This window comes from Elgaria multicarinata, chromosome 2 (genome assembly GCF_023053635.1).
Source record: "Elgaria multicarinata webbii isolate HBS135686 ecotype San Diego chromosome 2, rElgMul1.1.pri, whole genome shotgun sequence".
Taxonomy (NCBI): domain Eukaryota; kingdom Metazoa; phylum Chordata; class Lepidosauria; order Squamata; family Anguidae; genus Elgaria; species Elgaria multicarinata.
The window spans coordinates 65,813,426-65,918,059 of NC_086172.1; the positions used below are offsets into that span (position 1 = coordinate 65,813,426).

Below are 104,634 nucleotides of genomic sequence, written 5' to 3' on the forward strand. Positions count from 1 at the left end.
ATATGGAGAATTGCTTCAGAATAATCCAAATGTGTAAAGAGGCAAAATCATGCCATTTTAGTACTGGAACACATGGCCATATTTTTGTCCAATCCTACAAACCAGGAGAGAAATCTCAGGATGCTATAGAAAAGTTTTTCGTGCAAAAGCCTGATGCATTTTGGCCTCTTGTTTTTTAGGCCTTCTTCAGGGAGTTGTTATAATGTCTGCAGTAAATATTAATAACAAATTGTTGTTAATACCAATTTGTCATCACAAGACAATTTGTTGTTAATAATTTCTGCAGACATTATTAAAAAACCTGAAGAAGACCTAAAAAAACAAAAGGCTGAAACGCATCAGGCTTTTGCACAGTAAACTTTTCTATAGCATCTTGAGACTTCTCTCCCTTTTTGTGTACACCTTGGATTCTCACTTGCTGTGCACCAATCCTACAAACCAACACTGCAGCTAATGAAACCAAGTTCTCAGTCATGTAGTTTGGCTCTGAAACTAATTGGAGACATGTCACACTGTTCATTTAGACACCTCAGTGGGCCGTGGTTAGATTTTGTTCATTCTGTTCCATCTGTGTATTGTGGATTTATTATTTATTTATTTATTTATTAATTTATTGCATTTATATCCCACCTTGTTTCCTCCAAGGAACCCAAGGCGGTGTACATAATCCTCCTCCTCCTCCTCCTCCTCCTCTCTATTTTATCCTCACAACAACCCTGTGAGGTAGGTTCGGCTGAGAGTCTGTGACTGGCCCAAAGTCACCCAGTGGGTTTCCATGGCCAAGCAGGGACTAGAACCCGGATCTCCCGACTCCCAGTCCAGCACTTCAGCCACTACAACACAATAGATTGTCAAGTGTCTTTTGTTCCATCATCCACTCATGGACAAAATTGGCATTTCTTTAGGAACATACAAGAGTTTCATTCCACTTGCGCATGTGCACATTAGCGCTAACAGGCATGATTGAAAATGAGCACTTGCACTAATGCACATTGTGGCAGTGTGCATGTTTGAATTAGTGGTAATGTGCATAATTCACACTTGCACTTGCTAGTGTGCACTTGCACAAATCTCCCACACACACACACACACACACACAAACAAACAGCTAGTTTGCAAATCCGTAGAATCCATGCGACTTTAAAAAAGTTGGACCACTGCAGAAACCACAGGTCGGATTCATAGAAAGCCAAACTCATTTGAATCTGTTACAGATTTCTCCAGCACACTATGGGTCATCAAATCCTTCTGGGTTGCCTCTTTATGGCAGCCGTCTTCACCCTAATGCCCTACAGCTGAGTTGGACGATAACCATCCTCCTCCTTAGCCAGCATGGGCATTGGCACCAGGTTGGGGAAGGCTGCCCCAGGAGAATGAGAATGGGAGGCACAACATTTATTTATTTATTTACATTTATATAATACCTTATCTGCTAAAAAAAAGGCATCAAGATGGAGTACAAATATATAAAATAATAAAACCTTAAAACAGTTTTTTTTTTAAAAAAAGTATCAGCATCAAAACCACACATTTAGATATCGAAACCATGCATCTTTACACTCTTTCTGAAGGCCAAGAGAGTGGGTGATCAGTTGTACTTCTTGAGGGAGCACATTCTATAGTTTAGGGGCTCCACAGGAGAAAGCCCTCTCACACATGCCTGATTAATGGGCCTCTATGGATAACAATGACCTCAAAAGGGCCCCTCCTGTAGATCTTAAAACTCAGGCAGGTTGATAGATGACCTCGAAAGGGCCTCTCCTGTAGATCTTAAAACTCAGGCAGGTTGATAGATGACCTCGAAAGGGCCTCTCCTGTAGATCTTAAAACTCAGGCAGGTTGATAGTGAGATAGGAAGGCAGTCCCTTATAAAGCCTGGTCCTAAGCCATTTAGGGCTTTAAAAGGTAAGATCAACACCTTGAATTGCACCCACAAAGCCATTGGTAACCAGTGCAAGTCTTTCAAGACAGGAATAGTAGCATCTCACTATTGTGCACCGGTTAGCAGCCTAGCTGCCAAATTTTGCACCAATTGAAGCTTCCGCACACTCTTCCGGAGTAGCCTCATGTAGAGTTGCATTGTAGTAGTCTAAACATGATATAACCAAGGCACAGATAACTGTTGCCACGTCAGACGAATTCAGGAAGGGTCGCCACTTGGTATTTGCACACCCAGCATAATTGTGCAAATACATAGTGTAAACTCAAGGAGCACTCCCAAGCTATGGACCTGATCATTCGGGATAGCACAACTCCTTCCAGAAAAGCTGAATCCAAATCCCTGAGTCAGGCTTTCCACTGACTAACATCACCTCTCTCTTGTCTGGGTTTGACTTCAGTTTGTTCACCCTCATTCAGCCCATTATTGAACACAAGCAATATTCAAGGGTTCCAACTGCTTCCTTAGTGTTAGATGACAAACAGAAATAGAGTTGGGTGTCATCAGCATATTGGTGGCACTTTACTCCAAAGCTCCGAATGACCGCTTCCAGTGGTTTCTCAGCGAACCTTTGCAGCGGTTCAACTCATACGCTTTTGTCAGGGGGAGAAATATTTATTTTAGTTAGATTTCAATATCATTAGAATCAATAATAAAATCTTTTTTTAAAAAATAACATATTAAATTCCATTAGCACTAAAAATCAAAGCAGACACAAAAAAGTGAAAGAAAAATAATACATGTATATTAGATATAATATGTAATAAGTATATATCATTTGTATGCAGAGTGATTCTGGGCATGTTTATGTAGATGTCACTGAGTTCAATAGGAATTATTCCCGAGTAGTATGATTGCAATCCCTAGGATTGGGGTCTCAGAAACATTTTCAAAGGAGACAGTACAGGGTAACTGTAGTTCTATCCTCTGGGATTTCGTATGGAGGTGAACATTGGTGTGTAGATGCTTGGCGAGACAGTTTGGAGTGCAGTTATCAAATCCAGAGGCTGCAATTGTGTCTGGATACTCTAATCCCACCTTCCCACCTTGGTGCCCTCCAGGTGTTTTGGATTTCAATTGCATCAGCCCCAGCCAGCATAGCCAAAGATGAAGAATGATTGGAGTTGTAGTCCAAAACCTCTGGACGGCATGAAATTGGGGGAGGCTGCTCTGAGAGGCCAACTGAGAGCAAATAAACAGACAGAATCAAAACAAGGCTGCAGTGGTGTTGGTAGGCAACTTGTGTGTCTCAAGGGAGGTTGTTTCACCTATTATTGTAGATGGAGTCACGTCTGTATCTGAAAAGTGCTCCTTGACCTGGCTTTATGTTTTCCTTGCAGGCGTGGCTCTTAAGTCCCTTTTGCCATGAGTCACATCCAGAAGCTAGCTGCAACCTTGAGGACAGAAAGTTGCCTACAGTCACTGATACTCAGCACCTGTGTTTCTTGTGTTTACGTGGCTTTATGATCTGTTTTAACCGTATTTTATTGTATATCGCTCCGGGTGCCTGGCAGGTAGAGGGAGTGAATTATAATTTTAAGAATTCAAATAAACCTCTCAGATTGACTGCTATAAGCCAGTGTGGTATAGTGGCTAAAGTGTTGGACTGGGAGTCGGGAGATCTGGGTTCTAGTCCCCACTCAGCAATGGAAGCTCACTGGGTGACTTTGGGCCAGTCACAGACTCTCAGCCCAACCTACCTCACAGGGTTGTTGTTGTGAGGATAAAATGGAGTGGAGTAGGAGGATTATGTACACCACCTTGGTTCCTTGGAGGAAAAAAGGCAGGATATAAATGCAATAAATAATATAATACGGAACTCCATAACACCAATGGTTTTTCGCACTGTCGTCCTGCCTTGTTTATTGTTTTGCCCTGCAACACTCATACAACGTCATCCTTATCCTGCAGTTGTCTCACCTCTTCCCCTCCCTTTCCCATCTTTTTCTAGGGTAGGGAACATGCAATTTATTTTCTCCATGTGAAATAAAAGTGTCCTTCCGTCCCCATATATTGCCCTCCTCGCGCTATGTTGCTTTTATTGGGAGTGGGCCTGCTGATGAAAGAGGAGGGTGGGGCAGTTCTCCTCCAGCTCACTGCGTCTGTCAGTCAAACGAATGGACTTGTGCTGTTCCAACCCCACCCTCATTGCCCACAGAAATGGGGCCCAGCCGTTTAAATGATGAATTGGTGAAATGCTAGACAACAAATCCAGAACGGGGTGGGGGGGGAGGATGAACCGATCTGCTTCGAACTTGGCATGCCTAAAGCCCTACTTAAGAGCTATTACAGTGTCATGGTGCCAAGTTTCATCTCTTTATCTTTAAAAATGATTGAGATGTAAGCATTTTGGTTAATTCCCATAGCCTATAATAGACCAGTTATCCGAAAACTGAACTGTTCGGGGCGGAGCAGACCACTCTGCAAACCCCTATTAGACAACAAAGCCAGACCAGGGGGAGGGGGGAGAGATGGCCATCCATCAATGACAAGAACCAATGAACTGGGTGGGGTACAGTGGGAGAGTGAACAAAGTAAAATAGCACAATAACACATGGACATGAAAGTGACCAGTGCTTGCTGCACTAATAAAACGGAGGTCAAAATCGAAGGTGAATATCAGGAAAATAATGAAGGTATGATAGAGCTCTTTTAGGGTCATCAGACGAGCATTTTATAGCACGCTCATTACTGGCCACTTACAGATGTCCACGGGTCCTTTTGAAGACGCTGTCCGCTTCCCATGCATCTCCCACTCCATCTTGCCATCACAAAATAGACCCCTTTAAATCTGTGTTTATTTATTTATTTATTTATTTATTTATTTATTTATTACATTTCTATACTGCCCAATAGCCGGAGCTCTCTGGGCGGTTCACAAAAGTTTTTAAATGAAACTTGCTGCGATCTCCTGCTGTGTGCTGAAAAGCAGCACAAAAACCCCACCCACTGAATGGGCCACGTGGTCTTTGTTTACTTCCTCTTTCTTCAGTGTCTGAAGAAAGAGGAAGCTGCTCATCCCAATGGACAGAAGCATGATTCAAAGCGAAGGAAGGGAAATGCAATTCTCCTTTCCACCCCACCCCCATCTGAAGATCCTCTCTGAAGCCATTTCATCAAATGATCGAGAAGGTGGCACCTGCCTTGTTACAGATGAATCCAGTCATTGCCAGTAAAGGACCTACCATTATATAAACCATGAATTGCCAACAGCTGTAAGTGGCTTTAGGGAAACTATGAACTTGAAAGGTGGCTAAGCAGTGGATTAAATAAATGAGTAAATAAATTAATTGATAATAAATAGGACACCCCCAGGGCTTCCCCAGCATTTTCTATTCTTTTACAAAAGTGTGTTGTTGTTCATCATCATAACAGAGAACGAGAAAGGAGAGAATGATAGCAAGTGGGCAGGAAACCAGAGTAGGAGAGAACACCAAGATGAGAACATGACAAATAGAGGCGAGTCCAGCCCTGGATTAACCTTTAAGCAATATAAGCATGTGCTTAAGGCACCAAAGGAAGGGGGCACCACAGAGTACCGGTACCATAGCTGAAGCCATCTAATTTTAAGGAATTCCAGATTAAAAATAGTTTCCAATAAATTTTTGCATTTTCATTTCCCCCCTTATAACAGATTTATCAAAAAATACATAAAAAGCGATGAAAATTGTATTTTTTTTTCTGTTGCCCTAGTTATAAGTAAGTAATTGGCTTATATTGCTTGATGCTGTTTAGTGTTAAATAAATATAATAAAAAAGTGTTTATATTTAATATAGTTGTGTGTTCTGGCATGGGGGATCACCTTGAAGAAAACTGAGTTTTTAATGCCATTTCACCTTCAGCATTTATTGAGTCTTAATATCTTGGCGGCTAAGCAATGGAAGGGGCCAAGGGGGCACCATTATTGGGCTGTTTTTAGGGCATTAGCTGGCCTTAATCCCACCCTGGGCAAGTCCCAAGTTATTGTAAAAGTTCATATTGGTCCAAATTCTGGAGAAGTTCTAATAGCTCTTGTTAATCATTTGTATCCCACTCTTCTTCCACTGGACTCGGGTTGGCTGTGGCCTACACAGATGTGAGCTGACTCTCCTCACAACAGCCCTATGAGGTAGGTTAGGCTGAAAGAATGCCACCAAATGACCGTGGATGGGTCATGTTAGAGAGCTTCCTAGTGGAATTTGAACTCTGCTCTCCTCCGTCACGAAAATCAACATTCTAATTGCAACACCCAGGCTCAAGAGTACTGCTGTAGTTTAAATGACTTTATAGTCCACCCCGCCCATCAACTACTCCCCTCGGGTGCTTCCATTAAAGATGATGCACTCTAGAGGGCAGCAGAGAGCACGTCAGTGCCGGCTGCCTCGTTCCCACACCTTTAGGTCGCGCCCGAGTCCCCGCCCACGTGCCCCTCCCCCCGCGCACACCTGTCCTATCGCATCGCTAGAGAGCAAGTGGGCAGGGCGGGGCCAAGCGCCACAACAACACCTGAGCGACGGGCCCCTTTGCCTCCGGAGGCGCGAGATGCCACAGAAGCCCTGGGACAGGCAGCGGGACGGCACAACCTGGTGGCTCTCCCCTTGAGAACGCTTTGCGCGCCAGCGAGAGCGCACCGCGGGCGCCTGAGGCAGTTGTGGAGGCGCCCGAGCCGCTTGGTTGGGGAAAGTGGCTTTGGACTTGTGGGGGAGAGTTGCCTGCGCGCCTTCTCATGCGGAGGGCGGCTGCTGCCGCCGCCGCCGCCGCCACCGCTGCACCACGGCAGAAGGCGGACGCCGCTGAGCCCCGGCGTGACGGCCACATGGAGCCGAGCGGCGAAGAGCCCCCGCGCGCCCCGTCGGAGCTGAAGCCCCTCTCGCCTCTCCTCCGCGAACTGGGCTCCTACGCGGCCCGGGCGCTGCTGTGCCTGGCGCCGGTCTACCTGGCCGGCTACGTGGGGCTCAGTACGAGCTGGGTACTGATCGGCTTGCTCGTCTGGATGTGGTGGAGGAGGAACCGGCGGGAGAAACGCTCCCGGCTGCTGGCAGCCTTCGGGCTCGTCGAGGACGAGCAGCAAGCCATCAGCCAGGGCATCGCCTTGCAGCAGCTGCCTGCCTGGGTAAGTGGCCCAAGAGGAGCCCGCCGTCTCGGTTTGGCTCTTCCGCCTGCGGGCCTGAAATACTAGATTTGAAACTTATAATACGTATTAGGGCCATCTACTGAAACTCTTCTCTGAGTCCCGACTCAGTAGGAATTTATATTTGGAACAGTATTTTTTGTAATGAAACCACAACTTTACAAATCCTTCCCTGCGAGGCCTGCAAAGCCAAATGGGTGTCAAGCATCTTGTAAGGCTCTTAATTGCTGTCAATGGCCTTTTAAATGCTTTTAAACTGCTTAAATGGTTTTGAGCATCTTCTATGGTTAAAAACTGGCTGACATTAATTTTTATGTTTTCATCTGAAATTTTGTAGGTAATTCAGGCTGCAATCACTGAAGTCGGTGGAGCTTACATGCGGAGGATTATTATTATTTTAAAAAAAAACTTTATGGGTATCCTTCCAAGGCTTAAGGTGGTTTACAGAACTGCTAAAAACAACAAAACAGTGATCCAGCCATGAAACTAACATGAAATTAACACTCAGCTGGTGCTTGAAGTTGTTTGTGAGGTTTTTTTTAAAAATCTGGTATTCTTAATAGTGGAAAGGTAGTATAGAAAAGCTGTGGAATACAAATATCATATTTGGTTTATATTCTTATAATGCCATACAATCATGGTGATTTGTAGCTAGGAGCAAACATAAAAGTTTTAGATGTCAGCTCATCACCAGAACTCAAGAATATTTTGAGAGAATGGTTAAAAATGTTTCTATGGCTTGATAATGTCACAACGTGTGAGACTCTCCAATCCATGTCTTGATGTATTCCAAGTGTTCCTTTTTAAAATTGGTGTGTACGCACCAAACATCAGGATAGGTTACTGATTAAATTATGTGTGTGACTACCTTATTAACTAAACGTAGGGTGTTGCTAGTAAGTGAAATGTTTCTGTATTGATTCCTATGGATGACTCCCCTACTCACAAGCACCACATTGTTACAGGACTTGCAGCAAATGTTCCTAGTGTCTTGTGAAGGGCTACGCTGGATGTGCAAGCAAAGTGAAGACTCTGCAATTAATCTGGGGACTATCAAGTTCTGTGATTTTTGAAAAAGCTCAAATGTTGAGTGTAACTTGAGCCAGGGTCCTAAAATATTTTTAATATCCCACTTTGCCCTGGAGCATGAAACATAAAAGTTGCCTCTGAGCATATGTAAAGTGTGTTTCCTTGACCACTGACTAAATAACTTGAACCAGGTCCTGTTCAGCAAGGAATAGAGGCAAGAGGCTCTCAATCAAAAGATTGCCTTCAAGGGATGTCCCAGGATATGATCTGAAGGTGTATGATGCAGAAACCTTGCTGAAGCTGTCTGGGTCTGGTCAGTGCCTGAATGGGAGAATGCTTGATAATTCTGCATTATAACACCTTGATTTCCTTGACAGAAGACAAGCAGACCATGCACTAATAAAATGGCTTTGTTTAGCTCTAAATTTTGACTACTAATATTGACATGGCAATTCTGCTACCTAAAATGTACAAGTCTGATTCAGCCTTCCCAAATTAGTCTGGAACTACAACTCCCATCATCCGCCTTATGGGATGGGAGTTGTAGACCAACACATCTAGAGGGCACCAGGTTAGAGAAGGCTGCTCTGATTCATACACATTCTGAAATACTTTTCCAATCTGGAATCATTAGTTGGCTGCACAGCCTACTCCTAATATCTTTTGAGCCTCTCCTTGTCTCTGTCAATATAATATGGATGCTTAAGAATCTCCTCCTTCAGTGGAAAATCTTATGTAGTAAAGAGCGAAGGTGTTGTCAATTAGACATCATTGAGAACATCATAAAAGGAATGTTACACTTAATTTAAAAGCCAAATGCCTCAATGTGAACTCTCTCCATTTGAATGACACAGGGAGGATACATTAACTGCCACAGGATAATTGAGGTGAAAATGGAAGTCTAGCTAGGGTAAACAGCAAAGAATTGCATCAGTTAGGCCCAACTAGAGCTGGGCTTTTTCTGCATGAAATGTTGTGCATATTTTTGAAGTTTTCAATGCTTTCCTGCAAGGGAGGGCCCCCCTTCTTGGAAACAACAACAAAAATTCTTGAACGAGCTCTGTCAGTCACCTGGATAGCTTTAGTTACTAGACTGGAATTGTCACAAGCTCTCATATTTCATGAGAGTTTCATTTGTAAAACAAAATTATGGGCAGCTGTAAAACCCTTGTCCTAAGTCAGATGCCTCTGTTGTGCACTAACAAAGGTGATAACAAGCAGGGTGGACTAGTTCAGTGGTGGGGAGACTTTGGGCTTGAGGGCTCTACTGTATTTACTTCTTTGTAGTTGTTCAGCACTACTTTGAGATGCAAAATGGTGTTTGGTGCTGGAGTGAGATGCAAAATGGTGACCAAGGGGTGGAACCCATTGCCACATACTCTGCAGGAGCTATATATGTTTTGGTGAACTGCAGAGGTTCTAACAACAACAACACCCTGCAAACCGTCCTTCAGAACTGCACTGAGATTTGGTCAAAAGCAATCAATTAATATTCCTATGGATGGCCTTATAGGCCCCTTCCAACTCTACTATTCTATGATTCTATAATTCTCTGATTTTGTCAGATGAGGAGCACTGAGGCTAAGAGAGGAGCACAAACAGGGCCAGCCCAAGATAACTTGCCACTTGAGGTGGACCAGCAAATGTCTTCCTCTGCCACCTGTACCAACCTACAAGTTCTCTGTGGCCATCTCACCCCCATAACACCTCACTCTGTAGAAGACTTCTATGTCGATGCAGAGTTTTTATTCAGAGTGAGGCAGTGGTATGAAGGGGCAAGATGGGGTTGGGAGCACCACCAGCTGCTTTCTTTCTGCAACAAAGCTGCTGCTTAAAGTTGGAGCTCGCTATTTAACTTTAAGCAGTATTTTTGCTACCCCAACAACGTAGCCATGGGGCTTCTAGGCACCAGACTCAGGCACAATCAGGGGGCCACACTCTAGCACTTGCTGCTTGCCTTCCCCATTGCTAGCTGCTTGTTCACCTGGCTCTTTCTGTGGCGCAAGGCAACTGAGATGTGGTGAGAAACAGGAGCACTAGGTGCCACTGCCTACATGCTCACAGGCTCTCTGCCTGTCGACCAATGATGAGAGAGAGGGGAAGAGGAGCAATAGCAGCTGGTGAAAATGGCAATGAGAAGATAGACTCACTGAAAAAGCCCTCCCCCCCCCATGGAGGGTGTCTTCCCCAAGGGCCCTTCAAAACCTGGAACCACCACTGGACACAACCAAGCCCTTCTCTAGCCTTTTCTCCCTTGGCTGGGGAGGGTGGTAGTGGGGCAGACAGGTTGATGGGCCTGAAGCAGTAGCAGATGGGTGGTGGGTGGGTGGCAAGCTGCCACTGTGATTGATCCGCTGCCTGAAACAAGGACCTCATCTTGTCTTATGGAAGGACCAGCACAGAGCAGACAATGTCATGACATTCACCCTTTTTCTTTGGACATTTGCTTTCTATTGTTAAATCTATTGGGAATCAGAAACCCAAATGTAGAGCAAATCACCCAAGAGATCTACCACTAGATCTTGATCTTTCTGCCTATTTCAGTATGGTGATATGTGGAGGCACTGAAACCACACCTAATAGCACAAGGTTTTGCATGTCTACTCAGAAGTAAGTCTTTCTGTGTTCAGTGATGCTTTCTCCCCAGCAAGTGGGTGCCCAGCTTCAGTTATTAGTCAGTATAGAAATGTAATTTAGTTTATAAATAAGATTGCAGTTTAAATGCCTTACTCTGAGGTTTCTGGATATGTTTTTGTCTTGGATACTAGTATCTGAATTTAGTTCCTGAATCTGTTCCAGCCCAGTTATTTGCATGTTGTAGAATCTGTTGCCAAGTAGCCAAGAGGAAGCTATCAGTGAGAAGAAAATTTCTTTGTATTGGAGAGAAATGCTTCTCTTTCTTTCAGCACCCATGAATTTGATCTGCTACTGTCATATCATGTGCAGGAAAGAACTCAATATTGACTAGAGACTGTTGAGCTTGTAGATGCTTTATTCACTGGCAGAGTGACAGCAAGAAGGTGTCAAGAAGGTACACAGAGTCTAGTCAATACCACAATAATTTCTTTGAATCTTATTCATTTATTTATTTTATTTATGAACTGAATATGAATCTCCAAAGCATGATACTGAAGGTACATCTACAGTTCCAGCCGGACCTTCCTCTCCAGACCACAAGGCCATTTAACTTTTAACGTCAAATGGTAGCTCCAGTTTAAATAGAGCTCCTTCTGAGGGTTTTGTTTTCATTGTAAATGTGTGGTTCTTGGTGTGTATCTATTGCATGCCTTGTGAGCCTCTTTGAGGACTGATGCACACACATAAAAAGAGGGGGATATAAATCTATTACATAAATACATTTTTATATAATGGTTTGGCACCTGCTTACTTGTTATGGCTTCTTTAAAAAAAAATCCTGGGCATTTCAGTTTCTGGTATTTGCTATTTATAAACTTCATAAAATATTTATTTATTTATTACATTTTTATACCGCCCAATAGCCAAAGCACCTGACACGGATGTGTAGAATGAACCTCTTATAACCTGCGACAGGTTTCATTTCTTTACTGGTGTTTTCAAGTACTTGTTCCGTCCATGTACTCATTATCCATACCATTCATTATAGAGAAGGTGCTGAGAGTTCTGTCAGAGATGTTTTGGGACTCCTTACAGAACTAAATTCCCAGGTTTCACCACCTGATCTACACCATGCTTTTGTTTATGGATGATGACATTCATCTTTACCCTTTCTTCATGTTTTTTTTAAAAAACGATTGGCTGTCCTTTTTTAATGCTGGTTGCTGATAGAATATATATGTATGAATTGAATAAAAAATTAGAAACATCTGCCAACATCTGTGCACCTTCTGTGTGGAAATCATGTGGTCTACCACAAAGCTCTGCCCCACTGTCTGAGTAAAAGTAATTCTGCCTTGCATTAAGTTGAGTCTTCCCATTTTGCTTCTATGGAATGAATCACTATGGAATTCTAGTGATTGCCTCCAATTCACATGTACCTGTGTGAACAAGGCATGTTCTGTAGAACTTAAGTGTAACTAAGAATGGATTCAGAAGCTAAGCTTGCAGGGGTGTGAGTAAATGGACCTTCTGATTTGTGGTGTCTGAAGCAACCTTTAAGTGGAGCATGCATAGTTCTTGGAGCCAATTCAGATGTTAATATAATGGTATGTCCTTTATGGGCTGTACCATTTCAGTCTGCAGCTGCAAGTATTTGAATGTTCTCCCACCACTTTAAACACCACCAGTGAGTTGAACCCCTCTGTAGGGAGCCCAAACTGATTCATTAGAACATAGGAGGAAGAGGATGGAGAAGGAAGCAAGAGGAAAAGGCAAAAGCAGATGCTTAGGATCTGGTTTTGGAGGATTGAGCTCATGTTATTGGGAATCTGGTACTCTCTGTGTGCTTGCTTCTGTATCCACTCATATACTACTTATTCAGTGTATTGCCAAGTTGCTATAAATATACCATGGTCTGTCTTCTAAAGGAATCTGGCTGAAATCCTATCCAGTTACTTGGGAGTAAGCCCTGTTGAACTCAATGGGATTTACTTCTGAGAAGGCAAGTATAGTAACAAATTTGCACTCCTTGAGGAAGGAGAGAACAAAACAATACTCTTTCTTCAATATTTTCCAACTATATTCACACAAGCTTGCCTGGAAACTAGTTAATAAATATACAATCCCTAGCAGAAGCTCTCCTTGTGTTCATTCATTTATTACACATTCATTTGTGATGAAAAGAACCATGTAATTGTCCCATGCACCACAGCCTCCTCACTGGTGTCTTTTCTTCTTAATTACATCTTGTATATTAGTTCACTTAGTAAAATGAGCTCTCATCTCACTTTTGTTTGCCTTTGCTTGACAGGTTCACTTCCCTGATGTGGAACGGGTGGAATGGCTGAACAAGGTAAGGCACTGGTTGCTGAAATGAGCTTTATCTGGGTAAATATGTAGATTGAACTGACCCTACTCTGAAGCTAGCTTTATAACCTGGCTCATAAATATCCAGTGAATATACTGGTTTTTTCCTAATAAGTGGATTGGTTAAGTATATGTTTATATTGGTGTGAATATCAGGACTTGTTTTGGAGCTTGTTGATCAAAGTCTTTTTTTACTTAAGAAAAGATGTTAGCACTTATTATTTATTTATATAGCACCATCAATGTACATGGTGCTGTACAGATTACACAGTAAATAGCAAGACCCTGCCGCATAGGCTTACAATCTAATAAGTTGTAGTAAACAATAAAGAGGGAAGGAGAATGCAAACAGGCACAGGGAAGTGTAAACAGGCACCGGGTAGGGTGAAGCTAACAGTATAGAGTTAGAACATACTCAATATTTAAAAGCTATAGGGAAAAGAAAAGTTTTTAGCTGAGTTTTAAAAGCAGTGATTGAGTTTGTAGTTCTCAAGTGATGACGCTCTCAAACAATTCTAGTATATTAGTGAGACAGGACTTGCCTTTGTGGAAGCCATGTTGATTCTTCTTAAGCAGAACCTGCCCTTCTGTATGCTTGCTAATTTTGTCTTTAATATTGCTTTCAACTAATTTACCTGGAACAGATGTCAAGCTAACCGGCCTGTAATTTCCTGGATCCCCCCTGGATCTCTTTTTGTAAATCTTCTTCCAGGATACTTCATCACTGAAACATTGCATTCTTTCATTAATAACAATACTTAGCATTTATGTAATGCTTTCTTGGTATTCAAGGCATTTTACGTTCATTATCTTAATCATTACAACATCCTGTAAGAAATTCTTTTTTATCATCATCATTATGTCATTGTTGTTATTGGTAGTAGTAGTAGTAAGCTTATATCTGACTTTTTTCCCCTTTTGCAAGGAACCCAGGTTGGCTTACATAATTCTCTCTATTTTATCCTCTCAACACCCCTGTGAGGCAGATTAGGTTGAGAGTCACTGACTGCCCCAAAATCACCCAGGAATCTTCATGGTCAAGTGAGGACTAGAACCTAGATCTTCCAGTCCAACGTTCTAACCACTATACCACACTGGCTCTCACCACATTGGCTCTCATCCCAATATTGCAGATAGGCTGACTGGGAGAAGCCCTGTTCAGTCAGCTTTTATGTGTTGTCAAGGAATACATATGACTGTCTCTGACCCCCATGCGTTCACCTGATCTTTTGCACAGTCTCTATGAATTCAAATGTAGAGATGGGGATAGGGCTAGAGAATGTCATCCTGACTCTCCCCTCCCAGATGTGGACAACTAAACAAGGCTAAAGTGGCTTGGCTATGCAGTGGTGCGGACAGGGCAGATCTTTGGGGCAGAGGTCCAGGGCCCCACACTGCAAAATGAGCAGGAGGAGCCCCAAATGCAGGAGGGCTATCTTACTAGACTTTGAAGTAAAGTGAGTATACAATACCATCTAAAGAGCACACACACATACCCACAAGACCTTTAAGTCCAGATTCTAAAATTATCTAATTGCACTACTGTGCCTAAGGCTGCCTCAGGACTTCACAGTAGAAGCAAGAATTGAACTGGGGATTTCCTGGTTCGTTGCTCACTTTCCTAGCCACTAAGTTGCACCAGCTCCACTACATGCTATAGCTGGAATGGAAAACATGCAGCACTGTGGAGAATTTTGTACGCCCTATGGGACTCTTCCAGGAATGCGGTATCTCAGCTTTCAGGCACATTAAAAACCATGCATTTGAGTTTCAAGTTTGAAAAAATAACTTTACTAAGTTAGAGGTATGACTTCTAAACTCATCCCATGGTTCGGAGGAGTTTGGTTACTGTTTTAAATGGTTCGGAGCTAGCTGTATCAAAATCCAAGAGATTTTTTTTTCTGTCTTCCATGTATTTTCAGTGTCGCATTTGATGATTGATATATTGCCTTGTCTATTCTAGAATTTATTTTAGAAACTAAAAGCTAAGATGTCTGTTGTTTAAAGCAGGGGTGTTGAAACTCTTTCACCCAAGGGCTGAATTCCACTTCAGAAAAGTTCTTGAAGGCCGTGTTCCAGCGGTGGGCAGGGCTGGAGGCAAAAGTGAGGCTGGAGGCAAAATGTACGGGACCAAAATACTCAAAATACCAGCATATTTTAATTTATAGCTCTTACTGCCAGTAACTAAGCCTTAGGAGAGACATTTCAACCTTTTTGAATGGAGAAAATCTGTAAAGGCTGCAAAATCACCAAATGATATGTAGTTGAGGAGGTCAGAGGAAAGGAGTGTGGCTTTCTGGAGATCCCTGGAGAGTCAGATTGGGACCCCAGATGAGCTGGATTTGGCCCCCCGAGTCTGAAGTTCAACACCCTTAATTTAAATATTCTGCTGCAATGACTTAATTGTATAGCATTAAGCTGTCTCTTTTTCTAAATCTGGGTTGTGCTGTGTTTAGGTCCTTGAACAGGCCTGGCCGTACTTCGGGACAATTATGGAAAAAACATTTAAGGAAGTCGTTGAACCAAAAATCAGAGCCAAGAATGTGCATCTGAAAACATGTACATTCACCAAAATCCACTTTGGAGACAAGGTACGGTGGTGACAATGGAAGTGAAAACCTCATCTAGTTTGTGTTGGAACACGTGGCTTGTATAGATTAATGTAGTGTCCTTTAACAGAAGTATGTTACCTTGTTGGAAATAACTTCTGTGAATTATTGTAGGATATTCCTCTCTTTTCCCCCCACCCTCACCCCATTCCAAATACCTTGATTGCTGTCAAGTAGTTTGTATTTGCAGGTGACCTTCACTGACCAAAACGAACCAAAATTTGAGATGACATCCCTCCATTTATGCAAAGTGCTTGAGTTGCTCGATTTCTGTTCTTTAGCTTTTAAAAAAAATCAAGAAGTCAGCAAGAACATAGTTGGAACATTATTGAAATATATGGTTCTGCCTTGAATTTTCTTTAATAGCATTTTTACTAATTAATCTACAGTGATTAGTACTGAGTGATCCAGACCAGAAATCAAAATGCCTCTTCTCTGGGAAGGATTTCTAATTTGGGATGGCCTTTTTCTGTTCTGATTTAAAAGCTAACATTTTAGCAGGACAGGATTTGAAAGGCATGTGATCTATTATAGTCTTGCTCTCCTCCCACCCTAATTTTGAGCCTTTCTACAGGAGGCATTTATTGTGTGTTCAGGATTCCTTACTCAAAGTAGTTTGTGGGTGCTTTACATGACATTGTCATCCTCCAGGGCCTTTCCTGTGCTTTGCAACCATTATAGTGTTTTTCTTTCTAATGACACAAGACTGGCATTTCTTTGAATGTTGGCATGAAACCCTGATGCATTTGCACAATTCTGCTGCACCACAACAACACCTAATGGTTGTGTAATGGAACATACAGAAAGGCAGAGAAAGAAAGCCCTCAGAAAAAACATGCGTATACAGGAGCCAATCTTAATCCCACAAAGAATCCGGAAGCAGAAACCTCAGTGAGGTGGTGGGTTAAAAGCCTCATGTGAAAAAGCCCTTTGTTTTCCAGAAAATATTATGTTTCTTCTGAGCCTGATATTTGAGCATTCTTGTTTGTTCTCCAAGGTATAAAGAAACTTTTAGGCATGCCGGTCATAAAAACAGCCAGTAACGCCACATTGTATTTTTTCAGTGCCCTAAAATCAAAGGAGTGAAGGCCTATACCAAAGAAGTTGATAGAAGACAAGTGATCCTGGACTTGCAAATATGGTAGTACAGAATTGCATTCTTTCCTATAGCTTATCACTGGAAACTGTCTGATCAGCTACATTCTGGCACATTCTGTGGGCTGATTCTGGCACATGATTGAATTGCTTTCCAAGAAATAGTACTATCAAATGTGAAACATAATGGTTCCAATGTATAATGTGTTCTGCTCTCCTCCTTCCCACAAAGGTCCTTGACCTCAAAGAGCATGACACATGTCTTGACACTGAGACACTCTTGAAAATAATTTGGAGCAATGCTGAGTCCGTTAGGAAATGCCTTTTATTGTTATTCATGTAATGAAGGCAGAAATTGTGCAAGGACTCCGATCTCCATGTTTGCACATGGCCTTGTTCCTATTCGACTAAAGATAAAACGGGGAGGTGACAGCTACAAATGTTTATGTAACACATGTGCATTGCTTTTAAATGTACTGTAGTGTGCAGGCAGCAATGTAGGAAGACAATTCCTTATAGCATCTAGCTACACATTTTTCTCACTAGTCTTTCTGCTCAGAAGTGAGCCAGGTGAAACATGCCTTGTTGCGTGGTGAGACTCTGCAGAGGATTGGCTGTCCTGGGCAGTTGTATTTAGGATGTGATGAATTTGCAGGAGTCACAGAACTATCTTGTAGCCACCCAGAATCTAGCCTGCCTGGTTGTGGTGAATGACTTGAGGATATGTGGGTAGTGCCTGTGGAAACTTATAAGCAGAGTTATGTATATTCTGCACAAGTGCAGAAAAAGTCACGGAATTTTATGCTGAAGGATTCAGCATCCTGAGAATCTCAGCTTTCTCTCCAAGTTCATAGCCCTTATGGTTATGAAAATAGGCTTTAAAGCAAGGGTGGGCACCTTGTGGGCCTCCAGATGTTTTGGACTGCAACAGACACCAGCCTTTGCCATTATAGCCAATGGTGAGGGATGATGGGAGTTGCAATCCAATAACATCTAAAAGGCCACAAGTTGCCCACCCCTGCTTTAAAGAGTGTAATGAAAGGAGTGACAAAATGCTAATTTGGTGGCTCCCCAAGTCTTCTGGAGCAAAGTAAACTACTGCTGCAATGATCACCAACACACACCCCTTGGTCCTCAGGAATCCTCAAACATTTCCTTTTGCAAAAGAAACTTAATTCCAGGGCGGGGGTGTGTGTCTTAGCAGACCACTTAATCAATGTTTTTGGTTCTACACATCCAAGCATGTAACTCATATTTTAATAACTAATTTTGCCTTCAACTGGTAGTTTGTAATGGGAGAATGAATAGACCACACCAGCATCCTATTATGAAAACCACATTAACCTGTTGGATAATCCTGCCCTGGTCAAAGTGGCTTCTGTCTCCATTGTCAGAAAAAATAAAGTGCAGGGCCAAATACAGGTAGCCTGGATTGTTCCAAAGCCTTTCTGTGGACCACCTGAACATAGCTCAGGGACCTCTATTAATAGTCTTCTACAGAACACAGTTTGAGAACCTCTGCAATAGATGATTTATGGCTGTTTCACTCATGTAACACTTTGGAATCTGTGGTTACTTAGTGTTCATACATAAAAGTGCCGCTTCCAGTAAAGCTGCTCTTGGTAAAGTACTGCATGAGTGCTGGCTTGTTTGAACCAGCTCTTTGCCAGATGTGTTTTGTGGAAATACTTTGGGAGGGTAATGTGTTTGGCAGTTGGGGGGGGGGGTGAATGGGAACAATACTGGAGAGCTGTTTGTCACCTGGCAATGCCTGCAAAGAAGAGATGTGGGTGTCTTCACAGACAGGGTTTGAGTGAGGAGGGAGTTTTCCATTACAAATAGGTCAGTCTTGCTTGCTTGGTATCCACAGTCCTCCTTATGAGTCACAGAGGATGCTGTTATGAGTTCACCTGCTAAAGCAATAAGGAATAGCCCAGTCGAGGGAGGATTCAAGTGGACAGAAAAACCAGGTCATCCAGTTTGACAACTTGGAGAATGCTGCCTTAACCTGTGAATTGGGAGTAGGTGCCAAAACCTTCCTACAGTTCAGAGAAAAAGTGGGAGCAGCTGGAAACTGCTGTTCACATCTGTAATGGGCATGATGCTTCATTACTTTCAACATGGTTGAATCTGACCAAAAAAGCCAAAGTAGTTAAATGCAGAGAAGTACACCTCACTGTTTGAGCTCCATCACACCTTCTCCCACCCCACCCTCCTCTTTGAGTCTGTGGTTTCCCCCTCTGTTTCTTTAGCTAGTCTTAACACTGGGCACTTTCACATTTGTACATTGTTGCACTATTTCAGCTCGTGTATCTTTTTGCCTGTATCACTACTGTGCCTGTGAAAACTCCTGCCCCGCCCCCTACATTCTCCTTCCCCCTGCAGTTAATTTTTTATATTTTACTTTTATTTTTATTTCTGAGCAAATGCAATAGTATGGCAGCCTGAAACTGCACAATTATGGTGAAACAACACACCATGCTTTCCCCTAAGATCATATTAAACAATATAAGTGAAGAGAAAGTATTAAAATTAGTTTTTGGAGAAGTTGTGGTCAATGTTGGCATGGCAAGGGGAAGCCGACATTGTTCTGGTCAGGAAACCTGACATGCCTACTCAGGACTAAGAACCATAGAGGAATGGGACCAAGTCCTGGGCAGATGCAGAGGCGGCCTCACTTGCCTTCTCCATGGGGTGTTCAGGCACCCTCTCTCCCTCCACCTTCACGGTTGAGCAGTTGAGTGGAGAACCACCCCACCCTCTTCTTTTGTCAGTGAGAACGCCCTTCGACATACATGCCCCAAACAAAAAATGGGATGGTCTGATATAGCTCAAGGACAGCAATACACAGGATGGAAAAGCTTTATTGCACATGGAGGGGGGGGGGAAATGGACTTTCCCTGCTCCAAAATAAGACAGAAAAGGGGAAGAGCCGCGATGAGCACAGGACAGGGGTGACGTCATGTGAGTACCGCCCTGCGAAAACACACACCAGGATGGTGAGAGTGCGATAAATCGCTGATGTGATGGAGCTCTTTGTGTCTTGTATTGTATTTTTAACTGTGCTTTTAACTTCTTTGATTTTATGGTTGCTTTAATTATTATTTTCTTTTATTCTTGGTCTTATTAGTAGTAGCTGTCGTGGGTACCATTTTTTGATAGAAGTGTGGGATATAAATCAGATAAACATGAGTAGTTTGGATAAAATGTGGATGTTCATTCAATGCACATCCAAATATGTGTCTCCATTCTGCCAACTCTGTGCAACTTGATTGGACTGAGTGCTTTTGGCCCTGAGTGCTTTCCAAGTCTTTGTGAACAGTTTGCATCTTTTACAAAGGGTTGAGAAAAATTTCCAAGAAGGAGAAATGCATTTTGCAAGTGTTAAAAAGTTCTAGAAACATGATAAACACCACCACTGTTTTGACTCAACATTTGTAGGTTCTTCTCTTTCCAGATGATGATGATGATGATGATGATTTCTCTTTTCACACTCGTGGCAGTTTTTCTAAATGAATCTGATGGGCTTTGCCAAGTCATGCTGTCTTTTATAGATTCAGGAATTTCCTGACTATTGAGCACATTTTAAGTATGACACTTGTCTGGGTGTTTGTGTGGATGTATTTTGGTAGGTCCAGTTTATGCAGGTTTTCAGTATAGTTTTTTGATGTGATGCCAGTGACTGATGTTGTTGTCGTCATCATCATCATCATCTTTTTACAGTATATTATACTACGACTTTTGTTTGTGTTCAGTGATTTAAGTTAGTGTAGACAGGTGTTGATTCAAGTTGGTGTAGACAGGTGTGAAGTTGTGGTATAGAGAGTCAAATATACCTAAGGCTCAATTTGTTACTGGTTAGTACTAGTTTCTATTTAATTGTTTTGTTGTTGTATATTGTCCTGTTAAAATTAACACGTGAAAACTGTTGCAGCACTATGTGATCCCCTATCTGTCACATGGCAACATAACTGATTTCCTAGTTTCATCTATTACAAATGTGATCTGATCATCATGGCTAGAAAAACAAAGGATAAAACTGAAAGACTAGTAACATGTAGAGTGTAGTTACCTATTCAGCGTAACCTACTTTTGAAACAATGTTATGAAATACTCACATTGTTAGTATAGGCACAGTTTGGGAGAATAACAGCTGCAATAATTACTATGAAGTTCTCCTGCCCCCACCCCTTGGCAGATATTATTGTATTTTGGCTTTTCTGTTGCCAACAAGCTTCACTGGAAGGCATGGTTCATGAACAACATTTATTTCTGCCTAATCATGGGTATGTCTTGCAATCATCTCAAAATCAGTTAGGAGCCAAGGTTCTTGTGAGCTTAGTTCATTTAAGCATCAGAACCATTTAAATACTTGTGAAGTGACTCATACACGTGTCCAGCAGAGTACAATATATGAGTGAGCCATGATAAATTTAATAGTGTGTGTCTTGTGCTGTGACATAGGAAGTAGTTTGTGAAATCGGGATCAAATTAAATCTATGAGTAGGCATTAGTTCACGGTCATGCCTCTGTGACAAGCAAACTGTGTGAAATCTTCCCTTAATGGAGGCTGCAGCAAACCAATACTTAAACCAAACTACCCCTTCCTCCTCATAACTTGTAAGCATAACTCTGTTTGGTCCTGCTTCTGCTTCCACCACTGCTAACTGATCTGTTATGTGGCAGCTACTGGAGTTTAAGTGTGCCTAATTTGTGAGTCATGGAGGCCCAAAACATTAGTTTCCTCAATAGTTTGAGATGGGTGGTTCTGGAAGAAATCATGTTATGGTTGTAGCACCAAGTGTCAGGACAATGGGCTCCATCACACCAGTGTTTTATAGGGTTACCATATTTTGGAAACCAAAAAGGAGGACAACGTGGTCGCCCCCAAGGGGCGTGTCCGTCTGATTTTACAGCACTCATTTAAGACAAATCTGTTCTACGTAACATCTTAATGTTAAAATCACTGAAATAAAGAACAAGTGAGAGATTCAATGTATCTGAAATTAACTTCACTCACTCCTACTTTTGTAGGTTTTGCTGTACTTTGAAGCTTTTGCTATACTCTGTGTGTTACATTCTCCTCTTCCCTCAAATATCTTTTCTGACTGTATCTTCACTCATTGCAAGCTGCTGTTGTTAACAGGGTTTGCTACTGGCCCCAGATCTGTTTCAAATTTGGTATGGCTAAAGCTCTACCTAAAAGCTATTATGGTGCCAACTTTCAGCTCTTTATCTTTAAAAATGACAGTTTAAAAAATAATTTTAAAACCTCATTTTTTAAAAAAAATTCCTAAAAAATCAATGGATGAACGGATCTGTTTCAAATTTGATGTGGCTAAAGCGCTACCTAAATCCTTTCATGGTGCAAAGTTTCATCTCTTTATCTTTAAAAATGTCAATTTTAAAAATAATAATTTTAAAACCTCAATTTGTAAAAAATTCCTTAAAAATCAATGGATGAACGGATCTGTTTCAAATTTGGTATGACTAAAGCCCTTCCTAAGAGCTACCATTGTGCCAAGTTTCATGTCTTTATCTTAAAAAATGACGGAGTTATAAGCATTTTTGTTAATTCCCATTAGAGCTGCTCTTTGGGGGGGGAATCCAGATTTCCCCTCCCCCTCCCAGATTTGCCCTCAAAAACCTGGACAAATCTGGGCAAATCCGGTCATATGGTCACCCTAGCTGTTTTATCACACTCTCGTCATGCTTGGTTTGCGGTTTTGCAGCACAGCACTAGATAACGTTGTGCCTGTCCTGCAGACACCCTGCCTCTTCCCCTTCCTTTTTCGTGTTTTCCTAGAGTGGGGAAAGTCTGGATTATTTCTTCCAAACAGAATTAAAGCGCCCTTCAGCCCCTGTGTGGTGCCATCCTCTCACTATTTCTTTTGTTAGGGGCATGTGCTTTGAAGAGAGAACTTGCTGACAAAAGGGGGTGGGGCAGTTCTCCTCCTCCAGCACTGTGTCGGTAAATCATTAGACAACAAATATATAGTGGGGGGGGGGGAGCCTACGCCCATCACACTGTTACAACCAGTGAACTGGAGGCAGAAGGAGAAGGGGTGGAGCCAGGTTGAGTGGAAGAGCAAACAAGCAAAAGGAGGTTTCATCAGTATAGCACAATACCACAAACCCACATGAAAGGGGCCATTAGCTTGATGCGCTAATGAAACAGAGCTAGAAATCACAGAGACAAACTGGGGGGGAAGTAGGTGTGATGGAGCTCAATGTGGAGGTTTGAGAGATGAGCCTTGATCTACCAAGGGGAGCTGTGGAGCTGCTGGTCCCTTGCAGACATGCATTCTCCACAACATCTAGGTTTGATCAGAAAAGCTACTTGCTCTTTCCCCCTGCTCTTTCTCATCATAATCATTAGTCCCTTCTTGATCCCTTTATACTTCCTGCAGCACCTGGTGTGTAGAGCACCTTAGCTATTCTCCCCCCTTCATTGTTTATAATCAGATTCTGCAATTCCAGAATGAGGATTCAGTTGTAAATTCCTGTAGTATGCAGGTGGAAACAAAACCTTTCAGGTTCTAGAACCCACCGAACACCACCAACCTGTCCCTCTTTCCACGAAACTCTAACCCAAATATTTTCCCCTTTCTTGATTGATGTGATGCTTTGCCCCATATCATCTACTTTTCAGAAATGTGCCACCATGCAGTAGAAAATATTTGAGTGATAGATTTTCTTTTTTATATTTTGCCTACTTCCCAAAAAAGAAGGGATGAGAAGATTGTAAACTGTATTTGTTTAGAAACCTTACAAACTTTATTCACTCAAAGAAACTTGTCCACTCTCTCTCACTCATAGAAGAAGCTCGCAGCTGAGTTTTCTTCTTGATATTTTAATAACTGACTTGCCACTAAGGAAAGCCCTTTAGGACAAGAAGAACATTTGACATTTTGGGTCTTATGTACTTTTTTATTGCAAGTTAGTGACATCCTAACACAAACTCTTTCTCAGCTATATAGGGGACTGTGAAATTCAGATGGAATTGTCCAGGTTTAAAGTAGGAGTGAAAGGAATACAGGTGGGTACAGTACAGCTTACATTTATTAAATTGTTTGAGATACTTCGTACATTCTACATATTTTTTTCTACGTGTCTATTAACTAAATAATGCTACATTAATCTTTTTTTTCAGTTGTATGGAACATTACGAGTGATACTAGAACCCCTACTGACAGAAGTACCTTTCTTTGGAGCTGTAACCATGTTTTTCATCCAGAAACCTGTAAGTCAACTGTGAATGCTAGTCAGCTTTTGATTTACATATTGGTCTGTGTATATTTTCAGCTTTCATAATGGAATTGTGAATGCTGTCCTTCTAAAGTATAGAAATTGTGAATGTATATAAATATCAAGAAGAGTGCATGTTCTACCTATACAGCATTTCTAAACAAACAAACAAAAACCAAAAAAGAAATATGGCTCTAAAATACACTAGTAAAGTGTTACTATAGCAATGATCCTATGAAAATAACAAAGTTGTATTTGATTGCAGTACAGGGAACTGTGTTGCCTCCTGTGTCAATTGGAATTTATTTTAAGTATTGCTATGGTGCCTTTCAAGATACAGCCTTTCCAAGAAGGCTCACATACATAAATTTAAAACATAAAAACTAAAACAAATCTCATTACAGTAACCAACTAAAGCTGCAATCTAAAAACATTGTGTAGCTGAGCCTAGCAATCATGGAAAACCAATGGAAACCAATTAAAAGAAAATTGACAGCTGTTTTAAACAATTAAATAATAATAAACCCAGCCCAGCACCTCCACTAAAAGCACATCAAAACAAATGGGTTTTCAAAGCCAATAAAGATGGAGCCAAATGTATATCCTTTGGGAGAGTATTCCACAAATATAGAGCCATCACCCAAAAGGCCCCGATATGCAAGATGTGTGCAACCTTCAATACATAAAACTTAGCCGATAAATATATAAAACTTATCTGAAGTCAGAAGTATCTCTGCTTCTCTGTTCAAACCAAGATACCCACTCTCTTTGTACAGGGTCACATAGGGGTAGGACAGAGGGTCAGTGTATTATCACACTAACTGCTAGCTAGATAATTCCTCCCAATGTAGTCAGACCTGCGGCATCTGATCCACAGGTTATATAAGCTATCACATCACAGGTTTCAAAAACAAGTCCACAGGATATTAATGGCCCTCCCCCTGCCTCCAGGTAAATTGTTGCATATTATTGGCCTGCAAACAAGTGGATGAGGGGAAAGAATCAAGTCTGTTACATTTTGCAAGAGTTTGGCTGCCTGGTCAGCTGAAGCCAGTGTCACAAGTGGCTATGTACAAACCTGGTAACTATGTCAATGGATTGTGTTGCTGTGGAAGGGAGTGGGGTGCTGAGGGGGGAATCTCCAGACTTGTATGTGAAAGGTAAACTTAAATCACAGTAAACTGACCGAGATATGTACTTAAAGGATAGGACTATTGATGGCTCCTAGTCCTGATGGCCCTATGCTGCCTCTAGTATCAGAGGCAGTATGCCTGTGTACATCAGTTGCTGGGGAACATAGGCGGGAGGGTGCTGAAGCACTCATGTCCTGCTTTTGGTGTTCCATGGGCAGCTGCTTGGCCACTGTGTGAACAGAATGCTGGACTAGATGGACCCTTGGTCTGATCCAGCATGGCTCTTCTTATGTTCTTACTTATTATTAAAGGGAGCACAGAGTAAAGGAGGAGTACAAATGTTTTCTAAACGCCTGTAAACCTTTTGCTGCGTTCTGACAAATGGGAGCAGCAATTAAACTCAGCTAGTAAATCAGAGGTGCAAGGTGGGGTGGGCATAATTTATAGTCCAACTCTATGCTTGTTTTCTCAGAAGCAAAATACACTTTCTTCCAGGTTTGTGTGCATAGGAGTTAAATCACTGAGATTTATTCTCATTGAGGTTTATCCTCATTTTGCACATTTCCTAGAAAGATAATTGCTGGATCAAAATATTTTCCTGTCTGAAATAAAGCCCAAATAGTGCCCTCACCCTGCCATGGCACCATTCAGGCAGTATGTCTTCATGGTCCCACCTGCAGAAGGTTGCTTCACCCTGCTGTATTGCATGGCTGGTCCTGAGAAGGACGCTTGCATTCTTTTCCGAGGTCTGTGGTGTTCCCCATTGGATAGGAATAGTAAAATGCCTTTGGCTGTCTAATGGTATAGAGCTTTCAGGCTGTAATGTCATTCCTAAAACCAGCAATGTGAGTTCTGGACTTGGTTAATTGCTTAGACATACCCAGTAGATGTCTACCGAGTTGAGAAAGTTGACACGTGCTGACTGTGTGTGCCTCACATAGCAAGTATGTAGGAAGAATCCAAACTGTCCGGCAGGCTTCTAGCAGAGGAAATGCTGCGAGGCCTTGCTTACGCATCTCCTTCTGACAGAAGCCATCCAAGCACATGGTTGCCCTGAGGCTGCCATGTTGTAATCTTAATTGGTTGTTCATGGAATTTGTGGCGGCAGCCAATCATGTCTTCATAATGTGCCTGAGTTAGTTATGACCACATGACTCTTCAAGGCTTCAGAGGTTCGTGTGCAATCTGAGCTTACTTGGGATGTGACCACATAATCCTCAAGCCAATCTAAAAAAACCACATGCTAGAGACAAATGGAAAGTGTGTTTATTGTGTGGTTTCAAATGTCTGAAGAGTTTTGGCCAATGTTAATTGTGTTAATTTGAGTCGGATTTCTTGGGGTAGAGCACTTACGTTGCATGCAAAAGGTCCCAGGCATCTCCAAGTGGGGCTGGAGAAGTTCCCAGCCTAAAACCCCAAAGAACTACTGACAACCAGACAGGACAATGCTGAGCTAGGTGGACCATATAATAGGTTCCCGATTTTGACATTGCTTTTTGTCATTTCAATATTAAAAACCAGTTGTGTTATTGAATGTGCAATGTTTGTAGTGAGTGTGCAGTGAGTGTTTCTTTGTTTTTTCTCACTCTCAATGTAGCACTTGGAAATCAGTTGGGCAGGACTGACCAACCTGCTAGATGCTCCAGGCATTAGGTAAGTGCTCAGTCAGGATGGGGGCTGTAGCTCAGTAGTAGAGCTTATGCTTGGCATGCAGGAGGTCCCAGGTTCAATCCCCGGCTTCTCCAGGTATAGCTAGGAAGAAATCTTGTCTGTAACCCCCGAGAGCTGCTGCCAGTTAGTGTTGGCAGTACTGGGCTAGGTCCATCAATGATTTAACTCAGTATAAGGGAGCTTTCTATCTTCCTATCATCTTAAAGGAAAATATCTTGATACCTTAATGAAAGTAATACACTAGATGTCAGAGCTGGGACCAGTCCTCATGTCGCAATGACAAAATGGAGGCCATTTTGAGCTGCCTCTCTATGACAGCTGTTCCACAATGATGGGTACAGTGTACAGAGGCTCATTTTCCATCACTCTGTCACTGTCTGTCAACCCAGCAGGGAATGGCATTGTGAGAACTCTCCACAAAATGTGGGGAGTGATCAGCCACTCTTCAGAGTATGTCATTTGCCACAATTGCAGTGGTGGGGACCTATTAAATCGCACTATGATTTAATTTTGTGGGCATTCATATGCTTGGCTCTGTAAGGAGAGCTTTTGCCACTTCAGTGTGCAACTTCACTTTGGCTCGGCAACAGCACTCAACTAAGGACAAGAGAATATCATTTTCATGGGAAATTTGACCCATTAAAATGTTCTTCCTTGTGCTGTGGTTTTGACTATAGACACATTCATTTTGGATGAATGTTTACTGTTTACAGTAAATGTTTACTATTTACTGTTTTACTCTGTACAGCACCATGTACATTGATGGTGCTATATAAATAATAATAATAATAATAATAATAATAATAATAATAATTTGGAAAGAAGATACCTAAGGCAAGCAAGCTTGAGAGGTCTGCCTGAAATACATGTTTTTGTATATGCATTTTTTAAAAATGAATAAATAATTGTGCATGTTTTATTTGTTTTCCTCATTTCAGCGTATTGTCAGACTCCTTAATCCAAGATCTCATAGCTGCCCGGTTGGTGCTGCCAAACAGACTCACTGTTCCACTGAAAAAGAACATTAACATTTCTCACTTGCGGTTTCCTATTCCATACGTGAGTCATGTCTGAGAACTGTGCTCTTAAGACTTCCTAGCAAGTCACCTGGCTCAAGGCATAAGGTAGAGCTCTCTCTGAAGAAGTGAGTGCTGTCCCCTGGCACAGGGGCTGTCTTCACTGCGCCAGGTTGGCACAGCCTCCTACCCCAACCTCACACTGCCTGAGGCAGCATTGGGTAGTCCTGACACTGAGGAGGAAGCGTGGGGCTTCTGGGTGGCCATCCAGAAGCTCCCCTCGTCCCCTTCCTGGAGGAAGGCACCAGTTACTGGTCGGCTTCCACCAGACTCTGCCCCTGGGTTGGCCCCAGATTGGCAGTGGAGCGCCATTACATGGCAGAAGCACCATGTTGATGTCACTCCATTCGAAAAAGTCAGGGTAAATCACCAACTTTTTCAAAACGCAGCATTGCAGGGAAGCCCCACGGTGGCTGCGAACCTGTGCCTATGTCATCTAACTGACAGGGTGCAGATCCGCAGCCTTTCCCTGCATGTAGACAGCCCCTTGGCTATTTTTCCCCGCCTGCCATTTTGTGGTGATGTACATTGATAAGGCCAGGAACTGGGATAGCAAATTTACAACTTGCCCATACCTGAATCAGAACAGCAGAGACAGAGCTATGAGATGTATGTTCACCTACTTCTCTTGACCACAAATAGTTGTTGGGGTTCGTCTGTTTCTCTCCCCTGCAAACCCTCTCCAAGATTTCAGAGAACTTCGGTTTTGGAAAAGTTTTCTTGTGGGGAAGATAGATTTTTAGTTAGGAAAGGTTTTTTGAGACTTGGTGAGGCATAGACTTGGTTTGCACATCATGCATATCCATGGGTTGTTTAAACCATGGTACTCAAGACCACATGGGGTTAAGCAAGTGAGCATGTTGGCCCCTGATCACTATGGGATAAATGAATTAGAACTCTGGGTTGTTCCTCTCTCAACAACCCAAAATGCTAAGTTCAGACATCCTGATGAATGACCCAGAAACCGGTTAATCCTGGGCTGTTTAGCAAAGCAGAAGTGGTTGAGTGGGTGGGATCTGGCACCCTCACTTGCTTCCACATGGTCATCACTACTCATAGTTTAAATAAGTAATTTGTAGTCATAATGTGCAAACTGGGTCATCGTTTTGAGCCTCCCTAGTTTTGAGTGTCAGGAAATCCACTCAAAATAGATGTGTGTTTGGGTTAAGTGAAGAATATGGAACAGTCTTGGATATAGATTGCAGCTGGTGCAGGTTCAGTGAGTATATTCTTGGTGTGATAGGATTGCAACAACACACATGCATGAATGATGCATTCTGTTTCTCCACTATGCACTAGCAAAGATTTTTCAGAACTCAAGCATATGCAATACACCTTCTTCTCTGATGTAAGGAAATGACAATACTCTACTTTTGGCCACTATTTTATCCATCCCTCATTGGGAGGTACAAAGAGAGAACATTGCAGGTTGAAAAAAAGCCCCCCCAAAGCCCTCTGATGGATTCTTTTAGCAAAATGTTATATGTGTTCTGTAGGCAGCAGCCATTGTCCTTATTGTTTTATTTTTAGGGCTTTCTTAGTCATAACATTTAGAATGTAGAGACTTAATGAACACTGTTAGTAATGGGTTGTTTATTTTAATGTTTGTCTGTGTGTGTGTTTGTAGGGAGTAGTAAGAGTGTACCTCCAAGAGGCTGAAAATCTTGTCCAAAAAGACAACTTCCTTGGGGCAATTAGGGGGAAGTCGGACCCTTACGCTCTTGTTCGAGTTGGCCTGGTGCAGTTCCGAAGCAAGACAATACAAAGAAACCTGAATCCCATCTGGAATGAAATGTTTGAGGTGTTAAGTGCTAATAGTTCTATCTAGAATTCTAAATGTATTACTGGCACAGATCTGTACAGAAGTAAGTCCCATTGATTTAAATGGGGCTTACTCCCAGTTAGGCAGGTATAGGATTGTAGCCTAAGTCAGCTCTATTTTTTAAAATACCTTATCTCTGTATGAGCAAATAAAATTGAGTTGGAGTAGAGGGACACTGTTCCATTAACATATCACTGCTGCAAGTGTGGATAACTTGTGGACCTCCAGATGTTTTGACCTACAACTCCTATCATCCCTCACCATTGGCTATGCTAACTAGGGCTGATGGGAGTTGTATGCCAAAAAAACTGGAGGGCCACGACTTACCCACCCTTACACTTGTGAGTAATTCACCTTTTTTTTTTTTTTTTGCTTACCAGAACTCTGTATCAATGTGTTAGAGAGAAATGTATTAAGTTACATCAGGGTGCAAACCAGCAGGCCATATGTGATGCTCAGCCACTTCTGGTATGACCTGCAAAACCAGTGGCACCCCACTTGCTTTTTTTCCATTGCCCAGCTGATCCAACAGCCAGCTTCTTCCCCATGCCCTGTTTGCTTTCCCTCTCACAGCAACAACAACAAAAAAGCTCTTATCTCTGATCAGCAGCTGGTCAGAGATAAGAGCTTTTCCCTGCTGGGGAGAGGAGACAGGGCATGGGGAAGAAGCTGCTGAGTGATTCGGTCTTGCTTACTTGCCCTGCTTACTTGTAGAGTAAGTAGACATGCTGCTCATGCTTGCTTCTGAGTAAACATACAGAGGCTTAGTATTTGGGGTGATATTTGAAAGTGCTGCTGAGTGATTCCATCCTGCTTACTGCCGAGGAGAAAAGTGTTCCCCATCTCACTTGTGGTGGAGAAACTACATACCCTGCTGCAGTGTGTGTCTGTGTGTGCACATATGTGCAGTCATTGCCCGCCCACCCCAGCAGACAGTGGGCATAGTCCTCAGTGCTGAAAAGGTTGTGCATCCTGAGCTACATGATGGAAAATCAACAACCATTTTGTACATTCCCAATTTAACTGATCATCATAAATATGAGGAGGGAATGAAAGGGCAAAAAAGGCATTTTTTACTGTTCCCACTTCACTATTATGCTTGGCAAATAAGAAACTGTCTTTCCTGCTCAATCAGTAGCTTCAGAAAAATAGGAAGTCCTGCAGTTTTACATTTTACTGTATGTAGTGGCATTTCAAGAACAATAGATCCACAGTCTTGTGCTCTTGTTTTGTTTTTAATTATTATTGTAATATTCTTTCGGTCCTTCCAGTTCGTTGTTCATGAAATCCCTGGTCAGGATCTAGAGGTAGACCTGTATGATGAAGATCCAGATAAAGATGACTTTCTGGGCAGGTGATGGATATACATTTCCTCTTCCATGTGAACCACTTTCTGATTTTTGTCCATATGTTTTGCTGTTCTTGCTGCTACTATTGCAGTTAGTAATAGGGTGCAGTCCTCTGTAGACTCCTGCACTTCTGAATGCAGGCAGAAAACTGGCTATTTGAATACTCTCTTGAATTTAAAAAAGAGAAAAAAAGCTCTCTCCATCAAAAGCTAGGATATTTGGGAGAATGGTTCCAGGCTTTCCCCTGATATGGTAATTTTAAAATATGCAGTGAACTTCTGCTATGGGAGAGCATTCAGACATTCATTTCCCCTCATCTGTATTCAGCACTGTAGATTCTTAATATGGTTGTATGATCTACTGATGGATTGGATATTGGATGTGCATGAACTGGTGATCTTGCATTAGTTGGTGATCTTGCATCTAGATTGGCCAAACTGGCTCTAGACATTTGTGGCACAACTTGAACCAGCATTTAGTAGTTCACTCCCCATCTTGCCTTATTTACAAATATGGAGCACTTCTGTCTGTCTCCAGACATTCACATGGACAATTCCCAGTATCTCTACTGAACCCATCTGTGTTAAAATTTGTGCTGGCTGTTTGTGTCACAATGAAGGTAGACAGTGCCTCTCTACCATTGCATTCTAACCAAAGCAGAACCTTGCTTGGAATTTGGGAGTGTGTATGTGTGTGTGTTTAATGGGTTGGGCCAGTGTCTCAAAGTAGCACTGGAATACACAAATGCCCAACAGAAGTGGAATGCACAAATATCCCTAGTTCATTTCTGTTCCTAAATGTAGCTGAAAGACCCAAATGTTTAAGGAAACCCCCTAGTCTTGGGGATGAGGATGTGCACATTCTCTGAGCCAGTGCAAATTTGCACAGAGTGGGGAAGAAGGTCATAGCTGTCTTCTATATATACTCTGCTATCCTGGTTCTTGCTCGATTAAGGAGATCCTTCAAACATTACACTTTCATTTGGGCTCAGGACTGCCTCATTTCCTTGTGGACAGTAGATTTTTGAAAGCTGCAAGAATTCTCAGAGTTCCTGTAGAGATTTTCCCATACAGCTGGGGATGGCAAGGCAGAATATCCCATGGAACTAAAGGGACCCATTTCATGCATCTCTGTTCTGTGTGCTCCCCATATCTCATACAGGGGACTCTGCTATCAGTGGAGAAAGATCAACTCACTCAAAACTGAAGTAGGGCAAAAAGAATGTGAAGGCCAGGAGTCTCCCTAGGCATAAATACCCTGTTAATCACAAGAAGTATATACAATAGTTCATAAAAGGTTGATTTGTGTGACTTGTTCAATATATTTTACAGCTTGCTTATAAACCTTGCAGATGTGATGAAAGACAGAGTTGTTGATGAGGTAAAACTTGTTTTTGGCTTGTTCGGTCTGATGATGCCTTTTTATTCATGTTTTATAATGTTACTTAAAAGCATGTAGATTTTGTGAATAGGTTTTAAGGATGTTGGATTGTTGGCTAACAAAACATAAGAACTCAGTTTTACAAAATTAAAATAATCTATAGATACCCTTTCCAGCCCACCCACCCCCAACTTCAATCTCATGAATTCTCTACTGCCACTGAATATCTTAATATTTGCACAGGGCTGTTGATGAAAGATGACAAAAGCTGCAAAGAATCTTGGAGCTCCATTAAAAGCTAATAAACTGAGTGTGACATAAGCTTTCTGGGGCCTGATTCATTACTTGCCTGGGATTGTGTGTGTGTGCGTGTGTGTATGTCTCAGATAGACTCTGCCCCATAAAATATTAAAGCTGAGTTGCTTGAGCTGCTGATTCTGTTTCCTCTTGTACACAATACACAATTTCAACTTCATGTGCCTTTATGACGCTGTTGTGCATTTCTTCTCTTTTATAAAGTGGTTCCCCTTAAGCAAGATAGAAAGTGGACATCTGCATTTAAAGCTTGAGTGGTTTTCTTTGGTTACCAATCAAGAGAAACTTTGTGAGGTGAGTTTTTATGTGTCGGGATAACGGATCTGAAATAAACTCGGTGTAAAATGATTTTTGGAAGGGCGTGGAACAAAACCCAATCACCATTTGGTCTGTGTGCCTGCTTTACTAGTTACAGCATATTTATTGTGATGGTTGCACGTAAAGCATTTCTGTAGCGAATGCTGTATGCAGATTGTGCCAGGTATTTAAGATCCTGGTTTCTGTGGCATTTCGGAAGGGGCTCAGATGTGCCTATAATGCATGGCTGTGGCCAGCAGTCATGTTAGGGCTTGTATCCATGTTGGTCCACTGCCCAGTCCCACAGCAGACAGTTAGCAGGGGGCTGCCAAAAAGAGGCCATGTAGCATGCAAGACCAGCTTTGTAATATGAATATGAAGATATTAAACAAAAAGCTCACATCAGTGTGACGATTTTTATTTTAATATTTTTTTCAGGACAAGAATGGTCTTGCCACAGCAATTCTCATAGTGTATTTGGACAGTGCTTTCAATCTTCCCGTGAGTAAACTGAAGTAACAACATCTTCATATCCTCAAGTTGCACACAAATAATTGCAAGTGTTTGTATGTTAACAATATGTACGAGTTCTGGTGCGCAGTACATTCAGCTGCTTTCCTGCCAAGCGTACTACTTTGACTGACAAAATATTGTCTTATCTGGAAGCTGGATCCCACAACTTCATAAGGGCCTACCTGATTTGAACTGTTTGGGGAATTGTGATGCCTGGCAGATCTATGTATTTAATGACCTCTACAAGTGAAAGGGTGCTTCTTGAGATAGAGTTGGAACTCAGTCTTTCAAAACAACAATTTGAGGCAGAGTATTCCATAAAGACCCCATGACAAGGGTTCACTTGCTTGGGGCAGTGGGGGCGGTCGGTAAAGGACATCCAGACTACCAGAAACATAGCCACACTTCCCCCTCCCTGACCTTTACAGGGTTTTAGATTAATAACAATATATGTGGCAAATCATAACTCCCTGCAGTAAAATTGGCTTCTGCCAGTAACCCGCCCTATGAAAGATAAGGCTATCAATGGCTATATGTGATGTGGCTATATATTGCCCCTAGTATCAGAGATTATATCCCTTTCAATACCAGTTGCTGGGGAACACAAGCAGGAGGGTGCTGTTGTAGTCACGTCCCGCCTGTGAGCTTCCCATGGGCATCTGGTTGGCCACTGTGGGGACAAAATGATGGACTAGATAGATGGACCAACTGAGCTGTTCTCATGTCCCCGGTGTCTATAAGCCTGAGCTTTCATCGTTGGTTGCTCTTCAATCAGATTTCTGAGTTACAAAACTTGAAAACATAATAAAACAAGATTTTAAAAATCCATGCAAAAATATACTAAAAGCAACAGAATCTATAAGAGCAGATTTATTTATATATTTTAAAAAATCCTCATCAGCCAGGATAAAACAGACCAAATTAATAAAAGGCCTGAGTGGGGCAGGAGGTCTTCATCTGGCACTTTATAATGTCATCTAAGCAGGCATTGAGCAAGCCTTCCTAGGGTGAACGTTCCACAAATGCTATGACATCTCCTTTTTTTTTTCTTTTTCTTTTTTGCAACTCTTTAATGTTAAATATCTTCCCTAATACAGAAAAACCAGTTTGAATATTTCAATGGTGAATATGGAGCAAAGAAGTATAAAAAAGACAGGTACCTCAAGGTAAATAACTGTTATTTCCCCTTATCCCAAAAGGGCACACCTGCTGAACACTATATTCAATGGATGTCATGGTGGATAAAAACTGGAAAAAATATTTTGCATCATTAGCGTTAAGCTTTGTGTCTTGCTGTGTCAGAATAGAAATATTAGTTGGTTGGAATAATAGTGTCGGTGAAGCTACAGTGGTGTTCAGCTTGTAGGAGCAATACTTAAACTAAGGTTATGCAGGGCATGAAGACTTTTGAAGGACTCTATAATAATACTGATGGCCTCTGCATCCATATACTCAAAAGTAGAAATCTGCATTGCTTTGGGTCCAGATCCAGACTGGGAGCAAATCAGACCAAAGCAGTCTGGATCAGGTCTGAAGTGCTTCACATTGGTAAACTGCAATATCTGACCTGCCTCTGATGTCCAGATCTTGCTTTGGATCTGGATCGAAAGTGGGTTGAAACAGGTTGTGGGGTCCCTGCACAACCCTACTCAAAGGCATGTATCTAGACCACATGGTGATATAAACAAGCTTACATTTCAAAGGCTCAGCAGACATTATTTTCAAAGCTTATTATTTCTGAGCCATTTGATTTTTAAACACTTGAAGCAACAACACCTTTTAGTCATCAAAGCTACTGAATTACGTCTGAAAAGACAACAATTGTATACCCATCCCTGGCCCTGTGTCTATCTTAATGCAAATATTTAATTACGTCCAATACAGCCTACAGCTTACTTGTAGTCCTCTGTTTTAAACTTTCAGTGAGGTCTTTTATGCTAGCTCCTGGCTCAAGCTATCACTGATGACACTCAAAAATCTTGCAGCAGAAACTGCTGCTTGTTCCATGAAGTTATCTCGCTAAATGGTTATTCTACAATATTCAAGTTCTATTTCTAAACATGGGTGGCTGAACACTGCTATATCTAGCAACAAATGCTGGGTGTATTGTATTGCATTTAGTGGAGAAAATGCATTATTAAAAATACCAAATTCCTAATCAAAGTAGGCTTCGTACCCCTTCCCAAAGACTTTTGAATCGTCAAATTAATGCTAATCTTTCTGCTTAAGCCACTTTCTTCTCTTGTGGAATTTGTTGCAATTAACACTGTCTTTTATTTCAAAACTGTAAATAATAAAGAAGATGGATCAAGAGCCTTCCTCCTTTGTCCTGCTCACAGTGGGTAGCAAAACTCATAGAAGCAAGGTAAGGGGCATTGTCTTCTGTTTTTCATCAAGCAGACACAAGTACGTTCACTTTTTAGAGATCCATGCATTTCCAGTAGCAAAGTATTAAAGGATGCCTTGTCCTTGAATGCTTCAGTACTTTTGAGATCATAAAAATACAAGCCTTGATGCAGTACAGATGCTAGCTCTGAGTATCAGTGGTGTAATGTTTGTGGGGTGTGATAGTATTGCTTCAAGGGGATTAGCCATGCAGTTGTTTTGTAACTATTTTTGCTATATGCAGTTGGATAAGCACTCCAGTACTGACCTTGCACAGAATATGAACATACAGGCACCTGGAATTGTTAAAAAGAAAACACTTGCACACTAAAAGAAAAAAAGCAAACATTTCTGAAATGGTAGAGTGAATATGATGGGATTTTCTGCTTTCAACTATTAGCATGCTGTACCCATGCACTGGGAATGTGCAACCTCCAATAGGAGGTTATTCTGAGATGTGCGAACCTGGACACTATGGGATTGTTTGCAAAACACAACAGCCCACTGTGAATTATTTAACCCACGGTGAGGCTGCAGCACATGCAAGGTATGTGCAGCTGCTATTCTGAATGGGCTGCAGCACATCTGGGGCACATGCAGCAACCATTTTGAATATGTGAACCCAGGGTGTGTGAGTTATGCAAGGGTTAAACAGTATTTAACAACCCTTGCATACCCATGCTTGTTGGGTTTGGCCAACATGCATATGTAACCTGGAACCCACAGGTAACGCAGCTCAAATTGGGTTAAATAACTCACGATGAGCTGCAGAGTGTCACCTGACCCCAGTCCATGAGTTAGGTAATCATGGGTTAAACAACCCACATTTAACCTATGATTAGTTCTTAGGTTAACTGTGGATTGTTTAACCCACGATTAACTCATAATGTCTGGGTTCGCATATCGCAGAATAACTTCCGATTGAGCTGATGGGAGGTTACGTATTCAAACTGGTGGTGGCACATGCTGTGGGTTACATATCATTTTACATGTCAAAGAGGCCAATGGCTATCTACCATGGTCACTCTCCAGCCACTGGTTACACAGACACATATTGCCTCTGGACCTGAAAGGTCCACACAATGAAAAGGGCATGAAGATGTAAGTCATGGACATCGGTCACAATAGACATGTAGCGTTTGTGCAATCCTATTCTGTGTAGCAACTGCAGTGGCAATTGAGATGCTTGCTTTGGGAAGAACTTCATTTTTGCAGGGGCACAATAGAGCACACCCAGTGCTGGGAAGATCTGAGACCCCCATAACTGATGTGCAAACTGGTGTAAACATCTGGACTGTAACAAACAGGGATGGGGGGTAACAGGACTGTATGATCATTCCATAAAAATCTGACCATCTGGAAAGCCTCAAATATAATGCCACTGTATTGTATTTAATATAGTTGGACACCCTGCATGTTTACACAATGGATACTTTCCCCAAAAACATTGTGTGTGCATGTGCACGCTCCAGCTGTTTTTTGGGGGGTTATGTCCTGGGAACTGCTGGTGCAAATGAGTGCTCATGAATACCTCATTAATAAGGCACTTGGCTTTCCCACAATGTTCCTGCTATGTCTGTGCAGGTAATGCACTAAGAGAATACTACCTTAAATGAACTTGCGGCTTTTTTGATAGAAAGGCAGGGTACATACATACATAAATGTCTATTTGGAAGTATCTCCCATTGAACTGAACTGAATGGGGCTAGCTTGCAAGTATGTGCTTTTAGGATTGCAGCCTGTGATCTATAGCTAATGTGAGAATGTCTTTCTGTCTTCCCTCCACCCCCTGCAATTCCTCAAACAGACTCGTAATTTCACTAAGGATCCTGTGTGGGGCCAGGCGTTCACATTCTTTGTCCACAGCGCGCCGTCACAATCTCTTCACCTGGAGGTCAGTTTGTCCTGTTTCTCTTTCAGTGAATGTGGCCCATTTTGGAGTTCCGTCTTTGTACACATGTTCTCTGATGTGTATACACTAACACTGCTTTAGAAAGTGACTGCAAAAGTGGATCACTTTTTCAAGGAGGGGATTTTGGGGAGCCAAAAATTTTACATTTTTGTATATGTGGCCAAAATGTAATTCATGATATTGCGCATTATGTCTTACACGGCTTGGTGTACGCCTCTCACAGAGAATGCTTCCACTGGATGAATAAGTGTCACGTCTTTGCAAAACAAGCTTGTACAGCAAAGCTGGGCGACACTGGGGTGAGGGCAAAAAAAAAAAGTTTTTCAAGCTAAATTTGAAGTTTTTTAAGTTGCTGTAGTGGTTTGCTCATGAAATGCAGTAGCAAATCAATTTGTTTTACTGCCACTGTGCCACCAAGGCAGTGGCTCCATAATGACCACAGACTGTGTGTTGCCCATGCCTGTCGTATGGGAGACCACCTGACCTAAGAGATTTAATAAAATGTTTCAGTAACAGGTGGACTAGTTTGTTCATGTCCTCTGTAAATTTAGACATTGGGTTCCATAGTCTGTCTTTTTTTCCTTTGTGCTTTGTTTTGTAATGATATATTTGTGATGACATATGGTTGAAACTGGTTTCTTATGGAAGCTTTTCAACCTAATAAGGCAGATCTGTTGAAACAACATTTCAGAGGCCTTGAAGCCACCCTTCCTAGAAAAACATGGATCTGTTTCATGAGAAAATCAGAAGTGATGTAGTACACTGGGCAGAGAGGGCTGGATTTAAGCTCATTGAAATCACAAATTTGATGGGTTATGTGAATAATCCTGCAGTTTTCATTGTAAAATTAGAATTTTGTGCAACTTTTGTGAATATGAAGATGATTTATAATTACAGGCAAGGGCAGTAATGAAGGTAATATGTGGCACCACTACTGTGAATGGTTGCCTCTTGGTTCAGTCAGTTAAAAGCATGTAGCCGTTTGCCTTCCATTGGATCTGCTGTGATGACCAAGTAGGCCCAGTGAGACTTTGGGACAAGATTTGACCAGCCTTCCACCTTCACATTGCTTCTCCTCCTTTGAGGTACATGTGGTGAGGCTCTTTGCTCCACTGCGACTGCGGATTGCAGTTCTGTACCGCCCCCCAGGCTCGTCCTCAAAATTTATCTCTGATTTTGATTCGTGGCTGTCCTTTTTCCTCTCTGATAACTGTCCTACTCTTATCTTGGGTGAATGCAGAGATGACTCGGGCGGTTGACACGATCGCGCCCAAGCGTCCTCTCCCTCTGAGCAGAGCCCGGTCAGCTCCTTGGTATACATCTGAGCTGAGGGCGATGAAGCAAGAGGGGAGACGGCTAGAACGCAGGTGGAGGAAAACTCGTGCTGGGTCTGATCGAACACGGGCTAGAGCTCACTATCGAGCCTACTCTGTGGCGGTGAGGGTGGCAAAGAGGCAGTTCTTTTCCACCAGCATTGCGTCTTCTCGGTGTCGTCCGGCGGAGCTTTTCCGAGTGGTTTGTGGCCTGTTACACTCTGGGCCAGGGCGTGAGATAGTTGAACCCTCGGTAGCACGCTGTGACGAGTTTGCACGGCACTTTGAAGATAAAGTCGCTCAGATTCGTCATGAATTGGACACCACACTTAATGCAGCACCACTAGTAGAGGCGTTCAGAGCGCCGTCCTGCTCAGTTTTATTGGATGAGTTTCAGTTATTGAGGCCCGAGGATGTGGACAAGGTGCTTGGCCAAGTCCGGTCGACCACCTGTGTGCTTGACCCTTGCCCCTCGTGGCTCATTACATCAAATAAGGAGGGGATCGCCGGCTGGGTCCAGGAGGTTGTAAATGCCTCCTTGAGAGAGGGAGTGGTGCCGGCCTCTTTAAAAGAGGCGGTAATTAGACCACTCCTGAAGAAGCCTAATCTGGACCCGGAAGATGTTAACAACTACAGGCCGGTGGCTAATATCCCTTTCCTGGGCAAGGTGCTTGAGCGGGTGGTTGCAGGACAACTCCAGGCACTCTTGAATGAAATGGATTATCTAGATCCATTTCAATCGGGTTTCAGGCCTGGTTTTGGAACGGAAACTGCCTTGGTCGCCCTGTGGGATGACCTCTGTCGGGAGAGAGACAGGGGGAGTGCGACCCTGTTGGTTCTCCTGGACCTCTCAGCGGCCTTCGATACCATCGACCATGGTATCCTTCTGGATAGGTTGTCTGAACTGGGAGTTGGAGGTACTGCGTTGCAGTGGTTCCGCTCCTACTTGGATGGCCGATTCCAGAAGGTGGTGCTGGGGGATTATTGCTCTGTGCCGTGGCTCCTAAGCCATGGGGTTCCGCAGGGCTCTATTTTATCCCCTATGCTGTTTAACATATACATGAAGGTTATCCGGAGATGTGGACTGAGGTGTCATCAATATGCGGATGACACCCAGCTCTACCTTTCCTTTTCATCAAACCCAGGTGAGGCAGTGACTGTTCTGAACCAGTGCCTGGGCACGGTAATGGACTGGATGAGGGCTAACAAACTGAGACTCAATCCAGACAAGACGGAGGTACTGTTAGCGGGTGGTTCATTTGTCCGGCGAGGTGATGTTTGCCCTGTCCTGGACGGGGTTGCACTCTCCCTAAAGGATCGGGTCCGTAGTTTGGGGGTGCTCTTCGATCCAGAACTGTCACTTGAGGCACAGGTGAACTCAGTGGCAAAGAGCACCTTTTATCAGCTTAGGCTGATATACCAACTGCGCCCTTATCTGGACAGTGATAGCCTAGCTACAGTTATCCATGCTCTGATAACCTCTCGTTTGGATTACTGCAATGCGTTATATGTGGGGCTGCCTTTGAAAACGGTCCGGAAGCTTCAGCTGGTACAAAACAGGGCAGCCCGTTTACTAACAGGGACTGGCTGGCGAGATCACATTACGCCAGTCCTTTTACAACTTCATTGGCTGCCAGTCCAGGTCCGGGCCCGATTCAAAGTGCTGGTATTGACATTTAAAGCCCTAAACAGTTTGGGGCCAGGTTATTTGAAGGAACGCCTCCTCCCATATGTACCTACCCGGACCTTAAGATCATCTACAGGGGCCCTTCTCCGTGAGCCCCTGCCAAAGGAAGTGAGGCAGGTGGCTACTAGGAGGAGGGCTTTCTCCGCTGTGGCACCCCGGTTGTGGAATGAGCTCCCCAGAGAGGTCCGCCTGGCGCCTACACTGTACTCCTTTCGTCGCCAGCTGAAGACCTTTTTATTCACTCAGTATTTTAACACTTAATTTTAACTTAAATTTAAATTATACTGTTTTAACTCTGTATTTTAACCTTATATCAATTTTGCTGCGTGGTTTTATCCTGGTTGTGCTTTTTATATTGTATTTTGTATTTGTATTTTTAACTTGTTGGTTGTTTTATGATGATTTTAATTTTTGTGAACCGCCCAGAGAGCTTCGGCTATTGGGCGGTATAAAAATGAAATAAATAAATAAATAAATAAATAAATTTCAATATTCATGTGGATGACCCTCAAGATGCTGCAGCTCTACGATTTCGCTCATTATCTTCCTCTTATGATCTTAAGCTTTGGTCTGATGCACCCACACATTCCCTTGGACACTGTCTGGATCTTGTTCTCACTCGGAATTGCTCTGTGTTGGACTTTTCTACTGCTCACTTTCCGTTGTCAGATCATCACCTAGTTTCTTTTAATATTACTCATAATCCTCCTCCTTCACGTCCCGCTTCTCGCTCTTGTCGTGACTTGCAATCTATCAATTATGAGGCTTTTTCCCAGTCTCTAGCCTCCTCGCTTCCTTCTGTCTGTTCGGCTGTCTCCTTGGACTCAGCTGTCTCCTTCTTTAATTCCTCCTTATCTTCAACTCTTGATAATCTTGCTCCATCTACAACTCGGATAGTTCGCCCTTCTCAACCCCAACCGTGGCTCACCTCTTCCCTCTGCTACCTTCGCTCTTGTTCCCGGGCAGCTGAACGCCTTTGGCGTAAGACCAGGGACCGGGCAGACTTTGTCCATTACAAATTTGTACTCGCCTCTTTCTCTTCTGCCATCTCACTGGCCAAACAGCAGTACTACTCAACGCTGATCCAGTCAAATGCTAGGCATCCTCAGCGGCTCTTTGCGTCCTTCAATTCTCTTCTGAAGCCTAATCCGCCATCTCTCCCCGCCTCTCTGTCTGCTAATAACTTTGCCTCTTTTTTCAATGCTAAAATCCAAACTATCCGCTCTGATCTGGCCAGCTCTGCTCCTCTTCCAGTTCCTGTTCCTCATCTGTCAGCTCCTCCTGCAAATTTCTCTGCGTTTCCTTCGGTCTCTGCGGATGAACTGTCTACAATACTGCGCTCTTCGAAGCCTTCCACTTGTTCTCGTGATCCGATTCCTTCTCGCGTCTTTATTAATCTTATTCCTGCTATCCTCCCTTCCTTGCTACATATTATTAATCTTTCTCTGTCCTCTGGTTCATTTCCTTCTGCTTTTAAACATGCTACAGTCTCTCCCATTCCCAAGAAACCTACTCTTGATAGGCTATCTCTGTCTAACTACCGACCTGTCTCTTTGTTGCCGTTTGTTCCAAAGATCCTGGAGCGTGCGGTCTACTCTCGCTGTCTTGACTTTCTTTCTAGTAACTCTGCTTTGGATCCATTTCAATCTGGATTCCATCCTCTGCATTCCATCGAAACAGCCCTTACTAAGATCACCAATGATCTCCTTACTGCCAAGTCTAAAGGCCATTATTCCGTTCTTATTCTCCTTGATCTAACTGCAGCCTTTGACACGGTTGATCATGATCTTCTCTTAGATTCCCTTCATGACCTTGGATTTTGTGGCTCTGTCTATAACTGGTTTGCCTCCTATCTAGCGGGTCGCTCTTTCAGCGTGTTGACTAATGACAGCTCGTCTTCCTCCTTTCCCCTTTCGGTAGGGGTTCCGCAAGGCTCAGTGCTTGGCCCGTTGTTGTTTTCCTTATACATGTTGCCCTTGGGCAAGCTTATTCAATCTCATTGCCTCCAATATCATCTGTACGCCGATGATACACAACTATATCTGTCATCTCCGGAACTTTCTCCTGATGTTCACGATCGTATCTCGGCATATCTTTCAGATATCTCAGCTTGGCTGCTTCATCGTCGCTTGAAACTTAACATGGCAAAGACTGAATTACTTGTTTTTCCTCCTAAACCTTCTCCTCATCTCTCATTCTCTCTTACTGTCAATGATGTTACGCTTACTCCGGTCAAGGAAGCTCGTAGCCTTGGCTTTATATTCGACTCCTCGCTCTCCTTTATTCCTCATATTGAGGCAGTAGCTAAATCTTGTCGATTTTTCCTGTATAATATTGCCAGGATTCGATCATTTTTGTCTGTCTCTTCTGCCAAAACGCTTGTTCATGCACTGGTTATTTCACGGTTGGACTACTGCAACCTTCTTCTCTCTGGCCTTCCTTCTTCTCACATCAGTCCATTGGTTTCTGTTCACCACTCTGCCGCAAAGATCATCTTCTTGGCTCGCCGCTCCGACCATGTTACTCCGCTTCTGAAATCTCTTCATTGGCTTCCAATTCACTTCAGAATCCAATATAAACTTCTCCTGTTAACCTTCAAAGCTTTTCACGGTCTAGCTCCTTCCTATCTCTCCTCTCTCATCTCACACTATTGCCCCGCACGTGCTCTTCGCTCCTCTGATGCCATGTTTCTCGCCTGCCCAAGGGCCTCTACTTCCCTTGCTCGGCTTTGTCCATTTTCTTCTGCTGCCCCTTACGCCTGGAACGCTCTTCCAGAACATTTGAGAACTACAAGTTCAACCGCAGCTTTTAAAGCTCAACTAAAAACTTTTCTTTTTCCTAAAGCTTTTAAAACTTGATGTTGTGCAGATTTCTACTGTTACTTTCTACTGTTAGTTTTACCCTACCCTGTGCCTGCTTACCCTACTCTGTACCTGTTTGCATTCTCTTCCCCTCCTTATTGTTTTACTATGATTTTATTAGATTGTAAGCCTATGCGGCAGGGTCTTGCTATTTACTGTTTTACTCTGTACAGCACCAGGTACACTGATGGTGCTATATAAATAAATAATAATAATAATAATAATAATAATAATGCTCAGATATTGACACACAACCTACTTTCACCCACAACCTTTTCTTGTTATCAGTGACTGATCCCCCATTACCATCTTTGGGAGAACTGGCAAATATTAATGTACTCATTTCCCATAAAGAGCTTAAAATAGTCCAGCTAATAGGCGCTGGGATTTTTAAAAATAAATAAATTAAAGCTTCAGATGGTTTAGTATTACTTTTTAAAATGCCCCCTTGTTGAACGGAATTGCTGGTGATCCACAACAATGCTAGTTAAGTATGATTTAGAGATAAATGGATTAAAACATTGGTCATGCCCATCTTGTCTGCATTGTGTTTTTTCATCTCTCTAGATCAAAGATAAGGATCGGGAGAATGCCCTGGGGACCTTGGTGTTGTCACTTACTCACTTACTAAAAAATCCTGATATGACACTTGAACAAAACTTTCCACTGGATCATTCTGGCGTGGACAGCTCTATTAAGCTGAAAGTTGTGTTGAGAGTAAGTTCAAGGGTTCTTCATTTCCCACTGCTCCTGCTCTTCATTTAGAAACTTGCTGTGCATTCTTGAAACTAATTAATTTTCTTCTATAGCAGCTGACTTATTTCTTGGTAAGTAAAAAAAATAAAGTCTTCTGATTGCAAAGAGTTAATGGATCAATGCTTAGTCTGTGTGAGCATTTCTTCCATGGAATTTTGAGTCTGCCTTGGAGAACTGTATTGAAACTAAACCTATGTTTGTGCTTTTCATGCCAAACATGATGAGTTAAATCAAAGGCATGTATCATAATCTCTTGATCTCTCTGTGAGATGTATCTGTTTAATTAAGTGGAGTATTTGTTGTTCATATCTAGGACAGCATGTTAGAAGCCATGATAGTAATCTTTCATTGGTTCTGTAGGTTCCACTTGAAGCCTATTTTTCCTTAAAACTAACTGGGCTTGGTGTTTATTTTTACATGCAAGTAATAATCCAGAATGATCTTACAATGTTTTTATTCAATATGAAAACCAATAAATGATTACTTTAAATGCTGAATATTTACCAAATTATATGTTAAAGGAAACTTCCATTAACCATTTATGTGTCTGAATATGCATCCAGACTCCTTGCAAAACCATGTATACTTAACATAGTTCATAACTTATTTATATCAGTAGCCATTCATAAATTAGGATTTACAAGCAGGAAAAGTTAAAATTGGACTGGTAGCATTTTACTATAAAGTCCCAAATTCTAGTGTTAGTACTTCCTCTGCCAAGTGTCAATCCCTACTGTTACTGATAGGTTAATATTAATAATAAACACTGGGAAAGTGGCTTTGAAGATGAGGCTTGGAGGAGAAGCACCGTAACCAGAAAGGAGATGAAAATCTGGCTAAATTACTGTTTTTCAGAACTCTTAGCCATAAAAAGCATAGCCTAAAGTCTATGCTTTTCCAAAGCCATGTAACATGAATCTTTCAAGGGGAGGAGGTGATATATATTTGGGTCAATGCATAGTAACTGCATGAATAGCTTCCAGGTCAGGACTGGCAGGTGAGTATTAAATAAGGCTGTTAATTAAAAGATTTATCTTGAAATCGCTCACAGTCAGACTTGTCTCATCTGTTTTCCTTGTTCTACAAATGAGATATTTGGATTTCCAAGATCACCCAGGGAACAGAAGTCCCACACACTTTCCAAAGAAAGATCTCAAGTGTGTTTCACAGATGCATATTCAACATATGATCTGTGTTTCTTTCTCAAGAGAAAAGTAATTGGGGAATTAATTTGAAAGCCCACAGCACTTACACACCTGGGTTCAAATTGTATCTCTGCTTACCTGTACATCTCTCAATAATAAGCACATGTTTAAAATGCTCTCTCTTTGATACCTAATAAGAGAATAGCTGCTGTTGCTACAGATTTTTCTCTTGGGATAAATGAGAAAGATTGTGACAACTACAATGATTAACCCTCCACCAATAGAAAAATGGATTTTTACCAGTCCAGTATTGCGGTCAAATGTACACTGAAAAGCATACAAATGAAATGTATGGTGACGTTTTCTAAGCATAACACCATTTACAAGTAAAAAAAAATCATGCCAATATTGAACTCTCTTTTTTTTTCCAGTTAAACAATATAGATGCATGTATATCATTGGGCTCAACAATTCCCCAAAATGTAAAGTTAAAAAATTTACAGAAACAGTATATGGGAATCTGACTTCAAAGTCTTTTAAACAAGCAAACAAACAAAAAAATCATACATATAAGTATAACAATTACACAAGTATCACCATGTAATAATCAATTAACCTGTCATTGCATTGTATTCAGAGATGGCACCTTCCCCTTTTCTTCGTATCAGCAGTGCCTGGCACTACCAGCTCCGAGGCTGCTTCTCTTGAAATTTTGGCTAGCTGGCTATGTGTCTTAAGACAACACAGAATTTGATCAATTCTAGACTTAGGTCTACTAAGAATATACATCCTTGGAATGATTATGCCATTGTGGGTTGTTAAATTTCCAAACGGTATAGCCATTTAAGCTATAAAAAAAACCCACCGTTGAACATGTGCCTGGATCATGCATTTGGAAGTATATTTGGTGACCATCTGGTCACAGCTGTCAGTGGCACCTTTAGAATCATAGAATAGCAGAGTTGGAAGGGGCCTATAAGGCCATCAGTTTTATTATAATGGTGATTTCACACCTCATCGTGGTTGAGAAATACGTTTGATCCCCCTCCGCCTCCAGTGCTGTCAGAGTGTGTTTTGATTCCACCTCTCAATGGAGGGTTAAAGTTGTAGCTTTATTTCTCTTGACTTTTGGACAGATTCCGAAGTGTGAGCTCCTCATACTTGTCTCGTGCCACTGATACGAATGCTGTAGTGCATGGATGGATGTTGGGGAAAACATTTTCCTTACGTGGAATTTGGAGCTTGCACCTCAAGAGTGCCCTTTAAAAGTAACTTTCAGCAATAGGAAACAGGCTAGATTTCTTTATCTGGTGTTTCTTAATGATGCGTATGATCATATTTCTTTCTTCCTTTTAGGCTTTGGACATAGAGGAACCTGATCCAGAAAGCACCTATACTGGGGTGAATGCCTTAAAGCAAGTTCCTATCCCTGCCACGGAGCAGGGTGGAAACCAAGGCAAGACACAGCCGCCTCCGCCGCCTCAACCGCCTCCACCACCACCACCACCACCCTGTCTCCAATCACTTCCATTAAAAGTAGAAGCGCCCAGAGCATCCCAAATGAGCACAGACTCGGGGGTGTCTGAATCCACAAGTGACAGGCAGGAGAACAGTGCTAACTCTAATGTAAATGAGAAATGGACAGAGCCAGTTGTGATAGAGGCAGTGGCTGGAGTTAAGGAGAAAGCAGGTCCTGCTGTCATGGGCCCCAAGTTCTTGACCCCTCCACAGACCATTCCAGCAGCCCGTACATTGCCAACCCTGGAGAGACTCCAGCTTGCCCCCAGCATGGCGTCTCTGGGCACCCTAGCCTCTTCAAACTTTGATGTAACTTGCAGCAATCTGGACCTCACTAAGTAAGTCTTATCTGAATGTTTGCATAAACGGAACATTACCTTTGTGCTTTATTTCTCCACTTAATGTGGCAACACAAGGCAGACTCAGCTACAGTCCCACTTACAACTGTTCCTCTTTTAAACAAGTGTTACTTTAAGAACATAAGAAGTGCCCTGATGCTGGATCAGACCAAGGGTCCATCTAGTCCAGGACTCTGTTCACACAGTGGCCAGTCAGCTGTCGACCAGGGATGAACAAGCAGGACATGGTGCAACAGCACCCTCCCACCCATGTTCCCCAGCAACTGGTGCACACAGCCTTACTGCCTCAAATACTGGAGATAACACACAACCATCAGGGGCTAGTAGCTGTTGATAGCCTTTGCCTCCAGGAATTTATCCAACCCCCTTTTAAAGCCATCCAAATTGGTGGCCATCACTACATCTTGTGGTAGTGAGTTCCATAATTTAACTATGCGCTGTGTGAAGAAGTACTTCCTTTTATTTGTCCTGGATCTCCCACCGATCAGCTTCATGGGATGACACTGAGTTCTAGTATTTTGAGAGAGGGAGAAAAATGTCTCCCTATCCACATTCTCCACACCATGCATAATTTTGTACACCTCTATCATGTCTCCCCTTAGCCTCCTTTTTTCCAAGCTAAACAATGCCAGTTGATGTAACCCTCCTTCGAAGGGGAGATGCTCCAGACCCTTAATAATTTTAGTTGCCCTTTTCTGCACTTTTTCCAGCTCTATAATATCCTTTTTTAGGTGTGGTGACCAGAACTATACACACTACACAGTATTCTAAGTGTGGTTGCACCATAGATTTGTATAAGGGCAATATGATACTGGCCGTTTTATTCTCAATTCCTTTTTCTTTTAATGCCTAACATGGAGTTTGCCTTCTTTACAGCGGCCGCACACTGGGTTGACATTTTCATCGAGCTCTCCACCACAGTCCCAAGATCTCGTTCTTGTTTGGACACCACCAGCTCAGATCCCATTAGGTTATACTTGAAGTTGGGGTTCTTTGCCCCAACATGCATCACCTTACATTTGCTCACATTGAACCACATCTGCCATTTGGATGCCCACTCTCCCAGCTTTGAGAGATCCCTTTCGAGCTCTTCACAGTCCCTTTATGTTTTAACAACATTGCCTGGTTGTATTGCAAATGGTTAGAATTATCTCCTTAAGTCAAGCTGGAATATTTGTGTTTAAAATATAGTTGCTCTTTTTATAGTTCTGCGACCTGCATTACTTTAAAAACAGGTGAGGTTTTTGTGTAGGACTCTGTAAACATGTATTAAGTCAAAGTCTGTATTCCTTAAATTAAAGGCTTGTATTTCACAAGGTCTACATTTGGAGCAGAGCAATACAACATGGATTCTTTTATATAGTACAATAAGTTTATTCTTCAGATATAGCACGGGAGTACAGAGCTTGGAAAGGATATCAACACACAGGCCCCATAGAAATATTATTATCTCCTCAGAGTTACATGCCACTATGGCTGCTCATTCTTTTGTCTGCTGAGATGCTAGGTCTTGCTAAAGGAGTGCTCTTTGTATTTCACAATAAGCATATATATTATTGTGACTGACGGTTTCTATGTTAATATGAATCTGCTTGTTGGAATATATTAAAACACACCTCGAGGTAAAGCAGACTGTTAATACTGCCAAGAGATGTAAGAATCGAATATATTTTTTCTTGGTATAGAGAAGTCTTCATTTTGGGAATTGTTTTAATGTGAGTTTAGGGGGCGTTGGAGAAAGATGCTATTTGTTCGTAAGTGTACCTTATAGCATTGGAGCTTGGGTTTTGGTTATGCAACATATTTATTTATTACATTTTTATATCGCCCAACAGCCGAAGCTCTCTGGGCAGTTCACATATGTTCAGCTGCTGGCGTGTGCAGGAGAAATCACTTTTTAAAATTAAAACTGTTATTTTGCAGTGGAACACTTCCTGCTGGAACACCCGTGGGAGAGATTCACCTCTCAGTGCGCTATGCTTCCTTAAGGCAGTCCCTCATTGTGCTGGTCAGTGCATGCAGGTAAAATATTTGATATATCTATTTCTGTTCATCTTGTAAGACAAATTAACCTTGTGTAGGGCTTAATGTTTGGTATGCACCATCTGGTGTAACACAACCAGGAAGTCCTATGTGCCTATACTAATATTACAATGTGAAATTCAACACTGTCATACTGCATCTTTTGAACATGGAGTGGAACACATGGAGCTGACGTGAACTTCTTCATCTTCCCCCATTGCCCTATCTTGGCCTTTGACCTGCAATACAGTTGCTCCACCTGCTCTGGCAACAGATCTAAGTGTGGATTGCATAGTTACACCGATGGGCAGAGCCAAATAGTTTCCAATAACTTGGCTACAAACCTTTCAAAAGGAACACTCAAGAACAGCAGTGTAAAACCACTCTCAGCCTGAGGACCGAATTCTGTGATGGAGAAGCCCCCGGGGGCTGCATTCTAGTTGTGGGCATGACCAAAATTCAGAAAGAACAGCATACTGTAGCTTAAAACACTTGCTGCCAGTAACTAAGCAGTTAGGAGAGACAGTTCAAAATTTTAGAATGGGGAAAAAGCTGCACCAAATTCGGGAAACCGCCAAACAATGTTTGGGGGGACAGGGCTGGAACCAGAAGAGGGGTGGAACTCCAGAGGGCCACATTCAGCCCCTGGGCCTGAGGTTCTACACCTGTTCTAGACATTGCACCATCAACTTTAACCCTTTGCAGTTGTCCCCACAAAACCTGTAACGTACAAAATTCTTCTTATTTAACCTTTTTCTCCAACTCTTTAGATGTAGGGAAGAGAAAAAGCTGTTATGTACGTGAACCCTAACTCTATATAGATGCTTCTTTTTAGTCGATTGATCACAAATATGATATTGCTTTCTGTCCCAAAAGAAATTTAATGCCATGCTCACAGCAAGGGGCACATCCATATGTCCGCATCTACTTGCTCCCAGACAAAAGATGGGTAACCCGAAGAAGAACGACAGTGAAGAAAAGAACTGTTAATCCTCACTATGATGAAAAGTAAGTAAATCCTGTAAGATTTTTTTCCTTTATTGAAATCTTCACATTTCATCTGCTGTACATATTGACATCAGTTAAGAATGTACAGCTTCATCTAGGCCTTGAAATCTGAGCTCAGTTAAATCTCTGCCTTAGTGGATGAGTTGGATCACGTTGATAGTAGAGATGGGCTGGAAGATTAAACTTGAAGCCTTTTCCCCTCATTTTAACCTGCTTTCTCAAAGCTGCTAGTTTGTTAAGAGAAATGGCTTTAAAAAACCTAATTTCTAGGTTTTCTCACAATGATACATACCTGCTGGTATGGAATTTATAAAGGGCTTCTCTACACAACACTTTTATTGTCCACTCATGTTTGGTCACTCACAGAAGTTTGTGGATTCTATAGACAACGTTGTTATTCTCCAGGTCCTCTCCTGTGCTTTATGACCTTTATTCCGTTTTTTTTTTAAAGTTTGGGGAAAGTGAGGCATTTTCTCTAGAAGCACAATCATTCACTTTAATGGCTCCATGAACTTCCATAATTGCACTATACCACAGTGCCATCTAGTGGTTGTATAATGAAACATATAGAACTTGCTGAAAAAGAAAAATAGCATGAGCCCATATAAAGGGCCTTAAAGGGGATTTCTTAATCCTGCAAAGAACCTGGAAGCAGATTCCTCAGGAAAACGTAGATAAAACCCTGGCGTAGAGAAGCCCTCTTTTCAGCTTTATTTCTGACATACAAAAAAACCTGTCAACTACTCGCACCACCTTTTAAATCATATACTAATCAGACAGGGACTCTGTGACTTGATACTACAGCAAAGCTGCTCAGTTCAAACACAGGAAAATAAATTCTAAAGTTCTGCATGATGATGTACTGTTCAATGTCTCAGCTTCCCTTTCCTGAAGAAGCTTTGCTTTTATGATCTAAGGAATGCATAATGAGTAAGCAAAGTATACTGAAGGGCCTGAGGAAACAATAATGCAACGTGCTGTTGGGCTTTCATCACAAGCCATGGCCTCTGAGCAGCTAGAGGTCTTGACACTAGGTGTGGAATGTAGTACACTGGGCATGGCAGGGTCATTTGAGGAGGCAACACTTCATCTTAGGGGACAGTATACTTTCTCCAGTGAGACTGTCCCACCTCTATAGTAGAATGATCTTTCAATTTGCACAGAGGCAGTACTAATCAGTGTCTCCCACTACCATATACTCATGCCATCTTCAGACTTCTAGTTATGGGTAGAGTCATAGAATAGCAGAATTGGAAGGGGCCTACAAGGCCATCGAGTCCAACCTTCTGCTCAATGCAGGAATCCACCCTAAAGCATCCCTGACAGATGGTAGTCCAGCTGCCTCTTGAAGGCCTCTAGTGTGGGAGAGCCCACAACCTAGTATAAAGTGGAAGATCTGAGACTCCAGCACCACACACCATAGTGTTCTCTGAAGCACAGATGATGAAACTAGAGTAATCTCGCTCATCTATCTGCTGCGGAAAGATCAATCATGCTTCCCCAGTCCCACTGTGCAGAGGCCTCTAATGAATTGGAAGGGCCTTATGTGATGAAAATACCCCACACATTCATCTAATTTGCATCATTCTAACTTTTATCATTCAACATTTGAAAGTTTAGAATGTCTTACATATCAGAGCAACATTCTGAATCATGTTTTTTGTGTTCATTGTTTAGTATATACACATTTTCTGTTACCTACTTTTAGATTTGAATTTTATGACACTTTAGAAGACGTTAAGAAACGAGCCTTAGATGTTGCAGTGAAAAATAAAAGGTCGTTTATTTCGCATGAAAGGAAGGAGCTTGGAAAGGTAAGGCATCCTTTAAAAACGAGTGCAAAAGCAAGGAAAACCCCGTAGGGGAGTAAAAAGAAGCCAAAGGCAAAAGTAGAACCAGGCAATCTTCAAAACGAAGAGTATTTACAAAAGTATTTACAAAAGTTTATTTACAGTGCCAAGGTACCTTGGCACTGTAAATAAACTTTTGTAAATATTTCGTTTTGAAGATTGCCTGGTTCTACCTTTGCCTTTGGCTTCTTTTTAATCCTTTAAAAATGTACAGCATGGAGAAAGTGAGCTAGTGAAATTGATTGCATGTGAGGAGAAATCAATATCTGCATTTTGCCATAGATATTTCCTTTCTCACAACTCCTGTATACTTGGAGATCAGATTCTCCGATACAAACTATTTCGTTAACTAATCATTCAGTCAATGTTATATTAATTCATTAAAAAATCAGCTGCTGTTCAGATTTTTTACTACATTATACCTTCACTCCTCTAATGCAAAGCAGGTATCTAAAAGATGGGGAAGAATGTGTGGAAAGAGGAAAGGGATTACCAGCTGTATTCCAATGTTCAAATCTCAGTATACACTTGCTTGGCCTTTGTGCCTGGTAATAGTTTTAATTCATTTCAAACTACACGCCTGTAAGTCAAACAGTTAATCAAAATATTCAAGCTTGCTACTGAACAAGTAGTAGGTGCTTTTAATTTTGGCTTCTTTTTTTTAAAGGTGCTGATTGACTTATCGAAGGAAGACTTGGTCAAAGGCTTCTCCCAATGGTATGTTTGAACTTGCAGCATATAAAAAGGGTAGCAACAGCTACATCTTGATTATAAAGCTTCACTATGGGGCATTGTAGTGACATACGATTATCCCAGGAAAATGGAGGGATTGGCCCTGCCTACTCCCGGGATCCCCTGTGTGTCATTTGGATGCACAGAGACAATCCCTGGATAAATGGCTGGTGTAGACATGCCCTAAGGCACTTCTAGATGCTGTGGTGACAGGACTGCTTAGGAGGCACATAATAGTGAAATGCAGGCAAAAAGGGACCCTGCCCTACTTATAACTACTTGTTTTTTTTAAAGCTTTTTGTCATTGCAGAAAAGGTCACTTCTATTCTAAACCCACTGGGACAAAAATCCCCATTTAAAGTGTGTGAGAGAATACATTAGTGTTCCCTGTCCCACCTACCCATGTTATGCTCTAGATTACTTCAATTTCACTTCTATTTAGGGATTGAGTAGCAGACCTAGTTTTCTACATGGATCTGTCACCTTCAGTCTAATTTGGCCTTCAATCATGGAACTAGTGAATGTCTAGAATTGCAGTGATCAAATACAAAGCGATCAAGTATGAACTCCTTGTAATTAGATCAGTGGTCTGTCCAGCAAGTTTATTAGTGGAGTTGCAAAAAATATGGCCTTCCCTCTGTGCTACAAAGTATTTAGATTTCAGGACACTCTGAGAACCTGTAGATTGACCAACTGCTGCTGCTCCTCTTAGAGTCCTGTGGCTTCATCTGTCATTACAGACAAGACTGAGTTAGATGGATCAATGGCCTGTGTAAAGTAGCAGCTTACTACCTGCCAATAAACCATTGCCTTGCTGAGTGATTAATATATCCCAAGTACAACCTGCTTTTTTTGTTACAATCCAGTTTATGGCCCCAGGAAAAGCTTAAAGGTACACATTGTTTGTTAGTATAGAAAATTGTGTGCTATACTATAAACTTATTTTACTGTAACATCTGAATCGACTGCTTTTCTTTTACAGGTATCAACTGTCAATAAGTGGACAAACCCAGAGCTGATATTGGTGCCTGAACAGCTGAATCAGTGTACATATGAACTCTATATATTTAACTTTTCAAGACTGCTACAGAATAACTGTAGATTTTTATATTTCAGTCACACTGTTAACTTATTTAATATACTGGTATAGAATATTTCTTTACTATATTTTTCCATAGGACCTGTTTTGGCACTAATCCTAATTGGTACACTCAAAACCAAGTTGTCATATTAATATTTGTATACTTGTGGCATGAATATAGGCCTACAATGTAGGAATTACCTCCAGGTTCTGGTTTTAACACAATTCCAGCACACTTGTTCTGTACACAAAAGAAGCTACTCCAAGACCATCTCTGCCTTACAGCTGCTATGCCTACAGAACTCAGGAACTTTCTATCTCTACTATTTGGTATATAAACCAATTGCACTTAAGTTGTGGACCATCTGACCAGGATCCAATCCCCTCTTTCTGGGATGTGAATAAGGAGTTCGTATGTGCTTGCACAGGAGGGTTGATAATTGTCACTTCTACCAGCATTGAGTCCTGCTGCTTGTGGGTCCCTAACCTTCACAGGCAGTGCAGTGGGGGGGCAGGTACAGTGGGGAAGGGATGGCTGGTACATTCATAGCCCTCTGAATCCCTGCTAAGGCACTCTGAACCCAAGTCTTATGCTATTTACGTCAGGGACAAAGGATGTTGTAGTTCTGAAATTGGCTATTTTAAACAATGGATGATGTAACTGTTTTAATGAATAAACAATGTTATGAGATGATGGCTAAAAACTTGTCGGTACTGTCACCTCCTAGTGAACATACTCTGCTTTGAAAGAATTTGTCCCTACAGTATTTCATGCACATATCAAATAAAACTTCAAGAGTGAAGACACTTTTAATCAAAATTTGGGAACTGTACATAAGAGGTAGACACATTTAAAATTGCATACATGCTTTACATTATTGGGCTTTCCGTATCAGCTTCTGCACAGCAGGTAGTATATCTGTCAAATTTCTGACATCTGAAATGAGAAAAGTGACTTTGTACAAGTTACTATGCCTTCCAGACTAAAGTTATGAGGTACTTCTAGATTTCCAATGAAACAGCAGGGGATATGACGTATACATAAATTATTAAATTTTAGCTATATATATTAAGATACGCAAGGCTGTAGTTAGATTGTCCCTTTCACAGAGCTCCTTACTAACAACATGTTTGGAACTGTATAGCCACAGTGACAAAGGATGATTTGGTATACCAAGTAGATAGTAGTGCTTTATATTCTTTAGCACACAAAATAACTTACAGGATAAATACATTGTTTAGCCTGACAAGTTGCTATGAACATTTTTGGCCATAAGAAATTAACTTTCTGCCTAACCTTCTCTCGCAGCGTTAATATGCGGATAGTAGATAAGTTGACAAGGACTGCTTTGCCTTTGAGGAAGAGCAGATTAAAAAGGCTAAACAGTACAGAAGGCCATAACTTTTGTCAAATGCAGTTAATTCTTCTCTGCTTCTAATGACACAAGATAGGATGAATAGCTACATAACACTTTATGCAAACACGAGCAGGAAAATTAACCACTTTGACACCCAGCCAAGAGGGCCTTCCTTGTTCATTTGCTTTTCTAGCTAGCAGGTGTTCATGTTCCTTCCTCCCAAAAGTCAGAACAGGTCTGGAATGTGGAGATAGTACTATAAATAGAAGAAGTTCCTTACCTAGAATGTGAAGTAGGTTTTCAGTAAGAGCTTGGAATGCTGGGAAAAAGTCATCATGTTCTTCTAATATGTTGATAATGCTGAAAAAGATAGAAGATGGCAACATCTATTTCCTTGTGTGCAAAAGTGTTGACACTCTTTATACAGAGTGGAAATCAGCATATATAGTTCAACTGGAATAGATTGTACAGTAATATATTTATTTATTTCTGGTTATGAGAAGAGATTTCCAAGAAGTACCTTCTGGCATTGAAGATTGTTATAAAACACCACTCATGTTCATGGTGCTTCACATGAGGGGAGAGATCCCTTCCCTAATGAGTTCCTAATGTAGGAACTGATACAAAAAATGCTAAATTATAGGAGGGAAACCAAGGCAGCAGTAAACAGGGAGAAAATATTTCAGTTACACGTACTTAGTCCTCCAGGCAACAGTGTAACTAAGCTTAATTGGTTATTCCAGAGGCTTCACAGAAAGATGGGGTCGGGAAGAGATATTTACTGCAGAAAGAACTATGAATACAACAATATGAATCTAAACACATTCAAAGGTAACTATTAACTTTGAAGGATGACAGACCTTTGGATGTCTTGCGTTCCCAGCAGCTGCTCTACCTGCCAGGTCACATTTTCGTTGAAGAGATTACATAGCTTCCCCACAGTGTTCACCAGGACACAAGGCGGGGCTGAAATATCTAGAAAGAACTCTGTTAGTTTCTAGAGCAGTAGCTTCAACACGCAAATTGATTGTCACGACAATGCTGTGGCTAGCATTTTGGAGTAGTAAGCTAAACAGTGATCTACTTGAAGTGGTTGCCAATGGGTTCTGTTTCTTTTAAGGCAATTACAATTCATTAAAGATACACAAATATCAAGAAATTGAACCCAGAGAGAATCGAGGTCACACTCCGCTGTGGCACCCCGGTTGTGGAACAAGCTCCCCAGAGAGGTCCACCTGGCGCCTACACTGTACTGCTTTCGTCGCCAGCTGAAGACCTTTTTATTCACTCAGTATTTTAACACTTAATTTTAACTTAAATTTAAATTTTACTGTTTTAACTCTGTATTTTAATCTTATATCAACTTTGCTGTGTGGTTTTATCCTGGTTGCGCTTTTTATATTGTATTTCGTAATTGTGTTTTAACCTGTTGGATGTTTTATGATGGTTTTAATTTTTGTGAACCGCCCAGAGAGCTTCGGCTATTGGGCGGTATAAAAATGTAATAAATAAATAAATAATAAAATAAATAAGGAAAGCCAAGCAAAAGCCTACAGAATATTATTCTTCGCCAAGTTCAGTGGTATACATTAAACAAGTTATATTGAATCCACAAGAGCAAGTTATTCTTATATAAAAGGATACCATGTTTAAAACAGAGAAAGAACAGTAAAATAAATGTTATTTTTTTTTAAAAAAAACACAGATTAAAGTAATAAAACAAAATCCCTGTCTTAACTCACAGTGCTTGGGTTAATTAAGATTGCCAAGGTATCTGGGATTCAATGCTATTTTGAGCTGAGATATCCCATCTTTTATTAATCAATCCCCTAATTGAGGGAGGCTTTAATACAGGGCAATTTGGAATTTAACTGCAGTAACTTCAAATATTTTAAATGTAAGAACCAATGCCAATTCGTGTGAAAGTATCACTCCAGCCACTCTCTTCTCATCTTTCTAAAGAATCATTTTTGTATTAAGTTTAACATTTCAAACATGACGAAACATACACACACACACACACTTACTGATTTCAAAAGGTAGAGAATAGCTACTTATCAACATCTACCTATCCTGCTGGTTTTGAACAAGTCTGAGTAAAAAGCAAAAAAAAACCATACCTAGTTCCAAGAGTTCACGGACATTTCTCATTGCATTGGTCATTTCACCAAGCTTTGAGTAAACTTCATTCATTCGAGGATAAACTCCATCCAAAGAATTCACATCAAACAGCTTTTGAAAGTGGGAGACAATTGCATACAATGTTTGTTGTGAAGGCACATGACGTTTCTGTAGGATGCAGAGGGGAAAGTGGGGGCAAGGGGGAGATTGTAGTTTTCAGTCTCAATTTAACCTCTTGGAACGCTGGAGACGTATTCAATCTAATGTCTAGCAATCTCCCAGAGATAACCAGTAAATTGATAGTATACTTTTAAGGAAATAGTTGTGTGATTTTATAAGTATTCTATGCAGGGTAAGGTTTGAGATAATTATAAATAAACATAGCCAAAACCATCCTTCAAAACCGAATATACTGAGGACCAAAATGACCCACTATATTAAAATAAATATTTCTTTTGGCCATGTATCTTATTTGAACCCTTCATTTATAGATGCAAGACTCTATGCTATGCAAAGAGATAAATGTCAAGCTAAATATCTGAACAGACAAAGCTTTTGAACAACATTACCTTTTCCTCATTTTCTACTTCTTCAGAGATTTCATCTACTACGAGCTGAAGGTCTTCAACTCGAATACATTCCTTGTTATCCTGCACAGCTACTGTATGCCAAGGCACTAATTGCAGAAACAGCTTTTTCAGTGACCTATGCAAGTTCTTGAAAGAACAAAATCATGAGGTCAGCACAGCTCTCATTTGACTTAAAATCTTTAACCCAAAGGTATTTGGCTCTTAAACACAAGAATCTAACTAGGTAATGTGCTATTTGTGTGTGATTTCCATTTAAGACACTAGATATTTTATCGGGACTCAAAACATAGGAAAGCATCCCCAATACAGGACGGACAAAGAGAAATACATTGACTTTAAAGCCAAGCTGGAAAACTTGTCAAATGGAAGACTTCTAAAAAAAAAAATTAATAGTTAAGTCTCGTGAGAGTGTTCATATTGTGGATATTATTGCTAGCTAAAGGAGGAAAGAATGAAATTCAAAGATCACTGGTACCTTCAGGGCCATTAGCTGGTCAGCCCACATTTCAACTGTAAGAGGAAGGTGCTCAAATCCACATTCTTGCTCATTATCCTTAACACCGTTTTGTTGTAGGCCTTTCCTCTGCATATGCATTACTAGGGGAGCTCTTCGTGGACTTCTTATAATGGAATCAATTCTGGACAATACCTTTAATGTTAAATATTTGGGAAAGAACAGTTAATTCAGTTATTTTCAGAAAATATCAGTCACCCATTTTTCAACTTCAGTACACAATTGACACATAAAAATGACAAATCAAGGGTTAATTTACACTCAGTTTGCTATGATTATATGCCATTGTCATTTTGAATATGCAACTTCTGATCAGTTTGGAGGCTGCTCTATGATGTGCAAACCCAGATATTATGGGTTAATTGTGGGTTAAACAACTCAAAGTAAACCTATGATATATGAACCCAGTGACTGTGATCAACCTAAACTCTGGACAGTGAGCATAACTTAAATAGATTTGATTCTAGTTTTTTCTCACTAACAAGCTATAAACAAACCACAGTTCCCCATGAGTAGTAAAAGACAGAAGAAAGAAATGGTGGTTCAACTGCTTAATGAGGATGGCAAATTGATAACAGATGACAAAGAAAAGGCTGAAGTGCTCAATTCCTACTTTGCCTCAGTCTTCTCCCAAAAGCGGGTCTATGACCTCCCTGGAAAAAGTGAAGCAGAAGTTGAGGGGGCAGGATTGCAGTTTGAGATTGATAAACAAATGGTCAAAGAACACCTAATTTCCTTGAATGAGTTCAAATCTCCAGGGCCCGATGAACTGCATCCTAGAGTAATGAAGGAGCTAGTGCAAGAACTCTCAGAACCTTTGTCTATTATCTTTGCAAAATCATGGAAGACGGGTGAGGTGCCGGACGACTGGAGGAGGGCTAACGTTGTCCCTATCTTCAAAAAGGGCAAAAAGTAAGAACCTGGGAACTACAGACCAGTCAGTCTGACATCCATCCCTGGGAGAATTCTGGAGCAGATTATAAAGAAGTCAATCTGTAAACACCTTGAAATCAATGCGGTGATCACTAGAAGCCAACATGGATTTGTCAAGAACAAGTCCTGTCAGACAAATTTGATCTCATTTTTTGATAAGGTAACCTCCCTTGTGGACCGTGGGAACGCTGTGGACGTCATATATCTTGACTTCAGCAAAGCTTTTGACAAAGTACCACATGACATTCTGATTAACAAACTAGCTAAAAGTGGGCTAGATGGAACAACTATTCGGTGGAGTCACAGTTGGCTACAGAATCGGACTCATAGAGTACTTATCAATGGAACCTTCTCAAACTGGGGAGAGGCAACGAGTGGGGTACCGCAAGGCTCAGTCCTGGGCCCAGTGCTCTTCAACATTTTTATTAATGATTTGGACGAGGAGGTGCAGGGAACGCTGATCAAATTAGCAGATGACACAAAATTGGGTGGAATAGCTAATACCCTAGAAGACAGAAACAAGGCTGGAGTGCTGGGCTGAAAACAACAGGATGAAATTTAATAGGGATAAATGCCAAGTTCTACATTTAGGAAATAGAAACCAAAGGCACAGTTACAAGATGGGGGATACTTGGCTCAGCAATACTACAAACGAGAAGGATCTTGGAATTGTTGTAGATTGCGAGCTGAATATGAGCCAACAGTGCGATATGGCTGCAAGAAAGGCAAATGCTATTTTGGGCTGCATTAATAGAAGTATAGCTTCCAAATCACGTGAGGTACCGGTTCCTCTCTATTCGGCCCTGGTTAGGCCTCATCTAGAGTATTGCGTCCAGTTCTGGGCTCCACAATTCAAGAAGGACGCAGACAAGCTGGAGCGTGTTCAGAGGAGGGCAACCAGGATGATCAGGGGTCTGGAAACAAAGCCCTATGAAGAGAGACTGAAAGAACTGGGCATGTTTAGCCTGGAGAAGAGAAGATTGAGGGGAGACATGATAGCACTCTTCAAATACTTGAAAGGTTGTCACACAGAGGAGGGCCAGGATCTCTTCTCGATCCTCCCAGAGTGCAGGACACGGAATAATGGACTCAAGTTAAAGGAAGCCAGATTCCAGCTGGACATCAGGAAAAACGTCCTGACTGTTAGAGCAGTGCAACAATGAAACTAGTTACCTAGGGAGGTTGTGGGCTCTCCCACACTAGAGGCCTTCAAGAGGCAGCTGGACAACCATCTGTCAGGGATGCTTTAGGGTGGATTCCTGCATTGAGCAGGGGGTTGGACTCGATGGCCTTGTAGGCCCCTTCCAGCTCTGCTATTCTATGATTCTATGATTCTATGTCTGGATGCCATGGGAAACTGTAGTTCATTTACAACCTTCCAATCTCCCCACAGGCATGAAAAAGGACAGGGATCAACACATGAGCCCAAGGCTCTCTGTGGCATATTCATATAGTGGGAAACAATGGGTTTTCTTTACACCGAAACAGGGAACTGTATTTTTTTATAGCTTCTCCAGCAGTAATTTACCTACCTGTAAGTAACTTCTGCAAACTTCTTGTAGCTGGTCTCCCGCTGTATTACTTTTCAATTCTTTGTTTTCTTTCATGTTTCCTTCTCCATTTCTTTCATGTGACCTGTAGAGGAAAACAAACAAACAAACAAAAATTATACCAGCAAGAGAGAAAGAAAAAAACTAAACAAAAATGCTTCTACAATTCAAATCTCTGTTCATACACTCAGCCCCCATGAAAATATGAAAGAGAAATTGTATTTAAATAAATTTGAAAGGCTTTCTCCAAGCTAATGTTAATGTTTTCTGCAAACTATTGTTCTGATCACAAAAATGTAGAAGCACAAATTAAAATGATTAAAAATAAAAAACCAGCATGGGAGGTTATTAAGAAATCCCACGATTCTCTTCCATCTCAAATCCTTTTCCTGTCACTTGCATGTATGCTTGAGGTTCCATAAATTCCCTAAATTTCAACCAGTAAGGCTAATGATTAGGGATTATAGGAGTTATCCAAAACATCTGGAGAGCACCAGGTTGCCTACCCTTGCCATATGATATGAACACACCCAAAACGTCTATGAATAGTACTAAGAGGCTTGCATCTTATTCTTCAACAGGGCCATTTGCTTTCCTGAATCCCACCCTCCAGAAGTGCTCTGAAAGCTCTAGTCTGTTTGCTCCCAGTCTTCAGAACAAACCTATTACTAAGCTGTCCCTACCTTCCTCATCTTCAAAACAAAGGTCCATTATTAATGCTTAATGAAAATTAATTACTTAATGTTTTTCAGTGTTTTCTCCAACTTCTTCACTTGGTGTTTGTAAAATTTTAACTCTTGAACAGTTGGTCTAAAGGTAAGAAAACATTTAGTATATTAGTATTATAAACTTCAAAGTTAGCAACACAACACACCTCTCCCACCCTCGGCAGTGAAAGTTATCAATGTAGAATATATGGCTGCAGTTACACGTTTCAGATACTTCCAGATTACTTGTAAAAGATTCCACAGTATCATATTGTGAAGATTTTCACACAGAATTTAAGAAACAAAACTGGTCCTTTAAAAACATCTATGCTGGTCTTACATCATTCTAGAACATATTCATCCACTCACCTAATTTCCATCTCTTTCTTGAGATTTATATTTTCACGGACCAGCTGTTCATTTCGGGCTTTAGTCTCAATTACCTGAGTCTGGAAAGACTTGAAAGGCATTATAAATATGTTGTCATCTATTTAGATAGCATTCATAATAATAATGTTATCTCATTTGTCCTCATAAAACTCTGTAAATAGGTAATTAATAAACATGTTATAGCAAGAGGAATAACAAATATTGAGAAATAGTGACTTGCTCAAAGATTCACTCAGGAAACCCACAGATTTCAAATTAAGAACTCAAGGGCAAGATTCCAATGATTCAACTCCAACTATCTGACCAAGTCAACAATGTGAAAGCTAAATATTACATTAACTGGTATTTTAAATTAGTCTGACATATTGAGACCATCTATCAAAGATGGAGGCTGCTCCATGTTGTGCAAAAAAGTCTAGTGGCTAAAGAGTCACCACCTCAACACATGCGACATAACATGCCCAAGGGCCAATACAGAAGTAATAATAAAAGTCATTGTATTTTTAAATGACAGCAGAGCTTGTAGCAGGGTTTTTTGTTTTGTTTTTTGAGGTGGGGAGGATTTCAATCAAAAAAACGGCATAGCAGGAAAAGTTAAACATCCCTCTTCCACAGCACTGCTACTCAGATCAAAATTGGAGCCTCCCCCTCACTCCCTTTCCCCATGACAGCTTTAAAATATGGAAAGAACTCTCTACTCTGAGGTATGTTAGGCTTTCATGAGGCCACATTTTAGGCATTAGTTGAAAATGTCTGTTTACATTGTCTTTCTCCCAGACATGAGCTATCTTTGAATCAACCTTCATATATATGGGGGTGGGTGGGTGGGTTAAAATTCTTTTGTAAACTGCTTTCAGATTTCTTCAAATAGGAAACGTTCTATAAATAGTTAATAAATTAATTAAAATTTTAAAGAAGCTTCAGGAGATCCAGTCACAATCTCCAGCATCACAACTGTTTCAGTCGTAAGATGAGATAGAGACTTTAAGTGATAAGCAATAGTAGCTATCCCATCAAAGGCAAGTAGAAATGTTGCCAAAACAATTAGAACCTCTCCCCAAACTTTCATTTTCTGCTGGAGAAAGCTTCCTAAAGAACAAGCCGTCCAGTGAAGGTCTCTACTTGACTCAAAGGTGTGGGAAGGCAAAAGATGTTGTATTGGCTACACAATTAGCAGAGTGGTTCCAGCTCATCGTTTCATTATCAGTCGATAGGGGAACATCTCATTTTTCACCCTACTTTACTGCCCTAGCCTTTAGAATGGTGAGGGAGGAGCTGAATTAGCAGTAGCATTCTAGACAGTCAAAAATTGCTAAATTCAGTTGAGTGAGATTCAATTTAGGTGAGTAGACTGAGGATGAGGAATAAGTGGAGAGAGTTCTGGAAAGTGATGGTCAGTCAGAAAACGAAAGAATTAGTTATGAGATAACATGTTTGAGCTTACTTTGTTTCCAAAATAGTTCAAAAATTACTTGGTAGCTACCGCCTCTGTGTCTTCTGTGAGTGTAACACCTCAAGGAAATTTCTGTCAGTTCCTCCGCCTGTGCTAGGTTATGACTGCTATCTCCTCTATTTATCATCCTGGAACATGCAGACAGAGTGATACCCCAGCCTCCCCTTCTCTTCACAACAGCTGATGGACAAAGCAGCATGGCAACCTGTTGGGCTACTACTCAGCTTAGATTGTTAACTGTAGGGAGTTCAGACAACTGTAGGGAATTCACATGTCAAAAGAACACATGCAGAAGTTTGACATTGTATGGACAAGCCCCTGCTACTGGCACACCTGTCGGCCACATCTCCTGTTAGTCACATTATTATTATTATTATTATTATTATTATTATTATTATTATTATTTATTTATTTATATAGCACCATCAATGTACATCTCTCCCTCACATGTTGGTGAGGGAGAGAAGGGGTTGTCTATGTGCAAGAGCTCCTCCACACAAGAGGGGATCCTGATTGGCCCAGTACATTGGCATGCAAATAGGGGCTTTCTCTGGTTTCCCAAGTGATTGGCTAGTGCATGCTGCAGGAGCACATGACTGCCAAGTGTGATATCGTTCCCCTCTGGGCAGCCAGTTTTCTGAATGTTCCCCTCCCTCAGCTATCCGAAAAGTATTTGTCAAAAGATACAAAGCAGCCTGGTGGCATTGAATGGTTGCCGATAGTCATACACTTTGCCGTCACCATACTCCAGAAGTCAAGCAAGCAAGAAAAACTCGCCAACTGGGAAAGTTTAGCTTCATCTCTAGAGGTTGGCCAGTTTCCAAATCCAAATTCATTATTACCTACTAGTTCCTTACCATAAGCAGGGCTTTGTAGTTAACAGTGGCATCTACATTCTTCAAAAATTCTTCTTCATCTTTTCCTTCTCCTTGTGTTTGATTGGTCTCCCTCTTATATTTCCTATGAAGGAAACCAAATTAAAATAAGAATCTTTAGTGAAAAATGCTAGAGGTATGAAACGAAGTCTAGATTTCTGTGTGACCTATATTCCACACCACTAACCTTCAGCGGAACATCATAAAGATTTTAATATCTTAAAGAAAATGTGGGCAGACTTCAAGCTTGCAGAATCAATTTTGTTTAATACAGAACCCTGATATCCACCAACCGGAGCCCAGCACAAAAGATATACACTCAGTATTAAAAAAAAATCTGAGCCCAGGGCAGGAATTTGAGTACCAGAACTAAAAGAAGCTCACAGTACTTCCACACAAAAATCCACTCCTGGTTACCCAAGCTTTCATTTTACAGTACAATTTAGAACAGGTAGGGGATTTTGTTGCCGCTATTGTTAAACAACAGGCATCAGAAATCTTTGCCAGAGAATTGTTAGTAGATCTAGATCTCCATTCTGCCTATTCCTTCAAGTGTCTTGAATCTATTCAGGCACCTATATATGGCCCCCACCACAGTAGGGGTTATTTTATATAAAGAACTTTTCCTACCTTAGTTCTTTTCTCACTTGGTTTATCTGAGACTCATAATAATCAATTAGACAACAAATCCTAGAGAGAAAGTACATTAAGAATGGCAATTCATCCAATATGGGTTACTAGCACTAAACATATATATATATACACACACACTGCTAGCCTCACTTTGCCTCCAGGGCAACTGTTAGAAGGAAGGACCTGGACTCAGAGACAGCATGCCAAAGGGTTTGATATATAGTCCATCTTAAATACCTAAAACTTGCAGCACATTTCATTAATAGCTTGGTGTAAGTACCTTTGTCATGTTAGCTCAAACAAAACAAACTTCTTCTGATAACCAGTTAGAAGTTTTATTTACCATATAAGCTACCTATAATTCCAAAAAAAAAAAGGCTGCACCCAACACCCGCCATGAAGGTTCCTCCTTCCTCAACTTGTCACCACCAGGAGCCATTCCAAAAGGCTGTACTGAGGAAGATGAGAGCGACAATCTGAACTATTCCACCAGCCCTGCTGAAAGAATTAATTTTCTTCCTCTTCCTTCCTCATTCCTTTTTCCTTGCATATCATGTCTTTTTAGACTGTAAGTCTGCAGGCAGGGACCGTCTTGTTTAATTGATTATATGTAAGTCATTCTAGGAGACTTGTTGGCTCAGAAGCATGGAATGGATGTGAAAGAAGAATGTCAAGTTCCGATAACAGCGTGTGGTACCTCCACCCACCACCTTTCCTGAAGTGAGGTTGTTGAAAAATCAGTATGCAACTTAATAGGATGGGGGGGGGGAATAAGAACTAGAGTTTATTTAACAGGGAGGGAAAAGAGAGGAGAAAGGAAGAGAAGCAGCATAGAAGGGTATATAATTTAATTTAAAGTAAATCTCTCTAAACCACAAAATAGATGGGGATGGAGCCCAAAAAGTGAGCGATCTATAGGTGAACAATTGGAGTCACTCAGACCTGTCTCCAGCTACACAATCCTGGGCTGGCTGAAATGGGAAACCTCTTTGTTAGTCCCTTGGTTGTATACCAGACTTTGGAAATGAGAGCAGAAGGCGACTGCTGCTGCCCTCTCTCCACCACTGTCTTCTCTGGTGGATGCTTTTATGACCTCCCCCTCTATAATCTCAGAGATGCAGAAGGTGGAAAAAAAGGAAGGATAAGAGGAGCACCAGCGGGGAGGGGGATTCCTCCTCTTTGCCCTGCTCTCTCCACCCCCTCAACTCTCTGTCACAGGATTCCACATGTGGAATTCTTTTGGATTCCACAGGATTCCAAAAGAAATGCATCAGTAACATACCTCCCAATGGCTTGGCCAAGCTGCTGTTCTGGGGACACATAAAGCCTTCACCAAAGTAGTTTGGCTGTATAGCACCAAGCATCACTGGCTTGCTATGTAAAATAAAATGAAGCCACATGGATGAAAGCTTTACATGTTTCCAAAGAAACACAGAGCACAGAGGAAGCAGCAACCACACTACTACAAGGAAAGTGGGTCCAAAGGCTTAAACCAGAGTGGGACGAGGTAGAACTCCAAATGCATGGGACTTTAACTCCCAGAAGTTCCTGCCAGCATGGCCGATGAAGAGGAATGCTGAGAGCTGGAGTTCAACACATCTGGAGATCTACTTCCTGCCCACCCTTGGCCTAAACTGCTATGCAACCACCAACAATTTTATGTTTAGCATTAAAATAAGAAATATTTAACTTGCAAATTTTAAGAAAATTGTCAAAAATCATGCAGAATTACTTACTGCTGGTCTAATTGTGTTCTTGGAGCTTGTTTGCAAAACTGGCGGAACATTTTTTTCTGAGTAGCGATACGTTGCTCTTCCTCCATGCCTACCCTACAAAGTTCTTTCTTTAAATGGGAGATAGTCTCTTCTTGCTCTTGTAACTTGTCGGCCTGTTGGTGGTACTTTGCCTGCAGCAGAAAGCAAGAGGATTGGAGAAGGCAGCACAGTTCTGGAAAGAGCAGTAATGGTAAGCCACAATGAATTTGGTTTGTCAATTCTAAGGAAATTTCTCATTTCCTAGGACAGAATATCTAGCTTTATTTTTTATATTTTCTTCTGCAAATACATTTAAAATGTATCATCAATTAAAGTCAAAACATTCTGCCATGACATACTCTTTTGTAGTATTCATTTGTATCATATTTTTAAACAAGCATCTAAAACAAAAAGTAAGCCTCCTGTGAATTCCAGATCACAAGTTACTGTTAAGTCAAGTACCTGTGAAGCTTGATGATCTTTCTGAAGTTCTTTGACTTGGTTGTGTTGCTGGGAAGCGTTAGTTATAGATTTGTCTTCCAGCTGACGTATTTTGTGTTTGATGTTTTCTACAATAATGTCCAGATCATTGGCTCTTTGTTCCTGCCGAGAAGCACGACTGCGCTCCAAGCGCAATTCAGCTCTATATTGAAAAAAATAAAACAAAAGAGGCAGGTGTATTTTGCCTAAGAAAAATTCATATAGTGTCCAAACCTTTATTAGGATAATTCAAAGATCACAAAAACTGTGCGTTTTGTGAACTTCAAATTGGTTTAATGAAGGTATTACACCATACAGATTTTTGAATTTTTAAAAACATTATTCCAGTAAGAACTATAAGATACAGTAAATTAATTCAAATCAAAGCATGACCAGAACCACCATTTAGAAGATGCCATCAGCACGTATTCTAGGTGAGGACTCCTGTTGACCACACTTATGGATCTAGTGTTCTTCACATGGACATCTTGACCAACCCTGCCTTTTCATGTAACTTCCAATAACTGGCACTAATTCCCAGTGGTGGGAATATGTGGAGCAGCTTCCAAAACGATTTATGTCAGAACTTTAAGACAAAACCCAAGCCAAGCAAAGTGATCACAGCCAAGGCTTGGTGAAAACCAGGAAGGTTTTGCAGTGCAATTATGTAAAAACTGCTATAAGGATCAGACCTTTGGGAGGTCTAGAGGCCATTTCCGCCCCCACCAATGGTTGCAAAACCAGGTGGCTACAGAGCACCGAACATGCTCTAGAGCAACTACGGACGCCATATTTTTCCTTCCCAAAACATTTTTAACTGACTTTGGTGTCAACAGAGGTAGTGGGAGGCACAGCACTGGTGGCACATATGGCCCACATGTTACCCATCCCTGAACTAGTCCAACTTTCTATTTTCAACCATCGCCAGCCACACCCCTCTGTAGCAATCCAGCACTCTAAAATGGGGATGTGGCGAAAGGGAAGGACTCTGCTTAGAAAGGGATAGTGACAGAAGACAGCCTCCTTCCATCTCTCCACTTTGGTTCGGAACTCTCTGAATCCAGCCTATCAAATGCCACAGAAGAATTCTTTAAAACTTTCTTACCTAAGCTGTTGATTGTCTTCTATCAAGCCACGGACAATTTTTCGTTGACGTTCTGTCTCTTCTATTAATGTTTTCAAAGCATACCGTATTGCTTGTGAAGTCTGTCGGTCCATAACAATCCTATCTATAAAGGTGTTTGTTTTTAAAAAAAATCACAATAGATGCCATTAAAACTTATTGTAAATTGTAACACCTCACAAAGCAAGCAACTGGGAAGGAGAAAGACGCACGATGTCAGAGGTGACAGTAGGAAAATAACAAGCTTAGTAACGTAACTAAGGGCACAATCCTATACATGTTTTGACAGAAGAAAATCTTATAGCTCCCAGCATGCCCCAAACAGCAGTGCTGGCTAGGAATCCTAGGAGTAGTTTAGACAGAAAAAAGTCCTACATGCATAGGATTGTGCCGTAAATGTCTTAAACAAGAAACCACTATGGTCTTTCATGATACCTCTTGAGGGAGCTTTTAAAGTTTATTCCATGGCATCTGTTATGGTACGACTTTTTCATATCAATTTTCTACATGTGATATAGTATAAAATGGATTATGTAGAGTAACTTAGAATAACTGTTAGCTGCATCAGTACTGATGGGTCATCCACATTTCCTTGCAGCCCTATAGTATTTCTAATTTTATAAACACTTGAAAAACCAAATCTTCAAGAATTATAGAAGTGCAAAATTTAACTGACGGGCAATTTACAGCATTTCTTTTTTTAAAAAAAATGAACGACAAAAAAAACCCCAAATTTGTTACCTGGTAAGTTTCTGCTACTTTCAGGTTCATCAAAGCACACCGATCGTAAGCCATGTTGCCTTAATAACTTGTTTACGTTTCTCCATTCTTCTTGCTCTTGCTAGAGTTAGAAGAAATGAAAAAGACAATGGAGCTGTTCACACAACATGCTAACCCACAGTCAGTGGTTGAGTGTAGGTTGCTTGGAACCATGGGTTGTTTGTTGAACTGTTAGCGTGTTGTCTGAACACAGCACATTTTTCGCAGGGAGGGTTATTTTCTGAACACAGTCAGGGTGGCTTGTTAACCACCCTGAACAACCAACAAACCATAGTTGTTATTATTATTATTATTATTTATTTATTTATATAGCACCATCAATGTACATGGTGCTGTACAGAGTAAAACAGTAAATAGCAAGACCCTGCCGCATAGGCTTACATTCTAATAAAATCATAGTAAAGCAATAAGGAGGGGAAGAGAATGCAAACAGGCACTGGGTAGGGTAAACAGGCACAGGGTAGGGTAAAACTAACAGTATAGAGTCCAAACAACATCAGGTTTTAAAAGCTTTAGGAAAAAGAAAAGTTTTTAGCTGAGCTTTAAAAGCTGCTAGTTCCAAGTTGGCTTGTTTGAGAAAATAAGCACTCAACCACTGAGTTTCTTTGTGCTATAGTTTGCAGTATTGCTAGTTTGCTGTTTAATATGTGGCCATGAAATTCATCCTAGTTATTCATTGAACTGTATTTCCCAATGTCAAATTGTCAAAATACCTATGGCAGAAATCATGTCAGTGATAAAGTTTAAGACCCACATCATGAAATTTCAAATGAAACAGATATATTATAATCATGACAGGACTGCCTCCATTTTTGGTAACAAATTCCTTCACTTAGTAATGCCACAAAAATGCTTCTTGCTCTGCCGTAAAAGTGGTGTAAACTTTGTAAATTTAACCGTAAACTCTAGAATTTATTTCAACTGTAATTCAAACTTATCAGTCAAGTTATTAATCAAGATTTTTTTAAATTCCCATTTAATACCCCAAGCTCCCCTCTTCCTCCAACACTGTCTTTTCAATTTAAAACGTCTATTAATGTTCCTCCCAATTAAAGACTTTGGATCTTATGAGTATTCTATGTAGTTGACACACTCAGACCTATTTCTACTTCCATACACATGAAACAAACAGAAAAATCAAATGAGTGGAAAAGCAGAATAGAAGGAAAGAACAGAAAGAAGACTGGGGAGAGCAAGATAGAAACAGAAACCAAATACACACCTGATAGAGAGTCACTTTGGGCAATATTGAGGACTGTTTCCCACATCTTCAACAGGCATTTATTGCAACCCACCCTATATTAAGACATTCTGCAGGAGCCCGTTGTATTCAATGCAGAATCTTCTACACCAGCGTTTCCCAAACTAACTTGGGCACTGCACACTTTTGGGCTTGAAATATATTGATGGAATCCATAAATGCTGATCTGTGGGGGTGTGGGGAGAGGGGAAATGGTGTGGGACATCCCTAGGATAAAGGAGGGGTGAAGAAATTCTGGAGCAAAATAAAACAAATTAAGCCTATTTTCATACCAAAAACTTGCTACATGCAATTTTCAAAAGTGCCCCATGTAATTTTTTTATTGCCCCATGTAATTTTTTATTTGAGGTTTTAAGAGTTACTTGGGGGTGTTTTATATACTGCAAAATTATTATTATTATTATTATTATTATTATTATTATTACATTTTTATACCGCCCAATAGCCGAAGCTCTCTGGGCGGTTCACAAAAATTAAAACCACAGTAAAACACCCAACAGGTTAAAACACAATTACGAAATACAGTATAAAAAGCGCAACCAGGATAAAACCACACAGCAAAGTTGATATAAGATTAAAATACAGAGTTAAAACAGTAAAATTTAAATTTAAGTTAAAATTAAGTGTTAAAATACTGAGTGAATAAAAAGGTCTTCAGCTGGCGACGAAAGCAGTACAGTGTAGGCGCCAGGCGGACCTCTCTGGGGAGCTCGTTCCACAACTGGGGTGCCACAGCGGAGAAAGCCCTCCTCCTAGTAGCCACCTGCCTCACTTCCTTTGGCAAGGGCTCACGGAGAAGGGTCCCTGTAGATGATCTTAAGGTCCGGGTAGGTACATATGGGAGGAGGTCTTCCTTCAGATAACCTGGCCCCAAACCGTTTAGGGCTTTAAAATTAATTTACAAAGCCTAAAAGCTGTACACAAGACCTAAAAAATAATTCAGAGCCTTGAGACTTAAAAATTAATTTAGAGAGCAATCTGATGGCCCCTAGACAGAGTCTGGGCTACCACAGGATGGTGCGGATCTCCTTCTCCACACTCATAACTGTCTACTGCTGTGGAGGAGGAGATCTGATTGTGGATCTTCCCTCCCCTCCCCCTTCCCCATTCCTAGCTGCAGCAGAAAGCTTCTCTGCTATCAGAGAGGGAGAAAAGGGGCATGCTGGTGAACAGGGAAGGAGAGGCCAGGTGGTGCAATATCCTATGGCTTCTTGAGCCCCCTCCTTTGAGTCAGCTAGATGGACTCAGAGCCTCATCTAGCTGCTTTTTAAATTTTAAATGGAGGAACTAAGGTGAAATTGCTTCCGTCCTCCACTCTTCTTGCCTGGTTCTTGCTGGCAGGGCATGGGGAGGTGGGCAGTTTCCATCTTAGCAGTTCTCTGCTTATCAGAAACAAATAAAAACACCATAAAATATATACACCATAAAATACAATTAATTGAAAAATTGAAAAAAAATCCTACATTCTGGCTGATGCTGCTGTTGAGGGTTTAGAAGGATTCAAATTGGCTGCCAGGTTTGCAGGAACCCCCACGACCCCTCACACACAGAGAATTCAGAATAAAAAACCAAACACACAGCTCAACTGCTTGCTGCTGCTACCTACAGAAGAGACTGAGGCTTTGCGCGCAACACTGATTTCTGTGTGTCTATATCCTGACTCTGGGTATGCCAGCCGTGTGATATATGTGCTGTGCTCTGATAGGGCCGTGGGTTCTCAAAGTTGCCCATAATGACCTGGCTCTAGCTTGCAGAAGCCAATGAGGTCTGAGACAACCAAGCAGCCTTTATAATAATCTAAATTCTATTCAACTAAGTACTTTTGATACATAGATACATAATTTCATATTCAATATTTTAGAGGGGAAATATTGCTAGTACTGAACCTCTCATGGAATCCCTATTCACATTGCACAGAACACAATTTAGGAAACATTTTTGTACACAGTTCACTGAGGAAAGAGATCTACCTGACTTCCTACATCAACCTTGTTCCAAGCATCACAGGACATTCTTTCAGGGTAAGAATTCACCATCACAGAACCTGATACTCTCTCACTTGGCAAGCTACAACTTTGAGAGCTCTGAAAAGCAAACCAGCAAAAGGGATTAAGGCTATGGCTTTAATTCTTACTAATGCTCCATCAGCAGGAATTTCTCTAGCGGAGTTTCACTCATGGAATGCTCCTACCAGAAGAAAGAGGAGAGATAACCCCTTGTGCTCTCTTAGTGAACCCTCTGCAACAATGTAGAAGGAGCTACAGGAAACCCCAATGAAAACTGTCTCTCTCCCCTTCAGCCAACTGGATTTTCTGCTGATCATAGTCCCATCTATGAACGGAAGGAGCCCTTCTGCTCACAGACGGACAGCTCATTAGGATCTAAGCCACTGTGTTAAAACACCCTTACACCACAATCCTATATATGTCTACTCAGAACTCCTATTGTGCTTACTCCCAGAAAACTGGATATCTGATTGCAGCTTTACTTTTTAACAGCGGATGGTTAGTACAAATATTGTGTTTTGGAATACTGTACTGCTGTCAACATATTAATTTTACATGTGTTTAACATTTGCAGTTATGAATGATAGAAATTCAAAATAGATGTACCTCTGTCATAGTAAAATATTTTGGAGTCTTCGTTCTAGTTGACTTCTAGTCAGTGTACCAATCCCTTCTATGATCTGAAAATGGAGCATACAATAGAAAAATGTTTAAATGGTAATACATATGGACAACTTTCAACATGGAACTATTTTATGATATACACTTGATTTCTCAATTTTTCCTTTTTCAAATGGCTCAAATATACAAAGGAGTAATTAATACCCAGTAAGGAGTCTTTAGAATAGCTCTTTCACAAACAAATCCATCTTCCTGCAACCATAGGCACTCATCTCTCAATCATTATATATTGCTGTTGTACCCAAAATGCATAGAATCAGGCTGCAAGTGCTCATCTTTCCATCTTTCAATTAAACGCCAGTCCTTTTACAACTTCATTGGCTGCCGGTCCAGGCCCGATTCAAAGTGCTGGTATTGACATTTAAAGCCCTAAACAGTTTAGGGCCAGGTTATTTGAAGGAACGCCTCCTCCCATAAGTACCTGCCCGGACCTTAAGATCATCTACAGGGGCCCTTCTCCGTGAGTCCCTGCCAAAGGAAGTGAGGCAGGTGGCTACTAGGAGGAGGGCTTTCTCCGCTGTGGCACCCTGGTTGTGGAACGAGCTCCCCAGAGAGGTCCACCTGGTGCCTATACTGTACTCCTTTTGTCGCCAGCTGAAGACCTTTTTATTCTCTCAGTATTTTAACACTTAATTTTAACTTAAATTTAAATTTTACTGTTCTAACTCTGTATTTTAATCTTATATCAATTTTGCTGCATGGTTTTATCCTGGTTGTGCTTTTTATACTGTATTTTGTAATTGTGCTTTTAACATGTTGGTTGTTTTATTATGGTTTTAATTTTTGTGATCCACCCAGAGAGCTTCGGCTATTGGGCAGTATAAAAATGTAATAAATAAATTAAATTAATTAATTAAACACTCCTTTGCTTCTAAAAAAACAGAAAATCATCATTTCCTGCTTCCCAGGTATTTCAGCCTAAGACCATGAGAACAAGCCATCTGTCAACCACCTGACAGGCTACAATACAGAAAGGATTTGTTGTATATGACTCAGTGGGTTGAAAACTGTGCAGCTCTGTTATACTGCAACTATAAAACCTACCTGGGCAGATCAAATAAATATGTTCTTACAGATTTTCTCCCATGTTACTGCACATGACACAAATTCTCTGAAATTCAAATGCATTTGCAAGGTGGGTAGAGCTAGTCACATGAACGTGTGAATAAGTGCCATTGGATTTAATGGAGCTTACTGCTACACTTGTTTCATGTGAAAACAGAGTTATAATAATCATATGCACACTTACTAATAAATATTAATGAATTATGTGGAACATGCTGTCAAGTAAACATGCAAAGGACTAGGCTGTACCAGTGTAATGCACCTGCTGGTTGTTTTCAGGCAAAGTGCATTTCTGTGAGTGCAAGTTTTCAAGTTCCTGGGCTCACTTCAGCTGATACCAGAAAGTATTGCCTTTTACAAGCATGCACTTGAGTTTAAACAGTTTTAGAGCATTTTGGGGGCTCAAGTTAATAGCTGATTAGTGAGTTTATTTATTCTGACTTTCAAAAGCTAGTTTTCTATTGTAATACTCTAAATTTATATTTATAGGCTATGTGGAAAACCAGATCGCTCAAACCCAAACAATAACTATTCTTAGCTATAAAATGAGCAAAACCAATCCAGTCCTTTCGGTAGTCGCTAACAGTGGAAAGAGGCCTAAGTGCCAAAGGGTCCAGTAGAGTAACATCTCCCAAAAGGCGATGACAGACTCTTCGGAAGTTCCACGCCCGCCCCCTCACACACCCTCGGCTCCGTAGTGCTCTGGCGTTCTCCTTTAACACGCATTCTCCTTCCCACTTCCTCGCCTCAGGGCCGTACAAGTAAATGACTGCCCATTTAATGTACATACCGGGCGCTTTTCTCTCTCCACAGCAGCAAGGGGCTGCCCCTTCCGCGGCCGTTATAGGCGGGCTCTCAAGCGGAGTTGGGCGTTGGAGGAAATCAATGAAGCCAAGCCTCCCTGCCCGAGGGTTGAACGCCTTTAGTCTCCGCCCTCCAAGCGTCGCTAGCTTGCGGGCTAGCAGGGATTAGGCGCAATGGCATGGGGAGGAGGCTAAGGCTGCCGTCACGCCCCTCCATCCTACGCATCATGTTGCCGCTGTGGGGTTTACTTCCCGTCAACATGCAGGAGATTGGGCTGCCCAGGAAGGGGGGGGGGGGGCTCGCTCACTTTCAGACAAATTTGGGGAACACAAAAATGCTGCGCTTCGTCAGCCACAAATGCACGTTTCCATTCCACTCTCTTCCCAACAGTAGGGTTGTTATTTGTTCTTGTGCCTTTAACAGCTGCTGCCAGATAGGATTTCAACAGGTGAAGAAGCTTCCTCCGGCATCTCTTCCAAAGTGAGGGAAGTTTTACCTGTTGGATTTCCCCCTCATTGCAGCTGTTAAAGGTAAAGGACTTCTGCTAGAGGGGAATTGCGGCAATCCCTATTTAGCAGTGGGTCATTCCTAAAAGAGAGAGGAAGTATAGCTTTTGGTCCCGTCCCCCACTGTTTGGGACCTATCTATGGTTGCTCAGTCACTGCAAGAAATGGCGCTCATCAGCAGTACTGTTAATTTTGCTCCTTCCAGATTAAACAGTGGAGTTGTGATTTAGCCCCACATTTTTTATTTATTTACGATATCTATATGCCACCAACAATAAAGTTCTCTAGACAATTTACAGAAACAAGAAAAACACCAAGTTACAATATTAAAATACAACCAAGGTACAAAATAAACAGATTTTAGGGTTTGAAAACTAAGAGTTTAAAGGGCCTATACAATAAAACAAGGTATTCATTTGTTGCTGAAAAGATCACTTGGTGGTGGTGGGGTTGGTAAGGCATGATCCGAGTCAGGGCCCAGCAGGGGTTTGACTAGACACATGTGGGAGGAAGCAATCCTTCGCAATGTACTCACCTGAAGGTGAATTCACCTACTAGTGTGAACACTTACCTGAGAGTAAATCCAATCGGAATAAGTGGGCTATACTTTCTGATTGGGATCTATAAACACTTGTCCACTTTAGTTAGCGACGGGAGTAAACTTATTCTCCCCAACATGAGAACCTAAAATAGTTACCATCCTATGCATAGACTGATGTTGCTACGGAAAAGGACACCAACCCTCTCTCCGTCCAGAAAGATGACATTATATTCCCACGCCTGGACGAGTCACATTGTCTTTTTCAAGCAACCCAGGCTAAAGTAAAATAAGCCACTACCGGCTACGCCAGCTGTAAAAGAGCATAGAGTAGTTCCCGCACTCAAGTACCAGCGCAAAACAGGTGGCTCAAGTGAAGTCTGAGATGATCCTCTGCATGCTGAGTCAGAAATAAATCCCATTGAGGACGGCGGGGGAGGACGTCATGAAAACAATAAGCAAGGAAAGAAGGAGGGAGCAGAAATAATAATTTTTAAAAGTATCAAACGTTGCGTAGAAGAAAAATTACGACGGGGCAGCATTGCAGAACGCGAGGAGGAGCAACAAGAAGAAAATCTGGTAGGTTGCTGAGGGGAATTGGAGAGCGGGGCGGGCGCAGCCCTCGTAGTGAGGCGTTCCCAGAGGTGGTGCCAAGGCGGAGGGGCGGCGCTGGAGAAGAAAAGCTCCGCGGGGCGGGGGGGGGGGAGGAGGAAACCCACAGCCGGTGACGGAGGCCCAGGTGTGTTGCCGGGTGAAGGGCAGACGCGCTGGTCGCTCGCTCCAATCGGTGCGCTCCCGCTCGCTCTCCTACTCCAGGCCCGGCCGCCATTTTGGGAGCCGGGACTATAAGGGAAGTGGGAGGCAGCGACCGGCGGAGTAACGGTTTGGGGAAACCGCGAAGGTATGAAGGGAAAGTAGATAAGAAGAAATTCCTCAGTACTATCCTCCATAATTTTACTCCTCTTCCTTGTCGGGTTGGGTAGAAGCGGCTGTCTGAAGTACTGCAAACTTGCCATACATACACGTACCTTGCTGGTCCCTGCCTCCATCCCAAGAAAAGGCCTTGGTTTCGGGAGGTCGCAAGGGAGAGGCTCTGTCACCAGCCTACACGGCAGGTAAACATGCCCCTTCTTCCCATCCCCAGTTGCTGTATCTTTCAGCTGTGCTGACCTAGAAAAACCGCGAGGACCATGATGTGTATAAATCGTGCTATCGCCAAACCTTCATCTGCCGTCGTTATTAATCCGGATTAACAGTCTCATACTCGCGTTTGACAAACGGTGTCTTGAGTTCCTGCTTCATCTATAACATGAATTTAAAGGGCGGGGGGAGAGCCATCCTTTTGCTGGTTAAAAGAAACTAATCCAGATTGTGTGTTTAGGTAACCTATAAAAAAGTCCTGTTCTTTTATTCTGAAATTTTATCATTCATCAGCGAATTGAAGAACAGAAATAGTATTATTTCTTTTAACACGCTGTAATAACTGGTAATTTGAGATTAATCAGGAATAAAGAAGCATCATTTTGCAAAGCCTCCTTTACTTAACCTCAGCAACCACCAATATATATCTACATAGAGAGGTCTTACGCAGTTTCTACCAAAACTCTGGCTATACTTTTGTAGAAGAATCTAGAATTCTATGACGATAAATAAAGCTAAATTAAACAGAGACCTTTGTACACCAGTTACTTGGGAACATGGCAGGAGGGTGCTGTTTCACTCCTGGGGTTTCTGGTCAAGGGCTGGTCGGCCACTGTGAGAACAGATTGCTGGACTAGATGAACTTTAGGGCTCCATCACACCAGTGTTTTATCACACTCTCGTCATGCCTGGTTTGTAGTTTTGCAGTACAGCACTCAGATGATGCTGTGCCTGTCCTGCAGACACCCTGCCCTTCCCCCTCTTTTTTGTGTTTTCCTAGTGTGGGGAAAGTCTGGATTATTTTCCCCAAACAGAATTAAAGTGCCCTTCAGCCCTCGTGTAGCACTGTACCCTCACTATTTCCTTTGTTGGGGGCATGTGCTTTGAAGGGAGAGCTTGCTGAGGAAAGGGAAGGGTGGGGCAGTTCTCCTCCAGCACCATGTCAAACCAACAGACTTGTGCTGAATCTTTTGAATGGACTTCTACTGCTCCAACCCCACTCTCATTGCCTGCAGAAACGGAGCCCAGCCAATGAAACGTTAAATCTGGAAATCACTAGACAACAAATCCAGAGCCCAGGGGGTGGGGGAGGAAGGAGCCCACGCCCATCACAATGTTACAACCAATGAACTGGAGGCGGAAGAAGGGGCAGGGCAGGGGTGGAGTGGAAGTGCAAACAAGTGAAAGGGAGGTTTCATTGGTATAGCATAATACCACAAACCCACATGAAAAGGGCCATTAGCTTGATGCGTTAATGAAATGGAGCTAGAAATCACAGAGACAAACCAGGGTGGGGAAAGTAGATGCTCTGGAGCCCTTAGTGTGATCCTGAATGACTCTTCTTATGTTTTCATGAGAAATTTTCTTAAAGATGATTCCTAACATTTTTTGCATCTTGCTACACTTCTCACTTACGCTACATTGAAATCAAGAGAGGATGAGCAGAGTTTGTGACCTCAGTTCTCTTCGTATATGTAATCATTCTGAGTGGAACCCCACCCAGGCAATGCTCCCATGGACAGAAAATCTGGATCCAAACCAATACATGGAGGCAGAGCAATTTAAATAATTTCTTGGAAAATGCATCCTTCCTTGACCCTTCTCAGTCTGGCTTTCATCCTGGTTATGGAGATGTCCTTAGTTTTCCTGGAGGATAGATGGAGAAGTGTTTCCTTGTTGATGTTGTTTGACCTTTCAGCATTTCATATTGTGGCCCTTGACATCTAACTGTACCATCTGGAATATCTGGGAGGAGCATGGCTGTTGGCATTGGACTGGTTCTGCTCCTTTTTTTCTTGGTGTAATAACAGAAGGTGATTATTGGGAGATGTTCAGCCCTTGGGAGATGTGATGTAAATTTCCATGGATCAGCTGAGGAATTGAGTTTAACATCTCTATGAAACCACTGAGGGGAATCATCCAGAGCTTTGGAGTTGGATTAAACCACAAAGAGTCTTGCAGCACTTCAAAAACTAACACATTTATTATGGCATTGGAGATTTAGCACTTCTGGAGCAACAGGATAGGTCAGCAGAGTTTGCATAAGGGAGCTCTGCTGACCTCTCCCAGTTGAGAAATGTGTTTCTGTTCATCTCAGGGTTTTCTCTGGGAAGTACTAAAACTCTGTTGCACAAGCAGTGGCACAAGTGAATTTAGCATGGATGTAACGCCCATTGAATTTTGCCATAGTAATTCAGGGTTTTTTATAGCCACTCACCGTTTAGTCTCTGGTGAGTGAATCTGGCAACCTGGCAGTGAAGTTTTTATAAACTTGAGAGCTGTTTTGTGTGTTTGTTTGTTTTCAGGTTATCACTGTGCCGCAAATTACTAGCATGGGAATGTGTGGATTAGTGGGCATGTACAAAAAATGTTGAGGGCTAATAAGTTATTTGCAAAGCTGGTGTAACTTAAGAAACACTGTGAATATACTGTAGATAGAAATCCAGTAAATGTCTACAAATCAAAGTGATTTATGTCTGTCACTGTTTTATGTATTGCCATGATGAAGAAATTTATTAAATTATATTTGATAGGGTTTAATTATATGTGTTTAGAAACTCAACCATAAAGGGAGAAACTGAAAAAGGATTGCCTCCTAATAAACATGGCACTATAGTTTTCAACATTTTTATTTATTTATTTATTTATTTATTTATTATTTTTTTGCTGCTACCAGTGTTCTGCTTTTTCTTTTCTTGCTGCTAATTGGATTAAAGGCCGTTTTGGTTACTATGGCATCCCGGGATGAGAGTACTGACTATGAAGATGATGTAAGGTAAAAGTACTCTGAACTGTAAGAGGTCTAGGAGGGCCTCCTCAAATTTTAATAGTGACAGAACTGCTGCTATCAATACAACTTAAATAATTAGCCAAGTTTATTATGCACTTAAACCAAGTTAATTTGATATGTATTAAAAACAGGATCTTAATTTGTGCTTCTTTAAACATAAATGTTTGTTTAGTAAACTCTAAAATGTACTATAGTTGTTTTGTAAATTATTTCAGAAATCACTACTAAAATGGATTATAGTGACACTGGTGATAGGTGTTGCAGTATTTTAAAACACAAAAAGGTTGTCTTATTTAAGGAAAAACATGTCTATAGAATAAAAATCCATTGGATTAAGGAAAACAGTTTTTTAAAAATAGCTATATGTCAAATTTAATGTCCACTTAGTTCTTTTCTTGTCTGTGCTGTCTTTTGAGATACAAATATTCAGTTTTAAATATATTGTGAATATTGCTCAGTCCCCATTGCTCTAGAAATGTTAGGGTAGGGAGTGTATTTCCACACAGTTTGATAAAGACTATATAAGTCCATTGGAGACACCTCTGGACTAGGATTCCAATATAGAGAGTTGCACAGTATGTTCTCTATGACTCAGTTCACACAACACTTTTCTCTATTCAGCGGGAAAACTCCACTCAACGGTGGAGGAGTACCCACCACACAACATATTCTAGCTCCGCTGTTGTGTGGGTGTGGCCTCCCATGGAGTGCAGTAAATCTCAAGGCAGCGTTTGATTGACAGTTCTTCTGCCCTCTCTCCTCCCCAGTCCTCCCAATGGCTTCCCATCAGCCATTGCTGCAAAAAATCCCAATGGCTCTCCTTTCGCCTCTCTTGCCAGAGAACTCTATGGCCACTGGGAAACTCCACTCAACACATAACTCCACGGAGCCCTCCAGACAAAACAGAACACAATGATTGTGCAGGAACTCTCCTCTGCACAGTGTGGAGATTTAGGGTGAAGTGTTGTTGTTTAAAAAAACACCCACTCCACTGTAGGGTGTTTTCTCTCCAGACAACACTTTTCTCAATGGTGTTGTGTCAACTGAGCCTATGTATAGTGCAGTGTTCAGTTCTCATTTTAAAAAAATACCCCTGCAGAACATGTTACCAAGCTTGAAAGCACTTCAATGCAGAACAATAAGCTGCTGACCTTTGTACATATTTACAGGTGGTCTCTGGATTGTAGATTTTGCTTTCATTGGGTATATCTGAACTTATATTCCTATAGATCTGATTACAGTTACCTGGACAGAATGACAGACCTGGTGGCTATCTGGGAAGTAGGTTTAAGTGATGGCGTTCACAAAATTGAATTTGAACATGGGACCACCTCAGGAAAACGTGTTGTATATGTAGATGGAAAGGTAAGATTCTTATGTAGAATGCACAGAATTCTTTGAAAAACAAGTAGTGGACATTTTTCCGTAGGTAAAATCTGGTTAGCCAAAGGAATAGTTCTTAAGAGTGTAATACTAACAGTGGGTGTGGGGGGATTTCATGGCAGATCTACTTCCAAATCTAAAGCCCTATCAGCCTATTGCAGTGAGGGTGGAAGGTTGGGGGCAGCTTTTCCTTATCTCCCCATTCCCTGGTTCTTACTTCATTTCCTCTCATTGTGGTAAATGGAAGGGTATTAATTACACCACCTCCAGGATTTGCATTGTTTATAGCCTTTGTGAGGGACGGGTATATCTGAGGAATGGGAAGACACAGGATCCTGCAAATCCATGGCTTCCTCTGACACCCCCACATCACCCATTTTGGGGGGCCATTGCCTTCTGAGCATTGCAGGTAGAAGAGCAACATTAGTGGAGTTTTCCACTCCCACTACAGGCAGACCTCCACCTGTGGAAAATGAGGTTTGAAATATCCATCGACCCTTCAGCTGCTATCACTAGAGGTTTAGGATTACATGCAGGTAGAGCAATCTGGAGAAGAACGGGGAAGGGAGTGACATCCCACCTTATTCTCAGTAGGCGGAGGACTGCTTTTTAAAAAATCTAAATAGCAGGCTATGTACTGGGAACTGCTGCCATAAAAAGTAGAGATGGGTGAGCTGCAGACTGCTCATCCCAAAAATGAATCAGTGGGGCACAAACAAATACCAAACCCCTTATTCAATCAGGCTATTTGCTGGGCCCAATTCCCCCTCAACCAATCTCTCCCTTCCCTGATACTAAAAATATGATAAAAATAAATTAAATAACTAATAATTTGCTGCCCTTAAATAACTAATAATTAGAACTTCTCATTCATCCAATATTACCTGCCTAATCAGGAGTGAAAATGCATGCATACATGTCTAAAGGTGTATTGATAGACTCTGTAACACCCCATCCATTTGCACAGAACAGCCTTGTATTTTGTATTTCCTGTTGTACTGTAACGTTTCACTGAAGTGATGGAGTAATAGTCCACCTGTGTGTAGATGTATATTTGATGTTAAGATCTTTTTTGTTCTAATGTAATTTAAAGTATTCAGTATCTTTTGAAGCAAAAATATCCATTATATTAATACCCATTTTTTACTCTTCAGGAAATAATGAGAAAAGAATGGATGTTCAAGCTAGTGGGAAAAGAGACATTTACTGTTGGAGCTGCCAAAACAAAAGCTACTATTAACATTGATGCCGTCAGTGGCTTTGCATATGAATATACCTTGGAAATTGATGGGAAAAGTCTCAAAAAGTACATGGAGAACAGATCAAAAACAACAAATACTTGGGTCGTACACCTGGATGGTACAGATTTCAGGGTTGTTTTAGGTAGGTTATTCTTACGTCATCCCATATGGTTTCATACATATTTGTTTAGTAGTTCTGTGGTTTCCTCTGAAGAGTACTGATATATTTTGTTGTGACTCCTTCATTTGAAGTAAACGCTAGAGAAAATCCTGCCTGAGCCTGGAGGCTTTCTAGAATTAGCAAGGCCTTTTTGGTCAGGAAATGGTTTATAAATTTTAGTAAGCTGTGCTAGTAATAATTTTGTTATTGTCTGATTTATTGTTAGCAATGTTTCTTAAATTGTGTGGTGTTGGTTTTATGGTGCTGTTTGCAGGCATTTTAAAAGTTAAGGAAGGTACAAATCCAGTAAATAGTGTTGGCCTTCTTTAGTATATGCACTGCAGCTGCTAACTTGTTCTAAGGGCATAACTAAGGACAATAACTAATTTGTTCTAAGGGCATAACAAAAATTTACAAGGATCTGTGGCTGCCGCCAACCCATGACTTCGTTGTTATCTAGCAAAAGAAAGACAGGTCCATATCACATTCTGCATTTTCCCATCCTTTGCAAGCAGCAGCCATGAGCTTGAAAGGAAGGGAAATACACTGAATCTGAGGATATTACCATCACACCTTTTCTTTTACAAGACATGTCAGGGAGCCAATGGCAACCCCATGGATGGCCAGGCCCTTTAAGCCTAATATGGTTACCTTGAACCATAGTCTCATGTTGTCAGTGTTCTAATCAGCTTTATTTATGTCCAAGCAAAGCACTGTTTTACTCTAGCTAAGATGGAAATCTGTCCTGACATATATAGGAAAGCCAATAAGAAACTATGCAGAGTTACCTCCAGAACCGTATGCATGTTAGAGGAAGCCCTGAAATGAGCAGAACTGCTCATTTCTTGATTGGGACAGATCAGCGGAACTCAGTTATGTGATCTCCGCTGACCTGCTCCATTCCAAAAATGAGTGTTTTTGCTTGTTGCTGGTTGCCCTGGAAGCATTAAAACTTTGTCCTGTGAGTGGTGGGTGCCACTTGCAGATGGGAATTGGTGGGGCTTGAGAGAATTAGCAGAGGTGTAAGTGTTCTGTTGGATTCTGTCCAATGTGATATTGGTGCAGAAATCAGCTGAGAACTTTCACTTGGAAACTCCCCTCCCCCGCCCTTTATGTCTTTAGAAATATGCTTGGAAGATACTTCTGTGTTAGCAATACCTGCTGAAATCTCAGGAATCAGGGCGGTGGCTGAGTAAGATTTCCATTGCCTTGGGGTAAAATTTTCATTGGCCTATATAACTCTTAACCCCTCATATGATTAGCAAAGCCAAACTATATAAAATTTAAAATTGCAAATTCATGCAAAAATAAAAGAAAGAATGCACATTTGTTTAACTCTGAATAATTTATACATGTCAGAGAAGTCAGTATATCTTGTTACAGAATTTGGCTTGTCTGATGCAGTCAGCTGCACTGTAGCAAGAGTGAGAAAGAGCTGACAAAGGGGAAATTATGGATCCCTACTGCTTAAATCTATGACCTGTGCTTGCATAGATGGTCACAAGATTGTATGCTCTTGCTATTAGTGGAATTCTAATAATAGATTCAGCAAAATGTGAATTTTGTATATTATGGATAACAAAATTGGATTATGGAAGACCGATCAATTCTAGTCTTGGATCTCTCTGTCTCCATTTAACTAGAGACCAGGGAACAGAACTATTAGGAGGGAGACCTCCAACAAAATGTTTTAGTGTTTTTCCATTCCATAAGAGAAATGCTCCTGTCTGGAATCGAGAGCCTCTCAGGAAGGGATGAGATTCAGGGGTGGCTTAGGATAACGGACACCATATTCTTTCTCCCAAAGGCCTATATAGTGCTCGAGTGCTGTCTGCCTCAACTTTTTTTATATATACCTATATAGTCATGGGAAGGAAGTGTACAGTTCTGAAGATGGAGAACTTTCCTCCTTCTAGGATATTTAGTGTAACAGGGATGTAACTGTTACTAGTGTAACTGGCCCATGGAAGGTGAGCATTGTGCTAAGTCCCTCCTTTCCCTTTTCCTGTGGTATTGTTTTCCACACTACATCAAAATATATGCAAACATTTACAACTACATTTTAAGCATATGTTAAAAAGGAGGGAGCATATATGTATGGCAACTGTACAAACAAGCAAATCAAACTGAAATATGAACTGCAAAAGAACATCTTTGGTCTAGACCTATAATCATGCATAATTATGCTTAATATGGCATAGAGAATGTTGATATAATAATTTTCGTGACAGACTTTTTGTGTGTGTTTTCCTTTATAGAAAAGGATACAATGGATGTCTGGTGCAATGGTAAAAAAGTGGAAACAGCGGTATGTCACTTTGAAGAATAGTAATTTTAAGGAGAAAAACTTATGTTACAATGGAACAAAGTTACTTAAAACAGATGTATATTGAATGGCATTCCTCCCCCCCATTTCATATTTATTTAATTATTACATTTATATCCCGCCTTTTTCCTCCAAGGAACCCAAGGTACATAATCCCCCTCCTCTCCATTTTATCCTCTCAACAACAACCCTATGAGGTAGGTTGGGCTGAGAGTCTGTGACTGGCCCAAAGTCACCCAGTGGGTTTCATGGCTGAGTGGGGACTAGAACCCAGATCTCCCGACTCCCAGTCCAACACTTTAGCCACTGCGCTACAGTGGTGGTGTGCAGAATTAAGACTATTAAAATTTAGAGACAGTTGGATTTGTCAGAACTACCCTATAAAAACAAGTAAAGCCAACAAAGGATGTTGCAGTACTTTAAAGACTAATTAATTTATTATGTAATATAAGCACAGTGACCCTTCAAAACACTAGTGGTAGATAAGGTATTTTGCATACATTCCAGTTCTAATTGAATTGAAATACTATCTAAACTCTCTGCATTTACCTAGGGAGGTTGTGGGCTCTCCCACACTAGAGGCATTCAAGAGGCAGTTGGACAACCATCTGTCAGGGATGCTTTAGGGTGGATTCCTGCATTGAGCAGGGGGTTGGACTCGATGGCCTTGTAGGCCCCTTCCAGCTCTGCTATTCTGTGATTCATTTCATTTCCCTCTGACCTGTACTGCTTTACAGTATCCACCCAACCATATGTTTATATACTCACAACTAAGGATAATGCATCTGACAAAGTGGGAGCTAGTCCATGAAAACTTATGTCATATTAAATTTGCTACTCAAGACTCTGTTGTTTTTGCTGCAATGCAGACTAACATGACTTCCCCTCTTTAAAAAGCAAGGAAATGTACTTTGAGTAGACTTACATAAGACTGTGCAATTAGAATAGCTATCTAGAATACCCAATGTGAGGCACTCTTCCTTTACAGGAAAGTGAACCTACTCTCATATATTTAAACAGTCTATTTACAATGGGGTTTATAAGCCTCGAAAATACGGTGTTGATTAGGTTCATTGATAAAATCTTTATAATCTGGCCAATACAGGGCATTTCCATTACAGCCTAAACTCTGTGCTGTGATTTATAATTTCCAGTAGATTGTGACCACATCGAATAACATTTGCCTGTGCCTTGCTGTGCTTTTAGAACAACTATTTGGTGGCTTTGGATAGCTTTTCATTGTTTTTGTTGTTTTCCTTTTCTGTACCAGGGTGAATTTGTAGAAGATGGGACAGAAACACATTTCAGTATTGGAAAGCATAACTGTTGCATTAAAGCGATCAGTAGTGGGAAGAGAAGAGAAGGAATTCTTCATATGCTTATTGTAGATGATGGAGAAATCCCAGAAGCTTTGGAATAACTTTCAGGTATTCTGGCTATTGCAGATATAAAGATCAGGGATTTTCAATTACAGTGGTAATTGACAACTTTTAATATGTACTTCTTTGTACATCTAGTTTGTGCTGTTTTCTTTTTTTAGTTACTGTATATGAAATTTATTGGAGGACCAGATGAGAGTGTAAAGCTATGTACAATCTCAAGCATTCCTAGTTATTTTGTAAATAATATATATATATTATTAGGACACTAAAGGGCAACTTTAAATAATTAGAAAATGTTTACATGGGAAAATTTTAATAAAATAAAGTGCAGAATAAAATAGTGAATTGTGTTCATTTAAAGTTTAGAATACCTTCTTTTCAAATCCTCTTTAAGTGTGCTGTGTCTTTTTAGAAAACTGGTGTGTGCACCAATGATCTTCCTTTTAGTAAGCCTTTTTGGCATTGTATTGATGTCATGAGCCATCTGCATGCATGGGGAGCATTTTTCCTGCTAGTTGTCAGTTGAACACAAGTATGCATCTATGCCTGTCTCCCATGTGGAGACAGGCAGTCTACTTACCAGGACCCTATGAAAAGGTTATCTGTGCATCAAGCAGAACTAATCCACACATATGGGCTTCATGAGGAGTGGGCTGGCTAGATCTATAGGTAGCAGGTGATGGCTGTGTATTTGTGCCCAGGAAAGTGGTCCTTTGTGCTCTATGGTGATTGATTTACCAATGGTAAATCTGCAGCTACACAGGGTGAATCATTGCCTCCATTTTCAAAATCCAATGTCTGCCTTTAGGAAGGGGGAAATGTATGCAAGAATAAACCTGCTGAATGGTCACAGTCCTGTATCCCCAGGGCTCATGAAGGTCTGAATGAGCAGGAGCAGTTCCATTTTCATTGATTATCTATACAGTGCTCCAAACACTGAATTAACTCATTATGGTTAGTGAGCATGTTTAAACTGTGGTTATGTAGCCACCATGGTTAGGAATGGTTCACAAAGTATGCTAAGCCATAATGTTCAGCTCAAAATGCTTAACCCACCATGGCTTAGCATGTCTTCTGAACAGGGGCTATGTTGAATTGCAGCCAGCATTTAAAGTAATTCCTCTTAGAAGTATGCCTCAGTGTTTGTGCTGATGTAACTTCACATGTCCTTTTTTCTCTAACATCACTTGCAGACAAAATATATTGAACGAACGATGTACAAAACTCCTTTCTTACATTGCTGATTTCTGCACATTATCAGAGGTTCCTTGGAGACCATACTTATTTGCATGGGCATATTACGACTGGCACCATAGCTTAATATCTTTGTGGTCTGCTCAGAAACCATATGATATTATAATCTGAAAGGGGGCCGGGTGTCTGTCCAGCTCTTGGCTCCAAGGACCAGTTGCTCTCAGACTGGTGGCAAGTTTTGGTGGTTACAAACTACACTCTGGAGGTCCAATGAACAACCCAGAAATGACTGGGAATCACTGGGGAGGAGTGGAGAAGCTCCGAAAGCATTCCAGTGCGGCTGGGCTCTTGCAACAGAAGATTTGCTCACCTCTGCAAGTTGCAGGGCGGGGAGGGAGGCAAAGCAGCCACAATCAACAAACAGCCCACATTATCTTCTGTGTCAGGATTAGCCGCCACCACCTTGCAGCAGCAAAAGCGTGGGATTTTCTCAAAAATGGCAGCAACCCAGCGCTATGAAGGCAGCCTATGGAGCAGGACAGACAGTAGAGTTTAGGAATTGGGAGTCAGGCATATTGATAAATCTTTTCTGGGCAATATCCATATTCTCTGATAAATATGCATAGTCTTCAACGTGCTATTATATTCTCATACAGAAAAACACACATTTGTGAAGATGGTAAACTGGTGGTATTTTAATATGAGAACTTATATGGTGAATGCAGCAGTTCTGTTTTAAATAAAAATTAGAACATGTTTTGACTTCCTTTGATGAAATTGCTTATTAAGCAATAAGGGTATTTCAGGGTTGTAATGAGGCAAGATTTTTCACTGCATTGGAGAACTGCCATATATAAGTTACTTAATCTTTATACACAGAACCTAGCACCTGTATTCTGATGAACTTCAAGGCCTCATAGATTCTGGGCTGATGGTCCCAATCTGATCTCTTGTGCTGGATTCCAAAGTAGGGAACAAGTCAACAGATATAATGGTAGAGCTTGCTCCCTATTAAAAATGACGAAGGTCTCAGGGTTGAGAATATCATCAACGACACTGTCATAGAGTTTCATGCTGCTTGCATTCATTAATGGTGGTGCTACATAGCGTCGATTGCCCCTTGTATATGAACCTGTTACAACCTCTGCCTCAAATACACAGATCAAGCGGTCCATTTCACAATTTTCCCTGGAATCTGCTACAAGGTTCCTGGGATTCTTGTTAAAGTAGATACCAGCTCCATACTTCTGGTCTGGAAAACACAAACACAGACTGTTTAAACAGCGATGTTTTCATTATAGTAGCAGAACAAAAGACGAGATGATTCTGCTTTATTTTTGGCCTACTCTCAATCACACCCTGGGTAGAATCATCAGAACCAAGAGGCTACTTATATGCTCTGTATACCCCATGGTGGCTGTGCAGTTGCGCTGCATTGTTTTTATGACGTAGCCGCCAACTTGCAGCCACATTGGGCTTTTCACCCCAAAGCTGCGCTTTCTTCATGGTTTCTTTTTATCACAACTTCTAGCTTTACTCCAAGGTTACCACATTGTTTCTCTGTCTGTCAGTAGTGGCCTTGGTTCAGGTTAAAGGAGTGGGCATTGCTAGGGGTGGGTCTCCCTTTCCCAGGGTTTGGTGTCAAGTGTTTGGGGAGTGATTAATGGCTGGGTGTGTGGGCGAGGCAGCGTCTTATCTCCCTAGCACCCCCCTCCTCAAACAACACCCCTACCCCGAAAGGAGCAAGGAGAGTTTTGCCACTGCCTGAAGTGAGAAATGGATGGCACATCCCTATATTTGGAGAGAAACACAGTCCTTTCTCCATCCTACCTCCATTCGCCAGGCAGGGGAAGGAAAAGTGCTCCATCATCTCCCCTTCCTGTGACAGAGGGAGAAGCATCCACCCTCTCAACACTTCCTTCAAACCACTAGGAGAAAGGAGAGCCCCCCAAAACCTAAAAGGAGAGCCCCCCAAAACCTAAGTCCAGCCGCCCCATTCACACCTACACCCTACAGAGACAAAGTCTCAGAGGGGGAATCAGCCCACACCCCCAGTGATTTTTAGCCTGTGCTCACTCCTGGGTGTAACTCTATTGCTGCTGCGTCACAGCAGCAATGCTGCGGGGTTTGGCTGGTATCCAGAGGCAAAGCAGCGTCATATAGGCACGGCCCAAGTAACCACTGATCAAGTCCAGGAGGCATGGTGGAAACTGCCAGTATTCTAATGGCTTAAGAACTGGGAATATGGTAATCACGGTGGTACTACAGGAGACTATAATCCAGCTCTGACATTTGGCTCAGTTTGGGATTTAGACACTGAAGACTATTTCTCTTGTAGGGCAGTGATGGGCAACTTGTGGCCCTCCAGATGTTCTTGAATTACAATTCTCAGCATCCCTCACTACTGGCTATGCTGGTTAGGGCAGATGAGAGTTACAGTCCAACAACATCTGAAGGGCCACAGGCTGCCCACGGCACTGCTGTAACGGAAAAGAAAATTATATGAATCAAATAAAACTTACCCAAAACTTGAAAAAAATATACACAAATGTGTTTGTTGGAGGCATTTTACCAAGAAAAGGTATCTTGGGATAGTAAAATGCCCCACAAACAAATGTGGTTCTGTGGTGTCAGAAGTAGGGCCACATTTGGTCCCCAGGCCTGAGGTTCCCCAGCCCAGATAAAGATTAACCAACATAATTTCTGTTCCTTTTAGTACTATTTGACTTTACTTTTTTTTTACCTTTTTTTTTAACTGCACTGTATGTCTCGTTTTATATGCACTTGCATCAGTTCATCAGTGTATGAAAATAAACTGCAAGCTTTGTGAAGGATTCCAATAATATTTGTGGAGATATGCATGATTTACCATGTGAAGCGGAGTAGGTTTTCTGAAATCCAGCTTTGCAGACCAGACTACAATACTGAGCTGGGACATGATGGTATAGCCTGTGGCACACTGGCATTCCTGTATTTTTTCCTTCAATTTTTCTTTTAATCCTTTGGAAAGCGGATTCTAAAAGAGGATTACTTATTTTCTCGATCTGCAATAAAAAATGAACAATGCACTTGACTCCAGCTCAATATTGCCCATGCTAACATACGGTTTTAGTTCCCAGTATATTTTTAGTTTAAATACTAGTCTTTAGGGTTGTTTACACAACAAAAACCATTCCAGGAGGGAAAAAAGAACCAATGATATAGTTCTCTGCATGATGATGTGGTGTAGTGGTAAGCCATGAACCTCATTAGGTAGCTGTGGGTCATTCACTATGTCTAAGCCTAACCTACTTCACAGCATTGTTGCAAGGATAAAACTGGTGCAGGGAGAACCTTATACACAGCCCTGACGTCCTTGGAGTGAGAGAGCCAGTGTGGTGTAGTGGTTAGAGTGTTGGACTGGGACTTGGGAAATGAGGCTTCTAGTCCTCACTTGGCCATGGAAGCTCACTGGGTGACTTTGGGCCAGTTACTAACTCTCAGCCAAGCCTACCTCACAGGGTTGTCGTAAGGATAAAATGGAGAGGAGGAAGACTATGTAAGCCACCTGGGGTTCTTTGCAAGAAATTGATTTGTTATCCTTGTTCATTCATTATTACATTTATATTGCTCTGAGCAATATAAATGTAATAATGAACAAGGATAACAAATCAATTTCTACCTATTGGTGTTTACATACATTTGAGCATATAGCAGTAGCAATAACTGTTTGGAACTGTGCATTTGGAACGTGGGAAGCTGTCTTATGCCAAGTCAGATCACTGGTCCATCTAGCTGAGCATTTTCTATGCTGACTGGTAGAAAATCACCTTGCCAGCTTTCAGACAGGAGCCTTTCCCAGTTCTCCTGGAGAGGCAGAGGCGTGAACCAGGGACCTACTTGCAAGCCCACTGTGTTAACTGCCCTGTTTAGTTTCTGACCTAGATCTCTTATCAACAACGGGAAGATGTAGCATCACATAGGATCACACATATTACTGTGAAGGATTTACAATGACTTGTCCCAGCTCTCTAACTGGGGTACTATTAACATTTTGTTTTAAGATGCTAAAGTGCAACCGCCAACAACATTAGTGGTGATCAGAAATCCATGTATTAGACATTTGGAGTAAAATTATTTAGTAAGCTTTACGTTATATTCAGCGGTGAAATGTTTGTATCGTATCAGATTTCAATGCAAAATCTGGACACATTGCAACGTACTTAAGAATGCTCAGCAATTCCAGAGCAACTGTACTGGGTTGTGGTCTATAAACAGTACACGGTTGGGGTTTTATTTTGTTTTATAATTGGTAGGAGACTTGCAATACTTAGAATTAGTTCCTACGAGCATCCCAGCTGCTTGTGGGATGCTCCTGCTGGGGGGGAGGGGGATGAAGTTTGCTAATTTTCTCTCCCCCTGTGCCTCTAGAAACTCTGCTCTGGAGAATTGGGGAAAATCACCTCCTAACCGCGCACACACACCCCAGCAGGTGCCTCCCGCTGGAACACAGTACCTTTCATTAATGTAAAGAGTACTCCTACTCTCAGAAGAGTACCTGAGGGCCAAACAAAACATTCTTTTCATCATGCATAGCTGAGCTATGAGCGATTGTTTCCCCTACTTCACGCATGCACAGCTTTATGGTGTTTTGGGAGAGAAGGATTTATGCTTCCTTCTCCCACTCCCATTTTGTTCTGAAATAAGTTTTTTTTCCCCCTTTAAACCTTCCACCCTCAGTTGGGAAGATGGGATTTTGGGACAAAATAGGAGGGGGAGAGGAAGCTTAAACCCTCCTCTCCCAAAGCACTGTGGTCCAGATCCAAACCAGTTGTCCACATTTCCAGGAGAGATGGGGAAATAATCATGCATAGCTCCACTATGTGTGATTAAAGGAACATTTAGTTTGGTCCTCGGATTCCAAGCCCTGCAGTTTTAGCATTCTATGGCCAGCTATGCTCAAAGACGGGGAGGACTGGTCATTTGTCAACGGCCATTCTAGAATCAAGACCACGAAAATTGTATCAATAAAAACCTGGTGACCTTCAGATTGACTTTGATCTTCCCTACAAAGTTCCAGTTGATTTTGCGCATCTGTAAGGTATCACAAGATCTTTCAGAATTATTTTGCCGCTGATCATATTTTTACCTTGAGAACTTGGAGGCCAGCTTTTTCAAGTTGTTTTTCTTTGTACTTGAATTCTTGAAGATATGACTCTATTGGAGTGACTTGGTAGCGACAGTTACTTGACGTCTCCACATGCCCTTCTTGATGAGGACAGTTTCCCAAAGGTCCTGAAGGTAGGCAATAGTTTTACTTTTACTATTATTCGATTGAAAAATGGACTGTAAAGTTATCAGACAGGGATGCTGTCATTTCATTCTGCTTGCTTAACAAAACGGAGATAGTTACTCTTTGAAACACAGATTAAATGCTATGACTTCCATCTGTCTTTTTTCTTACTGGAATGTAAAAATCTTACTGAAATGGAAGTTCCGATAGGGGGTGGGGAGGTGAGGGTAAAATAGCTGCACAATGACTTCTGACAGTGCTAGGACCCTTCTGTCTGGAAGCACCTTATGTAAAGTATGACATTTGACTGGATTTTAATTATTATAGGCTGTGGCCTTATGTGAAAGTGTATTCAGTCTTTGCAGCATTATAATAAGTTATCTATATACTTCTCTTTGTTTACAAAATTTATTGTGGGATAATTATCCAAATATCTAACCTAAATATCACAACCTAACACCGGTTCTTGAGATTCTGTAATATTGTTAGTACTCTGGTATGAGCTTTAATGTTCTCATATGAGCATTACTACTCCCGTGTGAGCCTACCCATGCATTAAAATCTTCTTTGAAAGCCAAGCATAGTAGGGCTTTTTCAGTGGTGGCACGATTGTTATGGAATTTCTTTATGTACTTCCTGGTTGTTGTTTTTAGGTGACATCGACTGTTGCTGTTTTGATCAATTCTTGTTCTTCCATGGCCTTATAGGCCCCTCCCAACTCTACTATTCTATGACAAAAGGCTTTTATATTCATATTTGACTTTAATATTGGTAGCCACTTCGCAGATTTTTAAAATGGAAAGGCAGGATATAAATATGTAAATACATAACTCATGTTTATGCAGTTCGACTAATTCTGTTTGCATTCTGTAAGTCCAGTATTTGCAGGGACTCCAGCACTGCACAACTGAGAGGGAGGCACAGAAAGCTAAATAGGGAACAGAAGCACAGAATTATGACCTCATGAAACCAAGCATCTTTTGGTCTCTGAATCTATAACAGAAATTGCCTGTATGTTTCCAAACTCTTCTTCAGAGAGGTCCATTTAAGTTTGCCCTTAAAAAAAAAGAAAAACTCACAAAGCAGAGCGTTTTAACAAACCAAATTTCTTCACCAGATTGTTTGCTTAGCTGGTGTGCTTATCTATGTTATATAGGAAGGAAAGGAACCTCTCGTGCAAGCACTGAGTCATTACTGACTCTTGGAGGGACGCCAGCTTTCGCTGACGTTTTCTTGGCAGGCCTTATATAGTGGGGTGGTTTGCCGTTGCCTTCCCCAGCCGTTATTACCTTTCCCCCAGCTAACTGGGTACTCATTTTACCGACCTCGGGAGGATGGAAGGCTGAGTGGACCCAAGCCAGCTGCCTGAAACCAGCTTCCGCTGGGATCGAACTCAGGCCATGGGGAGAATTTTGGCTGCAGAAACTGCTGCTTTACCAAAGTCACACATACCATCTGTCCTCAAGGGTTCTTGCTTGGCTGTAGTCTGTAGCATGAATTCGACTGCAAAAGTAGCATCAATCACAGCTCGGGGGGGACCTTCGATCTCTAGGGCTGCCCCCTCTTCAGTCAAACTCTCTTGTATGGTTATGCCAAAATGCTGCTGAAGATGAGACAGCTCAACAGGCTGGCCATTGCCAAGGTTTAGAATGCTGTAATTCCTTATAACAATCCGATGAGTCTCCTCGACTTGTATGATGTTCTTAAGCCACAATCCTGCTTCCTCCAGAGTTTCATGACTGCGTCCAATAAGTTCCACAAATGGCCCATTTCTTTCATAACCTGCATTGGCTTGTATGTCAGTCTGTAGCTCTGGAAAAAAAATATGGTTGTTGCATTAGCACAGGGCTCTCCAACTTGTTTGGGCCCATGCCCTGGGCACAAAGTGACTGCTGTAGGGGAATGGGGTGGGGGGTGTCAATCACAAAAATGTTATGAGTGCCCCTTTATCTGTGTTTGTGTATGAGCATGAATGTGAACCCTCTGTGTGTGCTGCCCACTCTGGTTGCTCTCTCTCCCTCCCTCTCCTTAGATTCTTGTTTTTCTTCTTCTCTCTCTCTCTCTTTTTCCCTGGCTCTTTTCTCTTTATCTCTTATTCACATTTTCTCTTTCTCTTAGGTTTCTATTTTCTCTCTCTTTGGTTCCTCTTTATTTCTCTCTCTCCTTCCTTCCTTCTGGTTTTCTGGCTCCTTCTCTCTCTCTCTCTCTCTGACCTTGTTTGAAAAAAATATACCCACAATGAATCAGCTGCACCAGGTTCACTTGTCACGGTAAGCCACAGGTGGATGCAGGGTAGCTTAGTGACATCTGAACCCAGTGCCGCTGTTTCATCATGAGTTGCTTTTCACAAACAAGCCACCCTGAGAACCCATGGTGTGTAGTAGGGTTGTTTAGGGTGGCTTGTAGTAATTGCTGAACCAAGCAGAGTCGCTTCAGTGAAGGTTGTTTAAAACGGCAAGAGACACACCTGGTAAGAGCGGGGGGGGGGGAACCCTGCTGGCCGCACCTTATGATCTTGCTAACAATATACCCTTTTGATTACACCTTGAAACGACACTAGTCAATTTAATCCTACACTTCGTCATCTCCCTTGATAGTGACACTTTTTTCTCCACCTTCTGGAAGATTTGCACAAATTTAATATATATATTTTTCCCCACTTTCATGGAGATTTGCGTTTATTTAATATTCTTTTTTCACCTTTGGGGAGATTTGCACAAATTCAACTTTCTTAAAACTTTTGGGGAGATTTGTGCAAATCCACCAAAGGGCAGTAAAACTACTCCACTTTAGCACAGTAGATATAGGATTTGCTTTAGTGGATTTGACTTGAAACTTGCATATGTATAGCAATCCTGCTCACTCTTGTCACCCCCATGCACATTGGACAACTAGCAACAGAAACAAGCACGAAGCAGTGGTGTGTGGGTGTGGGTGCCGAAAGCACCAGTGGCTTCAGGAGAGGAGTTTTATTGGCAGGTGTTATTACTTCAGTAGAATGTGAGCAGCCTTTTTTTTTTTTTAAGTGTTGTCTAGCCAGGGAAGTGGCAAAGCAGTGAATGAAATTGATGACATTGACAAGGAGATATCAGTATGCTTGGCTAAATAGCGCCCCTGCCCCCCAAAATTGCAAAAATGTTCATAAAGGCTCAAAATTATTTCCTTTTTGTGATCTGATGCAGGTGAGGGGCACTCCGGAAGCCCCAAAGTAGAGGATGAAATTGGCAAGGTCATTGACAAGAGGGGGATAAGGCTATGCTGGGCTCAATAGCAGTCAGACAGTCTTGTGGTCCTGCCCCAAAGTGGTGACTCTCCTGAGTTAATAACATGAGGTATTTAACTTGCTCTTAAAATACGAAGTTTTCCTGCAATTTACAGGGCAATCCTATATCTGTTTACTGAGAAGCCCCATTGCATTCAATCAGACTTACTCCCACGTAAGTGTGTATTGGAATGCAGCCTTATCCTTGAATATATCCATTTTGAACCTTGTCCAGCCTCTAAAATTTAAAATGTGTCCTTCCTGAAATATCTCCTACCAACTTCACTAATTCTCTCTGGCTCTTCTCCAACCCCATTCATCTTCCAAGTTCTTCCTCAAAGCCTTCATCTTCCACAAAGGTTTCTTTAATTCACACCTTCCTGAGTGTAACATTTTCATAATAGGAGGAAGCTAAGTGTACATGGAACTCCATTTTCTATTAATCCTGATTTATAATCCACTGTTAAATAGAGAATTTCTGTCTTAACCATCTATTACCCATAGCATCCATATTGCTGCAGTCCATCTTTTCTTCCAGTTTGTTTTTGATTGTCATAAGCTTGGCACAGAAATCCTATCAAAAAGAGAAAAACAAGAAATAATTTATATAATACAGCTATTGATCTGGACCATTTACATCATTAGTGCTAGAGTTTTGTGGCAAGTGGCAATTATTTGTTAAGACAGTTTGACTTACAGAACATATCCAATGAGAGGCACATTCCTAGTGTTAAATGTCTAGGATAAACTGCAAAGTCACTTGACAATGCAAGCACCTTACTGAATAAGAGATGCCTTAGCCATGCTGATCGTAAAGGCTATATTTTTGTTTTATTTGAGTGACTTTAACATAAATGCAGAGGCCATTCTTGATTTCACCATGATCTCCATGACAGCCAAGGGTCTGTTCCAAGTAGAAATTGTCCCTGTTAGCACTTAAGAGAACACGTATTAGATCTGATGTTTTACACTGGCATGGAAACAAATGATCCAGTTATTCGTGGAAGTGATATGACACTATGATCACTGTTGGGTAGTTACCCTGGCAGCAATGGATCAATTAGGAAAATCTCACCCCTAAAATTATACAATTCCTTCAACCTTTCCTTATAGGACTTGGCCCACTTCCTCTGAATATTTGTTACACTTTCGTAAATCACCCCAATTATTGCAAATGCTGTGGAAAAGCGAGATGTGAAACTTTATAATAAAATATATAATAAATGTTGTCTGTCCTAGGTCATTTCTATGTACATTGTTTTAAGATATGTTTTCCCAACCTGGTGCCCTCCAGATGTTTTGGACTCCAGTTCCCATCAACATCAGCCAGCATGGCCAATGGTCTGGAATGTTGGGAGTTGTGGTCCAAAACATCTGGAGGGCACCAGGTTGGGGAAGGCTGTTTAACAATATCATTACACTTTATATGCTTTTGGGATGGGATGAGCTACAAATTAAATGGATTAGATAAAATCATTTATTTATTTATTTATTGAATTTCTATACCACCCAATAGCTGAAGCTCTCTGGGCGGTTCACAAACATTAAAACCACAAAGTATAATTTGAAGTATAAAACTTAAACCACAATATAAAAACACAAAATAAAATTACAGTAGTTCAACCAGAATAAAACTGAGCAGCAACACAGAGATTTAAAATACAGATTTAAATACAGTTTCAAAACAGCAAAGTTAAAAGACTAAGATGGTAAAATGTTAAAATACTGGGAAAATAAAAAAGTCTTCACCTGGTGTATAAAAGAGTATAATGTAGGTGCCAGGTGAAAACCATAAGAGTTTCAGAAATTGCAACAGGGAACTGTGAAACAAAATACTTTACTTTCCAGACTACATGTTTTTATTCTTTGGTAATGCCAGAGAGACCATTCCAAATATATGCAACAAAAAATGTAAGAAAATCCATGAATTATATATCTACCATATTTCTAAGTGTTACACAAATGCGACTACTTTCCATACTATCCAGGAACATTAGAAGCAACTCTGCATCTCCTGATAGTGTCATTATGACTCTTAGTTCTGAAAAATATTCCACCCCTCAGCTGCTTATTGATCCAATCCTAAAAATGATTGCACCAGTTTAGGACAGGGTGTACAAATCACTGCATCTCTTCACCATCTGATGTCACCTGTCCTCTTCCATAACAGAAAGCCAAACCTATTGCTGTATATTGTACTGTCTGAAGTATTTCAGATATGTGTTTAGAATTAGACCAAATAGTATATGGGCAGTGGTGACAATTCCCAAATAAAACTAAGCTGTTTGTCTATCTCAAAGGAAATGATGGGAGCCTTTTATAGCAAGACAGCAGCAAATGATAAACTACAGTAAAATGGATTTGTTTGAAATAAATGCATAAACATGGCAGTTATTCTCCAGACTTTCTACTTGCAATGAATATTCAGCATCTTACTTCATAGACATCACTGTCGTCTGGAGAAATCACAATGTATACATCCAGTTTCTTCCCAGGATGCCCCTCTGCAAAGCATAGGACTTCTTCCACCATAATCTCTGCCACTTCACGATTTGGCAAGTGCAAATCTTCAATCCCAAGGGGCGGAAAAGAAATGGATGAAAACTGCTGCTCCTGAGTCTTGAAAAGACACTGAGAAACAGCTGCTTTCAGTACCTGCTAGAGAAAAAGCAGAGTTATATTGGCTGTCTTTTCACATTCAAAGGAGTTAAGAAGTGGAACGCTAATAGAAAAGCACATCACCTCCTGTGCACTGCCTTCCCTGTAAGGTGGCCATACCACGTGGAGCACAAAGTTGCAGTCCATATTATATCCGTTTGTGAGTATGAGTTTGGGACTGTCTGGTGGAAACTTCTGTAACTCAAACAGAAATTGCTCCTGCATAGTTGGACCTGCTTTTTCCAGAATCGCTCTTGAAATAGTTCCTTGGGAGAGATCATCTTGCACAATCACAGGGTTAATAACAATGGCAGCCTGGAAAAGAATAATCTAAAATCTGAAACCGTATCAGGTTGGATGCATGCAGAGTTTCTAGGTAGTAGGCCTAGAGCATTTCAAAATGTTCTCCTTCTGATATAGAACAGTATACTACTGGATCCTTCACCCAAAAGGACTTGAAGGATGTAAGCCCCACAGCTTATAAATTAATGGATGGATCTCCTTGGAATGCCAATGCTTTGGTGATTTTCTCCACAGTATCCTTGATATGCCAAGGCTACAGCACATTCAACTGTAAAAGAGAGGTGCCTTCTGAGTTATTGCTGGAGCAAAGGAAAGGAAAGGAAGCATTCACTTCCTCAAGAAAGAGTATCTTTAAAGACCCCCCCTTGCATACATAGTATAGTACTAGGGAGGTAGAAGCATCCTTAGAAGAAGAGGGGATATGAATTATAAGAGTCCATCCGTCCATTAAAAACATGAGTGAGGAACCAAACATTGTTGGACTCCCAACTCCCCCCTTCCCAGTCAGCATGGCCAGGGGTCATGGAAGATGGGAATTGTGATCCAACATGGGCCACCCATTTTAAATGATCTGACACTACGTGCTCCATGATGTTGCTCGTCTGGTACCTGCAACCACTCAAAACCCAAGTAATGGGAAAATTCATCACTGCCCCCAACCAAGGAATGTACAATGTTGTCTTACACCATTGATTCATCTAACCCAGTATTGTCGGCACTGGCTGCCAGCAGTTCTTGGAGTTTCAGACAGGATTCTTTCCTAGCCCTAACTGGAGATGCCAGGGATTGAATCTGTGGCCTTCTGCATGCAAAGCAGGTGCTATCTACTACATAGCTGCAGTAGCAAAAACCAATCATATGAACCGGCCCTCAGCTTCCAACTCTGTAGCTCTCATATTTAAGCCCATCATTATCAACTTATAAGCACATGGAAACTTACATTATGCGTTTCTATGTTCCCTTTTTTGATCTGTAGGCAGAGTTCATTGACTGTGATGGAATCCACAGTCCCATTCAGAGGCTCAATGTCATCAGCGCCAAGCAATTCTTCACAAGCCCTTCTCATGACTTCAACGGTCGTCTCATCAATGTTCACAAGGTGGATTTCTTGCAAGTAGCCAAATAGTGGAGCTAGCTGGATAAAATTCTTTATAGTCCGAACAATCACTTGAGCACACAAGTTCTGCGGGAAGTTGAAGATCCCTGAGCTCAAGGCAGGAATGGCCACGGACTTGATGTTGTTTTCTGGAGCATTCACATATTTCAAGATATTGATAATGGCTGCTTCAAGTTTCAGGCAACAATCCTCCCTCTGATCTTTGGACCACCTTGGACCTACTGCATGGATGACTTGCTTGCAATGGAGCCTTCCTCCACTAGTCACAGCTATTTGGCCAGTGCTGAGTGGTCCATTCTTTTCAATGAAATGCTTGCACTGCTCCTCAATTTCTGGTCCTCCAGCTTTTAGAAGGGCAAATGCAAGGCCCCCAAAATGGTGGAGGTGCTCATTGGCTGCATTCACCAAAGCATCAGCCTCATGCCTTGGCAGATCATCTACCCAGACTGAAACTTCAATTCCTTCCTTCAGGCTCTTCCTATACACTTCAGTGGGATTCCTTACGCTCTTAAGGACAGTGATGCAGCCAAACTTCTTCTGAAGCAGACTACACAGGTAGTTTTCTCTTCTCTTAAGAATTGCATAAACACTGTTACTGATGGGAATGGATAACATTTCCTCATCTGTTGGCATCCCGATTTCTGGGGGGGAATAAAAAGGTAAGTATTTTGTGGTTGTGTGCAAAAAACCCAAACACCTTTAAACCCCATTTTTAAAGCTTTCCCTGCTTTTTCTAAAATGGTTTAGGGAAAGAAAATTTGCAGAATTCCCCTCCCAACCTAACACAACATACAGAAATATTATAACATCAACTGTACATATTAATCCATTTATTTATATAATAGGAGATCAGGTAGTAGCCTCAAGCTAAAAGTTGCTGAGTTGGTACAAAATTGCTGAAACTGGTACTGTGTTAAAATTGTCTAACTTGGCCAGGCTTCTGGGCCCGAGGGGAGTGAGTGAGCTGGGAAGCTCCCTCAAGGTCAATCACATAGTTGGTTGCCCTGCACTTCTAACTCCCACCACAGCACCTGGGGGGGGGGGGGTTATCGGGGTTAATTGGGATGTTGATCTGTTTCAGCTGTGGGTAGGAATGCTTTAAAGGGATGGGCCTTGCTCCTCAGGGAGAGGACGCCTGGGGGGTTGGTGGAGACGGATCACGGGGCCTGTTGGCTGGCAAGTGGATAAAGAGGCCAGTCGCTGGAGACCTCCATCTTCCTGCAGGCTACACGTGTGTTAAGTGGAAGATCTGGTCTGAGCAGGGGAATGCTGCTCAGGGTTTAGTTAGGCTTTTTGTGTTTTAAGTGTCTGGATACTCGGGGGAAGGCCAGCCGCCGCTGCGGCAGGGACTAGGATGGGGTTAATGGTTTTATGGTGTAATTGCTTGCTGCTAAACTTTCCTTTGCATTTCACCTCATCCCTCCCCCTTTCCTACCGTTCCCTTCCCCGCCCCCAGCTTTTATTGCCTGACCAGAGGCTTACGTGTTAGCTTTTAGTGTGTGTAAATAAACTTGCTTTGGTCCTTAAAGTGTGTTTGGCTTTATTCCCCGAGGGTCTAGCTGGAATCAAGACGTTTGGTCCAGGAGTCAACCTTGCAAGAAAGTTGGGTTGACCCCAAATCTCCTCCACAGGCTCTCAAGATGCTTGCCCTACAACTCCCATCAGCCTAGCCCATATAGCCAATGGTAAGGTCTGATGAGAGTTGTAGGCCAAAAACATGTAGAGGTCTGCAAGTTGCCCACCCCAGCAATAGGCCTCATTTTGCTGCTCCTGAAATAACTGCTGCTTCATAATCACTAATCAATAACAAAAGGCATGAAGAGGATTATCTACCTGCGTTGTCATTTTGGGTGGTCTCAGAACTGGAAGTCTGTGAAAAGAACATAAAAATACCATCAAAGTTATCCTCTCTCTCTCTCTTTCTCTCTCTCTCTCTCTCTATATATATATATAATCTCAGAGCCACTGGATTACGATCCCCATTCATAAACTTTTACTCCAGCAAATCCCGCTGTGGAAATAATGTAAAAGAGCCGAAAAACTCTGTTCTTTTCTTTCTGCTCACTTACCAGCAATTTCATCATGTTCCCCATCTTGAATCTCTTCCCCCTTGTCCCTTCTTAGATGTCACTTCTTTTCTCTTCCATTTTCCATTGGTTCAGGCTGGGTAATAAAGAGCTGCCTTTGCCACACAACCACCTCACCTCCCTTGGAATCCTCTTGTCTAGTTACCGTGGAGACCTCACCATTGTCAAGCCCTTTGCCTGATCACAAACTTCTCAGCAGTTAAAGCATTGGGACTGTAGCTCTCATCATTCCTAGCCAACGTAGCCAGTGGTTTGCATTCTCTTCCCCTCCTTATTGTTTTACTATGATTTTATTAGATTGTAAGCCTATGCGGCAGGGTCTTGCTGTTTACTGTTTTACTCTGTACAGCACCATGTACATTGATGGTGCTATATAAATAAATAATAATAATAATAATAATAATAATAATGGTGAGGGAATTCCCAGTCCAACAACATTTGGAGAGCCAAACATTCCCCATTCCTGGTTTAAAGGCTGGTGGGCACGAAGGATACAGCCTTCCCAGTAGTGACCTGGGTTGGGGCCTTGCTGCTGCTTTTCTTCAAAATAAAAATAGTCAGTTTAAGCACATATTTTAAAAAGTATCAATAAACTAACATGTAGTTTGGCCCTGAGTGACTTGTGCATCCCCTTTTCAGCATTAGCATTTCCCCCCTTCAGGGTAGTAAGAGCCATATTGGCCCCACAAAATAATGTATATTTTAATCCCACCCTTCCTCCAAGGACTTCAGCAACCCTGTGAAGTAGCTTAGACTGAGAGAGAGAGAGAGAGAGAGAGAGAGAGAGAGAGAGAGGTCCAACATAAGAAGAGTCCTGCTGGATCAGACCAAAAACCTATTTAGTTCTGTTTCCCAACCAGATACCCCTGGGAATCCCACAAGCAGGACACAAACTTAACAGAACCCTCCATCTCATATTCCCTCGCAACTGGTGTTGCAAGGCTTGCTGCTTCTGATCCTGGAAGTAGCACAGAGTCATCATGACTAATCCCCTTTTAAAGCAACCCAAGGTAGTGGCCATCACTGCATCTTGTTCGAGTGACTTCCACAGTTTAACTCTGCCCTGGGCGAAGAAGAACTTTTTATTTGGCCTAAATTTCCCACTACTCAGATTCACTGGATGGCTCTGAGTTCTAGTATTACAGCAGAGAGATCATTCATAATTTTATATGACTCCTATCATGTCCCCACTTATTTATCTTTCTTCTAAGTCCCAAATGTCATAATAGTTTCTCATAGGGGAATTGCTCCTGCCCCTTGACAATTTTGGCTGCCCTTTTCTATACTTTTTCCACTTCTACGATACCCTTTTTTGAGATGCAGTGATCAGACCTGTGGATCACTGCATCTCAATGTAGTGATCCATGTACTCAATGTACTCAAACGTAGTCACACCACAGATCAACTTGTGGCCCTCCAGATGTTTTGGCCTACAACTCCCATCTGCCCTACCCAGCATAGCCAATAATGAGGCGAGTTGTAGGCCAAAACAAGTTGCTCACCCATAGATTAGTCAGGAGGTATAGATCAGTGGTAGAGCATATTGTTTGCATGCAAAAAAAAACCCAGGATTAATCCCTGGAATCCCCAGGTACAGCTATGAAAGAATCCTGCCTGAAATGGTCTAACTCCGTATTATTATTATTATTATTATTATTATTTATTTATATAGCACCATCAATGTATAAGGCAGCTTCCTACGCTCTTATTTGTATAAAGGCATTATGATATGGGCAGTTTTATATTTGATTCCTTTCCTAATTATCCCCAGCACACTGCACCTACGTTTTCATTGAGCTAATCACCACAACCCCAAGATCCCTTTCCTGGTCAGTCATCGCCAGGTCAGAACCAATCAGTGTCTATATGAAGTTAGGATTTTTTGCTCCAACACGCATGATTTTACACTTACTTACACTGAACCATGTTCACCATTTTGTGGCGTATTCACTAAACATATTATGCAGGGTGGTGAAAAACAAAGGAATTGCAAAGAGCTCCAAAAGAACTCTTTGTCATTCCTTTTGGTTTTTCAC

The 104,634-nt window shown here is 41.5% G+C and overlaps 4 protein-coding genes across 7 annotated transcripts; 2 read left to right on the forward strand and 2 right to left on the reverse strand.

The window, feature by feature from the left end:
• The first annotated feature begins 6,735 nt into the window (after positions 1 to 6,735).
• On the forward strand, positions 6,736 to 54,690 carry ESYT3 (extended synaptotagmin 3). Its single transcript, XM_063116637.1, has 23 exons — positions 6,736 to 7,032; positions 12,968 to 13,009; positions 15,480 to 15,614; positions 16,697 to 16,773; positions 23,700 to 23,766; positions 23,881 to 23,970; positions 26,706 to 26,761; positions 27,718 to 27,838; positions 29,483 to 29,656; positions 30,949 to 31,031; positions 32,358 to 32,406; positions 32,926 to 33,015; positions 33,457 to 33,519; positions 34,629 to 34,697; positions 35,831 to 35,896; positions 37,724 to 37,810; positions 44,257 to 44,406; positions 46,947 to 47,446; positions 49,391 to 49,489; positions 50,366 to 50,497; positions 52,206 to 52,311; positions 53,015 to 53,064; positions 54,062 to 54,690. The coding sequence occupies exons 1-23, from the start codon at positions 6,736 to 6,738 to the stop codon at positions 54,096 to 54,098; spliced, it is 2,640 nt and encodes an 879-aa protein (XP_062972707.1). The 3' UTR covers positions 54,099 to 54,690.
• A 261-nt stretch (positions 54,691 to 54,951) lies between these two features.
• Positions 54,952 to 76,421, reverse strand: CEP70 (centrosomal protein 70). Of its 3 annotated transcripts, none has more exons than XM_063116639.1 (18): positions 76,316 to 76,421; positions 73,295 to 73,368; positions 72,653 to 72,766; positions 69,383 to 69,482; positions 68,624 to 68,747; positions 67,501 to 67,681; positions 67,021 to 67,190; positions 65,282 to 65,341; positions 64,634 to 64,736; positions 62,303 to 62,391; positions 61,965 to 62,036; positions 61,209 to 61,311; positions 58,705 to 58,878; positions 58,209 to 58,355; positions 57,639 to 57,807; positions 56,379 to 56,493; positions 55,799 to 55,878; positions 54,952 to 55,097 (listed from the first exon to the last, which is right to left on the reverse strand). In XM_063116639.1, exons 2-18 carry the CDS (start codon positions 73,301 to 73,303, stop codon positions 55,036 to 55,038), a joined length of 1,872 nt encoding a protein of 623 aa, XP_062972709.1. In that variant the 5' UTR covers positions 73,304 to 73,368; positions 76,316 to 76,421; the 3' UTR covers positions 54,952 to 55,035. The 3 variants fall into 3 exon arrangements, with proteins under 3 accessions (XP_062972709.1, XP_062972708.1, XP_062972710.1); XM_063116638.1 differs by lacking the exon at positions 76,316 to 76,421 and adding an exon at positions 75,225 to 75,380; XM_063116640.1 differs by lacking the exons at positions 72,653 to 72,766; positions 76,316 to 76,421 and adding an exon at positions 75,225 to 75,380.
• Positions 76,422 to 77,114: 693 nt separating this feature from the next.
• Positions 77,115 to 87,031, forward strand: FAIM (Fas apoptotic inhibitory molecule). 2 transcript variants are annotated; one of them, XM_063118651.1, is made up of 5 exons: positions 77,115 to 77,183; positions 81,443 to 81,578; positions 82,751 to 82,979; positions 85,256 to 85,305; positions 86,594 to 87,031. In XM_063118651.1, exons 2-5 carry the CDS (start codon positions 81,468 to 81,470, stop codon positions 86,741 to 86,743), a joined length of 540 nt encoding a protein of 179 aa, XP_062974721.1. In that variant the 5' UTR covers positions 77,115 to 77,183; positions 81,443 to 81,467; the 3' UTR covers positions 86,744 to 87,031. The 2 variants fall into 2 exon arrangements, with proteins under 2 accessions (XP_062974721.1, XP_062974720.1); XM_063118650.1 differs by lacking the exon at positions 77,115 to 77,183 and adding an exon at positions 77,233 to 77,397.
• Positions 87,032 to 88,690: 1,659 nt separating this feature from the next.
• Positions 88,691 to 102,379, reverse strand: PARP9 (poly(ADP-ribose) polymerase family member 9). Its single transcript, XM_063118652.1, has 9 exons — positions 102,345 to 102,379; positions 100,335 to 101,152; positions 99,176 to 99,406; positions 98,870 to 99,088; positions 96,932 to 97,007; positions 94,624 to 94,983; positions 93,028 to 93,173; positions 90,769 to 90,943; positions 88,691 to 89,151 (listed from the first exon to the last, which is right to left on the reverse strand). The coding sequence occupies exons 2-9, from the start codon at positions 101,142 to 101,144 to the stop codon at positions 88,814 to 88,816; spliced, it is 2,355 nt and encodes a 784-aa protein (XP_062974722.1). The 5' UTR covers positions 101,145 to 101,152; positions 102,345 to 102,379; the 3' UTR covers positions 88,691 to 88,813.
• Positions 102,380 to 104,634: the final 2,255 nt, after the last annotated feature.

Coding starts and splice junctions, on each gene's coding strand:
- PARP9 (XM_063118652.1), bottom strand. CDS start 101,144: ATGCCAACAGATGAGGAAATGTTATCCATTCCCATCAGTAACAGTGTT. Junction 93,174..94,623: donor AGAACCCTTGAGGACAGATG/GTATGTGTGACT, acceptor GCCTACCTTCAG/GACCTTTGGGAAACTGTCCT. Junction 89,152..90,768: donor AACCTACTCCGCTTCACATG/GTAAATCATGCA, acceptor TGTGTTTTCCAG/ACCAGAAGTATGGAGCTGGT.
- CEP70 (XM_063116639.1), bottom strand. Junction 69,483..72,652: donor AGGTTGATGTAGGAAGTCAG/GTAGATCTCTTT, acceptor TTCTAACTCTAG/CAAGAGCAAGAAGAATGGAG. Junction 68,748..69,382: donor AAGTAGCAGAAACTTACCAG/GTAACAAATTTG, acceptor ACACCTTTATAG/ATAGGATTGTTATGGACCGA.
- FAIM (XM_063118651.1), top strand. CDS start 81,468: ATGACAGACCTGGTGGCTATCTGGGAAGTAGGTTTAAGTGATGGCGTT. Junction 81,579..82,750: donor TTGTATATGTAGATGGAAAG/GTAAGATTCTTA, acceptor TTTACTCTTCAG/GAAATAATGAGAAAAGAATG. Junction 85,306..86,593: donor GTAAAAAAGTGGAAACAGCG/GTATGTCACTTT, acceptor TTTCTGTACCAG/GGTGAATTTGTAGAAGATGG.
- ESYT3 (XM_063116637.1), top strand. CDS start 6,736: ATGGAGCCGAGCGGCGAAGAGCCCCCGCGCGCCCCGTCGGAGCTGAAG. Junction 44,407..46,946: donor AGCTGAAAGTTGTGTTGAGA/GTAAGTTCAAGG, acceptor TCTTCCTTTTAG/GCTTTGGACATAGAGGAACC. Junction 53,065..54,061: donor GTCAAAGGCTTCTCCCAATG/GTATGTTTGAAC, acceptor TTTCTTTTACAG/GTATCAACTGTCAATAAGTG.